This window comes from Rhodamnia argentea, chromosome 1 (assembly GCF_020921035.1).
Source record: "Rhodamnia argentea isolate NSW1041297 chromosome 1, ASM2092103v1, whole genome shotgun sequence".
Classification (NCBI taxonomy): Eukaryota; Viridiplantae; Streptophyta; class Magnoliopsida; order Myrtales; family Myrtaceae; genus Rhodamnia; species Rhodamnia argentea.
In genome coordinates, this window is record NC_063150.1 from 3,284,592 (window position 1) to 3,427,288 (window position 142,697).

The window sequence follows — 142,697 nt, forward strand, 5'->3', positions numbered from 1 at the left end:
ATTTGGATCCAGAATCTCATTAGGGAGTTGGCCATATTTGATTTTATTGATAGACCTATTCAGTTGTATTGTGAAAATAATTTTGAAGTGTTATTCATTAACAACAACAGAGGTTTTAAAGGGTCTAAGCATATGGAGGTCAAGTTTTTTACCATAAAGGAATCTCTACGGAATGATGACGTTGCAAGAGAGTATATTACTACGGATGCTATGATTGTTGATCCACTAACTAAAGGTCTACGCCCTTGTGTATTTGAACGACATGTTATTAGCATGGGCTTAGAAGCATTGTGGGATGACATTGTTTAGTGAGAGCTTTCTAGTTTTTGCTCTAATAAAGTTTACATTTGTATTATATTACTTTTAGTAACAGTTTTGATATATATGGACTCTTTTGCATTCAATTAAGTGTTTATGAATGTGTTATTGAATGCATATCTGTTGAAAATATTAAGGAATCGTGTAAACCTTAAGTAATGGTTGTGGCATATATTTTTAGCCATATGCATATGTCATGTTACACATAAAATATAGTTAACTATAAAGGTAAGATATATGTAGGTTCGTTGGAACCATAAAGATATTCTCTTGTGATACATCGGATTTCATGACACATAAAGTAAGAGAATAGTAACCGACAAGGAGGATAATATATAAAGTGTCTCTATTATTTGAGATGTTATCCGTTTGCCATACTACCATATCAAATCCATATCAGTAAAGTTAAAAGCATTTGACCATGGATGGCTTTGTGTCTTTTGATGCATTCATCGGCATGATTCAATGCTTAAGACTTTATGGAATTAGATTGACTATTAAGAATTATCTCTAGACCAATGTAAAGATGTACATATACAGTGCAATTTCAATTAATTTAGCTCAAGTGGGAAAATGTTAGAATATATTTTTTAATATTCAATGTGGGCTTTATTAATTGTTATTGTAAATATTAATTGGTCTAATAAAGAAAGATATATACAGTTTCCTATTTAGTTTAATTTGGTGTTGGATAGTGTGGACCAAGATCAACCTCATCTTTAATGAGGGGATATGTTTCAATCTCTATAAATAGAGCTCAAGTCCCTCCTCTAAATCCTAATGTCCACATAACTTGACATCAAAAGTCATTAGAAGCAATACGTGAGGGGCTGTCTCATTGAAGCCAGTGATAAAGGGAGTTCATAGAGGAGAAGCTCTTGAGCATCGGATCCATCATTCTTGATACAGAATTGCGACGGTCCGATGCTCAAGAGCTTCTCCTCTATGAACCCCCTTTATCACCGGCTTTAATGAAACGGCCCCTCATGTATCTCTTTCAACGACTTTTGATATGAGGTTATGTGGATGTTAGGGTTTGGAGGATGGATTTGAGCTCTATTTATAAAAATTGAAACCCATCCCCTCATTAAAGATGAGATTTATCTCGGCCCACACTATTTAGCACCATATTAGACTAAATAGGAAACTCGTATATATCTTTTTTTAGACCAATTAATATTTACAATAACAATTAATAAAGCTTACATTGAATATTAAAAAATCTTTTCTAACATAAGAGTGCACCAACAATTTCAGCAACACCATTATAACAATTTTCAGCTATCCGAATCGAAACATATGCGATTATTTACGATTATAATAAAGGATACGAATGCGCAAACGGTTCCAATCACGATCACGACCTGCCAGAGTTAGGGCAAAGTTTTTTAAGGAAAAGTGAGAGGCTTAAAATGTTTGGATGAAAGATGCCCGGAAGGAAATGAGAAGATGAAGTATCAATTAAGGCGTTTAGGCCTACCCATTTGAACATGTACCCATGGTTATCGTTCAAAGTATAAGGTATAGTTCATGCCGAAAATGCCAACAACCAAAGAATAGATGGACAAACAAACAGTTCCCGATGGCGATACCTCATATGGTGAAGCTATCAACCCCTAGGGTCGATCTTGTCTGTTGTATAGGCTGTTTTGGGTGTAGGAGTGGTGAGAAGATGGGTGATCCCTAACCTTCTCGGAAGATTATGTATTTTGTATTTTGTATTTTGTATTTTGTTTGAGAACCTGGGTTAAAGTTGTAGAGATGATGTCCAATATAAATAAAGATGCCTATGTACATCAACTATACTCATGCGATTTTCATTGTGATATGAAATTGGAGTCATTCTCATGAAATAGCTTTTTTCATGAGTGCAAGTAAAAGCCCTTTCAGATTGAAAATCCCTCATTCAACGTGTTCGGGATGTCCACATCGTAAATATGGATTGTCTTATGATAATTTACCCAGCGAGATTTGGTGATGCGAATATGTTAGAACCATTATGCATGAACCTCAAATGGATTAATAAAACAAGTTTTGGAATGTGTTCTAGAATAGCTTTGATTGTCTATCTTTGATGAATGCATATATATTTGCTCTAATCGCATCCGACAGGTAAAGTATCCTCGAAGGCCAAAGAGTTTCTAGTACTCAACTGTTGACACCTATATTTTGATTACCCATTTAGGATTAATTTCATGAAAATTGGGGTCTAACTTTAGTCTCTAGTAAAAATATTTAAATCATTTTATATAGATTTAAGGATAGTTTAGTTTTAATTTCTGCATTGCATTACATCCGCATTTAATCGGACCGGCGACGGAAACAGATTTGAATCAGCCACATGAATTAGACGTGCACTACAGGAAAATAAGGTCGAGCTATGGGGACTAATGCGGCCGGAAATTGCACGACCAAGAAGGGAATTAGGCCTGTCCAATTGGGGCTATAATTTGCTTAATTGAGCCCATGCAATTAACTTAAGCCTTGATTAAATGAACTTTGAGTTTAACTGAGCCCACAAGGCCAAATTTGACCACGTGAGAAAAGCTTAAACCTAGTTTTATAGTATACGAAGAGCACTTGCTCTTCAGAATAAGAGGGGCTTCCATTCATATACCATTCCCGATTGGAGATGCACGGCCAAAGAGCAGGCAACGAAGCCTTGGCTTCGGCTAATTTGCACCAACAACGCCTCCATAAACGCAGAGCGAGTCGAATCTTGTGGCGAGACAACTCCAACCCATGACTGGCCATCCCTTTGGCCGTGGTCAGCTTCCGATGAGTGACACCGCCTGCAAGCCCCGACGGCGAAGCTGTTCCCTACACCAGGAGCTCCACCGAGAGCCTATGTATGATCCCTGACTATAACGTGATATTCTGAGCTTTCCTTGTACTATTCGTCACTTTTGATCCTTTTTGCGGGATTTCCTTTTTAATTCGGCGAGCATCCCGTGACTAGTAGCAAGGAATCAGATTTTCAGCCGCTGTCCAGACAACTCTAGCAGGCTTCCATGACCAGCTGCCTCCGCTATATTCATCCAATGGGTCTTTGAGTCTTTAGAAGCCGGTCGGTCAAGCACCAAGAACATGACCTCCACGGCTGTCTCTCATCTTCGAGAGAAGCCATCTACAGTGCACTGTAGTCGTTGAGTCCGAGGAAACCGACCGCAGCACCCACGTGCAATCCGCTGAGTCCCGCGGATCGAGCCATCCTCGCCGAATCCCCCTGAACCACCGCGACTAGCTGCCTTACCGTGTGTCGCCGAGTCCAGCCAAGTCGGCCCGATCCATTGGATCCGATTAGGAAACGCAATATTGCTGAATATTTGCATGATATTCAGACGAGGTAAAATTTCTTATCTGCAATGTTCTGACTATTATCTTTCCTATTTTGAATATTTTTAGTTATCTCTTAGCATATTTTCTAGATGTAGAAAACTAATCCAGATGTAGGTGATTTATTCCCCCATGACAACAAGTCGTGTATTCATACTAATCTTGATCATGAGATCTGTCTTGATTAACGGGAATCGGGGAATCTAATCTACAACCACTTCAATTTGTCGACATATTTGGATTAGATAATATTTTCAAAATCATGCATTATTTTTAATTGCATATTTATCTAATTGTTTCCTTATATGAAAAATTCAAAAAGATAGTTCGTGTATTTTTGGTTTAGACACTCCTTTTTTAGTGTTTTGACCATACTATTCCTTGTGTGGTCACAACCACAAAAGTGATCTTTTTTTTTTTTCTATTGTTCGATCAACGTTTGTTTATTTTATTTTTTTCCTTGTGGGTCCCAGTTTCCTTCTCCTCTCTCTACATGCTTTGACATCTCACTCCTCCACTTACAAACCGTCTCTCTAGTTCTACGCCTCCCACTACTTCTCCTTCTCCTTCTTCTTCCACAAATCTGTCATGCATTTGCAATTCTCAATCAAATTAGTGGCCTCGACAAGCGGTTCTGACGAAAGTTTTTTTTTTTTTGTTGGTTTCCTTTTTAGCTTTCTTGATCTTGAATCATGCTCATTCCGATCGCTATGGAGTATTTCTTGATATCTGTTCTTAAAATTGAATTTGAGTTTTGGGTCGCGGAAATGCTTGATCTTGTGTTTCACTTTTGCGTTTAGAGCGTATCATGCATCGACAAGCAAATAGTGCATCATCTCGCAACTACGGCAACTACAATTCGTAGTTGCAAGCCTCTTGAAGTTTACAAAGGAAAGTTATAATGTGTTTGAGAAATTTCGTTGGAAATAGGATGAACAATAGAATCAGACTTTGAGAGAAATTATTTGCCCTACAACGTCCCTAATGGTTACCGACAAAGATCTCAAGCGAGATTATTAGATAGCAATTCTAATAATTCTCCAAGAACTCTCTAGGAAATAATCAGAAAGGAAAGCTGTATCTATTTTGGAAAGAAGCGAGACATTTGAAGAAGTGTTTTTTTTTTTTAAATGAATAGAATAGGTGAATGTATAATGAGAAAAGAACACACCTTTTCACGTCCGAAAAGTGGTTAATTGTCATACACCTCTTCGTATCCAATAACGGTTAGTTCAATCACATCTTTTCATTTTTTGAAAATAGTTTTTTTTTTTTTATTTTATTTTATGAAAGATTGCAACTTTTTGAAGGTATAAAATTGCTAACTCGAAGGGATGCAATTCTTCATGTCTAAACTAATCCGAAACCCATATCTTACCCCTAAAGAATAAAAAAAAAAAAAAAAAAAAAAAAAAAAAAAAAAAAAATTTTTGTTTTTTTTTTTATTCATTTTTTAAAATAAAAAAAAAAAAAAAATTTTTTTTTTTTTTAAGGTGAATAGTTATCATGTTTGTAAGGCCTCCAAAAATTACAACTCTTCATTGTCCGAAAGTACTATAAAATTCAAAATTGAATAAAAATAATAATAAAATAGAAATGAACTTTAACTTCAACGTGAACAGTTGCACTATTTTAGTAGAGTTCAAGTTAATTAATATTATAATTTTGAAAAATAAAATAAAAATAATTTCTAAATCGTGCCAATTCCGAACCACGACCGCGCAAGCGTTAAGTGCGTAAAAATCGCGTAATCACACGCGCACCCATAGGTGGATATAGTGGGGACTAGCCCACTTGCCTATTTCTCTATTCTGAAATACTATAGTAGCCTTCTAACTAATAAAGAGACTTGAACTATTCTTTCTATCTTACGTGAGGTTATCCAGAAGAAGGTAGGGAAGAAGTCGAAATTAGTGTGCATGTGCATATTACTTCCATAAAATCATCTATGATAAGATCATGAAACAAAAATTATAGTTTGCTCTGTAAACTTGAAGGATTTTTCGTAGCTTGTTATGATCAAATGTTTTTGCAGTTGATCGCCTTGCTAAGCTTAAAATTGAAAATCATGTTTCTATTAGAATTGAAAATCATGGTGGTTCATATTACGAAAGTTTGTCAAGAACAAACGCAGCATTGTAGCAATGTGCTCCAAGAAAGTAATTTATGAAAGCACCATTTTTAATTGAACACTCTGACATGACACTAAAAATTGTATTCAAATTAAACCACTAATTCGAATCCTGCTTCATATTACCTTAAAGAACACAACTCACATATAGCCCTCAACTTTTATGCCTACGCATGGTGGAGACACCTTTTCTTTCTCTACACTCTCACATATGCAAGAAGAGGGGAGAAAAATATGAAGAAGGGAAGAGAGAGAAGCACATTACCTTCCGTGGTACAAGAAGAGCCTACGTGTGACGGAGAAAAGAGGCTCACTGAGGAGGTTACCAATGAGCCCAATGCTGGTGCTAGCAAAAGTGTGGAGGACGACGTGATTGGTGTCACAGATAGAAAACAAAAAAGGACGACGGGATTTGTTGAAGAAAGAAGGAGGAGGAGTGGCAGACGTAGAAATAAAGAGACGATTTACAAGAGGAGAATGTCAAGAAAGAAAGAAGAAGGAAAGTGAGACCCGTAAGAAAAAAAAAAAGAAACAAAATAAAAAAGAGTTGATTAAATATTTAAAAAAAGGATTATTTTTTAAGCGGTGGGCCATATAATGGATAATATGGTCCAAAAAAAAAAAAGGAGTGTCTAAGCCAAATAAGGTGTGAAAATAGTGCAACCCAAAAAGATTTAGAAAGATAAGATTTATTTAGACATGGATAAGATTTCTCAAGAGAGCAAGTTTTTTCCATAACCACCGCCTCTCCGCCGTGTCGGGATGCCTCTCCATTTATTTATTTTTTTTTGGGGGGAGAGGGGGGTAGTCTCTCTGGTGGCACCGGGCTAGGGTCTCCAACCGCAAAGCCAGGTGTCTCCACTACGTGGATAGTTTGGCATGATATAAGATCACGTCTCTCGGTCCTTAATCGCTTGAACTTTTTCAATATTTGAAAGGGTCTCGACATGATACGAAGAACTTGAGGTTAATCATTGACTTTCAAGGTGACTATCTTGGATGACCTAGATGAGCACATCTTCAACTTGTAAAAAGAGGCTGAATAATTACATTGTTTAGCACTTTTTTACTAATTGGACAAGACAATGAGCAAGGTTAGTGGGTCATTCTCAAAGGATTCGATTATAAATCAAGATCCTGGTTCTATGGGATCTACTCAATCGATGTCATGCCCGAATTCAGATGGCACAAATATCTGCTCAATAATAACTCATTCATCAGAATTCATCACTAAATAATTTCTCAAGCATTATGGTGTTTTAACAAAACATAGTCGATCTTAGCTGCGCCTTGACTCGCTTACCTTGACTTTATATCCATAGTTGACCAAATAGAGATAGGATATATATATATATATTTTTTTTTTTGGGTAAAGAAATAGAGATAGGATTTTTGTAGTTGGTACCTCGTACTTTTCCTTTGTGTGGGCCAAAACCCATATCGGTGTAACAAAAATATCATCTGTCTATCAACAAAAACTCTTAGAATTTGCCAATGGCGATAGCAATATCCCAAATGTTGTCTCGGGTCACCGATGTCCTAAACTTGTACCAATCGACGACAATACTCTTCGTCTACCACCAAATATCTTAAGTTCTGCCCACTGTGTCACCAATGCCCTGAGCTCTCCTTCGGTATCACTAATAATAACCTAAAGTTTCTTTTCGTCACCCGTCCTCCTAAAGCCATGTCAGGTTCGCGGTAGCTCTATTTGCCTGTCGTTATCCAGGCAAGGTTTCACGGCGGATTTTTGAAGGCGGTCTTGGACGAAACTGTAACGGAGAGAATTTTCATCACATTAATACAAATTTAGGGGTTTTGATGATACAAAAACAAAATTTGATATTAATACAGCGGTGGACAAAATTTAGAGGTTTTTACTATATGAAGAAAAATGTTTGGGAAATTGTTGTCGCGGTTGACACAACTTAGGATCTTTTGGTCGAGTCTACGTGCGGAGGAAACGATACAATCATTGCATTATCCCCCGTATGAGTTTTACATACATTGAGTATGCGAAAAATGAACCCGTTGGATATTTATAATAAATGGAATCTTTTGATATGACAGTAAGAATGATTTTTTTTTTGTCGAAACAGTAAGAAGGATTTATTTTTATTTTTTTGGTCAAAAAGAAGGATTTAGATCGTCTAAAAATAGGGAGTAATTTCATGTGGCACAATTAATCTGAACCGTCCAAAATTTATCGTGCCAACATGTCAGCCTCTCAAAAGATTAATGAAAGAGGAAGGTAAAGATGCATGAATCATGCCGTAAATTTAGGGTAAAAAAATTAGTTTAAGGTAAATTTACCACATATTAACTAATTTAGGGATTTCACTGGTCAAAAAATAGTTTAAGTAAATTTGTTACAAGCGTATAAGTTTAGGATTTTTCGTAGCCAAAAAATAATTTAGGATAAAATTTGTCACATGTATACCGGTTTGAGATTTTTCATATTATTAACCATTTTAAATAAGGGTTTGAAATGTCAATGCCAATCTCATATAAGGGCATGAAGTTGCCATGGTAGTTTCAAATAAGGATTTGACATTGCCAGCCAACTAAGTATTCTGGCCGATCAACGGCATTTTCATCTAACGATATTTTAATTCCAAATTATTTTTTATTTTTTAGTTTTATTATTTTGCTTTTCTATTTTTACATTTCTTCTTTTTTATTGTAAGGGTGTGGCTTTCGAGGGCGGCCTCGCCCCGGGCTCTTATGGTCGGCGAGGGAGACCCTTGCCCAATCCTAGCCACCGTCGAAAAGAAAAGAAAAAAATAGAAAAAAAATCAAATAAAGTAAAAGAGGAAAATGTTCTTGGCTAATTGGAAGGTCAAGCCCTTTCTTGAGACCGACATAGCTTTATTTGAAATAAAGTCCACTTTATGTTTCTTTTTTTAGAAAATGAGGGTACTTCAAGACTTTATTTAAGAAAATGACAGAACTTCAAGCCTTTAATTATAATTTTTCCCTAGTTGTATGACCATTTATTTTTGGCAAGGGTTGTAAAATATGTAATGGTTCCTAGAGAATTTCTAGCAAAAAAATAAAAATAAAGAGAGAGTCTATAGTAAAACCTAACAATTGAATGAAGATTAAGTAGAAAGGATGACCATTCGATTTTTCTGAAAGTTCAAACAGTTAGAAAATGAGCCAAGAAAGAAGATGGAAGAAAGAGATTAAAGAGATTATTTTTCATCTTAACTTTCGTACACATTAGAATTTCATTTCTAGCTCAATTATTGCCATAACAATAAGAGCTAATTAAGCATAATCAAAACTGTTATTAGACCTCAAGTCACGGTCCAACAAATTATAGCCAGGGAAACTCAATTTTTTTTTCTGTTCGCCGCTGAAACTAAAAGCATGATTTAAGATGCGTGCCCTAGTCCAACAAGTTTCAAATTGAGAAGGACAAAGGCTCTAGCCCCTTCTATTTAGAAGCTCAACTCGTTCTTTTGGACAGTGCATTGTCCAACATACCTAATTGGAAACCTTTGGATCTTTTAGCAGTTGTATGCAGATGAAGTTCACAACAGAATTTGTTTGATCGTCCTGATGAAGTTCAATTATTTTCAATAATTCGGCTGAATCACCTCCTTCTCAGGGAGAGCTAATGCTTGTTGGGTGTCATAACTATAAACTCAGCCAGCTCCAGAAAGAAGATCACCAGCATATTTGGCCCGATATACAAGAATATCTTTCATCTCAGCAAAAGAAGACCGAATCCTAAATGGTAACTCAAGCTCCAAAATCTTTTTATCTCGTATTGTCCATGGAGACATCTCATGAGATATGTCATATCAACGGTATTATCTCCCCTAATGATCATGTCATCCCCATAAATAAGAGAAGAATCCGATGATAATCGGTTCCGTCAAATAAATGCAGCATCATATCATAAGGGCTTTGAATAAATTGAGCAAGATGGTCCCACACACTAACGCAAATTCACCTCCAGATGGGAACACACCATAGGAATCCACTAAGAATTACGTACCATGTAAGTACCAACTATTCGAAGGTTAGTTACAAGTACTGCATGCAACAGGATTTGTGGTACATGCAAATCATTTTATGTGCAATCAAGAAAATTTATGTATGTAAGGGGAGAAAAATGATTCCGTATAAGCTTTTATCCACAATTGCTGCTAATGAATACTGTCCTTGAGGTATTTCTCCTTGTATGGTTTATCAACTCAAATGGGAAATAAGAGTGCACCAACATCTCAGCAACATCAGTATAACGATTTTCAGCAATCTGAATCAAAACATTACTCCATCCTCATGGCCCTGCCATTTAGTTGTCCCAAAAAGGCCAGCTTGAGAGATGCAAAAGTCAAGATCCGACCAATCCCTTATAACGAGCATATGCGATTATAATGCAGAATAAGAATGCGCATATGGTTCCAGTCACGATCACGACCTGCCAGCGTTAGGGCAAAGGTTTTTTCTAAGGAGAAGTGAAGTGGAGAAGGAGATGAGAAGATGAAGTTATCAATTAAAGCGTTTAGGCCTACCCATTTGAACATGTACCCATGGTTATCGTTCCAAGAATAAGGTATGTTCATGCCGAAAATGCCAGCAACCAAAGAATAGATGGACAAACAAACAGTTCCTGAACTCAGGAAGAGCTCTAGCTGCAACCACAGACAGAGAGGAGACAAAGAACATCAAATAAATCAATTCAACGACTCCGAACATTAGCAACTAAACAAAGAAGTGAACTACTTGGGTAACCATTCAAAAAAGAGACAATTGAGGACATGAACGTAGACAATGACAGAAAGAAAGAAAGTGACAAAAGCACCTGAATTAGCTGATTCCGGTGATTATCAAGCTGAGGAAAAAGAAAGTACATAGAATTTCAGCAAACAGAAGAAGAAAACATTGATTTGAGCCCCATGCAAAACTTGTGTTTTTCTCCTTTCTACCTATTTAATCCCTTTTATAGAGACATGCTTTGCAACTAACTTAATCAATCCACTCACCTGGATGTTAATGTAGTCCTCTGTGTCATCGATATATTCCCGAAGCTGCACATGTACAACTTAGGCAAATCAAATTTTTTGAAAAACGGACATTAGACAGAAAAAATAAGCCAATTTAGTTACTGAACTGAACCATACACTTGTAGACAAAGGGCCTTATATTGTGGCACCAGTCAATCAAACTCTCAAAGTACAATCATTTTAGTCATGCATCACAAGCAAGCCAGAGCAAGCAAAATGAGAATTTGAATGACTATTTGACCAGAGCACATAATGAATCTATCTGTTCAAAAATATCCAAACTTCCTTAATAACGTGTAATTGACACAAAGTCAAAATGTCTATAATTTATCTGCTACCCTGTTAGAAAAGCAAATCATCATCAAGAGATTGATTTTTATATAGTACAGGACATTCTTGACTTCAATTACAATGACACGTACAAATTTCATTCTCCCAACACCATGACAACTGTTCATTGTTGCCCTGTACTGGTGTACAAAACCTAGAGTCCCTCTAAATGGATTTCAATAAGCTCAAATACAGTAATTAGACAGGTTTCATTCAGCCATCTAACCCAAATGAGCGTGTAAACAATGCTAACGAAAAAGTTCAATGATCATTCCCATTATTATCAAGGATCACAATGATGCTGACAAAAAAGTCAAAATTGTCTCCAGCACAAGCATCGCTAAAATTGATTACCTATCTAAAACATCAATGAACGCACTCTACTGAAGATTTGACAACAGAAAAATACAGGCGAATAGTACAGCAACTAAAAAATCATGCAGATAATTCCCTATCCGAGACAAGTACTTACTGTTGTCAACTTGTTCAATGTGCCATCAATTTGCATAAAGTAAGCCTGAAAGGAAGAAAAAAAGACATTGATGCCCATTCACGAAACAACAGAATATAAAGATACAATCCATAATAATACCAACAGGAAATAGGGTGAGACCTCAAGTAACATTTCCAACTCCTCAACATCATCTTCGTCTCCACGAACTGTTGCCACACTCGCCCTACTGGCACGAGATATCTTCGAGCCAATGGTAGGGGAAGCAGGAAACCAATTTTGGCCTCCTGAACCACTTACAGGGGAAGATGAACCAACTTGTTTTCTTGACAAATACAAGTCAGCCATATCATCATCATCATCTAGTAGTTGCTCAAGCTCATCCCTTACCTGCAGTGTACGACAAATACCTTTCAAGATGTTATCCTCCCACACATCAAAGGTACCATGAAAAAGACATCGGTGTATAGTGACAGAAAAGTTCATGATGAGAGAGAGAGAGAGAGAGAGAGAGAGAGAGAGCCATGTCCAGTAGGAGGGTAAAGGCAATAAGATCTATATCGACTATTTACATATAAATCAAATATTGACTCTCATACAAGCTCATCTAAATAATCAATTGATACAAACAATTTATCATACATAGGATTGTCAGTCAGTCAGTCTAGGCCAAGTCCTTAAAGTTGCATGAGTACATAGAATCAAAAAGACAAGGACGACTCAAATTTTATGTTACACAAGTAGATATCACACTCAGTTGAAAAAGTTGATAGATATCCACAAGGTTAACAATTTCGATTTCAGCAATGACCCAGAAGTACATAATTTTGCAGGGCAAAAAGTGACTCGCGGTACCTTTTGCACCCTCGCCGTTAGCCTTGTCATCGCACTCTTCAATTTACGAACCCTATCCAAGTTACGGCTGCTAATCTACAAAGACCACAGACAACAAAATGCAAATTTAAGATAAATATTTCAAACTGAGATTGAGCAAAGAAATGCGATTGCTGTAGGATTCCAAGCACTAAAGAGTAATGGCTTGATTAGTGCAAAAACCTGTGTATGCAAAAGAAGCAAAAGGCCCATAAGAAGAATTGCGTCATCATGATCAATCCACATTTGCAGAAGCACAATCACGAATCTAGGAGAAATAGCAACTAACAAAATTCAGCGGATCATGCATAACATCACATCAAGCATGCAAAACCAAGGACCAATCTTCAAGATTTCATCGATCACTCAGTCATAAAATCCTTAGAGAGAAGCAGAAATGCCCGAAATTCAACACATGAAAGCTACACTAGAAGAACATTGCAATCAGTAATACACTATCGATTACCACACACAAATTATTATTAGTAACACTAAGAACTACACAAAACAGCGTTCAGCCTCATATGACTCCTTTAGAAGGAGAAGCAACAAAACCAATTAAAAAACCTTAACAGAAGCTTTTTTGTTTGGTTTATTTATTTATTTTTTTCAATGAGATGGGAAAGTGAATCTAGTTACTTTTGAGGTGAGCTCATCTAAAGCAGGATAAGCAGCAGACTCCAATTCAGTAGTACGTGCTCCAAGAAAGCTACAAATTGCCTCCAAAGCTACCTCCAAGGCGCGAAATTCAAATGGAGACTCTGCATTGTATAACCATCATATTACAGCTATCAAAAGATGGCCAGCTTGAAACAAATTCAATTTGATAGAACCAACTCATACAAACCCCATACCATCATCTTCCCCAACTTCAACATCATTCTGTCCATGACCGTACTCGTTTACATCGTCTTGACCCTGGCATATGGCATTTACAGCTAATCGCCGTTGGAGCTCCTCGACAACTGGTATAACATTTATATCTGATGGGTCTCGAAGCAACACCTACAAGCCAATGATGTAAGTGCCATCGCTACTCATTACATATAACATTAAAATAAACCAACCTAGAACTAACTTATTTCTCTACATAAGGGAGAAAGATAAGATATCAAATTCCATTCTTGCACAGCCATTTAAGTACATCATAAGAAAGGTTTCATTTTTTTTCTCTGAGCAAAGCGTGAATATGAGTACCAAGATAGTTATGTAGTTTCACACCCCAAAAAAAAAAAAAAAGAAGAAGAAGAAGAAGAAGAAGAAGAAAAAACTCAATTGAATTAGTCAAAGAAAGATGAAAACGTCCCAAGCTATACCAAAAGTTCTTCCAAAACAGAAGGGACGATACACAGGGCTACCAGACATCATACAAGTACCGCTCCGCTCAATAAGCAGACATTAACCAATAAGAAAAGCACAAGCCAATATGCACTAACCTCTTCAGCAGTGATAATTGCCTTGATATGCTGCAAAAATTTCAAACACGCACAAATAAAACAGTAAAAAAACAAAAGTCAGCACCAATTCAAGCAATTTCAAGAAGAAAGGAGAGAGAGACCCATTTACAAACAAGTCGAAAAAAAAAAAAAAAAAAAAACAAGGACCTCCAAATTGAGAACGATGGCCCTCTCACGGCCAAGGATGGTGGAGGGATAGGACAAGAGGGGGTCGAGGATGCGAAGGTCGCGCGCGTGGATCTGCACGCGGTGCATGATCGCGTACTTGTCGGCGTCGAGCACCGTCCCTCGGCCCGCCGTGTCGAGGAGGATCCAACTCCGCGCCGACTGGCCCTTCTTCTTCGCCGCCTGCTGTGGGTCCGCCGGCACCACGCTCCCTTCTCGAGCCATCTCTAACCATCCCCAGAAGAACACCCCCGGGAGAAAAAAAAAAGGCTCCTAATTTCCCCCCCAAAAACGAAAGAAAAAGACAGAGAGAGAAAAGTGCCCGTGAATCCGACAAGTGGGTCGGCGATTGGGTTTATCGTATGTCTCTCGAAGAATGGCGGACCGGGAGCGGAGAGGCGGCCATTGGAGGAGGACGAAGATGCTTTGGGCAGGGGGTGGCGCTTCGACAGAGTTTACATTGGTGAAGGAATATCTGAAGACTCTCAGCGAAGCAGCGGAATCTATTATAATGGTTCGTTCTGATGTTTTGTATTTTTTTTTTTCATATGGTAATTACCAAAAAAATCAGATTAAGAATCGAAATAGCAAATCAATTTTTTTAAATTTTTCGTGTTTGGTGATTCTTCGAAATAAGAATGGAATCTACGCATTTAAATTTTGGGTTAATAGCACAAAAAATTCCAAACTTATATACTTTTGATAAATTTATCCAAAACTATTTTTTTTTTTGGTAAGGTATCCAAATCTATTTTTTTTACCACAAAAAATCAATTAAACTAGTACATCTATGACAAATTTATTCCAAACTATTGTTTTGACCACCAAAAACTCTAAACTGGTATATCTGAGATAAATTTAACCCAAATTAATTATTTCAACGGCCAAAAATCCCAAATCGGTACACATGTGACAAATTTACCCTCCATTAGTTTCCATTAAATTGGATTGATACAACGAAAAATCTCAAATTGATACGTCTGTGACAAATAGAGGGTAAAAATCTCAAACGTGTACATCCGATAGTTACCATGTGTCATCCAATCGTCAAAATTTAACGGGAACTAACGGATAGTAAATTTATCATATATGACCGGTTTGAGATAAATTTGTCAAAGGTGTACCAGTTTAGGATTTTTAATGATCAAAAAAATAATTTGAGATAAATTTATTATGGGTGTATCAATTTGGAATTTTTCATGGTATTAACCCTTAAATTTTTTGTTGGTTCTAGATTGCTATAAATATAAGCAAATTAATATCACCACCAAACCAAATCAAGCTTCCTTTTCATAGAAACTACCGCATCTTTGTCTTAATTGTTGGTGAACCTTTGCAATTATAATTTATGTATTCATTCATTCCCTTCCTTTTAATTCCATTTTTGCTACCACTTATTTTATGTAACGGACTTTTAGATCGAAAATTAAACTTAAAACTTTGATACGCATTGCTCTTTATTTCAAATTACATCCCAGAGAGGAGAATCATCATTTTGCCGTTATTCAGGGCAACAAAACATGACTTGGCCTCAATATGGAAAAAAATTATCATTATTTTTTTATTTTCTAGTTTTCTAGTTTTTATAGTGTTTTTAGACCATATGAAAAATAGAATAGTTAAGTCTGATTCAAATTATTCATGTAGCAAATATATTTAATTCATAAGTCAACGATTAAAAGCGTGACTAAGTACACTTCCCAAGAAAAACATCAATAACAGCAATTTAAAGGTTAATTTATTGCAAACTTAGTAGGTAATAGGATTCATTTGAGGGTCAAATGTTTCTTTTTTCCCCTTGAAGTAAATTGAAGTTCATATCATCTGGTGCAGGATAGACTAGCAACCGGCCAAGCCAATCTGCATCAACACTGAGACAGTAATCAGCATCGGCATCACCATCAGCCAACTAATCCAACATTCTTAAACAACATTTAAAAGAGGGTTTAAAGGAGCAGGAAGCCGATAAGTGTCATCGACATCGACTCAAAAGCATCATCACCCCTTATCACTTCTCAAACTTTTGATATCATCTTTTGTGTTCGGGCATCCATCTAAATTTTTTGAAAGTTTGAGATCGGGATACTTCACATTTACATAAGGATACGAGATCATTCACATCTACTATAACTACGAATTTAAACAGATGCGGGTCATATTTCGCACTCCTCCTCACGTGTAAGCCGCTCCCTTTCGCATGCTTGACTCAACCCAGCTGGTGTCAAATGGGCCCGGCTCTTATATTTTGTGTGAGCAAATGGAAATCCCATCACGGGTGAGTTTCAAGGGGAGTGGCCTAGATTCGAACAGGTGACATTAGACAGTACACGAGCTTGTTTACTGAAACTGAAACAACAAGTGCTGAAAATTTGAGTATTAGCTCCGTTTGTTTTGTGAAAAATATGACATTTTTGAAAAAATATTTTCTAAGAAGTTATTTAAAAAAATAACAATATTTTTTCGATATTTGGTTGAAACCTGAAAACAGACTGGAAAATATTTTCCACCGTTTGATAAGGAAAATCATTTTTCGTTGTACACACCTTTTAATAATTTTTTATTTTTAAAATATTTTTTACTTTTTATTTTTTGAATTTTGATTTTCCAATTATTTTCTTTTATTTTTCTTATTTTATTTTTATTGTTTTATTTTTTTATTTTTTGTCTTCTACCTTTCTTCTTCGGTTGGCCATCGCATTGTCATCTCCCTCTTCCATCCATCTTTTTCTTCTTCAGCACGCAAAGAAGAGAACTTTCATATGGTCGCCACCTCGAGGAGCCCTGGGTTCGCGACAATTGGCAAGCGAGTCGTCTCTCGGATTTAGAACTCGGCCACGGTTACAATCGACAACCGACAATGCGCCGCCGAGCCTCGCCACCGGCGGGCGAGGCTCAAGCTCGTGAGATTTCGACGGCCGAACCTCGACCTCGCTAGATCCGGCGAGCTCTAGGCCGTGAGGCTCCCTCTCGTCGGCTGGTGGAGGTTCCCTGTCGGCGGAGGAAGAAAGAGGAAGGAGTTGCAAGCTGCAAGAGTTTCTGACATGGGTGGAAAATATTTTCCTTGGCTAGCTTATTTTCAGTAAACCAAATATCGAAAAATTCGAAAAACATTTTCTTGAAAGTTATTTCCATGAAACAAATGAAGCCTAACTAATTACAACCATCTTTTTGCATAATTAATGTTATATACTAAAATGAATTAGGAATCACTACGTTGTCACCTAAAATTTTTAAAATTTTTTTTTGAAATATTTAATTATTCGCCTACATCTAGGTGAGGTCAGGCGAAGCGTCACTGCCCACTCGGAAAGAAGGAAAAGAGAAGAGAATAAAAAATATATATAAAACATAAAATATACGAAAAAAATTAAAATATCATAAAAAATTCTTCACTTTAGCATCGGCTGTGTTGTTTAGGATGACCAACATTTACATAAGCGATTTCTAGCCAAAATTAGTTGTATAGACTCGGTTGACAAAATATGAAAAAGTTCATGACTTAATTAATGGCATAATTGAAATATTTAAGAATAAATTGGCGCAAGTACAACAGATTTACATTTTGATAATTTTCTCGCCATGTCATTATGCATGCCATTTGCTGATTCTGTACTTCATTTTCATACACATGTTATAAGCTCATTGGAGTCCTCCATCGTCTCGCATGACATACACGCACGTCGTTGACTTAAGGATAGCCGGGATGATCTCCTTGCCTCTAATTGAGTTCGCCTACCATAACAACTATTGACATGTTGGCATGGCCGCATGGCTTCTTTTGAAGGGTTATATGGGCACAGGTTTAGATCTCTTATTTGCTGGGAGGATGTTGGCAACACGAGACCATTTTTTTGTTTTTTTGTTTTTGGGTCTCTGCAATAGGAGATTGACTGGGCCAAAAATTGATTCTTGTTTCGTCTAATGCCATTTAAGTTGCAAGAGATGCACTTTCGTTTGCAAAAAGTCTTATGTAAATAGGTGACCACGGGTTTGGCGATCATGTTTTCTTGAAAGTTTCACTAACAAAAGGAGTAGCACGGTTCAGTTGAAAAGGGATAGTGAGGCCAAGATTTATCGGCCCATTAGATAAAGTAGAATTAGTAGGAGATTTGGCATATTGGTTGGCATCACCACCCAAACTTGCCGGTGTACATGATGTAGTCCATATTCCGGCGCTTCGCAAGTACAAACCCATCCCATCTCATATCCTAGACTCTCGAGCAATGGATATTGAGATCAATGAACGAGTACCATACACTAAAAAGCCTATTCGATTATTCGATCAAAAGGCACAAATATGAAAGATGTGGATCCCTCTAACTAAAGTTTCATTTGTTTGGTGAAAAATAAATGGTTTGGAATATATTTTCTTAAAAATCGCTTCTATCTCTTACAAAATTAAATGAACGGAAATTTTTCCATCGTTCATGAAAATATTTGGACATAGATTAGTAGTGATAATGAATATATTTTCCATAACCTAATTATTTTAAGTGATACAAATTAACGTTTTTACAAAAATATTTTTCAAATCATTCATTTTTCATGAAACAAATGAGCACTAAACTTCTATAGCAACATCATGGAACCGAAGAAGTGAATTTGGTTAGAGAAGAGGATGTGGAAAATGAATATTTTTCAGTTATTTTTTTTTTTTGTCAGATACTTTGAATTAATTGCATAAGCAGTTTTTTTTTTATTATAGAAAATCCTAAATTTATTGCACTTGTGCTAGTTCAACCCTAAAACTTTCAATTTGACCAATCAAGTCCTAAAAATTTTGATGAATTGCCATTTAGTCCAGTCAATTTTGATTGAAAATTGCTTACATGAATGCCAACCGTCCTATATGGCACGGTCGGCGCTCATGTGGAGAATTGTTAAATTTATTTAATACTTTTTAAATTTTTTTCTTTTTTTCTTTCTTTATTTTTTCCTTTTTGTTTCGCCGGATTACCGGCGAGGATCGCTCTCTCCCTGCCACAGACAAGGATCGGCCTTGCCCAATATGGTGATGTCGCCCTAGCTCGGGCGAGGGTTAGCTTCGCCAGCATTCCCCCACGCCCAAGCGAGGTTAGTGGCTAGCGTTCGGCAAAAAAAAAAAAAACTATTAAAAAATAATGAAAATCGTCCATATTGGCGTTGGCCATACCACGTAGGAAGTTTACGTTCACGTAAGTGATTTCCAATCAAAATAATATACTATTGACAAACCATCAAAAGGTTTAGGACTCAACTAACTAAATTGAAAAATTTAATACTGAATTGACATAAATACAATAATTTTAAGACTTTCTTGATAATTTCTCCGTTCGGAGTTTCAAGGGCGAAATTTTTAAGGGGGTAGAGTTGTAATGCTTGAAACTTTAGCACTTAGTCACACAATCCCATTTATTCGAGGTTTAAAGCTGTTGTAATGAATAATGATAGGTACAGGATATCCATGAGATACGAAGTTCGGTCATTATTGATTCGCGAGGTTTGCTAATCACTCGGATATTTTACTAAAAGTACGCATTGTCCCCAAAATTTCAAAAGGAGAATTCAATTAGATCCTCCAAAGGACCAAAGCGTGATGACTTCGTCAGTCTCACAATCTTTTTATTTGCATGAAAAATTAGAGGGCAAGCTTGACATGTGGATTCCACTAAGTCATCATTCCATTCTCGGTTGGTCAGCCAAGAGAGAGAGAGGGATGATTATGGAGTTGAAGTTTTTATTTTCTTTTTTTGTTCGAAGGAATTGAAGTTACAACTCCACCATAAAACGTCTAAGTAAATTCGACTTCCTTTTCAGTTTCATTTCACGGAGATTTTTTTTTTTTCATTTCATGGGGATTGATCTTATGCATTCGATTAGATTTTTTTTCCCTTTTGTCACATGAAGAACTTCATTATTAGTGTAATTAAAACATTCTATCTTTAAAAGTAATAATAAAAGAACTTTCCAAAAGAAACCCAATTCGTTTATTTGGAATGAAGATTTCTTTTGCTTAAAAAAATCCGACTCAAAAAAATGTCAAACTTGTTGACCTAGAGAAATTACTAACAGCAGTAACGATAATATTCCAACTATTAGTCGCACCTTTGCTCATCTTTAAATTACGGAGAAATTAAAGAGAGGTCGACAACATTAGCAGAATAACAACCAACACTTGTTTATGCAACAATTTTCATTTGTTGAGAGCGCGCAATAGAAGTCTTACCTGTTGCTGGGGATATCGCCGAGAGGAAGCCCAAGTTTGAGCCCATTTCACTCAAAAAATTAAGTCAATGAATTCTCTACCACAACTGACACATGCATCGAACAAATCTAACCATTGGCTCTGATACCGTTTGTTTGGAGTGCGCAACAAAAGTGTGATAATCATGTGCCCACATGCAATTGAATATGTTGGGTGAATGAGAACACAATAATTAGTAAGTCCACCATCCAAGAAGGGGGAATTAAAACCAACATTAAAATAAATAATTGCCTCCAACCTTATGGTCTAACCTAAATTGAAACTTGCATTAGCTGTCAATGGACGACTTTTACTTAATTTAATCAATAGAATGTGCATCGGCGAATTGACTTCGCACTTACACACTACACCAATTCCATACCACCTAGTAATGACGACGGAATTTTCCATTAGAGGACAAACTGCAAGTAATTTAAAAACTGGTTAATGATCTATTTGGTAACAAGACGAAGACCAAGAAAAGTCGGGTAAGTCTACTTTAACTTCTGAACGAAGGCCAAGACGAAGGCCAACGATCTACACTTCGCTCACGATCAAATTATCTGAAAGTCTCCCGTTATGGTTCGCCTCTTTCGGGATGGATTAAACTGAATACATGTGGCGCATCTAAAGGTAACTGTGAATTTGCAGGAGCCGGAGGATTACACAGAAATGAGTGGAGTGATTGCCCGGCGGTTTTACCTCATTTCTTAGAATATGTTCGTCTTTAACAAGCAGAACGTTGGGCGTTATGGTTGGAATTGACCATTGCAAAACGACATGATTTCCATAAACTCATCATTGAGATGAATTCCAAAATTATCACCGAAATTGTTAACCGAGAGAGTATAGCGAATAGCACGGGATTAGCGCTACTCAAAGATATCAAAAGACTCATGGGCTCTCTTTTTGAGTTCAAAATCCATCATTTTTTTCGGAAAGGCAATCGACCTGCTGATATGCTTGTCAATATTGGCGTGGCGAAGCGATTGAATACTACGTTTTGCTTGCAGCCTCCTACGGAATTATCCTATATTTTGTTTAGTGATAAAAGTTGGGACCGTAGACTTTAGACTTTAATTTACTTAGTTTGTATCTTATGTTCATCCAAAAAAAAAAAAAAAAAGTCAACCCCATCGAAATGCTCTACTTAACTGACAAAGAACCACGAGTAAATTATGAATCAGACTCTTCCTCATCAAACACCAACAAAGGACTTTCATACCGTAAGCTCCCTCAATGGCCACACCCTATGGTCAGCTGTTCTTTCGAGATCACACCCATCACAGCAAGATCTTCACGATCATTAATCCCATTTCACCTTCGATTACGTCTATAAGATTCTCGTGTGGAGGCCTAACGAGAAGAGAGAGCCCAGCGAACGGTAGACTTTTCATACAAAATGTATCATCCAAGAGTGAGTCCTTGTGCATTGTTCCGGCTTGGACTGCAATCGAAGAGCCTAGCAACAACTTGGCGAGCACATGGGAAGGGATCCAAGGCCAGGGCGATTGGGTCAGCTTGCTCGATCCAATCGACCCCCTCTTGCGGGCCGAGCTGATTCGGTACGGGGAGATGGCTCAAGCGTCCTACAACGCATTTGATGCCGATCTGCTCTCCAAATATTGCGGCAGTTGTCGGTTCAAACCAACCTAGTTCTTCCATTCTCTCGAGTCTCCTCGGGTTGGATACGAAGTGACCCGTTACCTCTATGCCTCGTGCAATATCCATGACCGTCCCCGCTTCCTGAAGAAATCGCTGTGGCGAGAAGGGTGGAGCAAATCCGCTAATTGGTTTGGGTACGTCGCTGTGCCGGACGATGAAATGTCGAAAGCTCTAGGACGACGGGACATAGCCATAGTGTGGCGCGGCACGGTGAGGAAGCCTGAGTGGATTGCGGATGCCATGTACAGCATGAGCCCGATCAGGCAAAAGGAAATCCCCTCGTGCAATATCCATAAAATGTCAAGCTTGCCCTCTAACTTTTCGTGCAAATGAAAGATTGGGAGACTGACGAAGTCATTACGCTTTGGTCCTTTAGAGGATCTAATTGAATTATCATTTTGAAATTTTGGGGGCAATGCGTACTTTTCAGTAAAATATCCGAGTGATTAGCAAAACTCGCGAATCAATCATTTTATGTCCTATAATAACTGAGCTTAATATGTTTCTCATATATCCCGCAACTGTCATTAACCGCTTAAAACCTCGAATAAATGTGTGACTAAGTGCTAAACTTTCAGATATTACAATTCTACCCTCTTAAAAATTTCGTCCTTAAATTTGAGTAACATGTGAGACGATGGACGATTCGAACGACATGAGCTTATAACATCTTTATACTAATCAAATACAGAACGACACAGCAATGTATCCAAATCAATTGGGAAAATTGTCGAAAAAGGTCCTAAATTTATTGTATTTTTGCCAATTCAGTCCTAAACCTTTTTTTTTTGTGTCAATTCAATCATAAACCTCTTGTATTTGTGTCAATTCGGTATTGTTTGTTCGATTTCGGACGTCCCTCCAGGCAATCGCGATTAGAAAAAATGGCGTAGAGAGCCGGTTACGCAATGAAAAGCTGCGAGCTTGCTGTTGGCATTGCTTGCTCGATCCTCCATGGCTGGGCCATGGCGAGGCAGCTGGCACCAATTGGAGAGGAGGGCCGGCGAGGTGCCGTCGCAGCTGAGCAACGCCGGGTGGGCGACGCGGAGCTCGCCCAGCGACGGTGGCGATGGGCTCGTGCAGTTGGAGGTCAATGTCAAATCGACGAGCCTCATCTGTGACAGATTTGGTGAAATCCATGATTCATCTGCTGATAAATCTTTAGCGCAGCAAGGAAAGCACCACCACCAAGAAAAACAAATTTTTTGGCAAGCTTAGGAGACTGGTTCTGGGACGATGGTCTTGATGATAATAGGCCTCCATCATCAGAAAAAATCGAACCTCGAGAAGCGGACGTGAATTCTACTCTTCTGATTCAACGTGGGCTCCAGGTTGCTGCGGATTTGGCTGGAAATCCAGCTGGACGATGGTGAGGCTTGGCCGTGGCCGGGCAAGGCCGAGCTCGTCCAGCTACGGTGGCTTAAGTGGCTGACCAAGACCTCCAGTTGGTCGCCAACAAGGAAGAAGGATGGAGAAAAGGAAAGAAAAAAAAAAGGAAAAAATATTATTTAAAATTGCCCCGTAAGCGCCACTTGGCACCCACATCATCGTCTGCTGGAAGGACTGAATTGACACAAATATAAGAGATTTAGGACTAAATTGACATAAATGTAAAATGCTTAGGACTAAATTGGCAAAATTAAAAAGTTTGTAGTAAAAGTGCAATAAATTTAAGACTTTTTCGACAATTTTCCCCAAACCAATTAGCCGATTCGCTCCACCCTTCTCATTAAAAAAGAGAGATGATAGAATTAAAGTTACAACTCCACCATAAACGTCAAGTAAATTCGTTTTTCTTTTCAGTTTCATTTCACAGGAAAAAAAATCCAAATAATTTCTACGTAACATATGAAAATTAATTCAAAAACAATAAGAGGTGGCATCACATACAACTCAAAGTGGAGACAATTAAGAGGGCTTTTTTTCCGAATTAGGATAAAAAAATAAAAATTACCAAAATAGGTTAAAAAAACATATTTATCAATTTGGGGTCCGTTTAGCAGTTTTATTGCTTAGCGAGGCCCGCTCGGCAGCCAGATTGCCCAATGGACAGACGGCCGGCAAAGAGGGGGGAGGCCCTCTCCCGCTTAGCGATCACACCGCCGAGCGGGTAGGGGCAAGCGAGATTACCAAGCGAGGGAGGGGGGTACCCCTCTCACGGGTGCTGCAGCACCTTTAATCGGATGTTGCAGCCCTTCATGGGCGCCGTGGAGAGCCTTCGGCTTTGCTGCCTCCCTCACTCAATTCTCAAAATTCTCCCTCCTTTTGCACCCTAAAAAATTTTCCTCATTTCACTCAACTCTCACACTCTCCCTTACTCAACTCACGAAGTTTTCCTCGGAGAATCCTCCCTCGCCTCGCCTCGCCTCAAAACACCCTCTCTCTTGGACGCCCTTTCGTTGCTATCATTCATTTTTTCTCGCTCTTGCTATTCATAAGCCTCATTTGCTCGTTGAAGGAGATCCCCCTCACCTCGGGTGCCTTTATTGATGTTATTATAGGTTGTAAGTGTTTTTATTTTATTGTTAATATTTTCGTTATGTTTAAATTAATTTGCGAATTTTTTATTTTGCGGAAGTTGAGACAAAAGCAAAGTCGGTGACCTTACTCGGTGCTTTCTCTTAACAGTTTGAGCTATTCATTCGGCGCATACTTACCCTCGATAGTTTGAGGTAAATTTCGTAGTAGTTATTTTTTGCAATTTCGTAAGTATATATTTATTTATTTGGTCATTATTTATACCTGAATCATCTATGTTACTTATAGTTTGTTAATAATATGTTTAATTTTTTGCTAATGTTTTGATAATAGTTATAATGTTTACGAATTTAGGTAAATAAAAAAAATCTCCCTAATCTCGTAAAAATAAATTTTTTGGGACTCATTTTTGCAACTATATCCATATTCATTTTGGCGATTTTCAAAATATTAAAAAATAATTTTAGGAGTTTAAAATGAATTTTTGGGAAAATAAAAAAAAAAAGTGATCGGATGGCCCGAGAAGCGCTGGCTGGGTTTGACACGGCTTGAAAAATATTTTTTTAATAATTTCAAAATTCAAATAATAAAAAATAGAAAATAGATTAAAAAATGTAGAAAAATCATAGAAACTTCCAAAAAAATTATTTAAAAGTTTGAAAAAATAGGAAATGACCACAATCAACTGGCCATGGACCATTGTGGGTATTTGAGTCCCGATTTTAAAAAAATGATGATTTTTTGGGTATTTGGCCATGGATCTTCTGGCAAATTGTCTCCCGAAAAAATTGAAAAAATTATGAAAAAATCCTAAAAAATAGGAAATGGCCACAATCAACTGGCCATGGACTATTTTGGGTATTTGGCTAGGTGACTTTAAAAAAAATGATGATTTTTCTCTTCTGGTAAATTGTCTCCCAAAAAAATTGAAAAAATTCTAAAAAAAAATCCTAAAAAATAGGAAATTGCCACAATCAACTGGCCATAAACTATTTTGGGTATTTTGGCCAGAGATTTTAAAAAAAATTGATGATTTTGTCTCCTAAAAAGCCTTACATGATATTGACAACCGACCACCCGAGAAGGATTGGGCGGCTAAGCATAGACGTTGGATCACTATGTGGGACGGATGCGCCGAATATATAGTCCATAGTGATCCTTACAACAGAGAAACTTCACTTTCATTTATGATATATGGAGTGGTTCCGTAGACATATATGAAAGTAGATTCCTATTACGGGAGCCGCAATGGGTTCAATGGTTCGTGCAAACACTTTCAATTTAATTCATTAATTATTTTTTAATAGCATAAGTTATTAGCATTTGATAATTTTTATTATTTTTGATATCATTACCGGGGTGATGTCGTCGAACAAATCTTACATATAATAAATTCACGTCCATCTCGTCAGATTTGAGCAGATGTTGGGAGGATAGCTAGGGCAATGCTATATGTCCGGAATGAGGAGAGACGGCTAACAATGATGCCACCACTCCAACCAGCAACTATAACAGCATCCGTTGGGCCGCACGAGGATGACCCACCTTCACCTGTTCGGCCGATTCGGAGGATCCCTCAAGCTCATCTAGTTGGTGATGTCGTCCCTCACACCTTGAAGTATTATATAACAAATTTCGCTCCGAGGTTCACTCTAGAGTTAGGCCAAACAGATTTCGATCCAAGATTCACCTACTTTATCGGCCCATTTCCCAAGAGATCCGCTTTTGCATTTCTTGACAATCCACGACCATAGACTCCAGCTACTTTTCCTACTACATATGGATCCGATTTCTCTCCTTTTTATCCAGGCCTTCCTACAGTAGGATATGTACCTTCTAGGCATGACATATTTTCACAAGATATGCCTTCATCATCTACACATCCTACTTAGTTGGATCCTCGTCCTTGTCGATACAATACTAGACCTACCCAAAGACTGAAACAACTTGATTGTGGAACAGGAGGTCATGTGGGAAGACGACATCGTTAGTAGGTGTAATTGCGATTGACGATTGTTATCTATTATGAAAATTTCATGTTTTTCATATATCTCAGCACTTTTATTTTATGAATATTTTTAATTAATTACATAATTATTTATTAATTATATATATCTTAATTAATTATTGATAATTATGTTATAAAAATAAGCTTCAAAATAAAAAAATTTATAAATAAAATAAATGTTAAAAAATGGCAAAAAAAAAAAATTACGAATTTAAAAAAAAAAAAAAAAAAAGGTCTTGCGAACGGGGGGCCCGCTGGCCTAAACGTCGAGCGGACCCCAAACCGATAAATATATTTTTTTAACCTATTTTGGTCATTTTTATTTTTTTATCCTAATTTGGAAAAAAGCCCCAATTAAGAACCTACACGGCGGGTATAAAAAGACCATACTAGTCCAAAGCACGATCGTTGCGCCATACGCCTATTATTATTACTACCCTCGGTTAGTCAACTTGAAGTGTCATCACTATATGTCTGCGCTTATAAAATTCAATTATATATTTTGCGAAAAAATATGAAGATGGAGAAATATCGAATGAGAGTATGAAGAACAATGGATCTTTCTCCTACACAAATGTATTTAAACCCCGTGCGCCCCCGGCGTAAGAGATTAACCTGTAGAACTCGAATAGCACAATGAATATGAGATCAGTGAACCCCGTATGCAATTTATGGAAGTCAAGAATAATGAAACATACCCACATTAGATTAGATTAATAAACCATTGTATTACCCCATTTGATACTTTGACTTTAGCCACGTGCCAACATGCAATTGAATACGTTAGGTGAATGAGAACACAAAAAATTGTCCTTCACCATTTTTGACTTTAGCCACGTGCCAACATGCAATTGAATACGTTAGGTGAATGAGAATACAAAAAATTGTTCTTCCACCATAAGTTCGCCACACGAAGGGGAATTGAGGCAACATTTAAAATAGTGAATTGCATCCAACCATAGGAAACTTGCATTAGCTGTCAATGAACGATTTTTGCTTAATTTAACCGGTAGAATATGAATCGTCCAATTGATTTCACACTTACGCTCTACACGACTTCCATGCCACTAATTAATAAAGTCTGAATTCTCCATTAGACGACAAACTGCAAGTAACTTTGAAACTGGGCCCCGATCTATACTTTAACGAGACGAAGACCAAGAAAAGTTAAGTAAGTCCACTTTAGCTTCTCAACAAAGTCAACCCTATCGAAATGATCTGCTTAACGGACCAAAATCATCTTGTGTATTACGAATCAGACTCTTCCTCATCAAACACCAACAAAAGAGTCTCATACCATAAGCTCCCTCCATGGCCACGCCCTATGGTCAGCTGTTCTTTCGAGATCACCCCCATCACACCCATCACAGCAAGATCTTCACATACAGTAATCCCGTTTCACCTTCGATTACGTCTATAAGATTCTCGTGTGGAGGCCTAACGAGAAGAGAGAGCCCATCGGACGGAAGACTTTTCGTACAAAATGTGTCATCCAAGAGTGAGTCCTTGTGCATTGTTCCGGCTTGGACTGCAATCGAGAAGCCTAGCAACAACTTGGCAAGCTCATGGGAAGAGATCCACGGCAAGAGCGATTGGGTCGGCTTGCTCGATCCAATCGACCCCCTCTTGCAGGCCGAGCTGATTCATTATGGGGAGATGGCTCAAGCGTCCTACGATGCGTTCGACCCCCATCCGCTCTCCAAATATTGTGGCAGTTGTCGGTTCAAGCCGAGCGAGTTCTTCCGTTCTCTCGAGTTTCCTCGGGTTGGATACGAAGTGACCCGTTACCTCTATGCCTCGTGCAAAATCCATAACCGTCCCCGTTTCTTGAAGAAATCGCTGTGGCGAGAAGGGTGGAGTGAATCGGCTAATTGGTTTGGGTATGTTGCTGTGTCGGACGATGAAATGTCGAAAGCTCTAGGACGACGGGACATAGCCATAGTGTGGCGCGGCACAGTGAGGAAGCCTGAGTGGATTGCGGATGCCATGTACAGCATGAGCCCGATCAGGCAAAAGGGAATCCCCTGTCCTGATGGAAACACCAAAGTCGAGTCGGGCTTCCTCCATGTCTACACCGAGAAGGACGAAAATTCCAGGTTTTGCAAGCATTCCGCACGGGAGCATGTTCTCCAAGAAGTAAAACGACTGATACAGAAGCATGCCGAAGAGGATTTGAGCATTACGGTCGCAGGTCATAGCCTGGGAAGCGCTCTCGCGATATTAAGTGCATACGACATGGCAGAGACGGGGACAGACATTAAGCAGGACGGCAAAATAGTCCCCAAGTGTGTGTTCTCGTTCGCTGGACCACGAGTCGGCAATGCCGGATTCAAGAAGCGGGTGGAGGAGCTAGGAGTGAAGGTACTGAGAGTGTTGAACATTCACGACAAGGTTCCGACTGTGCCAGGTATGATTTTCAATGAGAAGGTGCCTTCCATGATGCGAAAAATGCATTGCTACTCGCACATCAGCACCGAGCTCGCGTTGAATCACGAGAACTCGCCCTACTTGAAGGACAAAGGCGATCTGTTGTGTTATCATGACATGGAAGTTCTTCTTCATCTCCTGGATGGGTAAGGGGAAGGGCTGCTTTGCTTTGCCCAACTCACATTATGAAGTTCATTTTGTCCTTCATTATCGAACTTAATATATTATATCTTGCACTCCATGTTTCGTCCCTTGTCGCTACTCAGTAATGGTAGGCACAATTAAGATAAGGTAAAATTCAAGACTTGCTTTATATTTTACTCAATGTGAAGATGCAAATAGGTATAAAGGGAAGGGGCAGAAGTTCGAGCTCGCCAGCAAGAGAGACATAGCGTTGGTGAACAAAGCGACAGACTTCTTGAAAGACGAGCTCCTCATCCCACCAAAGTGGATGCAACTGGAGAACAAAGGGCTTGTGAGAGGCCAGGATGGCCGCTGGACGCAACCGGAGAGGCAAGACTTGGGAGATCACTTTGAATGCGTTAATCTTGTAGCTGGCTTGGTCTAGATGTGTGAGCCAAGTCTATGTCATGTTGTTAGGGTGAATAATTTGATAATTTGTTCAGTTTTCTTGGAGTTTTAACTCTCTCTCACTCTGTTCTTTAAACCCTAAACAAAGCCATTGGACTCTCTCTCTCTCTCTCTCTCTCTCAAGTATGATAAGTAGGATTAGTAATTGGGAGGGATGCTATTGGTTAATGACATGACATGTGCCACTTCTTGGAAAGTGGAACGATTGCCCACTCTTTGATCTTTCCCCTCCTTTGTTCCTCAGGAGTAGTCCTCTTGTTCTTCTTTTTGTCGGCAATTGATTCTGATGGATAGAGTGCCCAATTCTCTTCTTGCAATAGATCTATTATAATATGAAGGACCATATCATAGTGATTTAATAATGTGTGTTCAAGAAGCAAGCAAGACGAGTACTCATATCAACGAAAGTATTGGGATCCTTTGTACTTATAAGGTAACTTCACTGGATAAAATTACCCGCTAGACTAAATAACTTTGGGGAAATTTATCCCAAAATACAAATATTAGAATTAGGTGCACAAAATAACGTAATAGAGAGTAAAGACAAGAAAGATAAATCAAAACCTAATATTTATCCTGGTAGATGATTCCCATTATAATTAGCATCTCTCACCTCTCTGTTACAACTCTCAATTATAAAAGAAAGAGAAAATATATAACATCAGATGCTATTCGTGGGCTTAAACCCAAACTACCAATAAAATACATGCTCAAACTATAAAATTTCTCTGACGTCTTCCTTAAGACCCTCGCTGAGGCAGCTTTCGAAGCGGGACTCCCATGTCTTCCTATTGATGGGAAATATAGATCACACCCCAACTACAAAAACCACAACAGGTATCTCTCTCTCTTCCCCTCCTCTCACAAAGAGCCACCGACCTAACACCCGGGTAATGCCAACGCTTTTACCCGCAGCCATCGCTCAAATCACAATACTATTGTCTCCCAATGACCATCTCCTGTAACCATCATCAGCCGATGTCTTGGTTTCCATTGCCCTCTATCCATGAAGACGAATAGGTTGCACGCGCCATCTCGCATATCGATGGCAATCCTAGAGCGGCAACGATGTTGAGGTCTCGGCTAGGATCTTTGAGGTTGGCAACCTCAAGGCTCTAGTTGTGAGCCTCGGATGCGAGGTTGAGGCGTGGCAAACACGTGCTCGATCGACCCGATGGCTCGAGGTAGAGAGTCCATGAGACAGAGGGGGAGGGAATGCGACAAGGTTGGGCATGGCCAGTGAAGTGGGTGGCTACTCACGCGGGGGTCGGCCACAATGACGAGACCTAAGAAAGCCTTCACTTGTAGAAAATAATCATGTAAGGGTCCTTCAAATTGAAATTGGTTTCTGCATTTATACTACTTACTCGCTTATCCAGTTAGTACATGGTCCACCCAATTCAAATCTCAACATTTGAACTCCAGGATATGATTTCTCCATTATTAAAGTTTCACACGAGACGACTCAAGCAGAAGGATTAGAGTTCTCTCTATTTAAAGGGCAAATCGACATCTCTACTCTATTCCGTTAAATAGAAAGGAAAACGTTCCACTTAAAAATCAATAGCTGACAGCCGGACATGTGTTTTACTTTTATTTTTCCTCTTCCTTCCCCGGTGAAACCCTCCTTCTCTGGGGTGTTTCCCCCTTCTTCGATCCAGCGTTTCCTAGGTTGCTAAAGCTTGAATGCCGGTTCTCATCGTATTACTTGTGCCTGCAAGTTAATAGCCGTCAGAAGAATGGAGAATGAAATTGATGGGGAGCTACGTTGGCTGCCCTTTGGAGAAGTCTCGGTGTTATGTGGACGGAGGATTTTGTCGCTAATGTACTGGAGAACATTATCCTTATTTTCATTTTACTTAACTAAATATGCAAAAAAAAAAAACAGATAATAAATTGAAATTGCCAGGTTCCCGAATATCCTGGAACCTGTGATAGGGTACATTCCGGAGTACGTGGGATAGGTTCTAGGTTTCAAAAAAATGAGGAATCTGTTCTAGCAAGTAGGCACCTGAAAGTTACAAGGAACGTGAAACCGCTTACCTCTATTTGATTGTCATAACTTTTTGAAAACGTTCACCAGCACTTTAGAGTTCCGGCATTTGAATAAATATTTTAAAAAATGTAATGGCACTAAAGTGATTAATTGAAGATCATGACATTCAAGTGAGCGTTTTTTTTACATGTTATGACACTCGGATTGGTCGAAAAAAAGTTATAGAACTCAAGTAGACCCCGAAAATTTTTATACTTGTGGTGTCTTTATCATGCCCCGGGATCAACCCCGCCACCGCGGTTATTGCCATGGTCTTGACGTACTTGTGGACGGCGCCAATGCCCATCATGAGCGACGCCATCAAGAGCAGGCCTTCATCCGCACCCAACACGGCGGTGCAGAGCCACTAAGCTTGCTTCGAGAAGTCGACAATCTCAACCTCTTGCTGGAGCAATTGTTTGGCTTGAACCTCGAAGTCGACAACCTCAACCTCTTGCTCGAGGGATGGTTTGACTTGTCCCTCGAGGCCAACGACCTCAACCTCGACCTTGTCTTGCTCGAGGGATTGTTTGGCATATCCCTCGAGGTCAACGAGCTCAACCTCAACCTCTTGCTCGAGGGATTCTTTGGCTTGTTTCTCGAGGTCCACTTTGAGGGGAGGAGGAGTAGGAAATTGTTGGGGGTCCTATGGTTGAGTTGATGGTGTTTTCGCCATTGTTGGATGGAGAGAAGAGTTAATTATTAGTTGCATGCCTTAAAGTAATCATGTAATAGTTAATGTTAGTGATTTTAATTGTACTTTCAATTTCATATTTAATTAATGGCAAAGATGTATTCATTTATTTGTCTTGTTATTTAGATGAATGATTCCACAAAATCAGTTGTGACTAAACCTATTCTTGAGATGTTGAGAATATAAGTGACAAGTTCACGGTTAGATTGAATCTTTAAACTGTTCCCGATCGATGGATCATTGAGTGGATATTAATAATCCTATTGAGATCGGTGTGTTCTTAACTTCACCATTAAGTATTGGATACTTAAGAGAATGACAAGTCACAAGTCATTGGGTGTTATAATATCCAAGTTAGAACACAGGTGCTTGTACCAAACAATTTCACTGAATATGATACGGATTGAACAATTAGCAACATGGAAGCTTCGAGCGTGATCAATGTCTAATCGGTCATGATTTAGTCTTGTGTAAATAAACCTTAGACCTAAGGCACAATGTTGACTTGTGTGTTGGATGGCTATGGTTCACAAGTGCGCATATTGCTGGTTCGTTGATCCGTCTTTGCACTTGATGGCCATAGTTCGTTCACATAAGAAGTCATACTTGCTTGCAAAATTGAATCGGTCTCCTTGTTACATGCAAAGTTGATGTCACATGCAATCTAATCATGACATTGCATTGAAATCCTCGGCCGGGGTTGTAACCGAGAATAAAATGTTCATGTCTTGTATAAATGCATGCCAATTAGATTTTGCATATGGTCGAATTGGTGGCTTGGCAAATATTCTATGGCCTTTGTTCGATCGGGACATGGTAAGACAGAGAGATTGAATTATACTGTAGCCAAAGCTGATAGGTTCATTATATTCTTAAAACATTCACATTGTTTGGGTAGCCATGACATATTGGTTGATGTTACTCATGGCTTGTAGGACTTGGAGATTGATTGGGACAGTCAATTCTCTTGGAAGTATTAATGTGTTAGTGCATGTCTTCTTGTCAGCTCGGTGATGAATATAAGGATATCACATACCATAACCAATACATGACGATATTGAACGTGAAAGACGGTATTGCAAATATGTTTGCGATCACGACTATCGAATTAGTCAAATTGAAATTAAATTAAATGAGATTTAATTTAATTTTTATTCTTGGTCTTGAACGTACGTGCGTTTAGGCACTATATGAGCAAGTTTCGGTGAAACTTGGGGAGCAAGTTTTCGCGAAACTTGATGAGCAAGTTTTCATGAAACTTGGAGAGCAAGCCTTGGACCTCTATAAATAGCCTACTCCTCTATTTCTCTCTTATCTTGAATTTTGTATGATCACCCAAGAAAGCTGTCCCTCCCTCTCTTGAACTCTCACTTGCCGACGCCTCTCTTCTCTCCTTTAGCCCCGATGCCGGCGACTCTCTTGCTCTAGCCCTTGACGACCTTAGCTCCCTCTCGTTGAGCTCTTTAGGCTCCTGAAGTGTTCAAAGGGTGTGCTTTTTTTTTATGAGAAAAGGAGTTTTATCAGTTTTGTTCTTACGGTGACCAAAATTGAGAGCACCGGAGTAATATTACCATGAGATTGCTAGTACAATAAAGGTGGTGATTTCCGCAAGTTCCTTCTTTCCGTTCGTCGTGCGATTGGTGGTGTGTCCGAACTAGAGGTCCGATAAATATAGGGCTTGAAGAACATTCGAACCAATTTGTTTAAAGCACACTACGAGAGGTAATTCGCAAAAACCCTTTTGTTTAATTTGATTTTCAATTGAAACGCACGAATGATAGGTTTCTTTATTTCCACTGATTTTTATTAGTAATTTTTGCCCGTGCATGTTCCGTGCAAACCTCAACATTAATATGAGGAAGCTCTAGAAATGAAAGGACTATTAGAGAGGAAGATAAGAGGGCCCGCAAGGGTATTCTCCCGGAGAGGCTATTTATACAGAGACATGCAGCACGGTTTCGTATAGTTGGTGTGATCTCATTTGCGAGTAGACTTATTTCTTTGAGTAAAATGACTTTGAAATTCACGCAACCGAGTCCTAAGCTAACCATACATGGCATCAAGCTATCCAAAAATTCGGGCATTTCCCCACGTTAGAACATGAAATCAACCATATCCCTAAAAGAAAACTGAAGTGCTTTTAGTGTCGACGATTACACGTGTGACGGCGTTGAGTTGATGGTGTTGTTGCCCCTTGTTGGATGGAGAGAGAAGAGTTAATATGAGGAAGCTCGAGAAATGAAAGGAATATTAGAGAGGAGTGTAATCTCAATTGAGAGTAGGCTTATTTCTTTGAGTAGAATGATTTTGAAATTCACGCTACCGAGTCCTAAGCTAACCAAACATTGCATCAAGCTGTCGAAAAATTTGGACATTTCCCCACGTTAGAACATGAATCAACCATATCCCTAAACAGAAAAATGAAGTGCTTTTATGACTATACTCAAGGCGAGGCACATGCTACGGCCGTGCTTGAAGAAAGATTTTCTTTTTTTTTTTGGGTCGAAGAAGAAAGGTTATTATGCATGAAAAATTATGGTCGGTTACTATATGAAATGGATGAGTGGGTGGTTATGAATTTCGTAATGGCACCTTTGATGCATAAGAGATCGTAAAATTGCAAATGTCATCGCTTTCTCATAATCATTTCGCTAGATTATACTTAATTTTAGATGTGAAAGTGTTTGTTTGTTTAGGGTACATACCAAATTTTGAAAGCGGGCAATAACATAAAGAACTAGCCCTCATGCACACGATTACTTTTGTATATTATGATAATTATTGGACAATTGGATTTTTATCCTAGCACATGAAAGATAAATGGATTGAATCCAAGACTTGAGCTAGAGGGACGGACTTACTTATCATTTGAACAACCCCTTGGGGTCTACAACAATGTACTTGCTCATCTTGAGAGTATACAAGAGAAAACCAAGAAAGACTGAAAATCTGGGATGATATTTATGTTTCATGCAAGGAATGTTAAAGATAGATGCTCCCTAGTAAGACGTGCCCAAAACAAACGCCCCTCTGTTAGCACATTTCACGAAATTTATTCTTTGCGCTAAAATTGCATATATGAAACAATGAATGCCTGAAGAATGTAAAAACCTAAAACTATCGTATAACCTACTTATATTTCATATATAGCGCAAAACACATGGATGGGTGTTACCCTTCCGAGGGTTGCAAAGGAAGGCATGGTCGTATTGGGTGTATGTGCTTAAATAGGATTTGTACATGTTGTACCTGTGACTCTACTGTTTGGAGACGAATATGTTAATGTATGCAGTTACAAGTTCCGTTCTCATGTTGACGTATAATGTATGTATGTTCAAGTGAATCGTGGAATTCATGTGCATGCATGATTCAAATCAATCACAGATCATCATTCATATTGAAGTTTGTAGTAGTTCATGTATAGAAATCGGCAGTGCATTTGAGTTCCTTCTTGAAAAAAAGTCGTAAAAGTCAAGAACGACAGTGTCCAGTCCATCTTAGATCAGTAGGATATCGAGCTAATTTTCAGGTGTCACTCAGAAAATATGCGACTGATCTCGAGCAAAGCCCTTCCCGTGTTTTCTTCTCCAACTTCAAAATTATTAAAGAAAGAAGTAACCTAAGGAATATGAAATCGAATGCTTACATCTTATGACTAAAAGAAGGAAGGTTACATATTTCATTACTAATTGTTCTTGTTCTTCCTACTCCATATATAGGAAGGCAAGCATGATTTGGCTTTGCCATGGTTTTCACAGAACAAATACCCTCTCAAATAGAACACTCTAAGCAAATTACTTGCCACATCCCTAGACTTCATTTTTGGCATCGTTCGATTCCTCCTACAGATTACAAAATGTACCTATTATCATCTGTAATATTAAGCGATGCTTGGCCACTTCTGTCACACTCCTAAATACATGTGATCTCTGTAGTGTGCGCAACTTTGCTGGGTATACCGCTTGAAGGGTATGTGGAAGCGTTGGAACAAAAAGGATAAAGAAAGCTTTGGGGGTTTAGTAAGGGAAAAACACGAATATAAAAAGTCGAGAGAACTAACATTCAAAATGCATCTTGCGTAGGCTTACACATAAAACAAATACACACTCTCTAACAATACATGCTTAACTCTAAGCTTTGTCTTTCAACTCTCTCTCTCTCTCTCTCTCTCTTGCCAAATTGCTTTAGAATTACTCCAAGATCAATGGCCCAATACATCGTCAATTGTGCTCTCATCACGAACTCAAGATTATTAATTCTCGATACAACACCAGCATTATATTGGGTGGTCTTAGGTCTCTTTCATCCCAAAAGTTAGCTCAAAGTATGAGGCTTTCTCTCATACTTATAAACCAACCACCAGCCCCTTCCACAACCGATGTGGGATAACCCTAATAATCTCCCTCTCACACATCTTGCCCTGGGTCGTAGGCGCAATAACCCATACCTCTCCCGTGTGACTATTGGAACCAGATTTGTTGATAACCTGGGCTCTGATACCACTTTATAAGGAGATCGGCGACAATCTTAATAATATCGAATTACCGCAGCGAAATAAAGCAATCTCCCCTCTTGGGCAAACCTAATAGCAAACGATATAATAGAACAATATATCTAGAAAAATAAATAAACACCAAACACCCAAGAACACAAGGCGGTTTTACGTGGAAAATCTCCCCAATGTGAGAAGATTAAAAAAAAAAACCCCATGAGATCGAAATCTACCCTCACTATCAACGAATTGGATAGATAATGTTCTTCTCTAGTTAATACTAGAAGTTAATAGAAACAAATACATCAAGAATATCATTCTTGGCAATACACGTGAATTCACAAGAGATCAATAATAAATCTCATCAAAACCCAGGTTTAGTTCTACCCATAAAATTCACGATGAAAGAAGATCCAGATGAAAATCAAACCAACCGGATTCGAGAACAATGCGTTGCGAGCAATCGGACCATGTATCAACCTCTAATGTTAGCTTAATGAAAATCAAACAACACCCTTTTTCCAAATTTTCTTCTCTCTTTCTCTCTTACTACTACGTTTGAAAACGATATATATAAAAGATAATGAGAAACTCTATCTCTCCATATGTATCATCAAATGGGCTCAAGCCTATGGGCTTGTATTTCATTGGGCTTCCTCCACAAGGAAGTGAGCCTAGCCAACATATTATAAATTTGAAATCCGACACGTTCTTAACACTTGTTAACCATTTTTCAGTGGGAAAAGATTCACATTGAAACACTTTGATAATGATATAAAAAAAAAAAAAAAAGATGCTAATAGCAAGGATAGATAGAATGCCGATTAAAAAAAAAAGGACAAATAGGACACAAAATGAAGAGACAATACTCTAAAGAAATGTTGAAATCATGTCTCCAGTTTGAGCCTATCCAATCAAATCCGAGTCGAGCGAAGTGATTAAATTAATCGGTCACGCAAAGAGAATGGAGAAAATTGAAAACAAATAAAAATCATAAAGGAAAGAAGGGCACATTATTTCTTCTGCTATTGGAATCATGCACTTTCCTAATTTGTTGAGGTCGCCATCAGAGAAGAGGAAAGTCCAACTCTCGACTTTGTTGACCGAATCCCATGTGGATTATATTTCCTTCTCTAATTCGATGTTGTGGGCCTTGCTTTTCATATATAAAGCAACGAACGCCTTGGCCGTAGAACGATCATTGAAGTGGCATTGGACATTCTCGTGAAATCACATAAAAAATTCAAGTATTGAAGCAAATTAAGTCATATCGTAAGATTTGCATATTTAATTTTTTTGCGAGATTGAGAGATTATTTCGTGAGAAATTGTAGGGCTAAATCCTGCTTGAGCTGTTAGATGTAATTGGGGTTGGAAAACACCGACAATATTTGAATGATTCGAATGTGGTTCTTTGTAATTTCCTTTGTATCGCTTGATTTATAGTGAAATTCGTTGATGCTCCTCCCGTGGACGTAGGTCTCTACGACCGAATCACGTAAATCTGGCATACAATTATTTTATTGTCCTGCTTGCTTCCATGCAACAAGAAAGAGATATGCATTGAAGTTTAAATGATGAGGATATTGAAAGAAACACAAACATACTGTGTACATGTACATATAAAAAATAGGTAAGATGATTCTTATTCAGTTCACAGCATCATCTTTCGCAATCGAACATTTATATAAGAGGTTTCCTCCCTAATTTTGTGGGAGAATTCCAAGGATAACAAACCTCAATTTTTTTGTTTTTGCATGAAGCCTACAAGGAAGATTTGGCGAGGTCTGCCAAGTACGCTCGAAGCATTGATCATGGTCCCTCTTTTCCAAATATATATCGAACCAATGAAATTGCCCCGGCCATGAGAAACCGCAAAAGAATAAGGTTTCGTTAAAAAAAAAAAAAAAGGGATGGAATGAGTTACGACCAACCCCGCACTACCTAAACCGCGACAAAGACCGGCCCAATTCTACGAGAACCCGGTCTAAACCTTCAGAATTCAAACCTCCAACGGGGCGCGAAGGACATTGGGACCTATTTGGTCCCACCATTGCTTCTCCGATCACCGCCAAACCAGGCGAACCCATGGGCCAGGAGCACGCCGGCCTTGCGACCTTTGGGGTGGCAGAAATTGGTGCCACGAACCCCGGCGACGGCCTGACCAACTCCACGAAGCCGGCAGCCTCACCATACTCAACGGTCGGCAGACACCAACGGTGAAAATGACCAAATTTGGTCCATTTAGGCTCAAAACAGCTAGCAAACAACAAGCAGCATGCTCGCGCGCTGAGAGAGAAGATCAAATGGGCCTGGTCTCCTGCCCAAGCTATAAGAGAGAGAGAGAGGGTAAGATTGGCCAAATGCTCATTGCATAAATGCAAAATTTTGGACTAAATTGGACTTTATAAATGTTTAGGTTATTGACACTAATAAAGGTTTAGGACTTAATTAGCACAAATACAAAGGTTTAGGACTGATTACCAAAAAAAGGTTGAGGACTAAATTGACACTAATGCAATATATTTAGAACTTGTTTGACACTTTTCTCATCAAATGGGCCTAGTCTCCTGCCCAAGCTAGGGAGAGAGAGGGTTCGAGGCCTGAGCTCCCACGAGGGAAGAAAGAAATGGGCGGCCAGATCCTCTTTTGGAATTGTGCCCGATCCTTTTTTTGAATTGTTCATTTTTTAATCAGAAGAATAAAAAATTTTAATTTTAATTTACAATTTTCCAAATTGGCAAATAAACGAGAAATATGCAAATTCAATTTAGCATTTCCGTATTTTTGCCTTAAGGAAAAAAATAAATTAAATTCAACAAGGACCGAAAAAATTAGGTGTCAACAATATTATTAAGCGACCAATTAAAAAAATCAATGGAAAAAAAAAATAATGCAGAAAAGGCAGCACTTCCCTTCACCTCTGGCCCTGCTGTCTGAGCATTGTTCTGTTCCTCCTTTTGTGGGAGTTTCCTCGTGAAGTTGGTCTCCTTCCCTCGGCGTTTTGGGACCCCATCAAACGACAGACCGCAGTTGCTATATCGGAATACGTCACTGCTTGCTTGTCTTGAAGAAATTATTAGGTGCATTCGGACCAGTTAGTCCTATACATCTGGACCGTTCGATTATACGAGATTTATGCGGGATTCACATGATCCAACGGTTCATATGCATTGGATCCAGGCAACTAATAATTTCCACCAGCATCAAGTATATACACACATGTCGGAATACAACACGAATAGCTTTCATTCTCTGTTATTTCATGTTAAGAGAAGCTTGTGTCCCCCCAAGAAATAGTTAGGTGGCTTAGCTTTCCATGTGCAGCACCACGCCAGCCTGCACAAATTTTTTGTGCATCTGCCTGGCATAAACAAATTTAATTAATTTTTCTTTTCCTCAACTATAGAGTTAGCTCATTATTTAACATTTATTAAAACCATAAGATGACCAAACATAACTGATATTTTTTTTTTCATATTTGTTTGGATTAGAATGGATGATAGTCGAAAAGATTGGTTTATGGATCCCGGCATTGAGAACCGAGGGTAAATAGGCGGTCAAGTGTTAGGGGCTGCTGGGTGTCGGAGGATAAGGGTCGACACCAAGCTCACTAGAAAGGGTTAGGGATAGGCCGTGTTATCTTGGCAAGTCTCACTCTGAGCCTATCAAATCAAATCTCTCTAAAACACCATAAACAGATAAGAATAATATAGTATCTTGTCATCTCTATCAGGTCATTTTCGCAATGAGTAATGCTCGTGTAAAGTACACATGCAACGAATTCCCAATAATGTCATTTGTCAGTAAATGGAGGAAATTATTCAAAAATGTGTATATTTATAGATATAATTACGCATCGACAGTGGTTCAGGATTCTTATCCTTGGAAGATGCTCGCCAACTAACAAAGTGGTCCACACAAAAGTTTGATTATACTTGCTGTCTCTTACAGTGTTTAAATAATGAGGCAGTTGCCACTCTATTAAAGTTGCTAATTTTTAGATAGCAAAGCCAATAAAGAGGGCCTCATCTCATCGAATGCCATCCGTCTGCTCAGATATACATATATAAATTGGAGAGGCTAATTGAAGTTAAGACATGTGGAAATTTAAGTGTGATTTGGCTAATTAATGAAGAATTTTCTAAGTTAAGACTCCTTTACAATCTAATTTAATGCCCCTTATTAGTCTTCTCTCTCCCTATTGTTACTCGAGAAAAAAAAATTAGAAAATTAAACCGATTGATGTTTTTCCCTCGCCAGCGATGAAATAAGCAAGAGAAATTAACAAACGATAATAAAAAAAAAATGGGGGGAAAGTTTCAAAAAAGGGTCTGACAAAAAAAATAAGGATATGAAGTGTTTTCATTTTTTCAAATAAGGACATGAAGTGAACATTATTTCAAATAACGAAAATGTGCTTTGGTCAAACCCTTCTTTGGAATAATGAGGGCACTTCAAGCCCTTATTTAAAACAAAGTCTACTTTAAGCCCTTATTTAAGAAAATAAAAGGCACTTCGGGTCCTTATTTCAAATTTTTCCTTAAAAAATACTATTTTTTTGCCAATTAAGTATTTGTATTTTTGCCAATTAAGTCTAAAGCTTTCCACTAATTTTGGTCAAAAATCGCTAACATAGTGCTAGATGTGATGGCGGGGACAATTTTAAATAATATTTTAATATTTTTTTGAATTTTTTATTATTTCATTTCATTTTTCATTTTTTCTTTCTCTTTCTTTTTGGTAACTCTCCCCTCTCGTGGATGATGAAAAAGAAAATTATTCATTCATCTTTGTGAGCGATAAAAGCAATAGTTTTTGAAATTTTTTTCATATTATTTATTTTCTACGCACAACAAATGGAGCCAAAAGATGATTTTCTTTTCACTATAAAAAGCTTTGTTTGTTTTGTGAAAATTTAATGATTTGAAAAATCTTTTCCCAAAAATGATCGCCTATATTGCTCACAAAAATGAATGAACAAGAAAAATTTTCAGCATTCACGAAATATTGAGACATAAATTATTGTCCAAAATGGCAACATTTTTTATTTGCTAACTATTTCAACCAAAATAAGCCATCATTTTTAGAAATATGGTTTTCAAGTTATTCACTTTTTGTGAAAAAAAAATGGAACAGTGATAAAGCTGCCTAGAGAAAAACCGAGTAGATGGTTCGAATACGGGGTTGTTTGTATTTGATGGGTTTGGGGAATCAGACTTATATTCCTTGCCTACTTCATATTAGGAGTGAGCAAGATGGACCAACTGAATCTAAAACTACCGGAACAAGATCGGATTGGTGGTCCAAGTCCCGATATTAAAGAACGGCGGTCCGATTTTCGGTTCTTAAAATTGGAATCGATGTCTTGGCAGTCTGGTTCCAGGGGTACAAGATCAAATTGCCAGGACCTGAATTTTATTAAATTTTTATTTGTTTAAATATAAACATAATGTATATAAACATAATTATCTATCGCTTCTCGCCCATCACCATCTCCCTCTCTTTCTCTCTGTCTCCTTGCTCGAGTTTTCCAGACCAAAGAGAGACAGGGTGGGGAATACTATGGAGGAGATTCTATTTCTTCATCCTTTGGGTTCGGCGTCGACCTTCCCAAATAATTTTTCGAGCAAGAAGCGAGGTAGAGAATCGTCACTTCGTTGCTTTCGACTCTGAAGTAATTTCCCGGGAAATTTTTCAGGCTTCTCTGTTGCTCTCTCCCTTTTGACTTGAACTGAGATCTGCAGTTTCAACTCCACAGGTCAAGCTCGGTCTCTTTTGGCCTCTCCGTATTATTCGTGAGGGAGAAAAACTTTCTGGGCTCGGATCCTTTTTCCTGGGTAAAACGCCATCGGTTCTGCAAAGTTTGAAACTTTGTCTCATAAATGAATCTCTCTCTCTCTCTCTCTCTCTCTCTCTCTCCTGCCCAATTCTTTTCTCCTCGCGATATTCATCTGTGACTTCAAGTTTTCAACCGTCAGGCTTTTGTTCTGTGCTTGCATTTTAGTTGCTGCAAGTCCTACCTTTATATGAATCCATCAGGCTTTTGTGCTCTGCTCTGTCATGATTTGTAAAACCGAAAATGCGAAGTTGTGAACTCTGAAAATTGACCGGTTTCATTGGACGGCCCGAGAATCAGACCTAACCGACCGTTCCGGTCTGGTCCATGGTTTCGAAAATTGGGAACCAGTCATTTTGATCCGGTGCCCAATTTTTGGATGGGGCCGGAATGGACCGGACTAAGAATCAATTACCCCTATTTCATATGCACGTATCTCCATTTTAATCACAAAATTAATCTCACGAGGTTACGGTCCAAAACTACAAAAATATTTATGGGAAGGGAAAGAAGATAATTTGGAAACGTAATTACCAGTTAAATAAAATTTTGGTTGTTTCCACATTGCCTTTTATGAAAAATTAGAAGAGCGAGAGGGAACAAAAGAAAGTTTCATTTAGGTTGCGTTTGTTCCCTTGAAAAACCGACATTATAGAAAACTCATTTGTAACAATTATTGCCCGCATCTTTTATAAGAACGAACGAAAATTATTTTTATCATCGATTAAAAAAATCAGATAAAAATTATTTTCGATATTTTTCATTCACCAATTTTTCTCACTCAGCCGATATAAACAATCTTTTATATGAAGGTAATTTTCAAATTATTAATTTTTCACGACTCGAACGAAAACATTAAAAAAGAAATGTGTAAGGAGCGTGTTGCTTGTATCTCGCACATGAACTCCAGTCAACCTAATCCTGTTTAGTGGGTCAACCATCTCATTTAGTGCTAATTATGCTGTTCTGCTCGCCTTGAGAAAAGTAATTCCTGAACTAATATCCCATTGGTCTCATCTTAGGGATTCGGTCAAACAATGTTTTTGAACTATTGACATCCATCCCTATTCAATGAACTGAGAAATCCGAGGCCGAATTTCCCATCTTCGAAATGCCAAATCAAAAATTATATTTTATTTAACATGGAATACCAATAAAAAAAAATGAAAAAAAAAGGCACTAATTGTAGTTCAAATCATATCAATAATTTCTTATGTAAAGAGGAAATATTGAGAATGCCTATAAGGGCACTTGTTTATAGTTTAAGTGACCGTGTTTTGATGAGAAGATGATAAGCGATGACCATATACAATGTAGCTCAAAGTTCAATGACCCCTTAAATGTCCTGTCAATTTCGTCCCACTATCGAATAACTACCACATTCACTGTGTTTCAAGTTAATGTTCCTTCTAATTATTTTGTTAATAATTGTCTTGGGACACTTGTTAAAACCACCTAATTAAAGAAATATTATCTTTTTCTAACATGCTCTCTTTCTCGTGTTATGTGCAATCGGTACATTAGAAAAAGACAATATTTCTCTATTAGGTACGGGTACAGGGTGCCTCGGAGGCACTAGTTAACGAGACCTTCTTATGGAGCCTCTTGCTAGGTTTAATTAATTAGGGATCTTCAAATTTTTCTCAAGGTTAATATCACGAAAGACATCAAACTAGTACACTTATGATAAATTTATCATAAATTAATTTTTTAACTATCAAATATTTTAAATTGATATACATGTGGCAAATTTATCCTTCTTTAAAAATTTCAATATGGTGATTTATGATAATTTTTTGCTAGATGAAAAAAAAAAAAGAGGTTACTTGGAAATATTTTACTATATTTAAATCAGAGGTCCACGACTTAAATTTTCATAGGGTGCTCTATGATAACTTTCCCAATTAAATGGAAATGGGGGTGTTAAATACATAGAAGGTGAAAATGGCCAATCCTTTTTAATATTCCTCTAAATGACTCTGTACATCCAACCAACAATCGATCTTGTCGAAGACAAGGTTGGTGTTGGCTAATCTTCATCCTCATATTTGCTGACGCGGATGATCAAAATCGACGGTCATGATTTCGCTTCCGCACGGGAGGGCCCACCGGAACCCAGGCTTGACCGTCCAACCGAATCTCGGAACCCGTCCACCGAGTGGCTGAGCTTTTGTCCCACTCTTGTCCCCCCAAAGCGGGAGCAGCCTGCCCCAAAGCTGCTGCCTTTGCTACCCGACAGCTTTGCCTTTTCTTTGTCCTTAATTCATGCCATTAGACAACACCAAACCAAGCTTTACAGCGTTTCACCTTTGTCTAGCGAAAAAGGAGGCGTCTTTATGCTTTTTTCCTTCATCATCACTATAAAGAGCAAGAGCCCAACTCCCAAGTTTCTCTTCTGCTCGCCTTTCTCTTTGGGTCTTGACTTTTGAGAGACTTTGTTGTGCTCTGGGTGTGGAACTTTTTCATCAAGAAGAGTCTTGTTTCTTCAGGGTGGGAAATCTTGGAGGAGCTGTTGAAGCTTTGAGCTTTGATGGAGTTTGGAGAGATGGAGAGAGGGGTTGGCGATGCAGTGTCTGAGAAGGATCTTCTCAACCTGGAGGAGACTGAGCTCAGATTGGGATTGCCAGGGACAGATGAATCTCGTCACAAGAAATCAAGGAACAGCAAGAGGCCATTTGCTGAGTCAAGTGATGTGTCCGGATCTTCAAAGGGTAGTTGTGTTGCTCCTCACCATGATGAGGACCATGAATCTGCTCCTGCCCCAAAGTAAGCTACGGATAACTCATGAATTGCACTAAATTTTTTTCCTCTGTTAGAGTTTCTGATAACTGTTTAATTTATCTCTTGGGGATAATTGCAATTGCTCCTATTTAATCATAGGTATAGTTGATTTGTCAATAGTCCCAGAATCAGCTTTTGATTGGATTCTTTTTGTAACAATTTCATTGGTTTATTGCGCATTCCAATGTAGTTTATTGATTAGCTGATAACTTTGGTATTGTTCCATTCATTCCGAAATTTGAAGATGGCCCATTGCGGGATAGAATGTAATAAGGTTGCGGATTGGGTCGTCAAAGCCCACCGCAACAAAACTTTGCCTTGCAACTGGGTTGCTTATCCACCTACCTGTCTTTTAGAATTGCTATGCTCTGAAGCATGTATCATGTCCACTCAGACTTCTACTTAATGAGAATGCAAATCTTTATTTGACAAAAAAAAAAAAAAAACTATTAGACAAAGTAAGAAAATTAGGGGTCATAAAGGAAAAAAAATAAATTTCGGTGGGTTATGGATTGCTTGTGTCATACATAGCAGAATACACCCTACTCTTTATGAGTCTAGATGCTCATGAACTTAATTGTGGGGTGTACAATGTGTTGCAGAGCACAGATAGTGGGATGGCCCCCTATCCGATCCTACCGAAAGAGTACGCTTCAGCCGAAGAAGGCAGAAGCAGAGGGCTCTGGTATTTACTTGAAAGTAAGTGTTGATGGAGCCCCTTACCTCAGAAAGATCGATCTCAAGGTTTATGGTGGTTATCCAGAGCTCCTAAAGGCTTTGGAGAACATGTTCAAACTCACCATAGGTAAGGCCAACCATTCACATTATTTTGCATTTACATGATTTACATTTCTTGGTCTTTTGGAAAAGATCTAGCATTAAGATATAGCTTTCTGATTGTCATATCTTTTGGAATAGTTAAAATTGTAGTTATTTGATCAGAACCTTTGCCGATGTTGTTGCATCAACTGCTTGTGGATATTTTATGACCTTTGTGCCTAGACCCGAAAAAAATCCATTTTACAAACACCAGTCATCGTCTAAATTGTTTGAATTCAATCCTAGACCATATGCCCATATGGATTGAGCTGGTCCATCCGAGCCGTTGGATATATAGAAGAAGGATCTATTCAGTCTCATGATCTAAGGAGTGCTAAGGTTGTTGATCAGTTGGAGATCTGACTCTGTCTTGTGGGGGTTGCTTTTTTCAGGTGACTATTCTGAAAGAGAAGGCTACAAAGGATCTGAATATGCGCCTACCTATGAAGACAAAGATGGTGACTGGATGTTGGTTGGAGATGTTCCATGGGAGTAAGTCTCTCTCTCTCTCTCTCCCTCTATGAGCACTAACTACTCCTTTGTCTTTCCATAAGCTCATGTCAAAAACAATTACCATTGCAGAATGTTCATGTTGTCCTGCAAGAGGCTGAGAATAATGAAAGAATCAGAAGCTAGGGGCTTGGGTTATGGTGTTTGAGAAAACCCTAATGGTAAAGAAAGATCAATTTGCCTCAGACAAAAAGAGATTTTCAGCTCGGGTTCTTGGAGAAATTTCAATCTTGATGCAGGTCTCCATTATGGAGACTAGTTGATGTTTGGGAGGACTATAGTCACGAAGAGAAAGTTATTACTTTTTTCAGTTTGCTTCTGAAAATTTTGGCAGCAGCTCTTTTGTTGGTTTGGGCATCTGCCTGATGTGTTCTTTTCTTAGTGATCTTTCTTTCCGAAAGACGGCGCACAGATAGATACTGCTTTACATGTAAAAGTACTGTAGAAGGGAAATGGGTGAAAATATATTGGCATTTTCATCTAAGGTTTGCTCTCTCCATTGGGTTTTGATTGTGATCGAGTCTTGTCAATTCAACATTCTACATATAGAAAAATAAAAATAAAAAATCGACATTTGCATTGTCTAGTACAAACATGAGTACATTGTTCAGCAATTGGCACTAAGTTCCCCTTTGCAATCTCAGTTAGTTGACTGGTGGCTTCATACACACACACACACACACAACCAAATTACAAAAGCAAAGACAGTGTAATACATCGTGGAGTGAATGCTTTCAACCTGGATCTTCAGCTAACATGCGGCCTAACCATATCTCATATTCCAAGTGTATCTTGTGAATTCTTGTCTATCTTTAGCTATCTTACTGGTTCTTCACCAGGTTCTTCAAAACCCAGTAAGTGCTAGTCTAATATCATTGGTGTCGGCATCTGGACCTCACAAGAGCTCTGGTAAAGAATTCTCTATTAAAAAAGCTAATAGCACTGGCCCCTCATGCTATAGTATGAACCTGAATCCACTGCTTGTTTTATAGAATGATTACCTTCTTTTTTTCAATTGTTGTATTTGAACAGCTTTCGGCAATCGGATTGCGGCATTGTGACAGTTTCAAAAGCAGAACTCGATATGGATAGACATTGAAAAATTTCTTCCTATTATGAAACGACAAGATCAAACTCCGGTTTAAGAGGCATACTGAGGTAGTACAGAACTCAAGCTAGACTCAAGTTCAGAATAGTGCCGACTTACTCTGTCGAAATTTCCCAAAGAAAAAAAATCTAAGCTTCAACCTAACAAGAATTCAATTGTTCGAGGACCAATGCTTCGCTTTATACAGTTTAAATACCAGAAACAATCTTTTGAGGAGTTCCTCTAGAAGTGTACCAAATCATTTTATCAAGTGCCATCTCTGCTCAGCTAGTGTATCACATTTCCGATAAAATAACGACAATTTATGGATGACTGATCCAATTTACCAACAAGTAAATCTGTATCCTGTGACCGTGAAGTGCAGGGACTCTAATTGACCAGTGAAAACCATGACTCATCCAATATCTCCACATTTACCATGCGTAACCCACAATCAAGGATCCATTCCCCATCAGCAGGCGATTGCATAAAGGCCAAGTCGTGCTAGCCTCCTAATTCATGGACCATACCAAGCCAAAAATTCATCAAGACCTCCAGTATAGTACCATCTAGCTGCGCATGTTCCTATGCCAGTGCATTGGGAGGTAAGCTAACATCCAAACTGTGGTTACCCAACGTCTGCTTTGTTTCTGGCAACTGCAAGATTGTATCAACTCGGACACTGTCCTAATCTTTGAGGGAATTGACTTTCTGAGCTTTTATCGTCTGATTCAGTGTCATCGTGATTGGAATTGCTGTCATCAGTTTGTCTATTTCCACCATCATCATTAGAAACTATGACCACTGAATGGCTCTGGAACGCAGGATCTTTTACACTTTGTGATCCACTGTCCCCAGATTCCCGAATGTCTTCATTGTACTCGCTGTCGTCAGATTGTTTTCCATCATCCTGATCACCACCAATGACTATCGATTGTCTCTCTTGCACACTATGTTCTCCTCGGTCTCGGTCTTTGTAGTCACTGTTATCACCATGGGTGTAAGTAGGATTCACATACGAAATGCCAAACTTCTGCCCATGGGTTAGTCCTGGACAAACCCCCTGTAGGACATAATTAACTCGATTAGCAAGTTTACAGCTTTACGTGACTTTTTATGCCACAATCACCTGTTTGATTGTTCCCTCTTTAGCATCGTAAAAGAGTAACCTCAATAAGAAGAAGCTCCAAACACACAATCTCATCAATATTCATTGCCGAAGCATTTTTTAAGTGGTCAAACAGATATCCAAAATTATCAAGGACAAGACTAGACCACAATCCTTCCACATTAAGAAATTTGCAACGACTCATCCAAGGTCCATAAGAATTCAAACGCAAACAACAAAATCCTTGACAAGAGCAATATTTGTAATGCAGAATAAGTCAACACATTTAAAAGGATTAGCAAATAAGGATATGCACTGACCTTGATGAAACCTGAGAATGGTGCAGAAGTATAAGATGTCTCAGCGGTGAGATACGTCTGCATCCGACCCCCAAATTCTCTAGTGTAGTTGTTTTTCTGCTCAACAAATGAGGTATCAGAAGTATAAGATTTCCGTCTTGAATCCCCACTCCTGCAGTAAGCCCCCAAGTATGAACAGTGCTCACGCACTAGAGATATTTGAGGGGTTGCAGGTAGTAAGTGGCCTTCAGTGCTAAAAACATACCTAATAAGAGAATAATCATAAAGCTGTTAAAGCAATGAGGCAACCGATATACAATCTGCTCTTCAAATTAAAAATAATGAAGTGTCTGTCCACCAGACTTACATGTATGGACCATTTTCAACAAGGTTATCCGGACCAGCAGCCAAATCAAACAGAAGCCATAAATATTTGACCTGATTCATATGAAATTGAAAGGTAAGAAAAAATGCATGGTTCAGAAGGCAGATTTAAGATGTGACACACATTTAAACAAACATATATGTCACAACCTCATGGATGTCTATCACTACCTAACAAGTGAAAATCGTAATACATGTGTTGCTTCCCACCAAGTGATATGTGTGTGTGTGTTTGTGTGCGCACACACGCGCGCACACATATTTTGGGGGAAAAAATAAGACATCAGCATACTAAAAGTAATGTTTTCATAGATAAAACACAAAACATACAACATGGATTTGTACTGCTATATTATATTCCATTACAAGAATGAGTTCGCATAGCAAATTTTAGTATAATGAAAGCCGTTCCATTTACTATCCTTTGCTCATCCTGCAAGCACTCTTCAATTCCACCCTATGCCATTAGTAACTGCATGGCAAAAGCAGGAATGAAGCTGCAGCAATGAACTCATTCAGATTTATGGGATAAGACTCCCAAAACTCATGATTTAAACATTTAAGCTCAAATTTCATGTGCATTTCAAAGGAAAAAGAAAGATGCATTAAAGAAAGAGGAAAGCAAATGGAAAGTGAAGTCACAGATAACAAATCCTCACTGTTTCTGCCAGGAAAAAACTCTCCATATGGTCTTCTTGCTCATGAAACTCTACATCCGATATATGACAATAGCCACAAGGACATCGGGCCCCATACTGCAGGCTAGCAACCATGTCGCGTCCAGTATCAAGATATCTACAAGGAAGTACTAGAGCCTCAATTTAGCTAAATAGGAAGAGCAAAATTAACAGCCGTTATTTCTAGTAAGAAGGTTGGTATTAGCACTTTATAGCCTAGCACCTCATGAATTGGAATTAGCATTTTATAGCCTAGCACCTCACGAAAACACTGTAAGTCTATTCCTATTCCATCAATAGGTTCCTTCCAGGTATTATCTCCTCAAAATCCAGAGTCATTAAAGGTTTGGGAGGCATTAAAAATGCCCACCCCCACATAACAGTTTTTGGCATTGGATTATAGATGGGTGCTGAAGAGTTGCCTGTTTTAAAACCTTAAGACAAGTACCCAAATCCTCACCAACCCAAAGTAGCATACAGAGTTTCATACATTGAGCCAGAGTTTGCAGAACCAAAACTCTGCCCTTCCATTAAGAAATGAATAATAAACACAACAAGAACAAACTTTTTGCTTCTAACAACAAATCTTATTAAATGCATCACTTCCAGGGAAAAATAATTATTAAAAATTGGATTTTGGTAAGGTAAAATCACTCAATACAGAGACTTCAAGCAACATAAACTAAAATTTATTGTGAAGGTCTCATAAGTATAAATGCCATAACATAAGTTACGGGAAAAAATCTCCATCATGAACAAATTCTAGCTAACCTTGGATCTGTAGTTGCTTTGAAGAGCCAATATGTACTTTCCATTAACTCTGGACGCAATGGGTAACTTTTCTGGCCTTGCTGAAAATGGGGAGGAAGGAATAGACAACTTTAGGATAGGAGGCAATTTAGAAGTTAAGAGTATCATGCTATGCTCCCCTGTTACGAAGATTAGATGATAAGCTGCCAAAATACAACAAACAAACTAAGATACAAATAGATGATCTACCTCAGATAAACCAAATGGAGGTGGACAATCACAAATGGGAATATCATAAAATGTTTTGTTATATGACACCGGGCAAATTAAGAGAGGTCCAAGAACTCTAAACCAACTTGCCTTTGCAGTGTGGCACGTATGAATGAGCTAAATACTAGATTGCTGAATAAAGGAGGCCAAATAGCAGTTCTAAAGACTCGAATACTGACTAGATCAATATCGGTGAGCTTCATATACTGTCTACTTCCAAGAAAGCATCACTGTTGGACATGACACTTAACACAAGCACCATTTTTGGCTGACATTCAACAATGAACTAAGGTGGTGATGAGCTTTTCAGATTAAAGGTAAAATAGGACTTTGGTCTCAAGTAATACTATTTAACTTTATTTGGCATACCTGAACATTCAGTGTTGCAAGGTTGAAACCCTCCGGTGTGAAACCATATCTTTTCCAGACACTAAAGAAGGCCGCATGAGTTCGAATGGCAGGGTCAATGTCCCCAGCCAAAACCTTCCAAAAGCATGCAAAAGCTATCAAGGGCAGAATATCTACATCAGAATTTTGGTTTTTTTAACCAATAAAGGTACAAATAAGCACCTGAAGGCCAGGCCAGAATGCCTGCAAACTGTTGAACAGAGGCCATACAATGGCAGCAGAGTCCATATTTACCTCTACATACCTTCAAGAGAATCAGGACAAACATTAGCCAAGCAACATCCCCAAACTTCATGGAAAGAACAAGCAAACAAATTATAAAATAGGTAAGAGGTTCGTATATTTACATAGTGGCACATGATAGCCACAAGCTTTTACCAAGGATCGTTGTGTAGATAGTGCATGGCAGCGCCATAAGCTTCTTGGAACATATATAAATACTCTTCCTCGCCAAACAACAAATAAGCCTGTATTCCAGATGAGAATCCGAAGAATAGCAAGGAATCAAGACTTGTCAGTTGAAAAGGTAAGTTAATTTCTTCATCAATGCATGTCTATATTTATTAGAAGAGGGAAAAACATGCCGACCTGATGATACTAACATGCAATTATGATAGCCACTGCAAGCAGTAGTTTAAACAAGACAACAGCCATGGAATTCTAGATTTATCGATCCAGGAGTTCATTCTCAACGAGAAGCAAGTGTCAGCTGCAGGACTTGAGGAAAGGAAGTGTCACTAAGAGAACAGCTATAAGCAAGGGATCATTAATTTTAATAGCCTTACGCCACCAACAGGGAAAAAGTACTTTCATGGATTTGCTGGAGATGAGATAGATCTCCAATAATACTAGCCAAGCACAAATCAAATTATATCATAACATAACCTCAATATCAACTAGGAAAAACGAAAAAGAAAACCCAAATGCTAACCTTCAGGAGATACTCATAAAAAGAGTCTATACTTGTCCCAATTCCAGCATCCTGCAAAGCATTAAAAAGACAAAACCCTGATACCATCCACAGAAACATTAACATGGAATAACTCGAATGAAAAACAGTGTCACAGGATCTCAACTTTTTGCACAAAAGGATAAGGTGCATTTTACAAGTCAATTGACGAGCATGCCTCACTTTGATAATTCTATACCAATTCAAAGTGCATAAACCACAGTAAAGACAGAAGTAGACAAAAAAATTAACATATAATGTCAATTTGTGTTCATAAATCCATTGCGTAACAGAACCCTCAATAGGCAGATAACAGAAAAGGGAAGAAAAACAAAAAATCCAATGGTCACATGCTTTAGCAGCACAAAGCAGTCAAGAGATTGTTTTTTTTATCCCAAAAAATTTCCAATATGTGAAAAATATAGTAGTGTACTACACAATTGCATTTATTCTCAGCGGCTAGCCTGGAAATAGTTGTCCAAACAAGTAGACAACTGAATTTGAATGTACTAATTAACAGATGGTACATGACACAGTCAGATCTTAACTAAATTCAAAAGATAAACGACCGGCATCATCATCACGGAGAGAGATATCCAAAAAAAATCTAACATGACAAGTGGGTGTTGAAAATATAGAAGATGTTTATGAACTGCTTCTCCTCTGTGTTAGCACATAGAATAGCAGAGAAGCCTTCAAGAAATCACAGCAATGTCAAGTGCTGACAGCTTTTGACCCTTGAGAACCTTTTTACCACTTCCACATTATAGAATATAATGCGTATCTAGGCCTTGCCAAAAGGGGTAAAAATTAGAAATGCTACTAAATGCAAAACATCACATATACTTAACAATAGTAAAATAATAAACTAACAATGAGTATTACCTTCTGCGTCCATTCTCCAGTGAATACATTAATATGAGCACCAACTAGGTTGAGCTTTGACCGGCGTGCCCACAGCCCACGGACTGCATTCTTTGTCACTTCCTCAAAAACTGCCCTTCCAGACAGATAATTATGAGCATGAGACACGAAGTGAGGAGATAATTATGAGCACGAGACACGAAGTGAGGAGTTGCAAGAAAGTGGTAAATAAAAGACCTAGATCAAGGACAGGGATAGCGTAAAACAAAAGACGATTAACAGCTAGAACAGGGTGGTAAATAAAGCTGTTCACTTAGGGTGTCTCAGTCAGAAATTGTAATGATTCTTTACGGTGCAGCCATATATATTTCTATCACACATTCAAGAATTCATTCTTTGCTACATCAGCACAGCATGCATTGTCTTTGGCCCTGTTTTATGATAACACAGTAAAAGAATGTCATGCAATAAGATGGGTAAACTAAGGTCGCTGGGAAAACCTGAGGTCACTAAACCAGAAAACATTCAGCAAATACCATGGCTTTACAATGAACCATAGCCTCACTATTATGCCATGTTTACATCAACTGTATACCGGAAGAATTTGTCTCATTCTCCATTTTTTGCAAGATACTTAGAGCTCCACTTTTACTAAGATTAATGACAGATTACTACTGATGTTCAACAGCATGGTTGATGCCCAATTATGTTGACTTTGCTTAGGCAGCACCCAGAAGGCCAAGATGCAACATCAATCTATACCTTTCCTCTTTGTGGTTAAAATTGAACTTGGTTTCCAAGGCACTGGTCAAAATCCTGCGTATAACTGCATTCTTAGTGAAATTGCATCTGGCAAGAAAAGTGATGATGGTTCGGTGGGGTTTATCTTTTCAAGAACACTTTAATAACATAATAGTTTCTACGCAGAAACAGCATGAGAAAAAAATTATAATGCCAAAAACTGCTATAGTACTTACTGGGATCATTTGTTAAGCGGCTTAGTACCCCAAATTCCAGGGTCAAAGTCCCACCACCAGCTGTCGAAGTGACCTACTTAACAGGCTATGCACGTATAAGTGTCACCGACAGATAATATGCAATAGAGAAAATAGGACGACTTTTCACCCACCCAACCACCCACACATGCATGCACACACACACACAAACACAGCAAAAGTTGACAACATTAAGCAGCTGAAGAAGCAATCAGTAAAACAGGCTTCTTTCAAAAATCAGTCAAAAGCTACTTCAGTCACAACGTGCCTCAGTTAAGAGTTAAAAAATAATGACAAATCGTATATGTCAAAACCAAGTGCATCATAAAATGAATAAGGTTGACAATTCAGATAAATTCCACCCTTCATCACAACAGAAAACAACTTTTCGACTTCAGAAGTGAATACAGTGTCATCAAGTAGTTCAGCTCAAATTGGAAGAAGATGCACAGAGACTTGCCTTGCTTTCATGTTCATCAACACCATGCATAAGGTTGACAGACCCAAATGGTATTCCTGCAACAAGAAGGTTATAAGACCACCATAAGATACTAAATCAGAAAGTATAGCTTCAAAGTTCAGTCAATGATCAGGCAAGAATAATTAGTATCTAAATCAGGCTGCATGAGGAAAGAGTTTATCCAACTGAAACACCTGTTGGAGTGTCAAATGCAGGCAACATTCGCCTTGCAAGATCCTCAGCTAGGTGCAGCAATTGATCTTCATATGAGGGGATTCTCATTCCCTACGATCAACATACGTGTGAGACCCCAATTAAAAAGTTTGGGTCACATCCTATAGCATCAATCAGGGAAATAAAATATCCCCACAGCGGCAGAGGATACTGTCAGAGCTTCCGTGTAGTATATGACATTGGTATGCTCCTCATTATAGGACTAACAATCATTCTTTAAGAAACTTCATGTGAATAAGAAACTAGACCATGGCATCACTATTAGCAACTATCTATGACCTTGCAAGCACAAAGTATATCAGCTCAACATCTTAAAGCAAGGCTTAAGTAATTGAAAGATTCTGGTGACCAGTTGTTTTCATGTTTATATCCATCCACCAACTGGTACTTTCATCATAAATGGCTTAAGCAAACTCTCAGTGGACAGCATTATTTGTTGTTGCGCTGTTGGAACCAATTGGCCCATAGTCCAAGCTACATGAAAAGCAAGCTGCTTTTCTGCTCCTCAGAATTCTTTGATAGTGGTTATAAAACATGTAGATTTTAGCTTATACTTATTGAACTCGATGAAGGCAATAACTATCTGTAAAATCATCTGCACATCAGGGTGGTTATTTTCAGCCGGTGAATTGACTTCAGACTACAGGAACAGATAACAGACTCAAAAAGCAAAGTCACTAAAGCTCAATGAATTACCAATTGAACACATTTATAAATGCTCAAGGTCCATAACAAGTTGACAAGTACATTCTATACATTGTGGCATAGATGTTAACAAACTACAGATAATGCAAAACAACCCATCTAAATAACAGGACTTTCCGGCATTATGCCTAACTGTAGAATTTCCACTTAAGAATTAATCAATTTAAAATTAGGAGAAGATAAGTCCACAGACAATCAATTGGAAATAAAGTTGTGGAGAAGTGTATTAGAGGACTGACAATTGTCGTCTTGATCCCAAATCTCATAGATTTTTCTAGGTAGGTTATGCTTTATATTATACATCTTGAAAAGACATTTGATCATCAAAAAGGATTACTAAATATGTTCAGTGGAGAATACTTTGTACAACCAATCACAATCAAACCTCATGATTCTACATATATACAAAATCACAGAGCTCCAAAGCTCTCTCAACAGTTTGAATACGTAGAAAACTTCTTTTACTGAGAAGCAAGTATTGAGAAGGAAAGGAAATGGTTTCAAACGTAGATAATACCGTAGCATAATCACTTGCAATCAGATGAGCAGAAAGCAAACCTCCGAGGATCCTGATCGTAGTTTCAAACACAGAAACTGTTTTATTCTGCAATTAAGATAAAAGAGACACCAGTGACAGGGTCAATTTTCACCTTAATGAAATTACCTAATATGCCAACCCACTTTAAGTCAATCTGCCCAGAAAGTTCCCTAAATGAAAACAGATATTTGTACAGTAAATAACACAACGATACGGAATTTCTCAAGATACATCTATCCTAGAGCTATGTAACTCTATGGTACTACATTCTCCCTATTAGTGGGATATGATGGTGCTTGCACTAAGACACGATCCTCCTTTTTAGACTCCCTCATCTTGCCTACCGAGATAACAAGGCATCTATACAGTGTTCTAGATATAACTTTTAATATCCGCAAGACTAATAGTGAAGATCATAACCAATTCCATGAGAGCTACTAACATGGTACTGCAATAAGTCACAGTATACCAACGTCCAAAACTAATCCCATCATAATATAATGGACTCCAAACACCAATCCCAAGACAAAGAAATACTCACAATATCAAATCGCAGATTTTTACCAATCCATTCTACAGAAGTTGTGAAACGTTCACGGTCGCCAAGTAAAGCCAATGTGTCTAAGGAGTCAATCTGAAATGAACAAACAATTGTTATTGTAACATCTCGTAAGACCGAGGAAGGATGGTAGATGAGCACCAGTTGGGAATATTCAATGCATACAATACCAGAGTCAAGGCATAATTTCCAATTGTATCTTCTCCTTGACACGAAAGAGGTCTAAGCTCGTCTCTGGGGAAGGCATGCTCCATGTAGCCGTCGAAGGCATGATAGAACATTTCCCGAACCTATGTGTTATAGTCAGCAGATGCAAGAGTCACTAAATCGCACAGTGCGACATTTCCGACGGTCAATAGTGAGGACAAAGACTATTTTTTTTTTCTTTTAAATACAAGAGCATCAGCAGAATACTTCAGGAATTTCATGATAATACCAAACACTCCCGAATTCAATGAGCCGCGAACAGAAAATGCTTGAAATTAGACTGTAAGGCGAACAGCCGTAGGATTATCGGACTGATTGGATTCGATTGAACCGCTAACCTCAATAAAAGGAAGGGCCAACAAATCAAAATTTACCTCGTCGCGGAGCAGCTTAGCTTCCTCCGGAGTGACGCCATCGGCGAGCGTTCGGTGCACGAAGGAGTCGTAAGTCGCCGAGAAGATAAACAAGTAGAGAGAGAAGAGGTGCATCAGTGATCTCATTGTGCTCTCTCTCTCTCTCTCTCTCTCTCTCTCTCTGATGGTTGAGTGGCTCGGATCTAGCGGAATATAGGAGAGAGGAGGGAGAAGCATCGGCCTTCGGTTCACCGCGTGTTGGAGGAGGTCTAGCTCTCTAGCCGGCCATAGCCAGTGCTCGAGGAGAGGAGATTGAGTTAAACCCAGAGGCGCGGTGAAGAAGACGACCTTCCGTTGATAACTTGGCTTGGCATTGTGATTGCAGAGGAGTTGATAACAAGGGATTCCGAAGGCTAGAATTTGGCCTCAAGTCACTTGGAAAAATTGGACTCAAAGTAGCTTTAGAGGCCTAAATCTTCCGAAAAGCTGAATCAAATGCACCCATAACTCTAAAACTTAATACTTTACAACTGAGTTTTAAAATTTATAAAGAGTACAGTAAAATCTAAAAAAAATTAAAATTAATACAATCAAGCATTTCCGTTAATTCTATCTAATTTGACTAACGAAAAATACTAAAGTGTTTTTTTTTAATATTTTTTTTTCTCTCTTACGTGATTAAAACGACGTCATTTTAGTCCAATTCGATTTTTAATATGATTAAGCAAGGGCCGGGCACCCTTTGCCCGATTTGGGAAAGGGCCGCGATCCTTACCCAAATCTGAATGAGGGCCAGTCGACCCTCACCTGTGGTAGGCAAGAGTCGTGATCCTTTGGTCGGGGCCAGCACCCCCCGCCGACCATTTCCCCACCATGGTTGGTCCTTCCTGATGGTGATGGGGCAACGGCGGCAAGAGCTCCGACCCTTGCCATAATCGCTACCGATTCTACTTTTGATTTTTTAATCTTATCTTTTAAAATTAATTTAAATAAAAATCATACAGATTTGGATCAAAACGACATGATATTAATCACGTCATCGTCACGTAGAAGAGAGAATATATTAAAAAAAGCCACATCAGAATTTTTTTTAACTAATCAAATTGAACAGAATTAATGAAAGGACTCAATTGCACTTTGATGACAAGTTGTATGACTTTTAATAAACATATCCCACGACTGAAAAAACAGAGTTTCCAAGGAATTTGCTTGTGGGGAAGAAGAATCCTATCACACTTGTCAGATTACAAATTGACTTCCCTTTTAATGGTTTCAAAACCATCGTATTTAATAAAAAAAAATTTCCATTATTGATAATAATTTATAGCTAAACATAAGTTATATAGATTATTATTTTTTGTATACATTTCCCGAATCCTTCTTAAGCAAATGCACTTGAATGCGCGACAAAACATGAGAAGCTATTTGTCACAAATTGGCAAATAACAAGATGAGAATGTCAGATGAACGGAGCTCTACCAATTCCGGAACATCTCATCCTTATTTTTGACGTCACGGTGGCTCGATTGCATATAAGTATATTCTTTTGATCAGGAAAAACAAAAGTTGCCTCTTGTGTAAGCGGGCGCGGTGTTTCTCATCACCGAGATGGTAGCTCGGTTGGATAAGGATTTACCCCTCAAAAAATTTCCTTTCCGATGGTCAGAAGTTCGAATGGGTTTGGAAAATCGTAGGTAGGGAGCCCATACGCCTGTGTGATCATGGCAACAAGATGGCCCCCATCCTTTTTGTAGAGGTTGGTCTGCGGTTCTGTTGGAGGGCCATATCAAACTGCTGGCAGTGCTCTATCATCATATTTCTGAACCCGGGGACGCACCACTCAGAACTAGCTGCGCAAGCTGGCGCCTCACAGTGCCTCCTCGAGATTGAAGGTTCTGACTATTTTCCCGAGCATTGCTGTGCTCGTTCAGCTCGACCAGCATCTTCTTTATCCGGCGGGCCTCCCCGGTCACGCCAAACATGTGCTTTTTGTGCAGATTCTTTCCCAGAGAAAGCACATAGTCGACCAATGGCTGGAGCTTGGGACTGCACGATGTAACTCAGCATTAGCATTTGATACATAAACCTTGAAAGAACCGATAAAACTCGAATATCCCGCTTCACCAATCATAGATCTTGCTAGTCCTTTCTACCTTGATGTATAAACATCATAATCTAGTTGAAAATCAGCATGTAAATCCAATCTGATTCAGATTCTGATTACGTAGGATCAAAACTACTAGAAAGGAAAGGACTGCAATATAAACAGGCGACTGACTAGACACTTACACTGGCCAATCATTTCTTTCTTCAAATGATTGAGGTTTCTCTTGTATTATCATGCACTCTACTTTCTGTCCATAACACCAGCGTACAGGAGGAGGCACCAGTGTGACTCAATAATTAAATAGTGGGGGACACAAGTTTGAAATTCATACGTGTACCAGATGATTATAATCTTTAGCTGAAACAAAGAAAAAATTTCTAGGAATGTGCAGAGCGGTGACCAACGGTTTTTCAATGGCAGCAAATGAGAAAGACATTTACTTTGATTTTATTCGAAAAACTATATAAATTATATAATATATAGATATAAGTCAAGTTGGAAATATGAAAATAGATAACTTTTTGAGATCACTCCACTCTATCTAGACTATGGATATCTTCGACGTGTGCATACTACTCTCATCTCAAAACCCAACCTCAGAAAAACAAACAGCAGGCTTTCCCAGTTCAACATCAGCTGCAAAGCCTACAAAAGCATAGCTAACGGGGGACAAAATGGAAAATTGACTACAGGAAGAAGATGGTTCCCGTAACCAAAGCCAGACCCTTATTATCGTGGGATGTCACACATTTTTTTTTTTTTGTCTTTCTTATGGTCAAAGATCAAATCACTCAATTGCCCTGATCATCTAGAAATTTGACACTGCAATGCACCTTTAAGCACATAATGCAAGAGAAACCCTGGGTACTTACAAGCAACAAGAGACGAGAACTAGAAGAGAGTCAAGATCAAAGTACTTTGAGCAAATGAATAATGCCTTTAGCAATGAATTTAATCGACTTGTACAACCACAGTTACCCAGAAAACAAATAGTTAACATAAACTTAACAAGAATCACTTAATGCTATACTCCAAATATTATGCACCACTGGCCAATACAAAATTAATAACTCAGATTAAGGCTAGTCATAGTTCCCCCACAAAGAATTTATTCATTACCTGCAATCATCAGACACGCTTGGACCAGCCCAAACACCAGATAAAGATGTAATGATTCTTTCGGTTCTCGTCACTGCATCATGAATATCTAATCTGATGCTCTGAAAATAAGGCAAGATTTTCCCACCTAGAAGCTCATCAAGTGCAAGCCTCTCCAGAACTGGTAATGCGAGGATTTCTTTCCACAGGCATATATTTCTTAACAGACGGACGGACACGCTAAAGCAGTATGCGGACGGACACGCTAAAGCAGTATGCGGACGGACACGCTAAAGCGGTATGCTGCCAGCCGTGCAGCACCTGGCACAGCCTTCATTACTAGAGGGCTCCAAGTTGGCACCTGTGGATAGGACATAAAAGAATTCATACTTATAAAATCTGCAATGCATGCATGTCAAAAAAAACCGTTCAATCGCACATACGTAAAGTTTTGCCACAGCACCTGCCAAGCGAGTACGGACAGCAACTAACAATTCAGCCAGAGCCTCACTGGTAGCTGGAACATAATTTGTGACTGAAGTTGTGGCAACGACAGCACGATTCGTCTCTCTTGTACTAAGCATGTCCCAGGAACGGGCTATTTCATAATGCAAAATGGGAAGTGTAACCTTCTCTAACAATCCCGGGACAAGATTAGAATCAGCGTCATCAGGGGAGAACTCACTTTTATCTTGGGGCAGACCATAATCAAACAGCAATGAATGGCTGAACAGGTTGAAGTAAGCTTCAGCACGAGTTTGCCACGAAGTGTCAATACATAATTAAGTGCGAGTCCCATAGGAAATACGAGACAGATTAATCAACCAAGCCAATTCAGAGATCTCACATCCACATGACTACAAATATTAGCAAGAGGCAAAAAAATACGTTACCATTTCATATCGAAGAAATCAAAATCCTCATGTAATGGGTCCCACTTTAAAAGTTCCAACCGAACATATGGAGAGAAGACATTCGGAACAGTAAGTGACATGTAGGCATCACGGTAGCTTGAAGAATAATCTCTTTTCCAGTTTTCAAAGAGCTGGGCATATTCCTCAGCAGTGTCATCAAATATTTGATCAACAGTCTGAAGCTATCTCTGTTTGACTTGTATGCTCAACTCTCACCATCGCTCTCATCAGTGCTAGATTCTCCCTCTCTTTTCTGATGAGTCTCCAACACCATTGACGATGTCCTCTTTGAATCAAATCGAGCTTTCCTCCGTTGACAGGCTTCAGCCCTCCATGTCATATCCATTCGTTTCTGCAAGTTCATGTCTCTACCAAACTCATCTAACTTTACTGGCACATTATTTTGTTCTCTGATTGCAGCGCCGCCGGCCGGGCCCCCACTCGTTGCAGCACTGCTATCACCTTTGCTGAATACCAGCATGGCTGCATGAACAGATACTTCTATCTCAACCATTTCATCATCATTATCAGCCAATCTTCTTTCCAATATAGTTGTAGCACGTTCTTCATTAAATTTCTGCATCTGTTCCTCAAGTTCCTCAATATAGGGAGCTTTATCCTAGAAGAGTGAAGCAATGATATATGCTCTTGGTAAGTAATCAATTGGGGCAACACATTATGCCTATACATTCATGAAGCAACGCATTATTGCAAGCAAGAGAACCCATTTTCATAGGAAGCAAAAGCAAAATAGTCATACTATTGTGCCCATGTACTTCATTACAGTATAAGAGATGTAATTGAATCTACTAGTTTGCAGCACAATCCATCACTTTCCCATCCTCCCAAATAATGCCTAAGCAAATTGACCCTTTTCCTAACTTCTCACATAAAGTTGTAACAGAATGCCATTTCTAAAAACATTTATCAATGTCGGCGTATCTATGAATCCTGGTGCAAGGTGTGTCCATCAGGGTGCGCATTTTTTTTTTTTTTTTGGGGTGTGTGCGTCTATGTGTGGGTGTGTGAGAGAGAGAGAGAGAGAGAGAGAGAGAGAGAGAAGGAGAGCATTGGGTTAGCTACCGTACTGAGTGTAAAACTGAACAGACAAGCAAGAAACCTTTCCCATAGATCAAAGGAAATTAACAATGGTAAAGAGTATATGGGTTAAAGATAAACAAAATCAAGCCATACTTGCAAGAACTTAGGGCTTTTTTCAAAACTAGGTTAAAAAAAAAAAGTAATTACCAAATCAGGAGTGAAATTTTTTTATTTACCGAATTAGCTCCCCCTCGGCAGTTATATTGCCAAGGGGCCCATCGCGAGGCCCACTCGGCGGTCTAGGTGCCGAGCTTTCGGGCCACAACCGATTAATTTTTTTTAATTTCACGTATTTTTTATTTTTTTATATAAAATTTTGTTCTTTTGAAGTTCATTTTTATAATATAATTATTAATATTTAATTATTTAAGATATATAATTATAACATTATAATAAATTCACATATGTAATGTAGACATCGAACAAAAGAACTAAAGATATATCGCGCAATTAAGATATTGTAATATTACAAAAATATCACACATCTAATATAAAAATCATGACAAAATGAACTTAATAAATATGATTGTTGAACGATATTATAACATTACAAAAGTTTCATCAAACTATTCTACATAATTGACATAACTGCGATATATTCTCGGGCCAATCTATGTTTACATGTTTGCCTGTTGTGCCCCGATTTCCCACAATTGGTGCAATGATTACGCGAATCTCTACCGCTCGAGGTTCTCCACTCCATCTCATTACGTATCCAAGATGCATGAGGCCTTCCTTTCTTCCTCTACCCTATACGATTAGGTTCTCCACTAATGGCAACTCATTAGGTTCATCCCGGTAATCATGATGCCTTAACGGATGAAACATGTACCGATAGCACCAAAGGGTTTTGTCCAACGTATAGCATTCATTTACAAACCCATTCTAATCAATTGCATGTTCTTGACATACTACAATTACATGAAAATAAGGAATTTTCAGCTATTCAAATTTTTCACATGTGCACGTTCGCACTTCTAGGTGCATTCTATGTTTGTTGCACCTAGATCCTTTGGATCTATCACGTCCAGTTTTCATTTCGTAAACCCCTCTTTCAGAGTCGAAACATCACTTGATATTTCTTTACTTTTTCACTATTTTTTTAGGCGTTTCACTCGCAACTTGCGTATATACCCATCCGTTAGCCTTTTGCATCGTATACATCGTTTTTCTCATGTCGAATAATAGGACAAGCGGTAGAATATCTTTTCGACCATGGTTATTATTAGCAAACCACGAACGGGTTTCAGCATCCCGTTGACGTATTTAACTAAATTTGTGTTCATTGATCCATATCTCCTCCCTCCATCATAAGCTTTTGTCCATTTCTCTCTTAGAATCTGATCACACCATTTACCTGTGGGTGGATCGAACTATCTAATTTGGCTCATGATGAAATCGAACTTCCGTCATTAATTCGCGTAAGCGGTACATTACAATAATAATTAGTACACTATAGTAAAATTTATGAACACGTATTTTCTTGAAATTTACGAATTTCAATATTTACCTGCCATCTCAACATGTCTTTTCTCGTTGTCATTTTTGAAATATTTTTTGTGGTTTCTGACAATGTGATGAATGCAATATCTATGGTGGACATGTGGAGGACGCCATTGTGTTATCGCCATTACTTGTTGAATCCCGAAATATGTGTCTGATATTACACAAATATCATCTCTTCTGGTGACATATCTCCGTAACATATTCATAAATTACCACCAATTATCAACATTTTCCCGATCGACCACAGCAAATGCCAACGGGCAATTATGATTGTTGCCATCAAGTGAGGCCGCACAAAGGAGCGTTCCTCTAGTATTTCCCGTACAAGAAAGTACCATCAATAAATATCACATGACGTCAACTTTTGAAACCTTCAATCGTCCGCTTGAAAGTCCAAAACATCCAATCGAAAACCATGCGGCTCTGATCCTCGATCACGAAATGAGAGCATGAATTCTCTTTCTCAATTACGTTAATGTACTTTCTCAACCTACCGTATGACTTATCCCATCCTCCAAATTCTTTGGCAATGACCATTTGTTTCACTTTCCAGATTTTACAGTAAGTAGGTTGGAAGTTCAGCTTGTCTTGAATCCCTGCCATCATTACCTTGATTTTGATATCTGATTGGACCGAGACCATTTGTTGTATAAAGTTGCATATGTACGTATGATTAAGGTACGGATGATCTGCAGACATTTGCAGATTGCTGTATGTATATAGACCATTATACTTACTTATTTTCCAAAACATGCCACTCACTTTAGTAATCCCTCGGAGCCTCCAACCGCACGATCCATTCGGATTACCACAATTGATCACATATACTCCTTTCTTTGTCATATCATAGCAAAACTTATGACTTCTCATTAAATACTCTTTCGCAATCAACTGCACCACATCCCATGATGGAAATATTTGTTCAATAACAAATTTTTTTGATAAATCAAATGCCGTACCGCCCAACTTGGCTCTTGTATCGTCTTGCATCATATCAAAGTCGATATCCGAATAAGGCGGTGAATGTACCAATGGCTAAATGGGATTAGTACAATGAATGTTGTAGTAACCCATCATATTGTCACATCTAATAGCTTCTTCATCACTATCATCGGTATTCATCAAACTATCATATTCTGCATCACTAATCTCATCATCATCATCATTATCGTTATCATCAAACTCTACGTACCGATTATGCATACCATCTTCTTCTTACCAGCATTAGAACCTTCTCCCGCATGGCAATCATTTATTACTTGATGTTCAACTACAGTTACATAAAACATTACAAACCTCGTTCTACTAGTCCGAAGTGCAAAATGCTAAATCATTCGAATCGTATCATCATCACGCACCTCCATAATATTATATACGATAAAACCTTATGTTACATTTGGGTATCTATACATTATGCTATGAATTTATCAGCATGTTTCGGAAGATGATAGAAAGTTTTCTCCCAATCATCTTAAATTTATCTACATGCCACGCAATTGAGCTAGGCGAGCACCAAGCAGTTCATCATAAAGAGCGCCCCAATTCCAATCGGTAGGGCCGGTAACTACAAGTCCATTGATGGGAAGCCCTGTGGTCATTGCAATATCATGTAACGTGATCCCAACTTCACCTTCCGACATATGGAAGGTGTGGGTCTCCGGCCTCCATCGTTCGACCAATCGTGTAATCAAATGCCAATCAATTTGGACAAATCTCATCTTATAAACACCACAAAATCCCGAATCTTGCAAATAAAGAACTATGCGCGGATCAAGTTCACTTACATATAGCGCCGCTCATTGACATCTAAGGATTGTAGTCACAAGTATCCGTGAAATGTCACATAAACCGTTAGTGACAATTTTCATAATGCCATTACAAATGACAGATCATCTACCAAATTCCTCGGTTACCTTAGCGTCCCATACGGCCTGTGATCTATGTCGAACCTACCTAGTAACTAGTGAACCATCCTCAAGCCTCGATTGAATGTGAGTCATCTGTGCCATATCAACAGAATTGTGAGGAATCGGAAAAATTTCGTGACTTTAATGAGTGTTCGAGGGAGAGGGAGAGCGCGAGGGTGGAATGAGTGGCCGAGGGAGAGCAAAAGTAGTAGGGTTAAGGGAGTGAGGGAGGAGAGCCTTCGGCTCTGCTTAAAAAAGTAGAATCGAAGGGCTCTCTGTAGCGCCCGTGAATGCACTGCAGCCTTCACAGGGCGTTATAGTAGACACTGCCCTCGCAGTGTCTACATCTTGCAAAGGGCAAGGCCCCTTGCTATGCAGACGTTGCTTTTGCGGTGTACGCAAGAGAAGGGACCCCCCACTCGACAATCACAATGCCGAGCGAGGGCCCCTCCTCTACAATTGAGGGCAAAGCCCCCTGCTCATAGTTTGCAAAGCAAGGGGCCCCTCGCTCGGTGAGGGCAGAGCCCCCTGTTGAGGACAGATACCCAAATGTAACATAAGATTTTATCATATATGATATTATGAAGGTGCGTGATGATAATACGGTTCGGATGATCCAGCAATTTGTACTTCAGATTGGTGGAACGAGGTTTGTAGTATTTTATGTAACTGTATTTGAACACCAAATGATAAATGATTACCATATGGGAGAAGGTTTCAATGCTGGTAAAGAAGAAGATGATGTGTATAATTGGTACGTGAAGTCCGATGATAACGACAATAATGATGATGATGAGGTTAGTGATGCGGAAAAATTATAATTCGATGGACACCGATGATAGTGATGAAGAAGCTATCGGATGTGACAATATAATGGATTACTACAACACCCATTGTACTAATCTCATTCGATCATTGGTACATTCACCGTCTTATTCGGATATCGACTTTGATATGATGCAAGACGATACAAGAGCCAAGTCGAGCGGTACGGTATTTGATCCATCAAAAGAATTTGCTGTTAGGTAGATATTTCCATCACGAGATACGGTGCAATGGGTCGCGAAAGAATACTCAATGAGAAGAAATCATAAGTTTTGCTATGATACGACAAAGAAGGAAGAATACGTGATCAAGTGTGATAATCCGAATGTGCCGTACGGTTAGAGGCTTCATGCGATTACTAAAGTAAATGACATGTTTTGAAAAATAAGTAAATATAATGAGTCCACATACATGCGGTAATTTGCAAACGTCTGCAGATCATCCGCACCTTAATCATACGTTCATATGCAACTTTATATAACAAATGTCTTCCATCCAACCGGATATCAAAATCAAGGCAATGATGGCGGAGATTCAAGACAAGTTGAACTTCCAACCTACTTATCGTAAAACTTGGAAGGCAAAACAAATGGCGATTGCTAAAAAATTTGGAGAATGGGATGAGTCATACGGAAGGTTGAAGAAGTACATGAACGCAACTAAGAAAAAGAATCCAGGTTCTCATTTCGCGATCGAGGATCACATGACCGAGGATCAAAGCTACATGGATTGATTTTGGACTTTCAAGCGGACAATTGAAGGTTTCAAAAGTTGTCATTCTGTGATATTTATTGATGGTATTTTTTTGTACGAAAAATACCAAGAAACGCTCCTTTATGTGGTTTCACTTAATGGTAACAATCATAATTTTCCGTTGGCATTTGCTGTGGTCAATCGGGAAAATGTTGACAATTGGAGGTGGTTTATGAATATGTTGAGGAGATATGTCACCAAAAGAGATGATATTTGTGTAATATCAAACAAGCATTTCGAGATTCAACAAGCAATGAAAATAACATAATGGCGCCCTCTACATGCCCACCATAGATATTGCATTCATCACATTACCAACAACTACAAAAAATATTTCAAAAATGACGATGACAAAAAACATGTTAAGATGGTTGGTAAACATTGAAATTCGTAAATTCAAAGAAAATACATATTCATAAATTTTACTATAGTGTACTAATTATTATTGTAATATACGACTTATGCGAATCAACGACGGAAGTTCGATTTCATCATGAGCCGAATTAGGGAATACGATCCACCCATAGCTAAATGGTGTGATTAGATTCCAAGAAAAAAATAGACAAAAGCTTATGATAGAGGAAGGAGACATGGATCGATGAACACAAATTTAATTGAATCGGTCAACGGGATGCTGAAATCCGTTCGTGGTCCGCCAATAATAACCATGGTCAAGAAAATATTCTACCGGTTATCCTACTATTTCGACATGACGAGAACAATATACACGATGCAAAAAGCCAATGGATGGGTATATACACAACTTGCGGGTGAAACGCTCCCTAAAAACAGTGAAAAAGCAAAGAAGTATCAAGTAAGATGTTTCAACTCTAAAAGAGGGGTTTACGAAGTAAAAACTGGACGTGATAGAACCGGAGGATTTAGGGGCAACAAATACGTAATGCACCTAAACATGCGAACGTGCACATGTGGGAAATTTGAATAGCTGAAAATTCCTTATTCCCACGTAATTGCAGTATGTCAAGTACATGCAATTGATTACAATAGATACGTAAATGAATGTTATACGTTGGGCAAAACCCTTCAATGCTATCGGTACATGTTTCATCCGTTAAAGCATCATGATTATTGGGATGAACCTATTGAGTTGTCATTAGTGCTGGACCCGAGCCGTATTAGGAAGAAAGGAAGGCCTCGTACATCTCGGATACGTAATGATATGGACTGGAGAACCCGAGCGATAGCGATTCACGTAACCATTACACCAACCGTGGAAAATCAAGGCACAACAAGTAAACATGTGCACACGGATCGGCTCGGGAGTAGATCACAGTTATTTCAATTATGTATAATAGTTTGATGAAACTTTTGTAATGTTATAATATCGTTCAGCAATCATACTTATTAAGTTCATTTTTTCATGATTTTTATATTAGATGTGTGATTTTTTTATAATATTACAATATCTCAATTGCGCGATATTTCTTGAGTTCTTACGTTCGATGTCTACATTACATATGTGAATTTATTATAATGTTATAATTATATTATAAAAATGAACTTCAAAAGAACAAAATTATAAATAAAATAAACTTTATATAAAAACATAAAAAACATATGAAATTAAAAAAAAAAAATTAACCAATTGTGGCCCGGCGGTCGCTATCGAGCGAGCCTCACGATGGTCCCCACGGCAAGATGACCGCCGAATTAGCTCCCGCTCAGCAGTAAGACTCTCGAGTGGCACCCAATTTGGTAAATAAAAAAATTTCACACATAATTTGGTAATTACTTTTTTTTTCACCTAGTTTGGAAAAAAGCCCAAGAACTTACATATAACAGAAATATAGTCACGAACCTTTTGCATAAAGATGTACTTCTCACCGGCAGCAGATAGAGACTTCTCAAGTGCAGTGATATTCAACAATGAGGAAGACAAATTCTCACCAGTCCTTACCAAAGATGACATGGTTTTGCTATGTGATTCCTGACAGAAAGCAAAAGCATTATATACATATTTAGATCCTACAACTTCAAGGAGAGACGTATTTCTTCGTACATCAGGCTAAATAATGGATTGCCTCTATTGAGAAGAAGGGGACCAAAGCCTGGTTTAACATTATTGGAAGAAAAGGGAACCTTCATACTGATGAATCTAGAAAAGACAGAGACGGGTTCCAAACATTTGCAAACCCATTCAGCAAGCAAAAGATAGTAGCAATCCACTCAAGGTAAACATATATCTTTCTACAAAGACCCAGGTCAAGATAACTAATCAATAGTCACAACTCTCTAAGACCACACTGTACTAAAATTCCGTTTCCACTTCATCCTACAAAAGCAATTATGCAAAGATAACGCTAACTATTCACATAGCAAGTAGTAAAATCACAGTGCTGAAAAAAAAAAAAAAAAAAAAAGATTACCTCCAGCCTCCTTGCATTTTCGCACAAAGCCTTCATAGCAAGTTCAGCCTGCTGCGGAATCGACATAACCTCCAACCCCTGCCCAGAAACCATTGCCCCTCCTATGCTTGGAGGAGGAGGGGCAGCTGCCCTAATGCTCGGTGCAGGACCATAACCCGCTGCAAGAGCTGTATATGCATACTTCTGGGGCTGCTGCACATAATGCACCACAAGAGCAGTACTAATGTTACCAGGTAATATTTACTCCCCTCGTAGATCCATCATCCATTCTCTTCCCTAATCCCTTCCTAAACTGCTCCTCTTCCCATATCTTTTCCTCTTCATCTTCATTGTCCTCAAAGCTTGGTCTCTTTTCTCAACGGCACATCCACCGCCCTATCGTCGAAACTCTCGAAAACACCCGTCTTTCCACCCTCGATCTTCTCTCCGAACATGGCAATCCGCCCCTCAAACTCTGGCTGCTCATCACTCAATCCCTCGGCCACGCCGTGATTACTCCCTCCATCCAGCGAAATATAGTCCGGCGCAGCTGGCCGTGATTTCCTCAGCCATTCTCTCTTCGCCCTTATAGCATTTATCATCGCCTGATCGGGAAACAACCCACACGAATCCTCCCCCTTCACGATTCCAATCGCAGCCAACCATCTCTCTGCATCATCTCTATACAAACCTTCCCTTTTCTTGTCCGACGCGTTTCCCTTTTCACCCTCTTCCTCATCAGAGCTCAATTTATCCACTTGCTTCAATATTTGTTCGACTATGGCACTGGGTTTTACGAGACCCTTCAAAACAATGACGGTTTCAGGTTTAGGGTCAGGCTTGGACTCCGATGTCACAGCATAGCGAGAGCTGCTCGATGAAGCAAGGGTCCTCGTGTTTTTTTGGAGCTCGCGCAGGGCTTCTTTGGTGTAAGAGACAGCCTGAGGAAAGGACATTCGAAGGCAAAGGAGCGGACGCCGATTGGCCGTCCTTGAGGGAAGATATTTTGTGAGAAGAAGAGGAGGAGGTCAAAGGTCTGCCAGGGCGAGAAGAGGGTTTGGAGCGAGAGCGAGGTTGGGTTTCGTCGTCGTCCGCGAAGCTGAGAAGCTTCGGTGCTTGGCGTTTCTTAGGTTTAGGAGGAGCTATGGTGGCTGCAGCGACGGCTCAATTGGGCTCGTCGTCGCCGTTTTCATCGTCGCCAGCGCGGCAGTGGAAGTTTTTGCATCGGGAGGAGCTCATGGCGGTAGAGATCGGTGAGGGGAGCACGAGAGGTTTTGGGAAGGAGCAGAAGGAACGGGGTCGAGACTCGGGATCGTCCACTGAATAGTACGACTCTTCAGTGGGGTCACGAGCAGAAAGTGCTCGAATTTAGACTGTAAGGCGAACCAAAATTTACCAAATTGATTGGGATTTGGTTGAAACGTGAATCTCAACAAAAGGGAAGGGTCAAAAATCAAAATTTACCTCGTCCGGGAGCTGCTTAGCTTCCTCCGGAGTGACCCCATCCGCCGCGAGAGCACGGTCTCAAGGTGTTGTAACTCGCCGAGAAGATGAACAAGTGGAGAAAGAAGAGGAGCATCAGTGGTCTCATTGCTCTCTCTCTCTATATTTATCGGAATGTAGAAGAGAGGAGGGAGAAGCACCGGCGTTCGGTTCACCGCGTGTTGGGGGTCTAGCGCTCTAGGCGGCCATAGCCAGCCCTCGAGGTGTGGGGAGCGAGAGAGAGGGGAGAGGAGATTCAGTTAAAACCCCGAGGAGCGACGAAGAAGACAAGCTCCTTCCCTTCGATAACTTCGCCTCGTCTTCATTAGTCGTTACTTCTTTTGATTCTATGGAATCTGTTCCTTTCCCCCCTTTCTCTTCAACATTTTTAGATCCACTTGTGATTTAAAAATTCCATTTTTTCACACAAAATTAAATATTCGGAAAATATATTTTTTTAAATTGATTACTTAAAATAATTAATAAATAGTGAAAATATTTATCGTTCATTCATTTTTACAAGCTTTATTAGCAATTTTCCAACAAAAACTAACGACTTCGGTGAAAATTTTTTTTTTTTATTTTTTGACGACGTATCATTCATTTTCTGCAAACAAAAGCACCTAACAAAACATGAGAAGCTATTTATTGCAAGTTTGCCCAAACTACAAAATGAAAATATTCGACCAACGCGGCTCTACCAATTCCCAGAACACCTGAGCTTCATTAATCGTCCTGCCAGTAGAGCATTCTGTGTGGCAAGGTGTAGAGTTCCTACCATGGCATTGCCTAGTTACCATATCAGAAGAGGCGACCGGTCATCAAAAACAAGATATATTCATGGCGAACTGTCCGCAGCTCAAATAGTCTTCTAACAAGTTCGTCATACAGCAGCATGGTCATCATCATCGAGATATCAATGCCGAAACCTTATTAACTGGTTATCAAGGCCTATGTTGCACTGACACGACACGGGACATGATACGACACGACACGACATGCCGACACGTGATTTCTAAAAAAATAGAGAATTTCGACACGTTAAGACACGTCGTATATTAAATGTATATTTTTAGCTATACGTGTTAAATTATCATTTTTATGATTCCACAAATAAATAAACAATAAAAAGAGCCCTAAAATGAATTTATATAATAATGACTATGAAAGAAGATAGATACATATGATGTTGAGCATTCAAAATGGATTATCATGGGTGTGTTTTCATGAACCTTTTATATATTAAACAGTTCGTGAGGCATTGAAGGTTCTCTTTGATATGACAATGATTCACTTTCCTTTTATATTATCTGAATGCTGTAATCAGATTTTATATTTATCATGGGTGTGTTTTCATGAACCATTTTGTTTGTGGAGTTGCTGTGATGTCTCTGCATTGCCCAGCTCAGTCTTTTGATGTGCTTAGTCTTTCTGTTCCCGATATGCGACATCAGACGAGGTCGATCTGCGGATTTGCAAACATTTTGCCTTAGGATTGATGAAGTTCCAGTATGGAACAGAAACATCTTTGTCCAACATCGGCTACCGAATTTGGAAACTGAGGGAGGTATAGAACTAGGACCCTAGTAGGAAAGCAGAGTTCAGTCCCTAGAAAGGTCCTGCTTACGTTTAAAAGAGAGACTGTGTAGTAGTTCTGTTCTTTCTTTTTTTTTTTTGTGGGCAACCCGAAAACTTGTCTAACGAGGACGAGATAAAAGAATCGCAATACCCTAACTCCGGAAGGCCGAGATACGAAATTTTCACATTAAATTCATAAGCTGTAGTATAAACTTGCTAACAATTAAAACCCAAGCGTCGGAGAAGGGGGAGGCGCGGGGGGGGGGGGGCGGTCAAATGTTGAAGACGCCAAAACCAACCAGAACTTCAAGCAAACCTATCCTAGAACTCTTGAATCCCACAAGAAAATTTACGCACGATGGAATGCCAAAACTGATATTTTCTTTTCCTAAAATACACGGTAGTTTTAAGCCCTCGCCACAACTTCATTACAAAAGGGAGATCCGAGGAATTGGGTGGCAAGAAGATATGTGAATGTATGATTTACACAACAATAGGTTGTTCTCCTTCGAGCTCCGATATTACGATTAAAGCGTCTGTCAATTCAAGGGACAGGGGTTCGGACTTTGGGATTGGGTTAATGACCTGCCATTACGAAATGTACAAAATTAAAAATCTGAAGCAGCTTTCATCTTCAAATACTAAGTTTCTTATACCTTCTTGTTGTTTTTCACGTAGCCTATGGCAACTTCGCGCCTCAAGCGTGCCCTTTCCGAGAGCTCGTGGAACGATGGGTTCTCGCCCTTTAGCATATAGAGGCTGATATCCTGTTAGAAGACACATCGCATGAAATTCTATTGGTGAACCAGCAATAATTTTTGGATAATTACTAGTCCACTGACACTGTAAAGAACTTCTTCCACATTCATCATCGGATGGATGACAAGTGTACTTAAAGTTAGTTATGACCGACTTTATCCAAACATAAGCTTATCCAATGCTGAAACTGTAACTTATCGTTTACACTAGCAGTGGACCTGATAATAACGCTCAATATTTTTACTATCATTCTCTTTTTTGGCTTACAGTAGAGCACTGATGCATCATCACTTAATGTGGCAGTAGACATCTCTCGAGTCTAATGGAACGAAGAGTAAAATGGGTTATACGGAGATCAGACTCTCAGACTGCAGCAGGGAAGTATCTAACATATATGAAATCAGGGGACCGGTAAACGAAATAAACTTAAGAGTCAAAGCAGCATGTACCTTAACATATATTTCATCGCCCTCTGCGTCAAGAATGTCCTTCCATACCTCATTCAGCTCAATGTTCTCTGCCACTGTCACACAAAGAAACAGTTCAATCACTCTATGAAATTACTATCTCTTTTTATATTTTCTTTAGATGAGCAATTAATGCCAAGCACAGCAAATAGAAGAGGATAACAAGAAGAAAAGGACCTTGGGCTGTTACAAGGCTCATTACTTCCTCAGCTGCTATATAAGTGAGGGATGGTTTAATTCTTGTAATCTGCAGGTATTCAAACACTGTTTACTTGGATTTCTATTAAGCACAGAAAATTTCCACTTAAGGAGATAACATGAGCCTACAGAAAGAAGATTACTTGTTTACCCAACTTTGAGTCGACGATTTCTGCAACCAGATTTTGTGCCTGCATTGAACTTACTCGTATCATTCCTTTGTTTTCCCAATCATATGTGCAGTTAACGGGATAAAACTAGGATACTGAAGAAAGAGTATATCAAAAAGGATTTGTCACACTACTGGATTGAAGCCTGAGGAGGGATACCTTCACACCGAGTTGATTGCAAATATTTTCAACAAGAAGAAGAGAGTATGCAGAATGCTTGTCTGCCCTGGATGGATCTAAGAGAGAAATCAAGAAGAATAGAACCGAAAAGGGGTCAGCAATCCACTCCATCAGATTTAACTTCTCAAGTTAATTGATATATAAGTACCTCCAATAAGCCATTCTCTATCAGGTACTACAGCAATTGAAAGGGGAATATTTTCATTCTTCTTGATTGACTTTTGAATTTTGATAATAGTCTCCTTTAATGTATCATAGTCCATTGGGTTCCCAATCTACAGCACATGAGGAAAATACAAGAGGAAAAAAGTGAAATAGGAGACTTTGCTGGAAAGACAGAGTAAAAAGACAGGACAATACACTGTGGGAGACCCTGATATTTTTTAGTCTGCACTGACCACCAAGGTTGCTTTCCTTTTTCCTGTCATTTATGGGGACATCCGACAATATTTCCTGCAAATATGTTGTACTGAAATGAATGGCTTCTAAACTGCACATCTAGGAACTCAAGCCCACATACAGTTCGCAAATAAATCAATGTATATTCTCAAAAAACGAATCGCAAAATGAAGATCTTTAGTTGTCTGTTGTCTTTCAAATCAGAAGAAGCAGCTTGAGCACAAAATCACACAACACCTAACACATCAGGATCCACAGCACCTAATCCTTGACACGAGCCACAAAAAGAAAATTTAGTTTGATAGTTGATGTTGATGTTTCACAGTGACTCAAGAAGCAACTTGTCAGTCACTTAATGATGCATTTTGGCAACCTTGTTTTTGATGGAAGACAAATCATGTCATGCTTGATGACCAAAGTGCTCAGATTACAGCCTTTAAGTGCACAGAAACTCATGATGAATGTCATAGTCTGTGAGGTAAATTCTCACTTAAGAAAGAGCTAGTCAATGCTGTTGCCTTAAAACCAAAGTTTGGTCTTCAAGTTTGACCTCAGGTGATTAACTTTAACAAAATCTTAATGAACGAAATATGCATTAATCCTTTTCTGCAATGAGCGAAAGGTGCACATGATAGGCATCTCTTTTGTGGTTCTCTGAATAACTAGCAAGTTTTTTACTTTGGCCAATGGGTAACAAGTGGACTTCTATTTCCCTCATCCACAAAATTTAAGTATAAAAAAACCCCGAGAAGTTACATGTCAAAAGCGCATGTTTGAAGCACATATCATGTGCAACTAACTGATATTATCTACACACATCAAAAACCAAAACAAAATAACTGCAAGGTAATACGCTACACTGCCGCAGAAAAGCATACCACCACACTGCCAGGTCCAAGATAATTGTCATATTCAGAAATCATTTCTGCCACATCTGGACGCCATCCAAGCAAAAGTATACATTCTTTAGGTCCCAAACTACACTCAGATGCCTGTGTCCATGAGCAAGTAAACAGAAAATGAGAACAATACGTGAGAAAATGCTAATTCTCTGTATCTGCGTGTTTTAGAAAATCCATACCTTTGAGCCCAGTTTGTTTGACCGTTTGACAATGCAATCAAGCCTCACTTTTATCAATTCCAAGGCCTGTGAATTATCGCTATTCTCTGCAACAACTTCCAGATTTTTAATGGAACCTACTCCTTCTTTAGTGGCCGTTGAAGATGCAATTTGTGGTTTCCTTTTTCCATGCACGGGGGCTATGAACAATATCTGGGCAAGGATTGGTGAAATAACAACATGAATTTGATCAAAGATTTAAACCTTTGATTATTTGATCAAAGGCTAATTAGAAACACTTCAGCCAATATGAAAAATTGGAGGAAGCAATGGCTCATGAAATGACTAATTACTCCTTTTGAGAGAGAGAGAGCGAGAGGGGGAGAGAGAGAGAACAGCAGGATCAAGTTAAAAACTTCGAAGAAACTTAAGCCATGCTTTGTACATTATCTTTTTCACAATAGTTCTTCAATATTAGGAAGATTCAATTTTACCCCCTCCCCCTTGAGTTTCGAGGGTTTTACACATTGCACCTTGATATTCAAAAAGTAACAATTGACCCCTTTCTAACTTTCAGGGTTTTGTACCATGTATCCTAAACTTCAAATAGTGGCACCTAGTATAATGAATACAATACGGGGTTGTGTTTTACAGCCTAAAACAGTGAAAGAAGGGCTCGAAAGTCTGGGGTGTAAAGTTTCCTCTACATTGCGACATTCATAATAGCATGGCTGATATGAAAGAATGCCTCAACTGATGTTAACCATGCACAGCTTCTACAAGTACAAGACAAGCAACAAATATGCTGGATTATGTGAGTCACAAGAGGAACTTAGAACCAACTCATAAAAGATAATGTTATCATTACTTTGTCACCGTACTGCACAATCTCATCATCACTTGGATGGAACCGTATCGTCCCACTCCTATAGAGGCCACAAACTACTGCCTGCATAACATCAACTGCCAAAAGTAAACTAAAAGAAGCAAACAGAAAATAAACTCTACAGGACATATATAGTTCAGCAAATTCATGTAACCTCTTGAAATCCACGTCTTAACTGCCCATATTTCATGCCGACCAGATGAGGGAAACTGCAAAGATTAAACACATTTTCTGCAATATGATAAAGCAGATTATAAGTAGTCTCACAAAGATTCCAACATTAAGAGAACAGCTAAGTTGTTTTCTCCCTACTTTACAAGCATTTGTTCAATTTACAACCAGGCCTAAATAAACCAACAGAAGAAAAAGATATCTTTCTTTCTCTAGTATCATTTTTCCAATTGGCCAAGTGAAAGATTTTTTCAAAGAAAAAATTTTATTGATGGAATGTTGTCTCAGTGGATGTAAGAGTTTGAGGAATATCAGCGCAGTACTTCGATAGTTGAGCAAGTGTCTATAGATCTTTATGAGCCCTTTTTGCCGAGAGCATTGAACAAATAACTTTGACGCAACGTTCTCTACAGGCGCCAACTTTATGCCAGAGACTGAGTTTAAAAGGTCGCGAGAATTGGAATTTGAAACCTGCAAGTTGAGATGATAAGCCCAAGCGATCACAAGAATAGTAACTTCCAGCATGAGGGAAAGCAAATGACGATAAGCAATTTTGTTCTAGTACCTCAACAATGGTAGGCACTGACTCCATCTTCGGAATAGGTTGAAGTGCCAGCACTGACAAAAAGGCATCAGTATCAACTTCATACCTGGGGGAAAGGAATTTCAAATTAATTTCAGCTTCAGCAACCCTCTCTTAGAAGAAATAATTATACTTTTTATCATCTGCAGGAAAGTGTGATATTGTCTCCAAGACTTGCAAATGAGCAATCACAAGTTCTCCCAGTCGTATACATGGATTTATCTACTACCAAGAAAATCACCATCTAACTAAATGCCCACACTGCACTTTGCCTCAGCACAATCCCTAAAAAAAAAAAAAATTGCTCCTTTCACTCAGCCAGTGCATGCTAGTTAAAATGTATAAAAAATTCTCTTCATTAGTGATCATTCTTAAGATATAAGAGCAAATTTTGTTGAAATTCTCCAAAATGAAAAGATGTAAAGACACTGCGGATAGAAAAACTCCAAACTCTTCACTACACTGCACAAAGCTAGCAACCAGTTTTAACTACAACATGCTTAGAATCACATGTTGCTTTTCTCTTCCAGTATACCATGTTAAAATGTGGAGAGATCAGTTTTCCCTAGTTGAAGACATTTTTCTAAGCAGGCTAGCACTGTCCAAGACGAACAAAATCTGCATTGCGAATTGCGAAACTTGCATTGGCATGGGATAAAGGATCTAGTGATATTTACATGCAAGCTTGAGGAGTTATTTGTTATTCTACAACAGAAGTAAATTCCACCTGCCAAATATGTAATGAGGTAAAATTGCATGGTACAATACAGGACAAAACTTAAAAGCACCTTTCACAAGCCAACTGCTACAGGAACAGCATTTCCTTGATATTAATGCTTCTGTTATTTGAGAGTACAAAAGAACAAGAATATGCAAAAGTCGCCCTTTGTGTTCTCACCGATCTCCCTTTGTCGGTAGTATAATAATGGCACGAGCCTTGCTTGCTGCAGCTCTTTCGAATGATTTTGTTAAACTAAGACTGCAACTGTCAACATAAAAGTGTAGAGAGTGAGAGTTTGATATACTGTAACCCCAACAAAGAAGAAAAGGAAAAGATAGAACACAAACAGAATTGCTACAAAAATATAACTAAACAGTCATTGGATGCAAGTCAAATGATGCGACCTGTTTATGCTTGAATTATTAAAGAAGCTAGAAAAGCCGCAACCATGTTTCCTGATTCGCTGATAACAGACAACTTCAGGGCAAACTTTGCCCAAATCGGATAAGCAACTAAGCTGCCAATAAACCATACAATTCCTTTTCCCCATATCTTGGCAAGACAGCCCTTTGTTCCATTATAAGATGAGTTACCTCTTGGTGAGGACATCAATATGACAAAGATCTTTGGCAATATTGTCAGCAATCTTGTCCATCTGCTTTCTCGGTAGGTCAGACATTAGAAGAATCCTCTGTCGCCTATTGCCAGATAACCAACAAAAACCACAGAAGACATTAGAAAAAAAAAGACCATACTTGCATAAACTTATTCAAACTTTAGACAAAAATTACCTAGCTGAAGCAGTACCTAGGCGAACAGCAAACTCATGATACTTGTTAAGCTGCTTTAGTATGAAACCAAGATGGCTATTTACTCCGCATACAATAATATGATCACTCTCTAGAACTTGCATTTGTGCTCCCTCTCTGAGTTTTTGCATATTATTCTGTAGATAACAAAAGTTGAAGAGATCAACTTTTAGATAGAAATTTAAGTAAAATAAAATAATTCTTTTTAATTTGCTGGAGGTTACCCTGAATTGCTCTGTCATAGTGCTTAGTAGGCGAGAATAAAATAATATTCCCCAGATAGCAAGTACAAATCCAATGACCCTTTCGTAACGTGTTCTTTGCTGTAGTTCAAATCAAATCCTTAGCACCAGATACAAATATAGATCATCTTAGCAGCATGAAGGTTGTAGTAACCTATAATTCATGGAAAACACCGGAAAATGCAATAGCAATGACTCACCCTCAAATGAGTAGATGATGAGCACAAACATGCCCATGCCTCCCAAAAGCAATCCTCAAGTGATTCTTTACTCCCCCTTCAATATAGAAAGGAATGACCGATCAACCAACGAATGAAAGATTCCATCGATGTACTCATCTATTCCTTTTGCTTCATTTCATTGATGTTTACTAGTTAAGCCACTATTTAAAGATCTGAATCTATCGTCAGTTCCATTTGCAAAGCATAAAGCATGAAAAGTAAGCTCCAAGTACGTAATTGTCCGGAAAGGTAAAGATGATGGTTTACCTGAATTTAAAGAATAGGAAGCCACCAATGACAACAAAAGAGAAGCATGCGAGCAGGAGCACTACAAAGAACCTACAGCCATTCACGAGAAATGCATCAGTGCTTTACGTGAAACATTAGAACATCATGCTAATGCCATCCAACTGTTGACATAAGTATGCATGATAGTCCACCAAGCGATGACGCTAAAGTGCATCGGTATCAGAACTTTACAATCAAAAACCTGATTTTAGATTTTTATTTATGCCATCATAGTGTAGACAATACCAGTTTTAGTGGCTAACTTATCATAACTAGGGTTGAAGTCTACTGAAAAGTATATAAACTATCTGAAAATGGTAAAGCCATCTCAAACTAAAGTTATAAGCCAAATGAGATGCTCTGATATGCTAAGACATAAATTGGTGAAGTTGTTTCTAAAGTTGAAACAGCAATGCTAGTACCCTCCCAATTTATTAGAGTGACAATAGAAACCTATATGGATATGTGTAACGCTAAGAGTATATTAACTTGGGAATGAAGAAAGCAAAAAATATGTGTTCGTCTCAATCCTGTTGTGTGCTAAATATGGAAAAGAAGGTCTGTGAGATGTTGGTTTGATGGCCACTTTCTCTACTATTGACGCTTTAAAACCAGAAAGCAAAATGAAGCAATCCCAACTAAAGCTCGGATACTTTCCTTCATTTGATATTTCAATCCCGGCTAATTGCAGCAACATCCATCAATTATCCATGTTAAAACTAGATCACATACTAATCATGAAGTGTGAAGAACAAATAGTTGACCCTGTGATACTTCACATAACAATAGCAAGACACATTGCGGATTCACAAAGTTATTGGGGAAAACATCGTGAGCTGCTTCTTGGGAGAAATTCGCTAACTCGCTTTAGTCAAAGTGGGACATTTCTCTCTCTGGATAAGTTGATTGATCTGCTGCGTTATGGTTATCCTCATAACTCCTATTAGTCTGAAGTAGCTTTGCTAATTCTTTTTCACGTTACCTCACATGGCTGTAGGATTTTCTGAATCCAATTGATTTCATTTACTCTTGTTGAATTATCCTGATTTTTAGGTTCTGATTATTAGGAAATAGCTGTAAATAATTAGTTAGGAAATGATTTCTTAGTATCCCTTAATTTGTGGGATTGGTCCCTTAAATTGTGAGCTTATAGCTGTATTTTTCAGATCTGTTTTTTTTCCTAGTTTGTACTTAAAATAGTCCTACAAATAGCTTTGTAATTGTGGTACAAGATGAAATGCGAATTATCATAATTCTTTTCTCTAAATTCTTCATGGTATCGGAGATTTAGGCTTGTTTTCTCTGGGATAGTGTTGCAGTGCAGCCTTCATTGTTGCAATAATCTTCCAATCACAGCATTCATTGCTGGATTTGTTTTTGTGCTTAACAATCTGATCATAACCGTCATTGTTGTGATCCATTTAGCTATATTTTTCCCACTTTGTCTCTAATCTTATCTCAGTTTTTTGCCCTAAAACCTCATTCACTTGCAGCATTCATTGCTTCTGTTTTGCTCTTCCTTTCCGAGTACTTTCTCTGTTTTTCCCTGTCATTGGAAATATCCATGTCTAAGACAAAAATCCCTCTTGAAAAGCCCTCTGGAGCCTGTTCTTTGGCACTCTCAGGTAAACCTTCATTCTGTTTTGGTCTAAATGCCTCAGAAACACTTTCTAGTGAAGCTCGGATAATAGACTCAGGTGATACTGATCACATGACACATTTCACATTTTTTTAGTACCTATACTCCATGTCCAAGCAATAGAAAAATAGTGGTGGCAAACAGTTCCCTGGCCACTGTTGTAGGAATTGGTGATATCCATATTATGCCCATTCTCACACTCAGCGGTGTCCTCCATGTGCTGAAACTGTCAGCCAATCTTGTCTCCATACAAAAGCTCACCAAAGACCTCAAATGTTATGCAAGTTTTTACCCTACCTACTGTGTTTTTCAGGAACAGGATTTGGATAGGAAGATTGGACTTGCTAAGGAAAGGAATGGGTTGTACTATCTTGAGATGCTAAGAATTTCGAAGAAAGTCATGAATAATTCATCCTTGTCATTCCTTAGCACTTCAAATAAAGATGTCATTTGGCTTTATCATTTTCATTTTAGTCATCCTTCTTTTCGTGTCTTAAATATCATGTTTCCTTCTTTGTTTAAAGAATTAGATATGTGTGAATTTTAGTGTGATACTTGTTAATTTGCTAAGCACACCCGTGTATCTTTTCCTATTAACAAAAAAAGAAGTTCTCATCATTTTGATTTGATTCACAGTGATATTTGGGGACCCTCCACAATTCCAAATATCTCAGGGGCTCAAAGGTTTGTTTCTCTAATCGATGATTGCACTAGGACCACATGAGTATTCTTACTCAAACACAAATCTGATGTAAGTAGTATTGTTCCTAATTTCCATTCCATGGTTTAAAATCAATTTGGAGTCAAAATTAAGAGCTTTAGGTGAGATAATACCTGAGACTACTTTAATCAGATCTTGTCAACCTATTTCCAAGAAGAAGGGATCATTCATGAGTCAGCTTGTGTAAACACACCACAACAAAATAGGGTTGCTAAACGGAAAAAAGGTCATTTGCTTCACACTACTCGAGCATTGTTGTTTCATGGGAATGTCCCTAAGTCATATTGGGGGGAAGCTGTCCTTACATCTACATGCATGATTAATAGACTGCCATCAAGAGTATTAGATTTCAAAACTCCTATGGCAGTTCTTTCCAGCTTTTATCCCCATTTTAAATACAACAAATAATCTCACACCTAGAGTCATTGGTTGCACCTCATTCGTACAAGTCCATAATCAACAAAGGGGAAAACTAGATCCCAAAGGCAATCAAATGCGTCTCTCTTGGCTATTCTTCTACACAAAAGGGGTATAAATGTTATCATCCTCCTTCTAGAAATACCCACATATTATTTGATGTTACATTTGTAGAAAACAAACCCTACTTTCTACAATCTTATCTTCAGGGGGAGAAATCATTAGTGGAAGATAAAGATTTTGAAAACCTTAATCTTGACTTACCTCCTAATAATCTTCCAATCCGAGCTCCCATTTCTGATCAACCAGTCCCTGATCAATCAGCTCCTAACCAATCAATTTCCGATGAATAAGTTCCTACTACTTCAACCTCGGACTCACTCCTTATGTCTGAGTCTATTCTGGAACAAGTATCCACTCATGTATTTACTCGTATCTATGACTCTATGAGATTTCCTCAGGTGTACTCAAGAAAGGCAGTTGTTCCAAACCAAACAAGGGTTCAAGAATCCCATCCGAGTTTTTCAAATGAATTTCCAGTAAGTTCCAACTCTCCTTTGCATAAACAGTTGATTATTATGCCAGAAAATGACTAGCACCTTCCCATTGCTGTTAGAAAAGGTACAAGAGAGTGCACAAAGCAACTCTTATATCCACTATCTCACTATGTGTCACTTGAACGCCTGTCACCACCTCATAGAAATTTCATTGTGAGTCTGAACACTCTAAAGAAAAATGGAGGAATGCAATGAGAGAAGAAATGGATGCACTAGAAAAAAAAACAAGACTTAAGAGATTGCTGAAAAACCGAAAGGAAAAATCTTGTTGGCTGCAAATGGGTTTTTACCTTGAAATACAAAGCTGATGGTTCTCCTGAGAGATATATAGCATGGTGGCAAAGGGTAATACTCAGACTTACAGAGTAAATTATCAAGAGACATTTGCTCCGATAGCAAAGATGAACACTATGAGAATTTTACTTTCTCTGGCGGCCCACTTTAATTGGCAACTTCAACAGTATGATGTGACAAATACATTCTTACATGGAAACCTAGAAGAGGAGATCCACATGAGTATAACACCGGGCTTTGAAGGAGAAAGGACAACAAACAAAGCATGTAGATTACAGAAAGAACTATGTGGGCTCAAGCAATCGCCTAGAGCCTGATTTGGGAGATCTTTCAAACTTATGAAAGCTTCGGGGCTACAAACAAAGCCAAGGGGATCATACCCTCTTCATTAAGCATTCGACAGTAGGGAGAGTGATGGCACTTCTAGTGCACGTTGATGCTATCATTGTCACGGATGACAATGATAAGGAGAAACAGGAGCTAAAACGGTGTTTGATTAAAGAGTTTGAAATAAAGGAGCTGGGAAGACTCAAATACTTCTTTGGCACTGAAGTTTCTTACTCTAGACAAGGAATTTTTGTTTGACAACAGAAGGACGTGACCGATCTCTTGAAGGAAACCGGAAAACATGATTGTAAACCAGTAGGTACACCTATCAAGCCTAATAAAAAAACTTAGGGAGACAAAGGAAGAACTTGCTGTAGATCGAGAAATGTATCAAATATTGATTGGGAAACGCATCTATTTGGCTCATAATAGGCCCGATATTGCCTATTTAGTGAGTGTGATTAGTCCGTTTACGCATTATCCAAGAGAATCACACTTGCAAGCCATCGATTGAGTGCTACATTAGTTGAAAGGAAGCCCCAGAAAAGGAGTTCTATTCAGAAGAAATTAAAAACTGGTGCTACAAGCTTATACCAATGCTGACTATGCAGAATCCACAGTGGATAGAAGGTCAACATCTAGTTATTGTACATTTCTTGGTGGAAATTTAGTTACTTGGAGGAGTGAAAAACAGAGTGTAGTTGCAAGATCAAGCGCTGAATCAGAATTTCAAGCAGTGGCCTAAGTAATATGTGAGCTATTATGGCTCAAAATCATCCTAAAAGATTTGAAAATTGAGTGGGAGGGTCATATGAAGCTGTATTGTGAAAATAAATCAGCAATTAACATTGCTCATAACCCCATACAGCATGATAGGACACAGCATATTGAAATTCACAGACAAAGAAAATCTAAAAGAGGGGTTGATCTGCTTGTCCTACATACCTTCTGGAAATCAGCCGGCAAATGTGCTGACAAAAGGACTTAATGGTGGGATCTTTCACGAAATAATTTCCAAGCTGGGAATGGAAGGCATCTATTCCTCAGCTTGAGGGGGAGTGTTGAATTATCCTTATTTTTAGGTCCTGATTATTAGGAAATAGCTGTAAATAATTAGTTAGGAAATGATTTCTTAGTATCACTTAGTTTGTGGGATCGGTCCCTTAATTTGTGGATTTATAGCTGTATTTTTCAGATTTTTTTTTCCTAGTTTGCACTTAAAATAGTCCTATAAATAGCTTTGTAATTGTGGTACAAGATGAAATGAGAATTATCACAATTCTTTTCTCTAAATTCTTCAACTCTCAATGAATTTATCCCTTCGTACAATTGAAGACTTATTAGATGAGTGCAATGAAACAAGCATTGACAGCTCAAAAGTTAGCCAAAGTCACTGGAAGGAACGAAGTAATTACAGCCACCTATCAAATTAAGAGAGCACCCCATTCAGGAACCGAAATTATCACCATCATCTTGATTCACGCAACCAGCTTGTATACAGGGATGACAAAGACAATCAGAAAAATTACCAACCATGAGGAACTGAACAACGCGCCCTATAATAAACTAAAGATGAGATAGGGACATACAGGCACATAGGGCAGAAAAAAGGCAATGGCTTCACCTACATGGTAATGTTTTGCTCAACTAAATGTTGAACAGATGTATCATTCGAACTGAAGATGAGTTAGGGACATACAAATACATAAGGCAAAAAAAAAAGGAAAGATTTCACCTACGTGGCAATGTTTCGCTCAAGTTGGATGTTGAACAAATATATCATTCGAGCAAAGTTCCATCTGACGTCTCCAAGTGAAGGCATGGACACGTCCAAGTTAAGAGGCATTGGTTTATTTAAGGAATTAGATATACAGGCAAATGAAGCGCCTGAAGCCAGAAATTTCTGAAAAAGATGTGGTAGGAGCGGCTGACAAATCTTTGTCAGCATGCAGGCGGAATTCAGTTGGGACAACCTGAGGAACACATACAATGACATGGTACTCATCATTGATCTAACATGGGGATCCTGCAAAAAAAGTGAGTTACGTTAGACTTTCGATTTTGACAAAATGGAATAGTAATCCTACAGTCAAAAGATCCATTTGCTAGTTATTGGTGAAGCATATATGTCACGATATCGAAGATTGGCGAAGGCAACTTAGTAAATATGGAGTCTTTTATCTTCAAAAATCCGAAACTTATCAAGGCTCGTATAAAAAGAATTTCAGCCAAGTTATAACACAAGATGATAGATGCAAGAGTTCAAAATATTCATTCTAAGACCGCAGGTTGTAATCTAGTTCAGAAAAACAGTTAAAAGCTAACAAAAGTTCATAAAAACCAATAGTTCTCAAAGAAATGTTTTATTAACACCATACAAAGAAGGGCAGTGTCAACAGCGTTAAAAGTTGTACCCCAAGAGCAGAAACTTCGGATTTATGAGAAGTAGGAGGATACCAAAAACGCTATCCTTAATTTACTCCTTCAGACTCCAAAATAGAACAGGAGAATGAGTTTAACTGGTCCAGTAAAAGAACCTGTGCAAATATTTTAGATTGCAGTATCTGATGCAATAATCCATACCTCAAGATTTCCGAGATACATGAAAACTGCAGTTACATCTCACCTGATAATCCCTATTCTGGTCCCTCGCAAAGAACTTTGCATCAAAATTGTTCCTATTCCCTGCACAAACTCTGAAGTCCAGACCATCCCCGGTTCTCTGGGATCTGGCATCCAATTTCCCTGGAAAAAAGAGTTGTCCGTTAAGAGATACATAAGACTTGGTAGAAACAAGGGCATATCAGATAGATAGCGAAATGAGAATGCTAAGAATGTGGCCAGAAGTCAAGATGAAAGTTTGTGAGTCAACTTATAGACATTACTCAAATTGATGCAGATGACAGATAATGACTTCATTCCAGGCTTGTAGCATATAAGAACAGGCCTCGACTTTTCAAAATATAAAAATAGCAGTGATGCTTGCAGCAGCTGCCCCAACATAAAAGCATGCAAACATATGACTCAAAATTACTGTCAATCTGCTAGAATATTTGGAGGTTCAAGGGAGAAAAGTGGTTAGAATTCACTATTCCATCACATAACACATGTAGTTGAGTACTTCTGTCCCACAGCCAATGGATACTAGCACAGAGATAGAGGGATCAGTCGCACCCTTTCTGACCTCACCAAGTGTGGAGAAGAGGATAACCAACAATATAACTGGAGGTTTTACTGAATTCCTGGACCTGTCAGCTTCCCCCTAGCTAGAGGTCAAAAATTGTTACATATGAAAATCTCTATCAGGCACACAACACCTTTCCTGCAGAAGTCCAATTTAGATCTTTTGCTTGGTAGAACATTAAATAAATGGCAATCAAGCGATCTTCCTTCAAATGGGTAAAAAGGCTTTTTATCTTTGAGAGAGCACTTCAAGTCTAACCCAATAATGCAAGCAAAACTGGATAGAGTTCACAGTGTCAACAGAGACTTAAAACAACTCACCTTCCTTGTGCCTTGTGGGGCCATGCCAACAAAAAGCTGCATGTTTGAACCACAAACATTGTATCTGCATCACTTTGCTGAGGGGAAGAGAAAAACAGAGAGATGATGTCAGCTTCAGCTTTTAAAAAAGTCCAGCTCTACATAAACACCAGGGAATCACAAAGAATATACCACGAAACTTCTTTTTGCACGTAGATTGCCATCTCATGGATCTTACGGATTACATTAGGAGAGAATAACGAAAGTTCTCTACACATTCAACAGAAGTCTTACTCTTTGTTACACAAATGCAAACACCGTGCACATTCCAGCTTCATCATTGTTAACTAGTGCTCTCGATAGAGCATCGCATATGCACTTACGGATTCCCCGAAGCGATTAATTTAAAAAAAAGAAAAAGAAAATCTCGAATTCTCTTTCGTACCAGATTCGCTCACCGAATCTTCTGCTGGTCGGAATATTTCAAATGACTATCCACAAACCATCGGTACGATTTCCAACCGAAAACGAAGGAAAAGAAAAGAAGAAACTGCGGAAAACATTAAAAGGACTTTTGTCTCGTTCACTGAGGATCACAGAACAAGAACAAATTCCACCAACATTATTAACCAGCGCTCTCAGTGCTGCCTCGTATTCAACACTAACGGATTCTCGGAAGCAATCAATTTCAGGTAGACCGCAACAGCAACACGAATCGGACTCCGCCTCAAACTCGACGAAACGCAAACTCAATCCCGAAAGGTGAATGTAGCCCACCGATTACCACAGACACTGCGCGATCGCACCAAACGAAGCCACTCGACACTTCAATGAACTCAAGGGAGAGCGAGCGAGCGAGCGAGGGAGAGAGAGAGAGAGAGATGAGCACCTCGAGGGAGGAGAGTTGCGGCGGAGTGCGGGAAGGCGAGGAGGTGGAATCCATGGCTGCGGGCTCTGCAGCTGACTGAGCAACATCTCGCTCTCTCTCTCTCTTCTGCGCGTTGCTGACTGAAACTGAAAGTGAAGAAGGAAGAAGAGAGAGAGAGACCAAGAGAAGGAAAGAGAGAAAAGCGTGAAGTCTTTTCGTGTTCGTGTATTCTGTCTTCTTCTTCTTCTGATGAAATCTCAAAAGCTTTGCTGGTGGGGGGAACCAAGAGAACAGAGGTGCTCATTGCGGACAAAGACCTCGCGCGGTCCTTTTCGGCACGACGGACGCAATGCCAAGCGTAGCGAGGTGGGTGGGGGGCCCCACCCGCCAGCGCTTTGGCTTACGTGGAGGTGAAGGGTGTTTTCGTCATTCCGTCACACCCGCGGATGGGATTCACCAAAGCTCCGGATGATATTTGAGCCCGAGAGATAAATAACTAATAAATAAATAAAAACAAAATTGGGTGACCACGTGCAATTGCATCGCAGTCAGATAAATTAAATATATTTATATGGAAAAATAAGAACACGATCTCGAAAGACGATGGGTTGACTCGCAAGTCAACGATCCAACGGTTTACCATGTGAAATGATAAATCACCACTTCTCAACGTAATTCAGTATTATTGTTGTTGTTAGCTAATGATTTATGCGCCTTTGCATGCTTTTGGTGGCTGAGTTTCCGACCATAATTAAGGTTTTAGGTTAAAATTCACGTAAGATTGCGCAAAGTGTGTATGGAACTATTCATTTTCCTTATCAATGGCGCATTTGCTTTCGCGAAAAAATAAATTATCTTGAAAATATTTTTTTAAAATTCATCCGCACAAAAATATTTATATATAAATCATTGTCGGTGATGAATATATTTTTCATCGATTAATTATTTCAAGTTGTATAACCTATTGCAATTTTAAGAAAGTACTTCCTAAATCATTCGTTTTATGCGAAAAATAAACAGGCCCATGGATATGCTTATTTATGAAGAGGATGGAAGCCAATGTAGAACTTGCAAAGAGGAGCTAAAATCATGTGATATAATCCGACATATAATATGTAGGAGCGGAGACACTAATAATCCTTGAGCTTGTTCAATGCTGTCTTCAAATTTTTTAAAAAAAAAATCATCATCTCTAAACTTTAAAATAGTGATCCTTTAGTTGAACTAACTCATGGAATTTTTAAACATTTAAGGGAAGGACTAGTTATTATTCATGCAATAGGCACATGCCCAATGCGAAATGAGTTTAAATGATGTTTTAAACGAGAACATAAATATGTTTGAGAGACGAGCACATATGCATGTCCTCACAAAAAACAGGAAGATGACTTATTTGGTAACCTCTTGTAGATGTCAAATAGTAATTATTAACGACAGTGACGTTTTGCTTTAGATTTTATGTAGAAATGCGAGTTTAAGGGAGTTTTAGTAATATGAAAAGCCACCACCAAATTTAATGTTTAGCTTTATGTATAAAATGACCTTTTAGCTAGATACATCATTCTCATAATAAAGCTTCATGACGTGTAATTTCGTTGCTATCATATATTAATATTGGAACAATTCCGATCAAGGCGATCACATTCTCGCTTAGACTTTGAATTTAGGATGCCGAAATCACGACCAATCACACGACCCGACAACCGAAACTACTTGCTGGCGAACAGGCTAACCAATCTTCCCCTTCCTCTCTTTCGCACAGAACTGGATACTTTTCTTCATTGACTCAAAAAGGACAAAAAAGAAAAGGCCGCCTCCAGATCTGAGCAGGCATTTTTGTATGGCCGAGAAGCGGATAATGAGCATAGTAGGTCTACAAAGACGAAGCACATGCGTTGACTCGTAGATAAGTAGGCCCTACAATGGGTAGATACAGAACGAGTGTCTTGAAAAAAAACCAAAAAAAAAAAAAAACAACGAAAGGAAATTGGCACATGAGAAAACGTGACTGGTTCAAAATCTGAGGGCAAAAGGCACGCACGTGTCGCAGCTTTCTTTGTCAACCTCGGGCTTCGTGAGGGTTAGAAAGATGCCACGTGCAAATGATTGATTGGGGGAAGGAATGTCTTTGGTGGCTGCCATACGAGCAACAGTAGCCATCTCTTGATGGGAAGTCTAACCTCTTCATCGCCACTCTCAAGTCAAGAGAACAGTTTTTTTTCCCTTCGTCTTAAAAAAAATGCCCCCAAATTTTATATCCAGAGTTCAAATGAAGTGATTTAACAACTTGTTTAGGTCCACCTCTCGATTCTCTATTGAAGAAACTTAAATAGAAGACTTAAAAGCGACTGTCTTCTATTCTTAATTTCATTGATGTCATTCCAAGGAAATGTTGGGAGTATTTCATTCGAATCGCGAGACCTCCCGCTTCAAATAGTCATATTCGTGGACAAACTCTAATCGAATGCATATGAGCATTGAATGCAAGTACTGATCAAGGAAAACGAAAGTTCGGATCTCATATGATCCAAAAGATAAGTCTAGAATGTTGCACTGGCTAGGATTACATTTTCGAGTTGATAGCAAGTGACAAGGGAAACCAAAGTGAAGTTGAAACACATGATAGAATTAAAACATTAGAGGCAAAGACTGATGGGGATAAATTAGGTTTTTTCTATTTTTTTCGTGTGGATATGAGAGGCTAAGAGACGAATTTACCAGTTTAGAAAGTTTTTGTAGCACAATAACTAATTGGGGCTAAAAGGTGACACAAGCGTATCGGTTTGGCGTTCTTGATGGTATTAGTCCTTAAAAAAGCAAATGAAAAAAAAAAATCATCACTAAAGAATCGTTGATCATTTGCTAATAGATACGTGAATATTACATATTGAACAAATTAGTATTAACTAAATAAAGAATCCAATCATCAGATAAAGTTTATAATACATTTTTAGAGGGTCGTACTACATTATATTAAGAGATCCCTCTCATTTGCTTCACTAGACAAAGTCTTAAACGTGAGCAACAATTGTTAAAAGCATTTCGATGAGTTGGAATCGGTCACAACATTTTCTATTGGACAGGACCTATAATGCACTTTCTCCATTTAATACGGAAATTGCACCGATATTGATTAGGATAGCCAATATTTGACCAAGAGGGTGGGCAACAATCTTGTCCAACTATGAGAAAATTAGATTTTTATCATATCTACCATGGGTATAAGACAAGTATTTTATGCAATCAACATTAGATGATCGACACATGCAAAAATTAAGTTTATAGAACTGAATATGAAGACATATGTAACTCATCCGACGACGAATGTTCGAATAAATTATTCTTACATAAGAATGTTAGAAAATCTATCACCACGGGCATAGCGTGTTTGGTGAGAATCAAACCCTTTGGCGCTAACGTAAGCCACAATTAGGGATTCAAAACCCTCCCAACATGTTTCTTGGACTAAAATGGGAGGCCTTTGCTGGTGGGCTGCGGGACCAACCTCCCTCCGGGTATAGTTGACGTCGGAAAGGACTTTCGGGCTCGATTACGACTGGTGGATCCTGGATCATAAAAAAAAAAAAATCTATCTATATTTGTCAATAGAACATCTAAATCAACTACATAGGCAAGTGTAAAAGTTGGACCCCGCACGTGCTTTTGTTTACTAGATCACGTGAGGTCCCCGACTCTTTCACTTACAGAAATCTAGTCAAGATTGTTCCAAATCGATGATAAGTACTTGGTGTGAATGAGGTAACGAGCACGATAATAAAAGCGCTCGATCCTAATCTCAATTGCTTCGTGCAAAGATCATATCTACGGCGAAAGCTAGAATCCAAAAAACGTGTTAGAAATTAAACCTAAACCGGATTCATGAACGTTGTCCATAATCGATGTCGATGCTGCTGTCCGTTCGACTCCCCGAGACACATCCACAAACTTGTGCGCAAATCAAGACTCGTCTTTATAATAGGGTTGCTTTTTAAGACTTTTTATTGTAGAGTCATTATTAAGTGAGCTTTTCAACGGTCTGTCCGTAGTATGATGTTTTGTAAATATATTGTGACTGTTCATTTTTTAGAAGTATATCTATGAGTTAATAGTTCAAGAGTCGTGTAATATGCTTATATAAAGGCTTGTCTTGTGACCATTTTATATGGGTGAATCGATGTAAATACAGAAACATTGAAAAGCAATTTTCGTCTCATCTTCCTTTGTGAGTGTTTATTCTTCACCTTCAATTTTTCCATCCAAAACGTGCTTTCTGTGCTACAAAGCATTAACGATCATTGTTTTGACAGTAGTTCATTCACTTGGCCACTGGTCATGGACGATAACTCTCCCCCTGAACTCATCGCCTTCCCATGAATCACCACTGGGTACAGTACAAACTTGGAGAGTGCCTCCATCTAAAGGTGACAAAATAGGTCTAGAATCCATATTTCATGGTGGTAGGTCATAAATAAGTCCCTTAAGTTTTAAAAGTGGGTCATCAATGGGTTACTTAGAAACTTAATGGGTTCTAAATAGGTTTTAATTAGGTCATAAATGAGTTACCTAAGAAACTAAAAAAAAAAATTAGCTATATATATAAATATATAAAAAATACTTTTCTCTAAACTGAATTTTAATATTAAAGTGTTTTAACAATAAAAATGAGCCAAAACAGATTAAATTAGATCATATTTAACCCAATTTAAACCCATCCATTTGACACCTCTACCTACATCTACTTTATCCTTTTGACAATTAGTCAAAAACAATCAGCATCTTGTCTGAACAAAACATTTTGCAGCCTAATTTCCTTGAAAGAGCATGCATCTAGATCTACAGCAACTCTCGAAGTCTATGTTGTGTATGAATTTCTCGATATTAAATTCATACTTGCCCACCTTAGAATATTGAAAAATAAACGAGACATGATCTATTCCCTGGACTTCTGCAGCCAATCCTCGACAGATCTATGCGCTGTTTTTCACGAATTATCGCTATACAACAACAGCTGTGTGTAGATGCGGTCAAGTACATTATGATAGATGGGGAGGTCACCATCAGGGACCGAGCGGTTTCTTTTCCAGTAGAAACTTTAGCCTTTTCAGTCCGTGCTTTTGCTGGACTTAATGGATATAATGTCATGGGAAACGTGTCCCTTTTCCAATCTAAATGCTCAAGCTGAAAAGGTCTCTGATGATGATAACACTGGAAAGCAACTACCTGCATACCAGCAGTTTCTAACCACCAGATGTTTCTGGGAAAGGGTAAACAGTAAAAATCATCGTTTAAGAAACAACATTTAGAAGCACTACATGCATCAGATGCAGACGACAGTGCTCATACATTTTTTGAGCAAGCACATTGAAAACATGAGTGACCATAGGACAAAGTTTAACGGACCAATATCGATACTCGTGAGGTCATAAGTAAACAAGTATGGGGTTGAGAAACTCATAACAAGAAGATGGCCTCTTCTTGGAAAGCTACAACTATGCACATATCTATAGTACCACGAGAATAACTCGGTCGAATAGTCTTTAGCACGTCAACTCACCATATCAGTTGGACTGCACTGCGAGCAAGAGTCCTTATCGAGCATACGGGCAAACTGACAGAGGTATAACAAGAAGCGTGCTACTAAAATTATTGTTCTCGTGGCCCCTGAAAAGCAGTTCAGATGAAGCACTAAAGCCCTCCAAAGAAGCTTTGCACGCTACATTGCTGGAGGCCAAACGAAATATTAGCCACTGCATATCCAATTTCCAAAAACCGCATTTACGAAAAAAAGAGAGAAAAGGAAAAGAAACTGGATATCCTTGATAGTCATTTCACTCTCCAGCAGAAATCGATAGCCTCAGCCTTTTCACGCTATGACCTCTACTAAGGCGTATTCACCGCGCATTAAACATGCTTGCCCATTGCAACAATGGTCAAAGGAACTAGAATTTTTCTAGACGGAAGATATCCAAATGTACATCCCACCTAAAAGAAAGATGTTACCAATGTCGATACAGGCAATGCAATTAAGTTTACTTCTGGTCATGTGAAATTAAAGAAACAAAAATCTTACAATGTGAGTTTGCACCGGCATGTATCATTAAAGTTTCAAGAAAATGCTGCTTCTACGAGCTTACTCTTTCTTTATATCACTTAAACTTTATGAAAATAACAGGCAAAACTGGAAAATATATAGTAGGCAATCTACAAAAGGCAAGACATGAACCTGCAACTTTCTCATAGACCAAGACATACCAAGATTGTAAAAGAACAATTGCCATCTTTAGTTTATTCTCTTGGTTATATCATCTCTTATGACAGTGAAGTCCCACAGGTCTCCATATTTCTCGTTGAAATCCCAAATGTCCATCGTATTGTAGTCAGCTATTAACTTATCACGGGCCCCTCTTTCCATGTTGTAAATCTGGGGCTCAAAGTTGTGGGGCTTATCGGGCTTGTCCATCTCAATTATGCAAAAGATGACAGTAAAGAGAGCCGCTCCAATGAACAAGTACTCTCCCTGAAGGAAAAGGAAGCCAGTGATATCCTTAGTTATATACCAAGTTAAAGGAAGGAAATATAGCAGATTGGATCGTTCTATGCTTAACAGAGCTAAATATTCCTTCATATTACCGGAACATCAAAGTACATTCCTGCAGCGACCGCTGGAAGGAAAAGCCACGATATGAGCCCTGCAATTAGCGATTGTACCAATCAGTTGTTCGTCCGCATCCCTGTGATTAGCTGTAAATCAAATGCCGAAAAAATGCTTGATGTAACTCTATGTACCCTGAAAGCCAGTTGGTGGTTCGACTGCAGCAATATCTTCAGCAATTGCTCCCCAGAAAGTTCCTAGATCGGAGATCAGCAAGCATCAACAGAAAGTTGATAGGAGGAGACAATTCATCTACGGCACGGGCAATTTCCTATTCGGCGGTCAGCATCATAAATCGTAGGTATCATTCTACTAGTAAAAGCAAAGTTACTGCAAGCAAGCCACTGTTTGGCTCCACATTCTAAACTCGAAAGACTATCACACTAGCATACTGCCAATGTAACTATTTAGTACTTCGCATACATAAAACCGGAATTAAGTCATGACTGCAAATCTGCAATTCACCCGTCTTTCAATCAGTATGTATGGAATAAGTTCTTCAGTTACACTGGAATTGAAGTTCTTCAGTTCTACTGGAATTGAAGTTATGATAAATTTCATTCAATCACACAAAGAATTGTCTCTTCCATTTAAATGTTTCATTCTGGAATCACTTCATATTGCTGGCAAATTGATTGAGTCTACTGTTTTCGACTCCTAAGGAAAACGAGCCACGACAGAGCAAAAGACAAAAGGGTGTAACATGTGTTACCTTTCTCCTCCCCTTCGTGATAAGTGTGGTGCTCATCATACTCTCCATACTTAAAGTCCTCCTACGATTAGCACCAACAACATAGCTTCAGATCGTGTCTCCACTAACATGCACATGCTCTACGACAATTGGAAACGTTAGAACGGGGATTTCAAAAGGTTCTGTTTGTCCGAAGCAGGGAAAGGCGGCGCTACATCACCGGTGTCCGGTGTCGCACCCATGAACAACGCTCATTACGAAAGGACGTGTATCTCATCTTTGGCCCTGTATTTCCAAAATTTATCAATTTTAGTGGTTCTATGTATTGGAGGGTGTTAGAAGCTGAAGAAATTACTGCATCGACGCTGTTCGTGGCCCAACGGTCCACCGGGTCTTCGTTCAGGTCTGGTTCGATCTCGGACAATCCGGCCGCGTTCAGACGGCGGACCGAGCTCCGTCCCCGCAGCTCAAGACGGTGAGGAGTCGGGGCTTTGGGACGCGACGCTCTTCGCGTGACGCCGATGGGCTTGGTAGAGGAAGTGCGAGCGCAGATTCTGGGCACCGAGCTTGCTGAGAGAACGCAGAGAGCCATTTTTGGCTTTCGTCTTTCTTCACTCGATCGAAGTGTTTTCATCTTCGTTTTGAGGTTGCTTCGGCTGTAAGGCGCGAGCCAATGGGATTCTCCCACGTGTTGGTTTCGCACTGCCCTCTTTCGTTGGGGGTTGGCGTGGCATCATCTGGTTGGATTCATATATCGTTACCGTAGGACCGAGTGCATGGTATGTTACCACGCCAACTAAAATTGAACGGTAACGAGGGTATTTGCCCTTATCCGAGAACAGGTTGTTTGTATTTAAGGAAAATTCCCACGTGCTTGTTAAAAGGGTACCTTGCCGTCTTATTATGTAAAGCATGTACCGAAATCCGAAATACACAAGAGCCGAAACTCCGATAACTCATTTTAGGTGTGGATCGTTAGTATAAAAGCCTATCCAACAGTAGGCAAGTGGAATCAACGTAGTGTTTATACTCACCACCACTACCCCCAATTGTCATCATATTCTTTTTCTTCCCTAATGATAAAGAATATCCTCTAGATGTTTTACATCTAAATGAACTCGAGTTTCGATCGAGCTCTAGATGTAGAAGTTTACAAACTCACTAAGATTCGATCCCAGAACATATTATCTATACTAAGGAAAATTCAACTGCCGTGGTCTTAGAAATTTCTATGTTCTAATAACATGGGACATATTCATTTCCTCAAAACAAAAAAAATTTGAGTAAAAAGCAAGAAAGTTTCAAAAAAAAAAAAAGGTTTCCTCTCCTTTCAAAAACTTTTTTTTTTGTTTTCCATCCTTTTTTTTTTTTTTCTAATTCTCCCAACACAACATAATCATATTACGCCAAAATTTACAAATTAAGGTGAATATTTAAAAAGAGAAAAAAAATACATAATTTGAAAAATCAAAGGAAACTATCAGGATGATTATTTTCTATAACAGGAAAACCCTATTTCCAGGGATAGAATGAAAGGAAAAAAATACATGGGAGAGCAATGCCTACAAAGTATGGTACACGATAAATTTCACAAGTAGGTTTTTTAAGAATATTTTCAGTCATCTAATTACCTCTATTGACCTCTAGTTTCTTCTATTGAAACTTGTTAACATTGTTAATTTTCCCACTTTTTCTTTAACGATTTGTTATCAACATCATCAAATTGTCATTACAATGATGTTAACGACTTTTAATGTGGGTCATTGGTTTGGCGCCATGTTAGCAAATTTAAAAATAATAAAGAAAAATGTAGAAAAATCGAGGGAAGAGAGTAGTGTCCTTTTCCAAAGGAGGAGGAGGAGGAGGTAGAGGGGGTTGAGTTTGGGTATTAACCCAGCCTTGCCATATTCTTTTCTCATGGCGCCCTTTTCGAGAGCTACCGATAGTCATCCTATAAATATTACGATGAAAATTATCAAAAAAGTATTAAATTTATTTTAATTATGCAAATTTAGTTCCAAATCATTTTCAATTGTGCTAATTCAGTTCATTTGGCTTATCGGCATTAACGTGACAAATTTTTAATAATATTTTAATATTTTTCTTAAATTTAATATTTTAATAATTTTTTATGTCTTTTTTTTTTTTGGGCCGTCATGAGGCTGCCGATCGCTAGGCAAGGGTCATGAGGCCTTGTGCAGTGGTCGATCAAGGCTTGTAGGCCCTCACATAGGGGTCGGCAACATCCGCCGGTGGCCGGTAGGAGGCTGTCGACCCAAACAAAAAAAAAATGAAAAGAAAAAAGAAAAAAAAATTATTAAAAATTTATAAAAATTAAAATATTTGAAAAATGTTAAAATATCATAAAAATTTTGCCATGTCGGCGTCGAATGATCAAATGGACTGAATAGACACAATTACAAAATGTTTAGGACCGAATTGACAAAAACAAATTTAGAACTAAATTTAACGCAATTGTAATAGGTTTAGAATTTTTTGGATAGTTCTCCTTGTATTAAACACCCTATTGAAATCAGAGTTGCTATATATTGCCACTATCTAGGAAGCGCAACAAACTTGTTAGGGCCTTCATGAGCGGTTGGATGAGTGAAAATGATTATCAAATCGTTCATTAACGATTGTTGTTAGATGTTTGGATCATCGATTTTTTAAGGGAAAATACCATAAATAGTCCCATGAACTTATGACTCAATGTGTAATATGATTATTGAAATTTTAGTTTAACCAATTTAGTTTTTGAACTTTAATCCAATATGCAATGTAGTCCCTGAATTTTCAATTTATTTAATATGATCCTCAAACTTTTGAAACATACTTAACTTAATCCTTGAATTATGAGAAAATATTCAGATTCATCCCTAAATTTGAATTAATGGAAAGACTATAATTAACATATTCTTATAATTCAAAGACTAAGTTGAACATATTTCAAAAGTTCACGGACTATATTGGTCAAATTAAAAATCCAAGGACCGCATTGCACATTAGATTAAAGTTTAGAAATCATATTGATCAAATTAAAAGTTGAGGAATCACATTGCACATTGGATTAAAGTTCATGAACTATTTGTGACATCATCCCCCCTTTTTTTTAATTATCGGCCATTCGATTAAATCCATCAATTTCATTGTGAATTAGTCTACTCATAAGATACATAAAAGACACAAAAACACGGTGGAGACACAGGGCAATCATAGAAAAAAACCTTGAAAACTCCATCCGGTCACGACCTATTGGGTTGTAGCTCATATTCTCTATCGACAGGAAGGAAAAAGGGTCCCATTATCTGGTGATTGGGTGGGAGTCCGAGAGGCCGCCTCGGTAGGGTTGTAAGGGCAACGTGCTTGGGACGCTAGAAAATTTTTATAATTTGAACTCGTATTTTATAGATAATTTAGACTTGAACCCATGAATAACCACTATTATAGATAATTTATTACACTTACAATTGAAAGTTATAATAGGGAGATATAATGTGCTAATTATAGTAGATTTCTCAATCGAATATAGTCCTAATTTAAAGATAAATCAAGATAGTGGGCGGTCTCAACAACAATGAAGCCCTTAGCTTTCGAGAAGTATTTTAAAATAAAAAACTGATGGACATAGGTGAAATCAGTCCACGTCAGCACAACAGCCTCGAATTGCTTCCCTCCCTCTGTGAACGAGAATCATATTCTCACCGCCTCTCTCTCTCTCTCCCCCCTCCCTTCAACTTGCTGTCACACTTCATTGACTCTCTCTCTCTCTCTCTCTCTCTCTCTCTCCCTACTTACACTCTCATTCTGCTCGCTTCGGCGTGTTTCTCGATCTACTGGTGAGTTTCCTTCAAACTCTGCTGGACTGTGCATCAGATAACTTTATTCGTTTTCCGTAGATAGTTAAGCGAGACTTTGTTTGATTCGTTTGTGATGATTGGTGGAGTGAAGTTGTGGCGGGGGTGGGTTAGCCTCCTTCCGGCTTTCTGTGCTATGAGAGGAATCTCAATGTTTATCTCAACTTATCGTGACAGACTTGTGCTTCTCGCTGACCGATTGTGGCGTAAAAAATGATGCTTGCTTATTCTTGGTCAGAAATGAAGCGCGATGAACGAATGAACGTCATCAATGTAGGTCGTTGTAGGATCCGTTGATTTTTGCAACAAGAGTTGTTTAATGCCACAGAAAATATTGGGGTTCTGAGTTTTTCTCTTTCCTTGTTATTAGTTGAGGATGGGAACTGCCACTCTTTTCGATTGGTACTAAGTCAGACAATAGTTTTTGGATTGCATATTACAGAGTTTCTTTTCTTTGTTCCCTTTTGCACTGTAGAATTCTCAACCTTGTTTTCCATGGATGTTTCTCAGGTTGTCCCTCAAATGGAGGCTCATTTAGGGATGGACATTGCAACTGAAGAAGACTATACTTCCCAGTCTCAATTACTTAAAGAGTTCACTGACATTTGCAACATTGACGAGGCATGGATATTTAAGTCCAGAAACGGTACCAGTGCTTATCTCCTCTGCTATCTCCATGCTTACTCTTCCATAGATAGACACTTTGATGAAAGTGGTGATTGTATACAATAAATCTTTATAGGAGAAGGCTCAAAGGGTATGTTTTCACTTAGCCAGCCAGATCTTCTGGCAAACAAGATGAGGAAATTCATCCTATCTGCTCATATCTCCAGCGAAACTAGCAATTCCATGACCTTTCAATGGGCCCCATTCCCTGTCGAGATGGAAAACGCCTCTATAACTGTTCCCTCACCCTCGGGCTCCAAGCTTCTTGTAGTGAAAAATTCTGAAAATGATTCTCCAACTCAATTTGAAATCTGGGGTTCGTCTCAGTTGGAGAAGGAGTTCTGTGTTCCCCAATCCGTCCACGGATCTGTGTTTACAGATGATTGGTAATAAACTACATCAGCCTCCAGCTCCAATAAATCTGCTGTATAATGTCAGGAGAAAACTGAAATGATCTCAGAATGGATAGGTTCAAGGGCATATCTTGGAGCCATGATGAATCTCTGATTGCTTATGTTGCCGAAGAGCCAGCTGCTTCCAAGCCCAACTTCGACAGTTCTGGCTATAAGAAAGTTAATTCAAATGAAAAAGATTGTGGCAGCTGGAAAGGTCAAGGTGACTTTGAAGAGGAGTGGGGGGAAACATACGCAGGAAAAAAGAAGCCAACTCTCTTTGTTCTGAATACTAAGAGGTCCTACTATGTACTTCTAAAATACTCTGCTCACTAGCAGAAGTTTGAAATTGCAACTTTAAGATCTGAATTCACCGGTTGTGTGCAGTGGAGAGGTACGAGCTGTTCGAGGAATCATGAGCTCTCTAAGTGCTGGCCAGGTCATATGGGCACCATCAGTTAGAGGCGCGAATGAATATATGGTTTTTGTTGGGTGGTCATCAAATCTGAGGAAGTTTGGCATCAAGTATTACAACAACAGGCCTTGTGCAATCTATGCGGTCAAAAATCCATTCCATCAATCAGAAGCTGATAAAGTTGATCTCAAGTGGGTACATCCTCAATTGGTGTCCTGCTCTTGCAAAATCCATCTTTATGTGATTAGCGTTGGTATAAATGTTAAATGTGATTTCAAGGATTCATATGCATTATCTAATTTTGTAGAGCTGATGCTGGGGAAGAATCTCCTTTGTGTAATTTAACTCAGAGCATCAGCAGTGCTTTCTTTCCACGTTTTAGGTAGCTCCTCTTGGCTCTTAGGATATGTTCTTCATTTGTTATGATTCGAACTTTGAGTATGAAAACGGTCTTGATTAGACTTTGGAAGCAACTGTTACCTCTGTTTTTAAAGATTTTGCTCCTTCAAACTTTATGGTAATGGTATAGTGTCAGCATTTGGTTCCGTGTAATTTTGAGCATCTTTAGTATATGCGAGCACATTTTTGCTGTGTTTTATCTTTCTCTGCTGTTTTATGCACAGCTGGAATTCTGTTGCATGGGTTGTCTTCTACTGGGTGTGTTGCAATGTTCTCATTTCTGAAGCTTATATAACAATGCTATTATCATGGAAAAAGAGTACTAGGGTTAGCCGTTTGTGACCAACCTGTCTATATACTGTTGTGATGTATCTCTCTATATCCAAATATGATAACTGTTCAACTTTTTTTAAACTGTCTGTGCACTATCCTGTTTACTTAAAGAAGCAATTTTATTTGAATGATATAATATTGGTGGTAATATGCCTGTTAATCTCAAGAACTCAAATGGTTTTCTAACCAAATGCTTCTATGCAAAATATCAATTCTCAGCCCAGATGGGAAGTACCTTGTCTTTCTATCAGCTAAGAGTGGAGTGGACTCTGGAGCACATTGGGATACTAATTCACTTCATAAAATAGATTGGTTAATGGATAGGAACCTGAGCCTACACAGAAGTATTGCCGATGTGGTGAGTTTTATCATTGGTTGTCTTGCCTGATTGAACTCTGATGGATTTTGCTGCCTCACTTCATTTGTTTGTATTGTATGTATTGCAAGAAAGATGATACTTTCCTGCTGATATGTTGCTGTCATAATCCTCATCGAGTAAAGATATATGTACTCAAGCGAGTGAAAAGAACATAGCCAATATTGCTTTATGTTTTTCCATTCTACTTGCTGATTGATTTAATTAGATTATTGGATGTAGGTGGTTCGTTGACTAATTTGTGTAGCTTTCCGTCAAACGTGTTTTGCATGATTGAGTTTGAGGATTTGAGCCCTCACTCATAGCACTTGCAGTAATGTTTGTGCTGATCTAATATTTTATTTAGTTACGCTATAAGAAACATGATGGCTTCTCTATATTTTGTGTTGTCAATCTGAAGTACTCAGACAACAGTGATATTTTCTTTGACCGTGGATGCTGCCCAGATTTACTTTTCTTGTATTCTGCTATATTATCTTCTTTGTTGGCTTATTATAGTTCAATGCTTCATAAGTGCAGGTCCCTATCATCATGAATGCTGAAGAAGGGTGCTTTCCTGGGCTTTACTGCACCAATGTGCTTGCTAATCCATGGCTTTCTGATGGATGCACAATGATCCTAACTTCCTCATGGCGGAGCAGTGAAGTGATACTTGCGGTTAATGTGCTGAAGTACTAAATTTTTGTTTGTATCTACTATTAAAAGAAGAAAGAACACTTTTCAATCTATGAATATTGTTGGTTAGAGTTTCTTTTTTCTTTCAATTGAACATAACAGGTAAATGCTCATCTGTATGCAGTGGCAGTGTATCAAGAATCAGCCCTATGGAGTCAGATGCTTCTTGGGAAATTTTTGCTCTTGATGGAGACAATGTTATTGCTGGTAACCTGAAGCTGAGAGTTGCCTGTATGTTCTGTGGAAGCGACATGACTTGAAATATAAGTTTATGCAATTTGCCTTTCAGTTTCTAGCAGTCCAGTAGATGTGCCTCAGCTGAAGTATGGTTATCTTATTGATAAAACACAATCAAGTTCTTCATGGAGTTGGTTGGATATTTCAAGTCCCATATCCAAATGTTCTAAGAAGGTTGTAAAATACTTTTTCCGTTCCATATTGGTGTCAAGTGGCTGCAGGTTACTTTTCTAAATATGGTCTAATCTACTAAAACTCCTCTTATTACAGGTAGAAATGTTGCTCGCATCTCGTCAATTCAGACTAATTAAAATTCCAGTCGAGGATGTTTCCACTTGTACAACAAGAGGTAGCATATGTTTTCTGTCTCATTTTTGAAGATTATACCTACGCATATGTGCTGATGTGTCTTTGTTTGTGACTTCGTTGTTGATGTGCTTTTAACATGTATTTATGATTTTCGTTCTGAAATCTGTAGTGTACGATTGCTTAGTAATGAAGTGATTAGATACTTTTTCATGTTGCAAGTGGGTGGGAAATCCAATTTGCACTGCTTATGGTGCTTTTCATTCTTTATATCATTCTTATCCATTTGGGGATGAAATAGTCTTGTTTACTGTGGAGACATTCTACTGTTTTATTTGTTTGGCATGGTCAGCTTCTTATTGGTGCTACCAGTAAATATTATCTGTTCCTCAATGAAAATCTTGAGTTGTTATTTTGGTTGGCGCTTATGTATGTGACTCCTTTCATTGATACATTCCCTCGATTCTTCCTTTTCATGTCAACTTGATGAGCATTTCTGTATCTTTAGAAGTTTCTGCCTGACTTAAAGTTCTTAGATATGTGGACATGTATGAACAACAGTAAGTCCGATTTAGATTTCTCGGTCAACATGGTATTCCTTTGTAAGCACAATGTTTTAAGTACGTTGATGTGGTAGCTTGGACAAAGATCAATCTCCTTCTTACATGCATTCACTTCTGTTTATGAGCTTCATACATTATTATTTGCAAATGTGCAATTTAATAGCTGCTGCTCATTTACATATACTAGGCATCTCAGGTTGCTTCTTTTATTGTGATTCATGTTTCTGCTTTAATGTTATTATTAATTCATGTACAATGTGACGACGTTGTCCTTGCTCAAGTAGGTTCTCAAGGATTTTGACAAAAACTGAAAAGATTTCAAGGGCGGCTTGAAAGGTTGAATAAAATGATTGTGTGAGGAACATGAAACAAGTGCGGTGGAAACCTTTCATAAGGCCGCCTAATTTCTTATAGTCAAACTAAGGCTTGGATGATCTGTTGATCATGCACAGAAAGAGCTAGAATTAAATGGAAAGAGTAAGAAATCAGTGGACCAAGATTGCAAGACGAGTTAGTGTCTTTTTCGAAATGGGCTTAGGGAACTCTAGATATGGTACAAGGGGACCTTGGGGATCAGAAAGACTACTGGATGGGGAAACTGACTTTTCTATAGAAGGATCCCAAGTTGGATTGTGTGTCAGAAGAAGTAAAAAACCTTAATGGAGCTTATTTGTTTCATATCTAGTACTTTGGTTCAACTTGTTCCTTTGGTATGGCATGCTAATGGCCAAATGAGTTCTTTGAATATTATCATCAGTAGCTTTTTCTTTCCCATTTCAGATGTCTGAGATCTCATCTTATAACCATAGTAAAATACTGCTTTTCACGGTCCTTGTATTTGATTCTTTGCAGGTGCTACAAACGACTTTGAGGCAATTTTTGTATCATCTAAATCAAAGAACGATGTGCCTGATCCGCTAATCGTGATCCTTCATGGTGGGCCACATTCTGTCTCCACTTCAAGTTTTTCAAAGTCCGAGGCTTTTCTGTCTTCACTTGGATTCAGCTTACTGATTGTGAATTACAGGTAGAGGTGTCAATATGGGTCATTGACTCACTTTTTAACTCACTTTTATACACTTGGGTGATATATGGGTTCACTAAATTTAAAAAATGAGTCAAATATGGGTCAAACTTATAGAACTTATTTAAATATGGGTTTTAATGGGTGTTATCTCAACCCACTTTCGACCCATAGGTTATAGCTTTCCAAGTCCCCACTGCCACCTCCCACCGGCTACCACCCATCACCGCCCACCGCCGCCCGTCGCCCCCGCCGACGCTTGCCCGCCATCGCTTGCCCACCGCCGCGGCTGCCCCCGCCATTCATGGGCATTGAGGATGTCGTGCCTTTCGTCAAATGGCTCGACGTTGAGCTCTCTTAATGTGTTTTTTGTATGCTAGCCTAAGAGGGATTTTGCAATCACATAAAAACCCCGAAGCAATCCGCCATTTCATCCAACCTGCTGTGATTCTATGGCTAACATCCTCATCAGTCTCTCCCCCTTTTTGCAATATTGATCCCAGATATCTAAAAGCATCTTTCTTAGGTATCTCTTGTCCGAGCATATTCATGGATTCTTGATCTCCTCCTCTTGACGTGTCGAACTCACACTTTATGTATTCGGTTTTACTTCGACTTAACATAAATCCTTTAGACTCTAACGTGTTTCTCCATAATTCTAATTTAGTGCCAATCCCAACCTTGGTCTTATCAATAAGCACAATATCATCTGCAAATAGCATATACCATGGCACCTCATCTTGGATATCTTTTGTTAGCTCATCCATAACTAGGGAAAAAGATAAGGACTCAAAGCGGAACCTTGATGTAAACTTACTGTGATTGGAAAATAACTTGATGTGCCATTACAAGCCTTCACATATGTAGTAACACCATCATACATATCCTTGATTGCCTCTACATACTTTGGAGGTACTTTTTTCTTCTCAAGAACCCACCACAGAATCTTTTTGGAACCCTATCATCGCCTTCTCGAGATCAATAAACACCATATGTAGGTCCTTCTTTTCGGATATCTCTCCATCAGCTATTGTATCAAGAAGGTAGCCTTTATGGTAGATCTTCCTGGCATAAATCCAAATTGATTTACGGAGACCTTGGTTCATGTTCTTAAACAATGCTCAATAACTTTCCCACAACTTCATTGTATGGCTCATAAGTTTAATGCCTCTATAGTTGGAACAATTCTAGATATCCCCCTTGTTCTTGTAGATAGGCACAAGCATATTCTTCCTTCATTCATCGGGCATCTTATTAGTTTGGAGAATCTTGTTAAAAAGGTTAGTCAACCAATTTATTGCCACATCCCCTAAGCATCTCCATACTTCAATAATGGCATCATCGGGGCCCAAGGCTTTACTAGTGTTCATCTTCTTTAATGCCTCCTTAACTTCATGTGCTCTAATTCTATGCACAAACCTTTTGTTTAAATCATCAGAAGCGTCCTCCATATCCACCTCACTTCTATTGTTCTCTCCATTAAAAAGCTTGTTAAAATAGCTCATCTACCTTTCCTTAACTTCTGCATCTCTTACTAAGAGTTTTTTATTTTCATCCTTGATGCATTTAACATGTGTCAAGTCTTTATTTTTCTTGTCCCTTATCTTTGCAAGTCTATAGATACCTTTTTCTCCCTCTTTGGTCCCAAGTTTTTTTGTACATATCGGAGAAAACCTTGCCTCTAGCCTCTTGCACAGCTTGACATTTTTTCCGCCAATCTAAACTTTTGCAAATTCTTTTCATTAGGACATTTATGCAAACATCTAAAACACTCCTTCTTCTGTTTAATTGCCTCCTGCACTTCTTCATTCCACCATCAAGTTTCCTTTGTTTGATGTCCGTTCCCTCTACTTTTTCCTAACACCCCTCTTGTTACTCTCTAGATGCAGTTAGACATCTCGTTTCACATCATATTTACTTCGCTCTCTAGTTGCCACTATCCTTCCTAAAGCACTCTTTCCTTGAAATCTGTTTGTTTTTCCTCTTTTAACTTCCACCATCTTATTTTGGGGTTCTGAGCACTTCTCTGCATTTTCTATACTTTGTTATATCGAACCTCTAAGACCACCAACTTAGGTTGCGTAGCTACACTTTCTCTAGGGTAGACTTTGCAATCTACATACGAGGCTCTATCCTCTTTTCTAGCAAGAAAGAAATCAATCTGACTACAATTTTGACCGCTGCGAAAAATGATTAGATGTGACTCTCTTTTCCTAAAGAAAGTCATTTGCCAACATCAAATCATAAGCTAATGCAATGCTCAAGATGTCTTCGCTAGCCTCATTTTTAGTCCCATAGCCAAAACCTCCACGAACTCCGTCAAAACCTCCACTATTTTGACCAAAATGTCCATTTAGATCTCCTCCTATAAATACCTTCTCCTCGCGTGGTATCCCCCATAAAATCTCCTCCAAATCTTCCCAAAAACTGTTCTTATTAGATACTTGCAGTCCAACTTGGGGGGCATACACACTAAGGATATTCAAAATCAAGTCTCCCACTACTAGCTTAACCAAAATAATCCTTTCTCCTGTTCTCTTAACATCAACAACTCTATTTTTGAAACTTTTATCGATGAAAATCCCAATTGCATTTATACTCTTTTTTGTGCATGTGTACCTACGGCTTGAATCCGGTGCCTTCCACTTCCTTAGCCTTTTCTCCTACCATTTTAGTCTCTTGCGGGCAAGCAATATTCACTCTCCTTCTAGCAAAAGTATCTGCTAACTCCCTCAACTTACCCATTAAGGTTCCTACGTTCCAACTCCCCAATTGAATCCTTACCCCCTTGGGCATCTCTTGCCTCCCACACTCGCCCATAAAAGTGTGAGGACCCTATCTCACTTACCACCACATCCGGGCACCGATGTGGCGCACCACTTTGGGAATGATGGCCCAAGGCTAGCTTCTTTACCCCTCGCACCCACCTATCTTGGTGCAAGGATCCTTGCCTTTTTTTGCTGCACCCGGGCGCCGATGCAACGCATTGCTAAGAAGGTTACGCTTCAATGAAAAATTAGAAGGGTTCATCTCATAAAAATAGCTCTTTTTTACAACCAGTTCGCTACGCTTGATGCAACTCTCCTCCTTTACCCTGGCTTGGGACAGGCTATGTAAACATACATAGGCGGAGTTTACCCGCTTGGGTAATTTGGCATTCAAATATGTATATGTTCTAATTTCTCCTATCATGAGGGGAATTGGTAATTTGGTATTAAAATTTTTAAATAAGTATTCCTTCCTTTACGGGTTTTCTTGCTTGGGTAATTGAGAAAGTGGTAGAATTAGTTTTCGTAAGTATCTCACAAAACGATCAGAGAGCCAGCAGCTAATACATAATTAGTAAAAGAAACTGACCAAGTCGAATAAAATAGAGGATTTATGTGGGTGTGGTGGTGTCTGAATCTTCAATGTCTTTGATGTCCTGCCTTATATGAACTGCACATTTGAAACTCTGAAATGTAATGTCTTAAATAAGCAGAAAGCGATCTTGTTCACAATGGCCTCCTTTTTTCCCTGCTGATATTACGAAATGATCTTTCATCATTTGGTATTTTCCTTACTTTTTCACAATATTTCATGTTCATTAAGGCTTTCCTAATGTTGTACATGCTTGTAGAGGTTCATTAGGATTCGGTGAGGAAGCATTGCAATCACTACCGGGAAAAGTTGGTTCACAGGTGTCTGCTGTCATTTGTTTTCTTTCTATTTCATCCTTCACTTTAATGGAAGAAAGAGTCTTAAGGTTTAGTGCATTTCTGCAATTCAATGCATGCCTTCACTTCTGTCTTGTTGCAGGATGTCAATGATGTACTTACAGCGATAGATCATACCATCGAGATAGGACTTGCCAATCCATCCAAAATAGCCGTGATTGGAATTTCCCATGGTGGCTTCTTAACCACCCATTTGATTGGCCAGGTGGATGGATATGACAAATAGCGCACAAAGCTCAAGGCTTTTCTCTCTCACTCTAATGTCATTTCCTCTTAACTATATAACTGGCACTCTCCTGGCCCTAAAGAAGTTTAAATAGTCAGCAGATGAGATCCTATTGTTCTCTTTTGACTTGCAATTCAGGCACCAGATAAGTTTTGTGCTGCTGCTGCAAGGAATCCTGTTTGTAACCTCGCATTAATGGTCGGCACTACAGATATTCCCGATTGGTGCTACGTAGTCTCATATGGTATCGAAGGGAAGAATATTTTCACAGAAGCGCCTTCAGATGAACACTTGAGTCTTCTATATAGCAAGTCTCCCATCTCACATGTCCATAAGGTACACCCTAAATGAACCACATTATTTGAGAGGATTGTTTGACATGCTTCAGAGCTTTGTAGAACCTTATGGAACAACACTTAAATGCAATTTTTTACGCCAACTTTATTACCAGATAAAGGTGAAACTTCAGTGGAATATCATCCACGGGAATGCTTTTTCTTTGCGTATGTGGACTTAAGAACAGTGAATCTATACCAAGTCTCAATGATTTCTCTTACATATTCTTTTTATATTAGGTGGGAGCTACATTTGATTTCATTCATCTCTCCCTCCAACATTCTTCTTTTCCTCTTTCTGGAACAACTTTCTCCTATGAATGTTCTGTCCAGTAGCAATAGATTTATTGTCCTTGATCATAATTGCAGGTCAAGACACCTACCCTTTTCCTTCTTGGTGCTCAGGATCTTCGAGTCCCTGTCTCTAACGGGTTGCAGGTAGGATTCATTTCATTTGCTTTCGAGATCTGACCATGCAGACATAAATCTGGTGGGTTCATTTACTTTTTCAATAAAGTGGCAACTTGTATATATCGACACAGCGGTAGAGATGATTCTTATCTGAGCCAGCATGTTTTTTTGAATTTTCTTCACGTTGCTTTGCATGGAAGTCTGGCTAACATAACTGCTAACTAATACTGCCCTTCGAACTTTACAGTATGCCCGAGCACTAAGGGAGAGAGGAGTAGATTGTAAAGTCATCTTATTTCCCCACGATGTTCATGCTATTAAAAGGTGAAGGTTCATTACCGATTTTCAAACACATTGGCTTGTGATAAGCATTCTGTCTGAAGTTGTGTTTCATTATTCCTTTACCGTGAACCGTCGTCCCTCTTTGTGCAGACCACAATCTGATTTTGAAAGCTTCCTGAACGTTGGAGTATGGTTCAAAAAGTACTGCAAATGAGCAAGAGAATGAAGCTGCGCCTTTGCTGTCTGGATAACGGTTCAGATGCCTCAAATCTGGTATCCAGTCATTGTCTAGTAATTTCTTTCGGAACAATTCTTGTTCTATTAGGGACAGAATTCCTCAACTAGTGTCATATGACTTGCTCCAGCCATTGTCTAGTAATTTCTTTCGGAACAATTCTTGTTCTATTAGGGACAGAATCCTCAACTAGTGTCATATGACTTGCTCCTAATGAGCACGCGCATTGTGTTAGTCCTCTGTTACTTTTCGGCCAAGCCGGTCCTCAGTTTGAAGTATTAAGATCGACACTGGATGTTTGTAAATCACTTATGCTTCTTTAACCAAATTTATGATGTCCTTCAGCTCTCTCTGAATAGTTTTCAAACTCATGGTGATCCTTGATATTGGTATGGCACAGGGCTTTAGCCCCATTCACTTTCCTGAGGCCTGCTTCTTCTAACTTTTGTGAAGTGTTTCCGGACTAACATCTTGGATTAATTTCGAAAGTATGATATTTAGAGTTCCCTTCGTTACTTGACATGCAATCTAGTCCTCCGGAATCAGTCGGTCTCTCGTTAAGGATCCGGTCTGGCACCCACAGATAACTGACCAAGGCGTCCGGATTGTGACCGCGGATTGGCCTTCCATTGCTCAAGTCAGCAGAAGGAATGTAGGAGAAGGTGATGAGACCTGGCAATTCGAGAGTTCATACCCGAGCAGGAAGAACCTGTATTCGCAGGTGAACTTGCCTTCCGACAACCAACTCTCCATTTTTCCGTTGTACATTTTTCATAAGATGTGGACATAGGTAGCTGCGGAGGGGAGAATTCTTGGGCGTCTCAGATGCATGCGAGCTCCAAAAGTTTCAATCTTTGATTTTGACCGATTTCACGTGGGCCTCACATGATTCAAAGGATCGAGTTAGCATGTGAGGATTCACGAGCCAATAGAGAGCAAGTGCGGTTTATGTGCACGCCACTTTCTTCTCCTATCTTTAGAGTCAACTGTATCTTCTCATGTCATCATGACTCTTGAAAAGCATATTTTCGGAGCAATTGGGTCTGATAATCAGCTAAGTGTTAGCTGAAAGAAGAAACCCTCAATTAGTGACCCCGGGGACCTAACCAGCTGGAAAAGCGGTCGTGGACCAACCCAGCCCATTATCCAACCATCGTGTATTTGAAGAGCACGCAAGTTTACAACTATTTGAGCACAAACCAAACATGGTCAATTGATAATGCCACCAGTTATAGTTATACTACGTGTCAAAAGCCCGCATTCGAACAAAAATAAAATAGCCTGTATTATTTAATGCGGTTTTTAAATTTTAATCCGATCTATACTGCTATTCGTGAAATTTAATGTAATTTATGAATTATTATATCTTTGGATGTAATCTAATTATTGGATTGTTTAGTTTGGAGATTAAATTGATGTATGAACAACATTGACCAAAAATTAAAAATTTAGAAATGAGAGTGACCGGTTAGATCCCGATTGGACCCGGCAGACGAACCGGGTCCCACCGTGAAGCCTAGATTCCCCAGTGTCTTCCTTCCTTTCCGGGACACATCATCAAAGGACTTCTCGGCATATATGGAATCAATCCACGTGAGCATCGCCGCCCCCAGTTGGTCGCCCGAGCTTGCAAGAGAACGACGCCGTCGACGACCTACTCCTCCTCCCTTTCCTCTTCCTTCTTCTTCGACTCGCCCTGGCAGCTCTCTCTCTCGCTCTGCGTAAGCTCTCTCTCTCTCTCTCTCTCTCTCCCTCTGCACTTGCACTTGCACTTGCACTTGCTCTTGCTCTTGCTCGTAATTCTCTGCCACCGCCGGTGAATGCGCTTGCTCAGTTATTGTTCCTTCTTCTCTTCGTTTGTCATGCCAAATTTCGTGTCAGTCGGTCAGTTCTTTTTGCGCTTATAGTAGTCTTGCGTGCGGTGATGATTTCTGGGAGAGTGCATGTAGACTCATAGCCTCTCTGAGTCTCTGACGTCGTTAAGAGATTTGGATTGCTGGAGCTGTTGAGAGCGTGTTTTTCGGTCCGCGTGAGTGCTTTCATGTTACTCATCGGCAAAACCGTTGAGTTATGCTGTGGCGGATCATAAATTGACTCTTTTTTTTTTTCCCCTTAGATAGTGATGTGAGGATTGGTTACTTCTTTGGCACGGATTGGTTGAGTGAAATGAAAGGAATGTGTTCATTGTGAAAGAATTGACAACCTTGTGCTTCTTGTAGTCCAATAGAACAGTTAATTTTAAGGAGATGAAAGATTTAGGGGATTAGGTTACTATGAAAGTTGTGCTCCAATATTTTAAGAAAATTGAAGATCGATTTGGCTGTCTTCTGTGAAAACAAATCAGGAGTAGGTTTGGCAGCATAAGAAGTGAATCTTGCTTCTTCTTGGGTGTCAATGAAGTGTGAATACTGAACATTATTGCAATAGCTCGTATGATTGCGGCTTAGACTCATTTGTATTGACAACTTAGTTCCACATAGCTTGGGGTTGTGAGTGTTTTCTCTGTTCATGATTAATTGAGGTTGACTGCTGTCACTCTTCTCCATCGATATTGATTTGACAATAGTTTTCCAATCGAATATTAGCATCTAATCTGCCCAATTAAGATGTTTTCTTTGCTTGCATTTGTAGTGCAAGATTCTCAGCCTTGTTTGCCATGGACGTTTCTCAGGCTGACCCTTTAAAGGAGGTGACTTTGGGTACGGACATGGCAACTGAAGAAGATTATGCTTCCCAGGCTAGGCTACTTCAAGAGTTCACTAACATCTGCAACATTGACAAGGCATGGATATTTCGGTCTGAAAAGGGTATGACTGCTTAGCTCGCCTTTTGTCTCCCTCCTTACTCAACCTATTTGTGCTGAAATCAGATAATCAATTACAGGAAAAGGCTCACAGGCAATGTTCTCAATTAGCCAACCAAATCTTCTGGCAAATAAGAGGAGGAAATTTATTCTATCTGCTCAAATCTCCACTGGAAGTAGCAATTCTGTGAGCTTTCAGTGGGCTCAGTTCCCAGTCGAGATGGCAAATGCTTCCCTAATTGTTCCCTCCCCCTCGGGTTCCAAGCTACTCATAGTGAAGAATCCCGAGAATGATTCTCCAGTTCAAATGGAAATCTGGGGGCAGTCTCAGTTGGAGAAGGAGTTCCACATTCCCCAATCTGTTCATGGTTCTGTATACACGGACAAATGGTAATAGACTATATGAGTCTCAAACTTCTCATGAAGAGCCTGGATGTTGACTTGTTCGTTTGTAGTGCAATTTCATCCTCTTTATTTGCATGTGTAATAATGTCACTAGAAACAGTACAGCCTCTGTAACTTGTAGGAATAACACCAGCAGAAGAAGCTGAAATAGTGATCTCCATGTTACCTTGTGAGATTTGTCAAGTTGAAAAAACTGAAAGATCTCTCAATGGCTAGGTTCGAGGGAGTATCCTGGAACTTTGATGAATCTCTCATTGCTTATGTTGCTGAAGAACCTGCTCCTACCAAGCCTACCTTCAACAGTTCTGGCTATAAAAAGGATAATTCAAATGAAAAAGATTGTGGCAGCTGGAAAGGTCAAGGCGACTTTGAAGAGGGATGGGGCGAAACATATGCAGGAAAAAGGAAGCCAGCACTCTTTGTTATCGATATTCAGAGGTCAATTACAAAGCTCTTCTAACAATTTGATAATTAACAGAATTTCTGAGATGAAACTTTTAATCTGCATTTTTCTACGACATTCAGTGGAGAGGTGCGAGCTGTTCAAGGAATTGCAAGTTCTTTGAGCATTGGCCAGGTCATATGGGCACCATCATCTGTAGGCACAAATCAACATATGGTTTTTGTTGGGTGGTCATCAGATCAAAGGAAGCTTGGCATCAAGTACTGCTACAATAGGCCCTGTGCATTATATGCAATTAAGAATCCATTCCATCAACCAGAAGCTAATGAAAAAGATTTCAAGTGAGTGCGTCTTTCGTCAGTGTCCTGCTCTTGCTTGTACAATTTATTTTTTTGTTACCGGTAGAAGTAGGACTAAACATAGTAAGGTCCTTAAAGTTTCAAGGTATCTGTTTTTAGTCTTACTTTGTCACATTTATGGTCCTTAACTTCTATAAATTGCGCAGATATAGGATAACCATGGTATTTGTATTGCAAAGCAAATGAAAATACATAGCTGGCAGCTGTCCACCCAAAGGAAGTCCATAATAGTCGAATTTCACTCTAGAACTTTTAACCATTAGATAGCTTGCGTTCTTAGTGCATGCACTAAGGATTGATTGGCCTTCAGGAAATAGGGGTTGCAGGGGTGCTGTGCTCCTCTTCATCTGTTGTGTTTGGGAGGAAATTGGAATGGTTACGTTTCCACAAGTTGAGGGACAGAGAGGCTTTGCTACCAAAGAGAAAGAATCCACAAATATTCTTCTTTTTCTATTAAAAGTTAAGAAAGAAGATCTCATACTTTTTGTCCTTGTTGTGATGAAACATCCGACTATTGTCCTGCAGTTGAACAACTTAAGCACCATGACTATCACAAAGTAAAGTTTAGGGACAGGGAAGACTACACTTGGAAGTTTATGTATCATAAGTGTAGTTAATTAATGTAACCTTGATAACTGAAATAAGCTATGCTATTTTCAGAGGTGATTCTGGTAAAGGTTCAACTTTGTATAATCTAACTCAGAGCATCAGCAGTGCCTTCCTTCCACGGTTCAGGTATGCTCCTCCTAGGATATGTACTTCGCTTATTCTAACTCCTCTACTTTTTGGTTCATCAGTATGATATGCTCTTAACAAAGTTTCGGAAGCACTGTGACTTCTGTTTTAACTTTTTTCTGTTTTGAACTTAGTGGTAATTTACGTACCTAGTCTGATGTTCCTTTTGATAATATGGAGTTTCGTGATGTAAAGTACACACGAGCACTTTTTGCTGTATTTCTCTTTCTCTGCTGTTTAATGCTCAGCTGGAATGTTCAGGTGTGGAATGTTATCTCTTAATAATTGCATAATTTCATACCGTGAAATTTGTGAATCAGTGTTATTTATCAAAATCGATGACTATTAGGATTAGATTTTATACAATTTGTGTTTATACAGTCAGAACTTCTCTCTCTGTCTAAAGATGCATATTATTAAGCTTTTTTCAATTGCCTGTACACAATGATGTTGGCCTGTTGATCTCAAGAAGAGAAATGGTTTTCTAACCAATTGCTCCCATGCGAAATCACCATTCTCAGCCCAGATGGGAAGTACCTTTTGTTTTTATCTGCTAAGAGTGCAGTGGATTCTGGAGCACATGGGGCTACTAATTCACTCCATAAAATTGATTGGCTAGCGGACGGAGAGCTGAGCCTGCACCAAAGTATTGTTGATGTGGTGAGTTATCATTTTCCTTTAGTGGTTTTGTCATTTTTTTGTTTGTTGACAGTCTATCCATCTGTTTTTTGGAATGTTGACTAAGTTTGTTCTGTCCCCTTTGCCTCCTCTTTTTGGTAGAGGTATAGACCAGGCGGATATTGCGATAGAGATGATCCTAGCCTGCTAATACGTTTTTTCCATAAATTCGACATGAAAAAACATAGGTACCCGAGCGAACTTAATGGAGCTAACATTTGTCAATTCTTTTAGGACAGATTGTTGCTGTATATAACAGTAACTACAGTTGATGTAGATGGTTCATTGACTAATTTATGTAGTTCACGTAGTCAAATTTTCCCAACAACGTGTTTAGCATGATTGGCTTCTAGGATTTCACCACATACAAATTAGTAGTAGAATCTGTGACATTCTAAAGTTGAAGTGTTGATTCTGAGTACTTGTGCTATCATTTGGAAGTAAGTGGCTTTAAATGGTACTTTCTTTGACAGGTCTAAACTTAGTATTGACTCTGAGTACTTTTGTGTTATCATTTAGAAGTATGTGGATTTTACTGATATTTGCTTTGATAATGGATGCTGCCTAGATTTGCTCTTCTTCATTTTGTGTCCTCTCGATCTTTCTTTGCTTGAACCATTGTTATTGCAGATCCCTGTTATAATGAATGCTGAAGAAGGGTGCTTTCCTGGGCTTTACTTTTCCAGTCTCCTTGCTAATCCCTGGCTTTCTGATGGATGCACGATGATCCTAACTTCCATATGGGGCAGCTGTACAGTTATACTTGCAGTAAATGTGCTGAAGTAATGAAGTCGTTCCATATGGCGATTTGTCAAACTGAAATTCTCTCTTCCTTTCGTTTGGACTTACCGTGATAACTTATTTATATGCAGTGGGAATGTATCACGAATCAGCCCTCCCGAGTCGAATGCGTCATGGGAAATTCTTTCTCTTGATGGGGACAATATTGTTGCTGGTAACCTGAAGTTGATATTTGCCAATGCATTGTGAGAAAGTGATATGACTCGAAATATAAGTATATGCAACTTGCCTTTCAGTTTCTAGCAGTCCCACAGATGTCCCTCAGCTCAAGTATGGTTATCTTAGTAACAAAACAATATCAACTGCTTCATGGAGTTGGTTGGATATTTCAAGTCCCATATTTAAATGCTCTGAAAAGGTGGACATATATTTTCTTTGTCCTTCTTTGGTGTCAAAAGAGAGTCTCTTACTAAACATTATATGCATCAATATTGACTAACACTCCGCTTATTACAGGTTAAGATGTTGCTCGGATCTCTTCAATTTAGTATAATCAAAATTCCAGTCAAGAATGTTGCTGCTTGTGCAACAAAAGGTAGCATGTGCTATTTGGCCTATTTACAAAAAGTCTACCCACTTGTATTAACTAGTTTGATGCCAACAAGTCTTTGTGACTTTGTTTTTTGTATGTTTGCAGGAGTTTTTTTTCTTTTGTGTTTAATTTTAACTTCTTGTAACTGTTTCATCAGGTGAAGTGCAAGTCACTTTTCATGATAGAAGTGGGTGGAAATCAATTGGATTTATCATTGTGTTTTTCAATGCTAATTCTATCATTCATTTGGGAACTAAACATAGTATTAATGTGGAAACTCCTTTTCTTTCACATTTTTAGCTTCGTCTTGGTGCTACTCTGTTTGCTCTTTGAAAAGTCGAGGATTTCTTTTTTCTTTCCGACTCTTACATGCGTGTCCCCTTTCAAATGTTATTCCTCCATGTTTCTTCCTTGGTTTGTTGCCTTGATCAGTTTACATTGTGCATTTTGCATATTTAGAATTGTCTACCGGACTTAAGTTTCTTGGATGCATGGATTGTCATGAGCAAGCACTTATATCCAGAATTTGATGTAGTTATTTGGCTCTACATCGTTATTCAAAATATTTTTTCCTGTATGTTGGAATGGCATGGATAAAGATCAATCTCCTTCTGCATGCATTTGCTGCATGAACAAGCTTCATATTTCCACAAACATAACAAATAGTTTGTGCTCATTTATTCTTTTTGTCAAGCATTCTCTGTTAATTCTAAAATGTTCAATGTATGTCAAGGGTTTGCTTAAAAAGTTCAAGGAAGTGATTTCTAGTAGCATATGAGAAATACAATGGAGCCCCTTTGTAATGCCAACTAATTCTTTGTGGCTGAACAAAAAGCTTAAATGAGCTATTGGAGTCGATACATACAGACAAAGCTGTGATGAAATGGATAGGAATCAAAACGCATTTGACCATGATTCAGAAATGAGTTTAGTCTTTTTGAGATGGGCTTAAGGATCTGTAAATATGATACATGTAACCTTGGGGCTTCAAAAGGCCACTGCATTGAGAAATGGCTATGTTATAGAAGGATCGTGACCTACTTATGTAGGGGAAGTGTTAAGATGTATGCTTGATATGCACTGTGGGCATATTTCCTGATAGCTTAAGCTTTTGAGAGAAAGGTTTATTCAACATGGTGTTTTAGCTTTAGATTGATGGTTTGAATCTTAACACTCCTTATTGTCACTCTTGTTTTTCCTCTGGTTATTGTTTGATGCGTTTTCATGTAGATCCTATGTTTTATGTGTATGGTTCAACTTACATGTGCAAGGGGCTGTTGATATTTAGGCTTGATATACTTGTTGGCTTGATCACGATAGCTTTAGTTTTTGGAAAAGGGGGTTCAACAAGAAATAGGAATTCTTGTTTTCCTTACTTAATTGAAATCTTATGGCAACAGAATAATTATTGCTCCTCATGGTCCAGATGTTTGATTCGATACAGGTTCTTCAAAGAACTTTGAGGCAATATTTGTATCAACAAAACCAAAGAATGACATGCCTGATCCACTTATCGTGGTCCTTCATGGTGGACCTCATGCTGTCTCCATCTCAAGCTTTTCAAAGTCCTGTGCTTTTCTGTCTTCTCTTGGGTTCAGCTTGCTAATTGTGAATTACAGGTATGCCATAGTGTTGTCCGATTTACTGAAGATAAATTCAGTTTGGTTCATTAAGCAAGCGCAAGACTCTTTCATTAGATTGTAACCTAATGTTCTTAAAGCCAGACCGATGAATAAACTAGTGGAGTGACTGGATTGAGTTCAACGGTTCAATTGGTTCAACTGGTAAATTTTCATTTAGAATATTTATCTCCCAGATAAAAACACATCACAAGGCATGGCTTGTTGCAGCCCCCCAAGTCTCAAATAGGGTCAATATGATAGCATTAATTGTTTGGTTCTATCAAATACATTGAATTGAGCATCATGGCAGGATGATTAGCATTAAGTTTGTGGAATAACTATTCAATCATTGCTTCCTGCTTGGGAGCTGAGAAATTGATATAGGTACTGGTTTTACTCATATATTGCCTAGGAAATAACTATTATCTATACCTGCACAAAACAATCAGCAAGCTAGTAGCTTATTAAGAATTTTATAAAGGAATTGCCGCAAGACAAATACATGGAAGAATTTAAGTGGGTATGGAGGTAGAAGGATTTTTTATTAGATGAGAAGTTCTCTCAAAGAATTCTATCTTTTTCTTACGAAAGATTTCTGGTGGCTGTCTTAGTTGCCTGATTCCTAAGAAATTTAATTTAGAATGTAGTCTCTAACAAGATTGAGCAGTATAACAGGCACGTAAAAGTGCCAGTTCCCTTGGAGACCCCCCGTATGTATCATGAACAGATCTTTCATGCTTATGATTACAATTTATGTCTTGCAAAATTTAGTTCTTCAGTCAGGGCTATCCTTTCATTATTAATGCTTGCAGAGGTTCATTAGGATTCGGTGAGGAGGCATTGCAGTCCCTACCAGGAAAAGTTGGTTCACAGGTTTCCACTCTTCTTCTATTTCGCCCTTCATTATTGGAACAAATAATCTCAAGATTTAACTTGGTCAGCAATTCAATGCATTATTCTGTCTTTTGTAGGATGTCAATGATGTACTTACAGCGATAGATCATGCTATTAATTTGGGACTTGCCAATCCATCTAAAATAGCTGTAGTTGGTGGGTCCCACGGCGGCTTCTTAGCTACCCATTTGATTGGCCAGGTGAGTGGTGGTTATCCTCAATGCAGCAAAAGCGAGACTTTCCTGTCACTTTTTCGTGTTCAGTTTTGAGGATAGTTGTTCGTCGTACCTGTAAATGGAGCCCTCCTAACCCTAAAGAAGCTTCCACATCCTTTAAGTTTGTTTTTGCACCAAGTCAAGTTGTAGCATGAATAGGCTAAATAGTCAGCAGACTGAATCCTAGTTTTCTGTTGTAACTTACATCTGCAGGCACCAGATAAGTTTATTGCTGCTGCTGTGAGGAATCCTGTTTGTAACCTTGCATTAATGGTTGGGACTACTGATATTCCTGATTGGTGCTATGTGGAATCCTTTGGTAGTGAAGGGAAGAATCATTTCACAGAAGCACCTTCAGATGAACAATTGAGTCTCTTTTACAGCAAGTCTCCAATCTCTCATCTCCATAAGGTATGCTGTGTGACTGAAGCATGTCATATCAGGAAATTGTTCCACATTGTTCAAATCTTTGTACAGCCTTCACTAGACAATGCCATATGCCATTGTACACCAACTCTGTGACAAAATAAAGGTACACCTCAGCAGAATACCAATAAGAGATGCAAGATGCATTGCAGAGGCTTTTGCTTGTGGATAATAATGGCGATAACTTTGAGGTGGGAGGAGCTGGTAAAACCGTCAATATGGAAATGCTTCTTCCATTGCATCATAGCAATTTAGTTCCTTAATGTCCAGTGTATTCGGCTACATTTCTTTTGCTCCAAGTGAAAGCTACATTTGATATTTTTTCATCTCTTTCTGATAATCTTCTTTTCTTTTTCCAGTCATCCTTGTTTAGAGGAACAATTTTCTCCCTTTAATTGTTTCTCCTGTAACGATAGGAAGTATCTCTTTGATAAACATTCCAGGTAAAGACGCCTACCATTTTCCTTCTTGGTGCTCAGGATCTCCGTGTTCCAGTCCCTAACGGATTGCAGGTAGGAGTTATTTCAGTTAGAGATTGGACTATGCTGACATTAATCTACATTTACTTGTAGAGATGGAACTTTGGTACCTTCAACTTAGCAGATTGCATGGATGTCACTTGTGCTTCTTTTATCCTGCTTTCTCCTCTCATTTTACCCCTTTTCTGACTTTTGTATATGTTACCTTGCATGGAATTCTGGCTAATCTACCTAATTAATATTTTGGCTCAAACTTTACAGTATGCTCGGGCACTAAAGGAGAAAGGAGTTGATTGTAAACTAATTGTCTTTCCCCATGATGTTCATGGTATCGACAGGTATAGGTCCATTTCCAATTTCTGCACATTCTACCTTTTGCCATAAGTTTTTAAGTTTGAAGTGGCACTCCACTGTGGAGGCTAACCATAATCCTCTTTTATGCAGACCGCAATCTGATTTCGAAAGTTTCCTGAACATTGGAGTGTGGTTCAAGAAGTACTGCAAATGAGCACAGAATATGAAACTTGCATTGTTTTATGGGTAACAATCAGATGCCTCAAATTTGATATTCAATCATTGCGTAAGCTTAGGCCATAAACGAAAAATCGTTGTCTATGTTTTGAGAGGGGGGAAATCGAGGACCTGCAAAATGCACATTGCACGTGCTCATCAGGAGCAAGGCCTATTATACAAGTTAAGGATTCTGCCCTTCGTGATGCACGATTTCATTTTTTATTTTCTTTCGGCCAAGCTTGTCTTCGGTTTGAATAATAGTGCCGTATTCTCATCAACAAATTTTGTTTCTTTGATCATATTTTGCAATGTACTTATGGAACAACAAACAAACGTCATGTTTCTCCAACGCGAGCCTTAAATCTCAAACTGCTTAACGTTAGCTACAGTCTAGAAATAATCAACGAATAAGAAGATCACCTTACAGAAAAAAACATAAGCTACTTAAGATTCTCCACCAAATGATTTTGTCTCCAGTTCTTTCCCCGTGCTTTTGGCTCGAATCCGGAGCGGGGCAATTGAAATGTTCCCGAAAAACTCAGTCAGCGAGTATAAATGACAGAAAAAAGATGAAAAATTTGATGTGCAACTGCATCTCCATTCTCCAAGTAGCATAAATGACTCCTGGGATCATTGTATGTCACTGTTTGAATTAGAGTCCGTTACGTAAACTCCACCACCTACCAACTTGTACATGTATCATACAAATGATTTGGGCTTCATCTAGTATGTCTTTTGAATTGCCCTCGGTTTCCCATGTCAAAGAAAGTGTTACAGTCTTGAATAAGTAAAAAATAAATAGCCTAGTTTAGTGTAGAACTTCCTCTTCTGAAATGACCTCTCCGATTTGCAGGCACCAATTGCACGATGTACGTGTAATTTCTTCGGCATTTTCCTATCACGGGCTACCCTTTTATTGTTCTATAGTTTTTCTCCTCCTTGTACAGAGTTTCACAAAACGTATACTTTCCTTTTGTTTAGTGAAGGTCAGCACAATTGAGGATATTTCTATGTGCTATGAGGATGTTCCAAAGTGACGAGAATCTTGTGTATTTGCCATTGAGTATACTTCTGGACCACAACTTCCCTAGTTTCTTGCAAAGAAGATCCATCCTTTTATGTAGTGAACAGCACAAAAATGCATGCACAAGATTCGAAAAATCCACCGAAAGTGGCCTGTCTCCTTAATTGGCGGTGATGAGGAGGGGGGGGGGAGAGAGAGTGTCTTTTTTTTTTTCAACAGAGATTATCAGCGTTTCCACTTAATCTGCCTTCCAACTTGGTCAAGGAGTCGAGATAAAACGAAGGCAGGGCGTCCCTTTTAATAATACGCCAAGGCTTGAGTTTCCTTTTCCGTCATAATACTTCCGATGCATTGGGCATGTCTAATCAAGAAATTTTGGTACATCTACTTCCGAGACATTTTAATGGCACCGGCCAAACTCCCCGTGGGATCATAGAAGCCAAACATTTCCCATCCGATGGCCTCCTAGAAACCCACTCTGTGTCCGAGGCATTCGTCTCGAAATCGATCTTTAACCACGCCAAAAGGAACAGGTCGAGTTCACGGCGGAGCGGGCCAGTTAGGGCCATTCTCCATCCTTGAATTTAGACACGGATGGTCGTCACTTTCGTTGGCTGGGTTCAAGTAGAAACAACGAATCCTGAATTGCTCCTGAGAAACCATTGATTTTTACCACATGACCAAACAAAAAAACTACAAGATTGAAATCTATAACAAAAATCTTTAACCATTGAACCCTATGAACAAATTGTTACCACCCTATATACAAAAAGATTAGTCCCTCCCACCCACCAAAAAATTTCCCAACATGTGTTTTCATCACTTCTCGTGGTTCCCGGAACTTTCAATCCGTGTGTGCCAACACGAAATCCGCCGCCAAAATCGGAAACCCCGGCCTCCCTCGCCGCCTTCAAGCCGCTTCCTTCTGCCACGAAAGCACAAGCTCCTCCAGCCCCGCCTTCCAATCCCCCCACTGAACCTCCTCGAGGCTCACTCCGCCGTAGCCGACCACCCTCACCTCCACCATCAACAGCGACTCCGCGATCTCCGACACCTCCACTGCCAGCACCGACCCGACCCCCTTCCCTAACCCTATGGTGCCCCCCTTCCTCCTCTCCACACTAAACCCTAATTTGCTCCCGACGTCCCGGACCCTCTCCGCGATCGCCTCCGCCGACGCCCTTGACGTGAACCGCTTCCCCTTCGCACCACCCGTCGCCTCGAACAGCCCCGACAGGTCCAGCCCCGAGGACAGCGAGATTATGTCGAAGGCATTCATCGTCCCGATCACGTCGTGTTTAGAATCTAGCATATCGAGTTCGGCAACTGGGGATTGGTCCGGTCGGGGCTTCGGATTCAAGGATTTCTTGAACCAGGAAGTGTTGATGAGAGCCTCGAGGCTCATTCTTGTATTAGGGTTTGGATCGAGAAGCTGGTGGATTATGTATCTCGCGGGCTTGGAGATCCAATCTGGGAAATTGTAGTCCCTCGTGTGGATTCTCTTGTACATGGCGACGAGGTTGTGGTCGTCAAACGGCATGTAACCGGCGAGAAGGACGAAGAGGATGACGCCGCAGGACCAGGCGTCGGCCTTGGAGCCATCGTAGCCGTGGCGGCAGACCACCTCCGGGGCGGTGTAGGCTGGGGTCCCGCAGGCCGTGTGGAGAAGCCCGTCGCGGAGCTGCTCCGGAAGCGCCGAGAGGCCGAAGTCGGAGACCTTGAGAGCGCCGGCAGCGTCGAGGAGTAGGTTCTGAGGCTTGACGTCGCGGTGGACGACGCCGCTCCGGTGGCAGAAGCGGAGGGCAGAGACGAGCTGCTGGAAGTAGCGCCGGGCTACGGGCTCGGTCAGGCGGCCGCGGCGGACGATCTTGGAGAAGAGCTCGCCGCCGGAGGCGAGCTCCATGACGAGGTAGATCTTGGTCCGAGTCGCCATCACCTCGTGGATCTTGAGAATATTGGGGTGGCATTGGAGCCGCCGCATCGCCGCCACCTCCCGGAGTATCTGCGGCTCCATGGCGGACGTTATGGGCTTCGTCTTGTCGATGATCTTGATGGCCACCGGGGAGCCGTCGGCCAGCGACGAGGCCCGGTAGACCTTCGCGAAGCTGCCCCGGCCGAGGAGCTGCCCCATCTGGTACTTCCCCAGGAGGGCAGCGCCCGAATCCTGGCGACCCAACTTGCTGCCGCCCCCCAGGAGCTCGGGCCCCCCGCCCACTGCGGCGCGGGAGGCCGGAGGAGGAGTCGCCGGGGAACCCGGTCGGCCACAGCCCAATTCTTGCTTTCCCGGAAGTCGGGAGCCGCCGAAATCGGCGGCGCAAGGCGGAGGAGGAAGCGCCCCTTCCATGGACCCTTCAAGCGAGAGAAGGAGGCGGCAGAGAGAGAGAGAGAGAGTGCGTGGGTATATACAGGATTGAGTTATGGGCAGAGGGTGGTGGGTCTGTGCGAGTTTATATATATGAGCTTTCCGGAGGAAGGAGAAGGCGAAGACCAGACCAGTTGGTTAGCGAAATGACGGAGATGCCCCCGGTCTTCCTTATCGTTTAGTTGTCAAATGGGGCGATACAAGCTGGTTATGGTCATCCTATTCTTTGATGAGCTAGTGTTGACTCGACGTAGTAATCCTTCCTTTTTTAAAAAAAAATTAAAGATTTAAAAAATTATTTTTAAACTGTTTTTTTTTTAAATTTTTTTAGAGATATTACTTTGGTGCCAAATATTAAGGAAAAAAATAATTAATATCCAGGTATATCCGGGTTTTAATTCCGCGTAATTACAGGTCTCCCCTTTCTCGTTGACTCGTGCCGTTGGGAGGGCTTTGACTGCCCCAATTCCCTAATTAAATTTCTCTAGAAAAAAAAAAAAGGAGAAACATCTTTAATAAAATCCATTTTTCTTGTGTGATCTCAGTTTGAAATCAAGCTGGCAAAGAATGATCTAATCCAAATTAACCTTCGGTTCCCCCGTTGGTAAGCAATGAAGAAGATCACCACGAAATTCTTTCGAAATAGCAATTTTGGAAATGGCGATTTTTTTAAATTTATCGCAACTAGGGTTTCGACCGGTAAAAACTGGCACGCCAATCGCATTTTCATTTCATAAATCAATTACTCCCGATTGAGCCTTCGGATTAGGGAAAAACAAGAAATACCCTTTTTTTGTTTTTTTTTTTTTTTTTTTGCGTTGTCGTATAAAGTGAGGATGCTTAAGAGGAAACATATTGATTGTCTCTAATACATTCAAAAAAATGGATGTGATCGGTATCGACTAGCTTTTCCCATGATATCGTATTTAATTCCAATAGCCATGAGTAGTCGCACAATCTTCCATTACTATATGGTTCCGATCTAGTCGGTTACCTATCACGTTCTCAACTCTCAATCGATTAATTTTTGCATTGTCATGTGGTCAATCCATACACAAACAACATGGTATTTTAGTTAAACCTTGCCCGATCTCACGATCTCAATGTTGTCGGTCTGGGCTCACGATCTTTTCCGGCCGCCTCCTCGTAATTACATAATCAGTTAAACACTGCCCGAAAACATGAAAAAAAAAAACATATAAGACAGGCCTCGAGACGAGGCCTCGTGATCGTGGATCCCACGTGATTTAACGTTTCACGTGAAGTGGGGCCAATGCATGCCGAGTGCACTCGAAACGATTTGTTCTCACCATTTCGAAGAAGAGAAGAAAATTGATGAAAATTAATTTTAGATGTAATGCATGGTTAGGGGATATCAGATTTGCTATTTCACTGGGGGACATTAGCAATCCAATTTTTGTCGGTAATGCGACGAGAGAGAGAGAGAAGATATGAACGGTGGATATTTTCCGAGAAAAAGCGTCGTCGAAAAGCAAGAAACAGACGAAAGAAGACAGCTACTGAAAGTTACTGCCACTTAAAAAAATGGAGAAACAATCAAGACAGCGATGCCAACGTTGTAAAAAATAAAAACATCCTTAAATTTTGGCAGATTTTCAATAAATGCCGTAGTGATGATGGTGACGTGAGGTTGGCCGCGAGATCGGCGGATCGCATGCGTGCCTCCAGAGCGGGAGAAAATCCAAGAAAAGGAGAAGGAAAAGCGAGGCGTCTGATTATGCCGGCGGCGGTGTGTTTTCTGTCATTTTCCCCAGGAATTTTCTCGGGCGAGAAAAAGCAAGGAAGGTGACGTTTCAAAGCGGCGGTGCAGGCTGGAGCGTGGAGGGCGCGTCGTTTCAGAGATGGACTGGCCACCACTAACTCTTTCCATTACGCAACATGCGCAAAATCATTTTAATATCTTCTTCTTCTTCTTCTTCTTTCATCTGCCGAAAGTTTCTGCAACTTGTGGGGTGGGGTTAGGGTTTTTCAGGTCAAAAGGTTTTAACCACCAACCATCTTCGAGTTTCCGGGAAAGTTCAGTTCACGGGGTTGGTTGGTGCGACCCTCCGTCTTCGCACCGATTGCTTTCGCATGGGAAACATGCTGGCGACGCGCTGACTGATTTTGCAAAGCTGGATGGCAATACATATGTAAATGAACATATGTATAGACATAAAGTTCTTTTACGGTAAGTATATTGAATAATTTAGATGTGTTGACTTGACACGGTGATACTATATACCTATCATAATGATCTCATTTTGAGCAAGCGTCGAAAGTTATAGAGAATGAGAGCTCTTGAATTATTTTATCTATTTACCATTGTATCATTATTTTTTCAAAAGTAGAACGACTAGACCGTTTCTTTGACATTTAAACTGATAAGTAGAGTCACTCCCGTAAAAGCTGCCTTGAAATCTCTCGCGTCCTCTTATGATTTCCTGAACAACTAGCAGAAAATTTCGGAGGGAGCACATCAATTCTTTCTCCAAAAATTTTGGTGTAAAGAGGACAATCCGGAAAAAAGAGATTTGGCACGTTCAAATGAGTAACCTCTAGTACATAGGTTTAAGTAAATTCTTTTTCGTAAGCCACCTCCGTTAATTTTTCTATAGGGATACGAGCACATTTCGGAATTTAACTCATGGGATTTTTAAATATTACAAATTACAAATTCAACTAAAATTTTAAATTTTTGAAGTAGTTAACAGTAATCCCTCGTAATCTCACGTTAATTAACATCATAAGTAAACGAAGATAAACCTCTGGCTTGCTAGGAAAATTGAACTCATGGCTCATGCCGAGAAGTTCCGATACACCTTTCACGATTAAAGGAAAGAAAAAAAGAAAGAGCTAGTCAAGGGATGCTTCACCTAATCATCAATTCCACAATTTTTATGTTTTTGGCAAGATGGTGGGAGCCATATAAAAACAGACAAAACAGAGAAAGAGTTGAAAGCATTGTCGTTATCGCTTAGCCGTCATTGTAAAGAAATCGCTTAGAAATGGGAGTTCCGAAGCTCGATGATGTCCTTTTCTTTCTTTCTTTTTTCCACTCTCGTGTTTTAGTATGAATCTGTCCTCATGCCTATTTCCGGTGGCTGCTGAAAATGCTCCGCTCGGGTACGTCCAAATCCGAGAAGACAAGTAAATAAATGACTACTACTACTACTACTGCTGCTGCTAATTATTATTATTATTATGTTGTTGTTGTTGTTGCTGCTGTAATAAGCATATGACTATGATTTCACCGTTTCTCCCCCGAATTTCGGGAAATGGGAAGTGAAGTACATGCTACCAATTAGCGGTCAAGGAGTATCCACGAATGAGATATGAAAGAAGAATTTTCCTTTTCTAGAAGGGGAAAATTGATGACGTGTTGCGGCAATTTATGTTCAACATAAAATAACAGCTTAGGCTCCATTTATTCTCCGAAAAATAATTGATTTGAAAAATATTTTTATGAAAATAATTGTTTGTATCCCCCACAAAAATGAATGAACGAGAAATATTTTCATCGGTCACGAAAAAGTTTAGACATAAATTGTCGTTGCTAAGATAAATATTATTACCAAATAACTATTTTAAGGGTCAGAAAAGTATTTTGCATATCATTCAATTTTCGCGAAATAAACGGAGCCTTAGAGTTACTTTTTGAAGTGTAAATCCTCTTTTATTGTTAGCTCTCGGCTAAAACCCTTCTCTACTTAAGCCCGTATAGAAGACAAAAATTATGAGGTTACCCATCCTCGCGACGCTTGTCGATTTCATTTTCATTCCTTTCGGAGTTGCTAATTAATAGCTGGTGGTTTGCATTAGAAAAAAAAGGAACAAAGACTGGAGAACCATAATAAACTAATGGCGACCACTCTTCTTTTCAAACTTGAGTGGCTTCTACACTAAGTACACTTTAATTATGCATTATGTGGCGCACCATACTTCTAATAAATATAGAAGAACACGCAAAGAGCACATGTTATTCTGTCACGCTCACCTTTATTATTGCAATAGACTTTACTATAAACTCATCTTTATTCTTTTCTTTTTCTTATATCACTTCTTTTTGGGAGAATTGCCAAGAAAGTCCTAAATTTATTGTAATTATCTAAATTTACTACATCCGGTTAATTTTGGTTGAAAATCATTGACATGGATGTCCTTTGTCCTATGTGGCGCAATCGATGCTAAAATGATGATTTCTAATAATATTTTAATAATTTTAAATTTATTTATTTATTTTTCCTCCATTCTTTCTCTTGCCGACGGTGGCCGAGGTCCAGTGAAGGCGACATGCCAAGGGCTAAAAGAGGGTGAGGCTTGCCATCGTCGAGCTAGCGAGGTTGAGCTTCACCCAACCACCGGTGAAGGTCGACCTCGCCGGCCTAGTTATGGTTAGCCTCGCCGGGGCCTAGATAACGGTGAGGCTCGCCATCATCGGGTTGGTGACTATTGAAGGTCAACCTCGCTAGCCCGACGATGGTCAACCTCGCCGGGGACTGGATGAGGGCAAGGCTCACCATTGCTAAGTTGGCGAGGTCGAGCCTCACCCCGCCACTAGTGAAGGTCGACCTCGTCAACTTGGCGATGGTCGCCTTCGCTAGCGGTTGGTTGAGGTCATGCCCTCCCCGGCCCTCACCTCTAGTCGGTCGCCGAGGTTAGGTGATCCATGAGAGGGAGAAGGGAAGAAAAAAAAAAAGCGAGAGAAAGAAAATAAATAAATAAAAATTCAAAATTCAAAATTCAAAAAAATGTTAAAAGATAGTTAAAAATTGTTCATGCCAATGTTGGTTGCATCACGTAGGACGGCCGACGTCCATGTTAGTGATTTCCGGCCAAAATTGATCGGATGGACTGAATTAACACGAATACAAAATGTTTACGATTCAATTGAAAAAAAAAAGGGTTTGTGACTGAATTAAGTTTAGCATATTTTTTAGTAATTTCTCCCATCTTTTCTCTCTATATATACTTGTATTTCTTCAGTCTCACATGAATCATGGTGGACTAAATAAGAATCCTCGGTAAAAAATGAGGGCAAACTAAATTACGGGTATAATGGCTTTCTTCTCCTTTCCGTTCTTTTAAATGATAAAGCACATGGGGACGCCCCAATGGAAAATCTTCGGCGGCTGTCGCTTTTGGGAGCAAAAGCGACAATCCCACTTGGTCGATATTGATGATGCAGACATTAGAAAGAGTACACAAGCATAAATCAAACTGCACAAGTGATGTCCAACTAATATTATTAGCATAAAAGAAGAACTTGGATCAAAGTGCAGGATTATTATAATTGCGTAGCTTATCGCAACTATCGTCCCTTTGTCCCCTAGATATTTTGATCTTTTTTCTGGTTAAATAATTCCAACAATACACATAAATCATCCTGTCCATTTGCATAGAGTGCCATCCATATAGAACAAGGTTGATAACACTTAAAGATCATTTCGATGGAAGAAGCTGTTATTTGAACACAAGATTTGTCGCATCCAAAAGAATTCCTAAAAATTAATCTAAGGTTTTGATGCAACATTCTTTCTAACTCTACAAATCCCTATCAATCTCACTGGGTTTTTCTCGTCCATTAATGAGTTATAGACTAATACAATACATACAAAATTCAAGCCCGTCTTTATTAGACAATTAGGGAGTTTTTTTTTTGGCCTTTTTTGGTTAGAAGTTACGTACATTTTTTTGTTAGTCTTGCGAGGAAGGCATGGTGATGTAGACAATATAAAAGAAACCGTTTCTTTTGCTAAACTCTAGCGATATTTTAGATCAACTATGAAAGGGTCTTGTCGATTAGCACTATAAGAAAATTGAGCTATACCAACTAACCAAATTCATTGGTAAAACCAACAATTTCGTCTGTGCAGACATTTGCGACGGCAAAAGCTTTGTCTAGAAGGATTTGAGCTCATAAGCTTATGCTCTCATACTCATGGCTGAAATCAACTGCTTTTGTTGGATCTCTAGCGCCAAAATTACAATTTTCACTTAATACTTGATTTGAACAGTGATGTTACAATTTCACTAAGTAGTCAGCTCAGTAGGTTTAATTGATGTAAAGAAGTAATTGCAAAAAAAAAAAAAGAAAAAAGAAAATGTGTGTTACTGGGACAAGATTTGGAAAAGATCTTAAAAGTTTATTTTAGATCTATATTAATGTACTTAAGACAAGACATTTTCTTGCTTTGTACAATATACAATATCAAGACTCTTATATCTGAAACATGGGGAGAATTAAGCACATTATTTATATTTAAAGCATTTCGGAAACTTTAGGAGGAGAAGCAATAATCTCCACGGGCATTCAGCGGCTGAGACAAAGGGGCCTGCGCCAACACTTGATGTTGGGAATGCAATAGCACAAAATACAGTTGACCTTTTCATGAAATTCAAACAAGAACTTAATATTGCCAAGAAAATCCAAAAGAAAAAATGAAATAGAGCAAGTTTATTTTATCAAAATTCTTTGCCTTTTTACATACCGATGAGACAAGAATTTCCTATTATTTGCAGGAGTCATCAAACGACTATATATGTGATTATGTCAAAGTGAACATCAAAAGAGATGTACCGGTGGTAGTCCAATGATTAAAAAAAAAAAAACCACACTGTCGGTCACGAGATTACAAATTTAAGCCATGTCATGGACGAATAGTTAGTTTGTAACTTGGAAATTTGTCAGCCCGTGTGGAGAGATTCGTAGGCTCCTAGCACACAACACTCGCATAAGGACCGATTAATTACAGCTTAAACCAAGCATTTCATGGTAGGTGGGTAACGTCTAGAGAGGATGGGTGTACCGGCCGCTCCTCCCAACTCTTTATTACCAATAAAAGATAAAAGAAACCAAAAGGTGTTTTTTTTTCTTTGTCTAACAGGAGAGTTTCCTCACAGGAATATACCAAGCATGGGAGGACGACATTTGACTCCAAGAAAGATTCTCTACCAACGAAATTGCCCGGCTTCCGATTCCATTTAGGGAAGTGGCCAATCAGCTTGGATGGCAAACAGTTGCTTTCAAATTTTGATATGTTATAAACAAATTGTTGCTAAGGAAATTCTGGAACCATTTTGTGCTTGGGAGGACTAGTGGGTGCCGCATTAAAGAAATGTTCCTGCGGTTGAAAAATATCTGCATTAGAATATGGTTTGCGACTATGGTGCGGGGTTGCAATAATCATACATACTATTTTATCGAAGGCTAATAATCATTTCGTCGTGAAATGATTGGATGTTGTGTACACGTGGACCAATGACAAGACACCAACAAGTTGCCAAATAAGCCTTGTCGGACCAATAGAAATAGTGTGTTAGATTTGGATGTCCACATCACAAAATTGTCATCGTCTATTCTCGTGGACATGGCTTGTTGGGCTAGGAGGGAGGAGACCCAATGAACGAGGCAAGGACAAGAATGTGACAAGGTCAACGTCTTCAAAGAATCTATAAATCACTTCTTCCGAAGGATTTTCATGCTGTGTAAAAAAAAAATTAAATGACATAAAATGATCTCTAAATTTTAACTCGATGTACAATGTGCACTCCGAACTTTTAATTTGTTCAATATAATTTATAAACTTTACTTCAACATACAATGTTGTCACTGAATTTTATGCTTGTTTGATATAGTCACCGAACTTTAAATTTGTTCGGTTTTACTTACTAGACTATATCAAAATGTTCAACGTTTTTATTTCATTAATTCAAGTTCATAAACAACATTACACACTCGACATTTTCATATAATTCAAAGACTAGATTTAATATAAACAAAATTTTATGGACTACATTTAATAAATTAAAAGTTCAACGACAACATTGCACATTGACATGAACTTTATGAACCACATTGAACAAATAAAAATTTCAAATTTGTAAATTGGGTTAAAGTTTAGGAACTATTTGTGACATTATCCTTAAAAATCAAGTTTGTTTTGATCTATCTCAACTCCCACAAAATTCTTCAAATGATTTTTTCTATAACTTTTCAAATGATTTTTTCTACTTACCGTATTTATTTTGAATCTATCTGCATTTGCTAGGGAGAATTCCAAAAAAGTCCTAAGCTTATTACAATTGTGCCAGTTTAGTTATAAACTTTTTTTTTTTTTTAGATTCAATCCTAAAATTTTTGCAATTGTATCAATTCAATCCACCTGCCCATTTTTGACCGGCCGGCATTAACTTGAACACAGAATGTCCAGCGACATAATATCTTAGTATTTTTTTATTTTTCCTTTTTTCTTTTCTTTTTCTTTCTTCTCTTTTTCAACCCTCTTCTTCCTCCGGACGGTCTCTGCTGGAGGCGACAACCGACAATTGGCGAGGTCAACCTTGCTAAGGGGCGATGAGGCTCGCCCCGCCATAGCGAGGCTTGACTTCTCTAGATCTAGGCTGACGGGCCGTCGTCGGCGACTAGCTGGAGGAAGAAGATAGTTGAAAAAAAAAAAGAAAAAAGAAAAAGAAAAAAGAAAAAAAAATAAAAAAATTTAAGAAAATATTATATCGCCGGACGGTCGATTCTGATCGGCCAAAATTGATTAGATGGACTGAATTGGTACAATTGCAAAAGGTTTAGGATTGAATTGATAAAAAAAAAGTTTAGGACTAAATTGATATAATTGTAATATGTTTGAGACCTTTTTTGATAATTTTCCCTATTTATGATCATCTAATATCATGTGAAATATGGAGCTTTGTAGCTTACAAAGAAACTAAGAAAAATTCGCTGGCGATCTTACGTGTTTTTCAGGAGTTGATTGTTTATACTAACTTATTAAATCTCTATAATTGGTTTAATGTGTATGAGAAATTACATTACTTGCAAGTTACTCAAAAGGTTGGTCATCACTTTAATGCTACTTCGGGCTTTAGGTTTATGTTCTAGTATTTTGTGGCATGCAATATATCAAGTCATTTCAAAAGGAAAAAAGAAAAGAAGAGAAACTATTGCTATTGCAATAATGAAACGCTATGCCTAAACATCATTCCTCATATGACTGGCTATGATTAACAATCGATCCCACTTTAATGTCCCTCTTCCTTTCGAGTTTCGTGCAGGAAAAGCCAACCTCAATTTAATTAAACAAATCCAAAAAATTAATGGCCCCCATTTGGGACAATAAATGGTGGGTTAGAGTCACTTTCCTAAATCAGCAAGTCACATCTGATTCCATTCGCATCCAGTTTCAATTAAAGTAAATAGTTGGTCTCTATTCATCCAGCGTAGGAAATGACTTTTGCTTCTGTTGAAAAGGTTAATATCTTCCTTGTCACTATAACCCGAAAGAAAAATCATATATTCCTTGTCGGGATACTTAAATGTGCGAATCTCTGTCTAAGCATTATTCGAATTCCTTGGAGCCTGTGTGTTTCAGCTTAAGTGAAGCACGCCCTTGCTGATTAAAGTGCTTTGTGTGGCTTCACATTACAATACCTTATGTTTTTCTTTTTCTTTTTTTCATTATGCATGATAAGTACACATAGAAGTGACCATTTCAAAGTAATGAAAAGCAACTTAAATTTAATCATCATTCCTCATATGGGTTAAGATAACAGAAGTTAATGAAAGTGAGATGCGTTTGATAGGATCGTGATTGTCTCCTATTTCATAAAACATGGGATATCACGACGGACATCACTCATTGAGGACTCGGGAATCAATATCTAGGGTTCTTATATTCAATATTTGATCATGGGGACATAACTGTGAGATTTTGTGGGATAACTGTTAACTGTTCTAAAAGCTTAATCTGGTACATGAATACGTGGCTTAATATTTAATTATTCTAACACTCCCCTCACGCTTAGTTTGGTCTGGTCTGCTCCGATACCATGTGAGATTTTGTGAGATCACATCCAACTATTCTAAAAGCTTAAGTTATTAGATAAAGGCGTTGCTTAATATTTAATTATTCTAACAATAGCGATGGTTGTTAAAATTGACTACCGCGAGTCCCTACCATCGTGGTAGTTTGTCGAACGACCATGCTGCCACGGTGGTTCCTTGAGACCACCTCAACAGAATGTCCGGAGTCCTGAACGAGAACTAGGTTTTATATTGATGTGAATTTGACCTTCAATGGTGATCACCATGATAGCAGTCCCTTGTCAACAACATCCACCCCAATGGCGAGTCACCTATCAAGGGTAATCACTGTCACAGTGGTTTCATGTGTTGTCGAGGACCGACTTGGTTGGTCACCATGATGACTTTGAATGTGAGGGACGAAAGAGGTGTCGAGAACCAAGAAATCTGAAGCAGCCATTGAGGCGAGTCCACCAAGAGGTGTGACCTACTTGCGGTGGTCATTAGGAATTTTTGTATTCTACCTCTGAGGTATGATTATCCCTCCCATAGTGCCCGAATAACTTATCCTACCTTTTATCAAGACTTACTAAGCTTATCCCAGTAAAAGTTTACGCCCAAATACCGGATGTGATAACTTATATACTATTTGTCTCTTTATCCTGGCTGACTGAACACACTCTTAGTATTTTGCATGAGGCTACACCCGACTTACTTTTTTTTTCTCCCAAGAAACTGGAGAACAAAAAGGTTGGTTTAAAATCAAAGAAAGTTTCCAATTGATGCAAACAAGAGAACATAATCGTTTGTGAGATCCTCCATTTGCAAGGCTTTTTGGGCTGGGCTTGGCCACCTGTTTACATGAACCAGGGAATATAACAGGCTCGTCCTATAGAAGTCTTGGCCCACGTATGTAACATTGAATCCTCATTGCATATATAGTTTTTTTTTTTTTTTGGTCCAAATTGCATATATAGTTTAAATAGATCGATTTTGTCAATAGAAATGCAGGCTTTGAATCATAAGCGTAAAATTATAAGCCTAGAATTTGTCCCACATTGGTGGTGAGAGTAAGAAACAAATAGGAAGTTTCTTTAAGATGCCAGGGATAAGACCTAGAGGCTTAGAAGTTGAAGGAAGGAGTCCCACATCTGCTGCCCAGTGAGGATAACAAGTAGGATGGTTTTTTAAGATGCCAAGGACCGAATTAGCAAAATAAAATAGGTTTAGGACTTTTTAGATAAATTTTTCCAAGCCTGAGTGAAGAAGTGTTTTAGCCAAGTGGTAACAATAAATGAAGATTTATGCTTAAAAAAGTAACTCTAAATACATTCAACCTTTTCATACAATTCAGGGATTAGATTGAATAGAAACAAAATATTTAGGGACCACATTTAACAAATTAAAAATTCAAGGACGACATTGCATAATGAAATAAAGTTTCGGGATCACATTGAACAAATCAAAAGTTTAAATTTGTAAATTGGGCCAAAGTTCACGGACCATTTGTCACATTATCCCTAAAATTCAAGTTTGTTTTGTTTCTATTCAATCTAGTCCCTCAATTGTATGAAAAGGTCAAATGTGTATAGAGTTTCTTTTTTAAGCGTAAATCTTCATTTATTGCTACCACTTGGCTAAAACCCTTCTTCACTCAAGCTTGGGAAAAATTATCTAAAAAGTCCTAAACCTATTTTATTTTGCCAATTCGATCCTAAAATTTTTGTCAATTTGGTAATTTAGTCATTCTGACCAATTTAGGTTGGACATTGTTAGTCCTATGTGTCATTGTTGAAACTAACGTCGGGATTTTTTTTTATATCATTTTTAAAGTTAAGGGCAAACTGGGGGTCATCAGCCATGGGCCAAGGCCTGGAGGCCCCCGTTGGCCATTGGTCGAGGGCTTGCGAGCTCTCGTTGACCTTGGGCGAGTGCTACGAAGCCCTTGCTGGCAACTAGCGAGGCTTTCAGCCCTCACTTACAGCTAGGCGGAGGCCGCGACCTTCATCCAATGGCCAGCGAGGGCTCGCTACCCTCGCATACGACCAATGAAAGCAATGAGCCCTCGCCCAGTTCCTGTCAGCCCTTAAAAATAATAAATAAATAAATAATCAAAAGGTTGACTAAATTGTAATGATGTTTGTGGACAAAATTCCCCCTAAGCCCGTATAGAAGACTAGAATTATGAGATTTTTCATTCTCGTGATTCTCGTCAATTACATTATTATTGCTTTCGGAGTTGCCAACTATAGCTAGTCAGATTTGCATGCGAGAAAGGGAAAAAGACAGGAGAACCATAATAAACTAAAATGGCACGCCATGCATCAAATGCATCATCAAATTTGAGGATTATTTATGCAATGTGGATCTTGTAACCACTCTTGTTTTCAAACTTGAGTGGCTTCTACACTAAGCACCCTTTAATTATGCATTATTTAGCGCACTATACTTCAAATAAATATAAAAGAATAGGTAACGAGCATATGTCATTCTGCCATGCTCACCTTTATATTGCAATAGACTTTACTATAAATTCGTCTTTATTCTTTTCTTTTTCTTATGTCACTTCTTTTCTCTCTCTATACTTAATATTCCTTGAGTCTCCCATGAATCATGATGGATTAAGGGCGTGGATGATAATCATTCTGTTCACATGAGCTATTTGTGGCCAGAAAAAGATTTTTCAATTTCTATTCCCTGAATGAGTTTCTAAGCGGAGAAGCATGTTTAACAACGACATAAAATTTCTATATTCAAAATAGAAAATGTTTGATAACATCATAAAATTTGAATGGTTGCTGGCCGCTAGGCCTTAGCCGGAGACTGGTGAGAGGGACGTGAGAGAGGGAAATCACACGTAAGAAAGAGAGTGAGCAATGAGAAGAATTTATATTTCTGTTTCTGTTCTAGAAACAGAAAAGTAGAAAATTTCTTCTTCTTATTTCTATTCCGGAAACAAAAAAGTAGAAAATTTCTACTTCTTATTTCTATTCCAAATCTATTTCAAAATTAAAATTTTTTTCCAATAAATAGAAAAATGAAATTATTTTACCAAACAGATTTATGTTCTAAACCTGTTCTCGAGAACAGAAAATTAAAAAAGAAATAGAGAAATAGAATGGTTATCATTCACGCCATAAATAACAATCCTTGGCAAAAAATAAGGGCAAACTAAATTATCTTTTGATGCGTGTATAATGCTTTTCTTCTCCTTTCCATTTACTTTACATTTTTCAATGACAAAGCTAATGGGGACGACCCAATGAAAAATCTTCAGCGGCTGTCGCTTTTGGCAGCAAAAGCGACAATCCCACTTGATTCGATATTTGATTATACATACATTAGACAGAGTGAACACGCATAAATCAAAGTGCTCAAGCGATGTCCAACTAATATTAGCATAAACAAGAACGTGGAGGAGGCGGGACTTTAATAATGTGTAGCTTATCGCAATTATAGTCACTTAATTCATAGAACAAGGTAGATAACACTTAAAAGATTATTGCGAATGAAGAAGCTGTTATTTGAACAAGAGATTTGTCGCATCCAGAAGAAACCCTAAATTAATCTGAGGTTTTGATGCAAAATTATTTCTAGCTATAAGAAGGCCCATCAATCTTACTGGGTTTTTCTCGTCCGGTCATGAGTTATAGGCTAATACAATACATACAAAATTCAACAAACTATGTTTTTTTTTTGGCATTTTCTAGTAAGTAAGTTACGTACAGTTTTTGTTAGTCTTGCGAGGAAGGCATGGTTATGTAGACGATAGAAATGAAACGGTTTCTTTGCTAAACTCTACTGATATTTTCGATCCAATATGAAAGGGTCTTGTCGATTAGCACTATAAGAAAATTAGGCTCTACCAACGACCCAAATTCATTGGTAAAACCGACAATTTCCTTGCTACGGACATTCGCGACGGCAAAGCTTTGTCACCGTCTTTTGTCGATCAGTGAAGCTTGCATCGGTACAGCTCTGAGCGACAAATTCACATCGTTCCATAGCGAGATATTGCCAAAAGCTCGTCAATAGCAATGGAAAGTGGTGTTGCAAGAGATTAAGACAGGCAATGATATCAGATTATCATTGTTAAGACTCAAACCGGGAAAATATATGAGTAATGCAAGTAAATAGAGGTCTAGAAGGATTTGAGCTTAGAAGCTTATGCTCTCGTAATTATGGATAGAATCAGTTGGTTTTCTTGGATATCTACTGGTGAAACTACAATTTTCACTTAATGTTGCAAAGAAAAAACTAAAAACAAATAAAATATAACAAATTTATTTTCATAAAAAATTCTTTTATTTTTCACATACCGATGAGACAAGAATTTCCTATTGTTTGCAGGAGTCATCAAACTGTTGTATCTGTGACTAAGTCAAAGCGAACATCAAAAGAGGTGTACCGCCGAGTGTGGTAAATCAATGATAAAAGAGGCGCACTGTCTTTCACGAGATTATAAATTCGAGCTATGTTGCCTCATGCGGAGAGATTTAGGTACGGTACACTCATAGGTGGACCGATTAATTACAGCTTAAACCAAACATTTCATGGGCGGTGGGTACCATTTAGAGAGGATAGATGTACCCGATTGCGCAGCCCATCTCTTATTTCCAAAAAAAAAAAAAAAAAGAAACCAAAAGGTGTTTCTCTCTTTTTTTGACTCCAAAAAAGATTCTCTATCAACGAAATTTCCCGGCTTCCGATTCCATTTAGGGTAGTGGCCAATCGGCTTGGACGGCAAACTATTGCTTTTAAAATCATATATAATAAACAAATTATTACTAAGGAAATTCTGGAACCTTCTTGTGCTTGGAAGGACCAGTGGTTGAAAATATCTGCATTATAATATAGATTATGACTCTGGTGCGAGTTGCAATAACCATACATACCATTTTATCGAAGGCACGAAATGATTGGATGTTCTGGACTCTTCAAAGGATCTAAAATAGCTTGTTCCGAAGGATTTTCATGTTGTTTAAACAAAAAATATATAAAAAACAAAATTGACATAATTGGTCTAAGAATTTTAACTCGATATGTAATGTGGTCTTTGAACTTTTAATTTGTTCAATTTAGTTCTTATGCAATGTGGTTATTGTATTCTATATGTGTTTGATATAGTCATTGTACTTTAAATTTGTTCAATTTTAACCCCTAAACTATATGAAGATACTCAATGTTATTGTTTCATTAATTCAAGTTCATGGACAAATCACACATTCGACCTTTTTATACGATTCAAGGACTAGATTGAATAGAAACAAAACGTTTAGGGATCACATTCAATAAATTAAAAGTTCAAGGGTGATATTGCACAATGAAATAAAGTTTGGGGATCACATTGAACAAATCAAAAGTTCAAATTCATAAATTGGGCCAAAGTTTTGACCAAAAAAAAAAAAAATTGGCTAAAGTTCACTAATCATTTGTGACATGATCCCTAAAATCGAGTTTGTTTTGATCTATCTCAACTCCCACAAAGTTCTTCAAATGATTTATCTTAAATCTATATGTAGTTACCAAGGAGAATTACAAAAAAAAGTCTCAAACTTATTACAATTGTGCCAATTTAGTCATAATTTTTTTTTTGCTGATTCAGTCTCAAAATTTTTGCAATTGTATCAATTCAGTCCATCTGCCCATTTTTGCCGGCAATGTCCGAGGACAACATAATATGTTAATATTTTCTTAATTTTATACTTTTTATTTTATTTTTCTTTCCTCTTTTTTTTTTCAACCCTCTTCTGGTGATGATCGGTAAGTGGCGAGGTCGGCCTCTCTAAGGGCCGGAGAGGCTTGCCCAACAATGGCAAGGCTCGACCTCTCTAGTGCCTGGCCGTCACTTTTGGTCGGTTGCCATCGACAACTAGCTAGAGGAAGAAGATAGTTGCAAAAAAAGAAGAAAGAAAAAGAACGAAAAAAAGGAAAAAAGAAATAAAAAAATTAAGAAAATATTATGTCATCGGATGAGCGATGTTGGTTGATCAAAATTGACCAGATGGATTGAATTAGTATAATTGAAAAAAAAAAATTGGACTAAATCGGCTAAAAAAAAGTTTAGGACTAAATTGGAACAATTATAATATGTTTAAGACTTTTTTGGTAATTTTCCCTAATTGCAAACATCTAATATCATGTGAAATATAGAGCCTTGTAGTTTACAAAGAAACTAAGAAAAATTCACCGGCGATCTCACGTGTTTTTCAAGAGTTGATTGTTTGCACCGACTCATTTGTAGCTCTGTAAAATCTCTATAATTGGTTTAATGTGTATGTGAAATTACTTTACTCGCAAGTTACTCGAGGTTGGTCATCACTTTAATGCTATTTTGGGCTTTCAATTTATTTCCTAGTATTTTGTGGTATGCAATATATCAAGTCAATTCAAAAGGGGAAAAAGAAGAAGAGAAACTATTGCTATTGTAATAATGCAATGCTATGCCTAAACATCATTCCTCAGATGGCTAACTATGATTAAGAATCGGTCCAACTTTAATGTCCCTCTCCTTTTCGAGTTTCGTGAATGAAAAGCCAACCTCAATTTAATTAGACAAATCCAAAAAATTAATGGCCCCTATTTGGGACAATGAATGGTGGTGGGTTAGAGTCACTTTCCTCAATCAGCAAGTCACATTTGATTCCATTCGATTCCAGTGTCGATTAAAGTAAATAGTTGGTCTCTATTCATCCAATGTTGGAAATGATTTTTGCTTCTGTTCAAAGGTCAATATCTTCCTTGTCACTATAACCCAAAAGGAAAATCATATATTCCTTGTCGGCATACTTAAATGTGCGAATCTCTGTCTAAGCATTATTCGAATTCCTTGGAGCCTGTGTGTTTCAGCTTAAGTGAGTTTCTGCTCATATGTGAAGCACGGCCCAGCTGATTAAAGGGCTTATGCATGATAAATATACATAGAAGTGACTATTTCAAAGTAATGAAAAGCAACTTAATCATCATTCCTCATATGGGTTGAGATAACAAAAGTTAATGAGAGTGAGATGGACAAGAATTAGATTTGCATAGGATGAGATCTCCTATTTCATAAAACATTGGGATATCATGAAAGACATCAATCGGGGTCGAGGACTTGGGAATCCATGTCTAGAGTTCTTGGATTCAATATTTGATCTTGAGGACATAGCAATGGTTGTTGGAGCTGACTACTACGAGCCCCTACTGTCGCGGTAGTTCGTTGAATGACCATGAGGTGATTGCATCTATCATGGTGGTTGCTTAAGACCACCACAACAGAACGTCCAGAGTCCTAATTGAGATTTAAGTTTTGCATTGATGTGGACTTGACCTGCATCAACGATCACTGTTAAGGTGGTCCCATGTCAACAACATCTACCTTCATGACGGGTCACTTGCCAAGGGTAACCACAGTGATAGCGGTCTCATGTGATGTCAAGAGCTGAGATGGTTGGTCACCGCGGCAAGTTTGACTATGAGGGATGAAATAGGGGTAGGGAACCAAGAAATCTGAAGCAGCCACCAGGATGGGTTCGTCGAGAGGCATGACCTACGTGCGATGGTCACTAGGAATTTTTGTATTCTATCTCCGTGGTATGATTTTATCCCTCCCCTTGCGCCTGAATAACTTATCCTACCTTTTATGTGGACTTATCTAGGCTTATCCCATTAAAAGTGTGCATCCCCGGACGTGATAACTTTTATACTATTTGGCTCTTTATCCAGGCTGACTAAACACGCTCTTAGTATTTTGCATATGGCTACACCCGACGTACCTTTTTTTTCTCCTAAGATCATCAACTGTATAACAAAAAGGTTTGTTTAAAATCAAAGAAAGTTTCCAATTGATGCGAACAAGAGAACATCATCATCATTTGTGAGATCCTCCCATTTGCAAGGTTGTTTGGGCTGGGCTTGGCCCACCGTTTTACGTAAACCAGGGTATATGACAGGCTCGTCCTATAGAAGTCTTGGCCCACCTATGTGTCATTGAATCCAAATTGCATATATAGTTTAAACAGATCGATTTTGTCAATAGAAATGCAGGCTATGACGACAAAATCTAGAACAAGAAATGTGAAACTATGGTTGCGCACAAAAGTATCGACAAAATCGTCTGATTAAAAAAGCCGATGATTTACCGGAAATGAAATAATTTTGGGCGCAACAAGAATTTGTGTTCTAGGTTGATGTGTGCATGTTCCTCTCAGAGGCCCAAACAACATGAAATGAACAGTATCTACTTATAGAACCAAACATGAGATGCAAGCCC

At 38.8% G+C, this 142,697-nt stretch overlaps 9 protein-coding genes and 1 pseudogene across 18 annotated transcripts; 4 read left to right on the forward strand and 6 right to left on the reverse strand.

Moving 5' to 3' along the window:
• Positions 1-9,775: 9,775 nt before the first annotated feature.
• LOC115748767 (magnesium transporter MRS2-I-like) lies at positions 9,776-14,535 on the reverse strand. Of its 2 annotated transcripts, none has more exons than XM_048283205.1 (11): positions 14,062-14,535; positions 13,894-13,923; positions 13,312-13,462; positions 13,097-13,218; positions 12,440-12,514; positions 11,726-11,974; positions 11,606-11,650; positions 10,783-10,827; positions 10,602-10,631; positions 10,312-10,431; positions 9,776-10,217 (listed from the first exon to the last, which is right to left on the reverse strand). In XM_048283205.1, exons 1-11 carry the CDS (start codon positions 14,302-14,304, stop codon positions 10,131-10,133), a joined length of 1,197 nt encoding a protein of 398 aa, XP_048139162.1. In that variant the 5' UTR covers positions 14,305-14,535; the 3' UTR covers positions 9,776-10,130. The 2 variants fall into 2 exon arrangements, with proteins under 2 accessions (XP_048139162.1, XP_030541242.1); XM_030685382.2 differs by having other exon boundaries at positions 9,973-10,217; positions 11,747-11,974.
• A 6,961-nt stretch (positions 14,536-21,496) lies between these two features.
• Positions 21,497-29,486, forward strand: LOC115748751 (phospholipase A1-Igamma2, chloroplastic-like). Its single transcript, XM_048283340.1, has 3 exons — positions 21,497-21,751; positions 27,951-29,026; positions 29,223-29,486. The coding sequence occupies exons 1-3, from the start codon at positions 21,542-21,544 to the stop codon at positions 29,446-29,448; spliced, it is 1,512 nt and encodes a 503-aa protein (XP_048139297.1). The 5' UTR covers positions 21,497-21,541; the 3' UTR covers positions 29,449-29,486.
• Positions 29,487-44,806: 15,320 nt separating this feature from the next.
• LOC115748746 (auxin-induced protein 22B-like) lies at positions 44,807-47,152 on the forward strand. The gene is made up of 4 exons (XM_030685363.2): positions 44,807-45,296; positions 45,914-46,116; positions 46,523-46,622; positions 46,713-47,152. The coding sequence occupies exons 1-4, from the start codon at positions 45,061-45,063 to the stop codon at positions 46,786-46,788; spliced, it is 615 nt and encodes a 204-aa protein (XP_030541223.1). The 5' UTR covers positions 44,807-45,060; the 3' UTR covers positions 46,789-47,152.
• A 762-nt stretch (positions 47,153-47,914) lies between these two features.
• LOC115748743 (alpha-mannosidase I MNS4) lies at positions 47,915-71,835 on the reverse strand. Of its 3 annotated transcripts, none has more exons than XM_048279585.1 (18): positions 71,712-71,835; positions 57,509-57,728; positions 57,098-57,217; positions 56,910-57,002; positions 56,348-56,434; positions 55,086-55,176; positions 54,892-54,947; positions 54,414-54,486; positions 53,458-53,567; positions 52,555-52,605; positions 52,002-52,090; positions 51,786-51,867; positions 51,585-51,698; positions 50,967-51,046; positions 50,178-50,313; positions 49,502-49,572; positions 49,156-49,399; positions 47,915-48,790 (listed from the first exon to the last, which is right to left on the reverse strand). In XM_048279585.1, exons 2-18 carry the CDS (start codon positions 57,722-57,724, stop codon positions 48,398-48,400), a joined length of 2,106 nt encoding a protein of 701 aa, XP_048135542.1. In that variant the 5' UTR covers positions 57,725-57,728; positions 71,712-71,835; the 3' UTR covers positions 47,915-48,397. The 3 variants fall into 3 exon arrangements, with proteins under 3 accessions (XP_048135542.1, XP_048135550.1, XP_030541218.2); XM_048279593.1 differs by lacking the exon at positions 71,712-71,835 and having other exon boundaries at positions 57,509-57,636; positions 57,667-57,874; XM_030685358.2 differs by lacking the exon at positions 71,712-71,835 and having other exon boundaries at positions 57,509-57,874.
• Positions 59,355-71,303, reverse strand: LOC115748752 (annotated as a pseudogene).
• A 1,642-nt stretch (positions 71,836-73,477) lies between the features above and the next one.
• Positions 73,478-99,716, reverse strand: LOC115748739 (putative ion channel POLLUX-like 2). 3 transcript variants are annotated; one of them, XM_030685349.2, is made up of 25 exons: positions 99,687-99,716; positions 88,606-88,710; positions 87,738-87,814; positions 86,860-86,978; positions 85,973-86,259; positions 80,258-80,329; positions 79,970-80,045; positions 79,752-79,850; positions 79,510-79,664; positions 79,312-79,416; positions 78,896-78,982; positions 77,980-78,064; positions 77,738-77,885; positions 77,398-77,474; positions 77,226-77,306; positions 76,379-76,570; positions 76,176-76,289; positions 75,259-75,351; positions 75,047-75,173; positions 74,878-74,954; positions 74,692-74,739; positions 74,528-74,597; positions 74,333-74,406; positions 73,781-73,891; positions 73,478-73,709 (listed from the first exon to the last, which is right to left on the reverse strand). In XM_030685349.2, the coding sequence occupies exons 2-25, from the start codon at positions 88,689-88,691 to the stop codon at positions 73,608-73,610; spliced, it is 2,562 nt and encodes an 853-aa protein (XP_030541209.2). In that variant the 5' UTR covers positions 88,692-88,710; positions 99,687-99,716; the 3' UTR covers positions 73,478-73,607. The 3 variants fall into 3 exon arrangements, with proteins under 3 accessions (XP_030541209.2, XP_030541207.2, XP_030541208.2); XM_030685347.2 differs by having other exon boundaries at positions 86,860-87,016; XM_030685348.2 differs by lacking the exons at positions 73,478-73,709; positions 73,781-73,891; positions 74,333-74,406; positions 74,692-74,739 and having other exon boundaries at positions 74,550-74,630; positions 86,860-87,016.
• On the reverse strand, positions 93,898-96,541 carry LOC115748745 (photosynthetic NDH subunit of subcomplex B 5, chloroplastic). 2 transcript variants are annotated; one of them, XM_030685362.2, is made up of 6 exons: positions 96,283-96,541; positions 95,949-96,009; positions 95,371-95,433; positions 95,215-95,273; positions 94,837-95,101; positions 93,898-94,305 (listed from the first exon to the last, which is right to left on the reverse strand). In XM_030685362.2, exons 1-5 carry the CDS (start codon positions 96,517-96,519, stop codon positions 94,865-94,867), a joined length of 657 nt encoding a protein of 218 aa, XP_030541222.2. In that variant the 5' UTR covers positions 96,520-96,541; the 3' UTR covers positions 93,898-94,305; positions 94,837-94,864. The 2 variants fall into 2 exon arrangements, with proteins under 2 accessions (XP_030541222.2, XP_030541221.2); XM_030685361.2 differs by lacking the exon at positions 93,898-94,305 and having other exon boundaries at positions 94,766-95,101.
• A 563-nt stretch (positions 99,717-100,279) lies between the features above and the next one.
• Positions 100,280-110,497, forward strand: LOC115748741 (acylamino-acid-releasing enzyme-like). Its single transcript, XM_030685357.2, has 17 exons — positions 100,280-100,430; positions 100,527-100,836; positions 100,920-101,141; positions 101,230-101,448; positions 101,565-101,639; positions 102,209-102,347; positions 102,885-103,036; positions 103,165-103,247; positions 103,330-103,451; positions 103,548-103,626; positions 104,999-105,173; positions 108,790-108,850; positions 108,969-109,091; positions 109,251-109,448; positions 109,817-109,885; positions 110,106-110,182; positions 110,291-110,497. The coding sequence occupies exons 1-17, from the start codon at positions 100,280-100,282 to the stop codon at positions 110,352-110,354; spliced, it is 2,319 nt and encodes a 772-aa protein (XP_030541217.2). The 3' UTR covers positions 110,355-110,497.
• Positions 110,498-111,923: 1,426 nt separating this feature from the next.
• On the forward strand, positions 111,924-121,443 carry LOC115748740 (acylamino-acid-releasing enzyme). Of its 4 annotated transcripts, none has more exons than XM_030685353.2 (19): positions 111,933-112,078; positions 112,114-112,191; positions 113,007-113,182; positions 113,259-113,568; positions 113,800-114,021; positions 114,109-114,327; positions 115,006-115,080; positions 115,602-115,740; positions 116,389-116,540; positions 116,631-116,713; positions 116,796-116,917; positions 117,016-117,094; positions 118,536-118,710; positions 119,526-119,586; positions 119,685-119,807; positions 120,036-120,233; positions 120,692-120,760; positions 120,989-121,065; positions 121,172-121,443. In XM_030685353.2, exons 1-19 carry the CDS (start codon positions 111,954-111,956, stop codon positions 121,233-121,235), a joined length of 2,547 nt encoding a protein of 848 aa, XP_030541213.2. In that variant the 5' UTR covers positions 111,933-111,953; the 3' UTR covers positions 121,236-121,443. The 4 variants fall into 4 exon arrangements, with proteins under 4 accessions (XP_030541210.2, XP_030541213.2, XP_048135535.1 ...); XM_048279578.1 differs by having other exon boundaries at positions 111,974-112,093; positions 112,155-112,191; XM_030685350.2 differs by lacking the exon at positions 112,114-112,191 and having other exon boundaries at positions 111,924-112,096.
• Positions 121,444-122,954: 1,511 nt separating this feature from the next.
• LOC115748744 (CBL-interacting serine/threonine-protein kinase 4-like) lies at positions 122,955-124,700 on the reverse strand. The gene has a single exon (XM_030685359.2). The coding sequence runs from the start codon at positions 124,606-124,608 to the stop codon at positions 123,175-123,177; it is 1,434 nt and encodes a 477-aa protein (XP_030541219.2). The 5' UTR covers positions 124,609-124,700; the 3' UTR covers positions 122,955-123,174.
• Positions 124,701-142,697: the final 17,997 nt, after the last annotated feature.

Excerpts from the sequence above, each read along its gene's own strand:
- LOC115748743 (XM_048279585.1), bottom strand. The coding sequence starts at position 57,724 with ATGCTTCTCCCTCCTCTCTCCTATATTCCGCTAGATCCGAGCCACTCA. Across the intron at positions 54,948-55,085 it reads TGCATTTGACACTCCAACAG|GAATACCATTTGGGTCTGTC; the intron begins GTGTTTCAGTTG and ends TTCTTGTTGCAG. Across the intron at positions 49,400-49,501 it reads GTTGAAAATGGTCCATACAT|GTATGTTTTTAGCACTGAAG; the intron begins GTAAGTCTGGTG and ends TTCTCTTATTAG.
- LOC115748745 (XM_030685362.2), bottom strand. The coding sequence starts at position 96,519 with ATGGCTCTCTGCGTTCTCTCAGCAAGCTCGGTGCCCAGAATCTGCGCT. Across the intron at positions 95,434-95,948 it reads TCACGAAGGGGAGGAGAAAG|GAACTTTCTGGGGAGCAATT; the intron begins GTAACACATGTT and ends TCTCCGATCTAG. Across the intron at positions 95,102-95,214 it reads GAATGTACTTTGATGTTCCG|GGAGAGTACTTGTTCATTGG; the intron begins GTAATATGAAGG and ends CTTTTCCTTCAG.
- LOC115748767 (XM_048283205.1), bottom strand. The coding sequence starts at position 14,304 with ATGGCTCGAGAAGGGAGCGTGGTGCCGGCGGACCCACAGCAGGCGGCG. Across the intron at positions 11,651-11,725 it reads TCTCACCCTATTTCCTGTTG|GCTTACTTTATGCAAATTGA; the intron begins GTATTATTATGG and ends TCTTCCTTTCAG. Across the intron at positions 10,828-11,605 it reads CATTGAACAAGTTGACAACA|CTTCGGGAATATATCGATGA; the intron begins GTAAGTACTTGT and ends GTACATGTGCAG.
- LOC115748741 (XM_030685357.2), top strand. The coding sequence starts at position 100,280 with ATGGATGTTTCTCAGGTTGTCCCTCAAATGGAGGCTCATTTAGGGATG. Across the intron at positions 100,837-100,919 it reads TCTGTGTTTACAGATGATTG|GTTCAAGGGCATATCTTGGA; the intron begins GTAATAAACTAC and ends CAGAATGGATAG. Across the intron at positions 101,449-101,564 it reads GCTGATAAAGTTGATCTCAA|AGCTGATGCTGGGGAAGAAT; the intron begins GTGGGTACATCC and ends CTAATTTTGTAG.
- LOC115748739 (XM_030685347.2), bottom strand. The coding sequence starts at position 88,659 with ATGGATTCCACCTCCTCGCCTTCCCGCACTCCGCCGCAACTCTCCTCC. Across the intron at positions 77,307-77,397 it reads TAAGACGTGGATTTCAAGAG|GCAGTAGTTTGTGGCCTCTA; the intron begins GTTACATGAATT and ends GATGTTATGCAG. Across the intron at positions 76,290-76,378 it reads CAAACAAACTGGGCTCAAAG|GCATCTGAGTGTAGTTTGGG; the intron begins GTATGGATTTTC and ends TCATGGACACAG.
- LOC115748744 (XM_030685359.2), bottom strand. The coding sequence starts at position 124,608 with ATGGAAGGGGCGCTTCCTCCTCCGCCTTGCGCCGCCGATTTCGGCGGC.
- LOC115748746 (XM_030685363.2), top strand. The coding sequence starts at position 45,061 with ATGGAGTTTGGAGAGATGGAGAGAGGGGTTGGCGATGCAGTGTCTGAG. Across the intron at positions 45,297-45,913 it reads GAATCTGCTCCTGCCCCAAA|AGCACAGATAGTGGGATGGC; the intron begins GTAAGCTACGGA and ends AATGTGTTGCAG. Across the intron at positions 46,623-46,712 it reads GTTGGAGATGTTCCATGGGA|AATGTTCATGTTGTCCTGCA; the intron begins GTAAGTCTCTCT and ends TTACCATTGCAG.
- LOC115748751 (XM_048283340.1), top strand. The coding sequence starts at position 21,542 with ATGGCCACACCCTATGGTCAGCTGTTCTTTCGAGATCACACCCATCAC. Across the intron at positions 21,752-27,950 it reads GCATTGTTCCGGCTTGGACT|AGTGAGTCCTTGTGCATTGT; the intron begins GCAATCGAAGAG and ends GTGTCATCCAAG. Across the intron at positions 29,027-29,222 it reads CTTCTTCATCTCCTGGATGG|GTATAAAGGGAAGGGGCAGA; the intron begins GTAAGGGGAAGG and ends AGATGCAAATAG.
- LOC115748740 (XM_030685353.2), top strand. The coding sequence starts at position 111,954 with ATGGAATCAATCCACGTGAGCATCGCCGCCCCCAGTTGGTCGCCCGAG. Across the intron at positions 116,918-117,015 it reads TATTTAAATGCTCTGAAAAG|GTTAAGATGTTGCTCGGATC; the intron begins GTGGACATATAT and ends CGCTTATTACAG. Across the intron at positions 121,066-121,171 it reads GATGTTCATGGTATCGACAG|ACCGCAATCTGATTTCGAAA; the intron begins GTATAGGTCCAT and ends TCTTTTATGCAG.